The sequence below is a fragment of the Natrix helvetica genome (genome assembly GCF_964273705.1).
Source record: "Natrix helvetica genome assembly, chromosome: 9".
NCBI classification, from domain to species: Eukaryota; Metazoa; Chordata; class Lepidosauria; order Squamata; family Natricidae; genus Natrix; species Natrix helvetica.
Genome location: NC_138560.1, coordinates 14,174,613 through 14,318,791, shown reverse-complemented (window position 1 = coordinate 14,318,791; position 144,179 = coordinate 14,174,613). Strand labels below are relative to the sequence as shown.

General features: G+C 43.9%; 3 protein-coding genes across 6 annotated transcripts; 1 reads left to right on the top strand and 2 right to left on the bottom strand.

Annotated features, from left to right (window-relative positions):
- Window positions 1-3,613: 3,613 nt before the first annotated feature.
- CD164L2 (CD164 molecule like 2) lies at window positions 3,614-40,738 on the bottom strand (the record flags this gene model as incomplete). Of its 3 annotated transcripts, none has more annotated exons than XM_081962798.1 (6): window positions 40,520-40,738; window positions 32,600-32,707; window positions 27,111-27,188; window positions 25,038-25,130; window positions 11,936-12,098; window positions 3,614-5,018 (listed from the first exon to the last, which is right to left on the bottom strand). In XM_081962798.1, exons 1-6 carry the CDS (start codon window positions 40,605-40,607, stop codon window positions 5,012-5,014), a joined length of 537 nt encoding a protein of 178 aa, XP_081818924.1. In that variant the 5' UTR covers window positions 40,608-40,738. The 3 variants fall into 3 exon arrangements, with proteins under 3 accessions (XP_081818924.1, XP_081818923.1, XP_081818925.1); XM_081962797.1 differs by lacking the exon at window positions 3,614-5,018 and adding an exon at window positions 6,559-8,110; XM_081962799.1 differs by lacking the exon at window positions 3,614-5,018 and having other exon boundaries at window positions 11,932-12,098.
- Window positions 40,739-70,088: 29,350 nt separating this feature from the next.
- Window positions 70,089-74,487, top strand: GPR3 (G protein-coupled receptor 3). The gene is made up of 2 exons (XM_081962743.1): window positions 70,089-70,392; window positions 71,641-74,487. Exon 2 carries the CDS (start codon window positions 71,657-71,659, stop codon window positions 72,644-72,646), a length of 990 nt encoding a protein of 329 aa, XP_081818869.1. The 5' UTR covers window positions 70,089-70,392; window positions 71,641-71,656; the 3' UTR covers window positions 72,647-74,487.
- A 17,706-nt stretch (window positions 74,488-92,193) lies between these two features.
- Window positions 92,194-131,238, bottom strand: WASF2 (WASP family member 2). Of its 2 annotated transcripts, none has more exons than XM_081961953.1 (9): window positions 130,996-131,238; window positions 116,721-116,871; window positions 107,482-107,616; window positions 105,761-105,914; window positions 104,523-104,640; window positions 102,952-103,082; window positions 99,092-99,247; window positions 97,194-97,690; window positions 92,194-95,757 (listed from the first exon to the last, which is right to left on the bottom strand). In XM_081961953.1, exons 2-9 carry the CDS (start codon window positions 116,848-116,850, stop codon window positions 95,600-95,602), a joined length of 1,479 nt encoding a protein of 492 aa, XP_081818079.1. In that variant the 5' UTR covers window positions 116,851-116,871; window positions 130,996-131,238; the 3' UTR covers window positions 92,194-95,599. The 2 variants fall into 2 exon arrangements, with proteins under 2 accessions (XP_081818079.1, XP_081818080.1); XM_081961954.1 differs by lacking the exon at window positions 130,996-131,238 and adding an exon at window positions 130,666-130,802.
- Between the last annotated feature and the right edge of the window lie 12,941 nt (window positions 131,239-144,179).

Below are 144,179 nucleotides of genomic sequence, written 5' to 3'. Positions count from 1 at the left end.
TTTGTGCCTCAGGCAGGATTAGAATTCACAGTCTCCTGATTTCTAGCCTGTTTCATTAACCACTCCACCAGATTGGTTCTCAGCAACTGGGATAGAGGGGCAGAATTCTCCTTCCCCATATTGTCATAGCAAGCACGGTTATTTCCTCGTGTAAGGTAAATACCGAGGACAGAAAGCTCATCAGGACATCTGGACAACATCCCCAGCTTCAAAGAAACTGAGAAAATATATGAGGGAACCTGCAACTGATCCCTCTAATAAAAACCGATTATGTTTAATCAAAGCACTTAATCCCAGCATCCGTCTTTGCAATGGCAATCACGATGACCTTGAGGGGGCTGCAGAAATGAACTGGGGGAGAGAAAAGTTGGTCGCTTTCCTAAAGGAACATTTTGAACCGTGATGGCAAACCTATGGGACGTGTGCCGGATGTGGCATGCAGAGCCTTCTCTGTGGGCACACACCACACGCCATCGCCAGCTGCTCTTCTGCTTTCCGGCGTGGGCATGCATGGTGGCCAGCTGATCTTTGTGTGTGCTGGAGCCCTGGAAACTCAAAGGCCAGCTGGCCAGCATGCATGTGCATGCCGGAAACCTGAACACCAGGCAGATGGCATGCGCATGCACACTAGCCAGCTGGTCTTCGGGTTGTAGGAAGTTATCACCCAGCCCTCTCCCAGAAAAAAAAAAAAGAAATATCCTAGGAAATACTGAAAAGGCAGAAAATTTCTCTGGATGTAAAAAAAAGGAAGAAACATATTATAAAGACAGAATAGCTCCCTGCAGCTTCCTGCCCATTCCCCTTTGTCAATGAGCCATTAAAGCCTGAGCCAGTCCCTTTACATAACAAAGAGTTCTCCCCTTCAGCTCCAGAGTGATGGGATTATAAGGCATGATAATATTGGCCCTTTACCCAACTCGCCACATGGCATCTGAGAACTCAACCAAACCTGGATTCAAAACGCAGCCTAGAGAGTTTCCCCTGCATGGCCCCATGGGAGTCTGACAACCAATCAGAATACAAGCTCAAGATCAAAGGCCAGAGAGGGCATAAAACCAGGGACTCATCTTCTCTTCCTTCTCCTTCTCTTCTCTTCTCCACCAACACTGAAGCATGTGATCACCTTTTCTGTTCAGGACTCCAGCCATGCGGTCCTGTCCACCATTAAAACCATCTTTCCAAGCAGCCTCCGTGTCTCCAGTGTCTTTTTCCCCACTTGGAGCCGAACCCAGAAGGACATTTCTTCCAACAGGGTTTTCAGGGCTCCAGCACGCACAAAGGCCACGTCACCAAAAAGCCGAAGACTAAGCAGCCAGTGCGCACATGCACACCAACCAGATGGTCTTCGGGTTTCTGGTGCTCCAGCAAAGATCAACTGGCCAGCACGTATGCACATTCCAGTTTGGGCACTCGGTGCCGAAAAGATTCACCATCACTGATTTAGAACATTTAACTGGAAGGACCCAGCGTGTTGTGGATCAAAGCATGCCACCCGAAGGCCCGTATCTGTTTGTTCTATGCTGCAAAACGTCTGTCTGTGTGCAGACTGTAATTTGGATTGACATTTTTAAAAAAATGCAAATGACCAGTTGTCTGCAAGGAGTATAAATTCTTCATTCCCCGCCATCCAGTCAGAGCTGAAGAAGCTTCTTGGATGCGAAGCGAAACGTCTTCAAAGGAAAACCAGAAAATCCAGTTGCCTCTTGGAAAAAAAAAAAAAAAGGCCTGACCTGGATGACTGAGCATCTCTACAGACTTTGAGCTATGCAATTTGGGATGAAGACCCTTGGGATGGTGTGGGAGCAGGAATGGAGTTCCAGAGAAAAATTGCAGACTACAGGAACCATTTGCACCACTCAGGTGACCCTGAGGTCACAGAGAAACCTGCAAGTGCTTCAATGACCCTCTAAAAGGATGCAAATGACCAGCTGTCTGCAAGGAGTATAAATCCTTCCATCCCCCACCATCCAGCCGGAGCTGAAGAAGCTTCTTGGATGAGATGCAAAACGTCTTCAAAGAAAAACCAGAAAGTCCAGTTGCACCTTTGGGGGGGGGGGCAGGGGGTGAAGCACCTTTGGGACAACCATGACCTGGATGACTGAGAATCTCCACAAAGTGGAGCCCTCGTTTTTTAGTTTTCCCATTCAGCATTTTGCACACAAGGTGGCAGTGAAAGGCAGCCCAATTCTTCCAGTAGGTGCTTTGGAGGGAAGGGAAGATTTGTGTGTGTAGGAGGGGGCAATTTGCTGAAAGGTGAGTTTCTCACTCATCACTTTATGGCAGGGCCATTAGCCGTGCTCATGCTGAGCTGGCCTCAGCACCTAGCAATTGAGATCTTCCTTTTAAAGCAGGATAAGTAATCCTCTACCTGCTTTTATCCTTCCCTGGGCTTTTAGTTCAGCCTCAGAATCTCTCTACCATTTTGCCAGTCCAGAGATGCAGCATTAAGGGACAACCCGCTCAGCTGAGGACTCTCCCTGTTGTGTTAGTTGTGCAAGTTGTTTTAAAAGGAAACCCTCGGGGGTGAAAAAAAAATGACCCTCAACATGATACAAATTCATTTCTTAGAGATGCAGGACGTTAGCGCTCACCCCTCTCCTAGGAAAATGAAATATTCTAGGAAATATTTAAAAGGCAGAATATTAGATTTCCCTGGATGAGAAAAGGAGAAACATGGTTTTAGGCAGGAAACAGACTCCCTCTTCATAGCCCCCACCACCCTCAATAGCCCACAGCAGACGTCCACGCTTAAGAGATAAAGAGATAGCTAGGTCAAAGGTAAAGGCTCCCCTCGCACATACGTGCTAGTCGTTCCAGACTCTAGAGGGCAGTGCTCATCTCCGTTTGAAGACTGAAAAGCCAGCGCTGTCCAAAGACATCTCCGTGGTTATGTGGCCGGCATGACTAAATGCCTAAGGCACATGGAACACTGTTACCTTCCCACCAAAGGTGGTTCCTATTTTTCTACTTGCACTTTTTACATGCTTTCGAACTGCTAGGTTGGCAGAAGCTGGGACAGGCAATGGGAGCTCATTCCGTTACGTGGCGCTAGGGATTCAAACCGCCGAACTGCCGACCTTTCTGATCGACAAGCTCAGCATCATAGCCACTGAAGCACCACGTCTCTAGCTATGTCTATTCATAGGCAAATGCCCTCACCCAAGATCCATCAAAGGTAGGATTAGCCTTCTACCCATCTTACCCCATGGCACCTGAGAAGGTTACATCACCCAGCAAGAGTCAACCAAGCCTGGGACTCAGGACAGCCTACAGAGTTGCCCCTGCATGGCCCCATGGAAGTCTGACAACTAATCAGAGTACAAGTTCAAATTCAAAAGCCCAGAGAGGGCATAAAACTCAGGGACTCTCAGCATCTCTTCCCTTTTTTTTTTCTTCGCCCAAGATCTCCAAGGAATGTGATCCTGTCCACCATTAAAACCATCTTTCCAAACAGCCACCATGTTTCCAGTGTCTTGGAACTGAACCCAGAAGGATATTTCTTCCAAACGAGATGAACGTTAATATCTTCAGGATCACTTTGGACAGGTGCTTACTCTTTGAATCTGCACCTTTCCTATTGATGACCAACGCAATGTTTCTGTATATAGAAAGACGATCACGCACAATCTCCATAAATATTGCATTTTATTTGAAAAAGCCTCTTGTTTTCTCCCGCCCCCCTCTTGCTTTCACTGCCGGTTTGTAGCAAAGGATCTTTCCGTTTCTTGAAAAGGCCTGAAGAACAGGTGCTTTCAAGGATCCACTCTTTAAATAAGCAGGCAATTTGAGAGAAGCGCAACTGACGCTGAACTTCAGTTCAGTTTCACAAAAAACTGTTGGGTTTGTGGCCTGCAATTCCCTCCATCAGATAACAGGGTGTGTGTGAAGGAGACCCCTTGCCTTTCATGCAATCAATGTAACATCAGGAACACCAAGCATTTTAACCTCTGAATAAGGTATTGAAAAGAGGCGCCTGACTAAATTGACATGTATCGAAGCAGTTCAGGTTGCACAACTATTCCACATTTGCGATTTTAGATTGAAACACAAATAAACATTTGAGTAGTCAGAATGGAGGCCTCGTTGTTGTTGTTGTTGTTTTTAGAAAAAAAAGTTTGACACTGCAATCATAACTAAAAGTAGCAGATCGTGTTGCTAATCCTTAGGGCTGCCAGATCTATATCTGATTAGCAACCTAGTCTGTGAATGCATGAACTGTGTCTATTGTTCTGTTGCAGTGGTGGGATTCAATTTTTTTTACTACTGGTTTTGTGGGTGTGGCATGGCTTGCTGGGTGTGGCTTGCTGGGCATGGCAGGGGAAAGTATACTGCGAAATCCCCACTCCCTCCCAATCAGCTGGGACTCAGGAGGCAGAGAATAGATGGGGGCGAGGCCAGCCAGAGGTGGTCTTTACCAATTCTCTGAACTACTCAAAATTTCTGCTACCGGTTCTCCAGAACTGGTCAGAACCTGCTGAATTCCACCCCTGTTCTGTTGTAGTGCTGCTTACAACACTTCTTTTTCAGGAAAGAAATTAAAAAAGATCAGGAAAAAAAAGACTTCAAGGGTTAAAGTATATTCATAAGATGCAAAGTCAGGACTTGATCTGTCGTATCGAGAAAGAGATAAGAGGCTTTTTCTGGGCTTAGGATAAGAATTATTACAATGAAGAGAGAGACTGTAAAGAAATAAAAGTCCAGTTGGTTGAAGAGATTCTTAATCTGAGTTACATACATCCCCAGTCAAGGAAATGACGTTTCCTGCAGCCCTAAGTTTGGTCTTGTGGATATGCATTTACACCGTATACATTACCACTTCTGCATAGAGGAGCCATATATCCAAGCCATGCTGAGGTACTGGGGTGCAGATGTTTGAATTATCTCCTTCAGAAGTTCCATCAGATGGAAAGAGAATGTCTTGGCTTCCAAACATCGCCAAACTGGCCTCTTCTCCAAGTGAAACTTCCAGCCAAAATGATGTACATCAAAACACCTCCCTGGAGATCAGCCTTTAGATCCTAATGCGATGGAGCAAAGGAAAGTAAAGGAAGGGGAAAAAAAAACACTTCACCAGGCCAAAATACAAGGGGGAACCTTAATCTAGTTAGTTTACATGACCACAAAATCTCCTCTTGGTTTTTGCTAGAAATAGGAGCTGTATCTGCAAAACAGAGACAGCAAAACTTGCCACTTGCAATAATTGGAACAGAAGAAGTGTACTTTCCCCACATGTCCATTTTTCACTATTCATCTCTTTATGTGCTGAAAAGGCACCGTGTTGTCCCCAAAAATAAGACAGCCTCGGAAACTCCCACAAGCTTTAATTCAAAAGTCAGGATCACAAGTCTTCACTCAAGATGGCAAACAGCACTCAATTAACCTCCCTCCCTCCAATCCTTCCCACTGGAACCCCCCACCCCGTCCCCCAAGAAAAGCTTCAACAGCACAAAGTCACACAGCAACCCAAAAGAGACCCAGCATGAAGGCCCTCAACTGGTTGGATAAAGAGCAGCCGGCTGCGGGCACCTCCCCATATCATTCACCGCAGAGCCTGCAAGCTTTGGGACTGAGAACAGAGGTGGGGGCATACTTTGAACTGCTCTGTAATCTCTCAGAGAACTCTGGCTGTTGGGAAGGATTAAAAAGATGAATTTCATTAAGCAAGAAGCCGAAAAGAAAGAACCTTTTAAAAAATTTTTAAAACGGCCAGTTCTTGCAATTGGTACTTCCGACAAACGGAGGGAGGAGGAAAGAATTGGCTGCGTCTTGTTGGTATTCTGAAGTCAAAGTCGCGGCTTACTTTTTAAGCTGGTCTGCTGTCTCATCGGGCTCCTGGTTTCAGATCTGCCATCTTTTTTAGAAACCCAAATGGCTTACTAAAGAATCCAGCTGCTGCCAGGGATGGTTTTTAAAGTGGATGCTTATCTCTCAAGAACCCTAGGGGTAATTCCTCCGTTCGAGTAGCAGTTCCAATCAACTGTACAATTCTTGTTATTGGAAAGGAAAGGACCACTTCCAAATCTGGATGATTTCAAGAAGGGAGGATCGATGCTGAAGTCCGTAAGAATTCACTCCAGGAAAGCTTCGATAGGAACATCTGCCTCGAAGGTGGGATTCAAATAATTTAACAACCAGTTCTCTGCCCTAATAACCAGCAGGGTAGGCGGGGCTCAGTGGTCATGTGACCATGTGGGCGTGGCCAACTCAACATCACTCACGTCGATGGGTGCTTCGTCTAGCTGTTACAATGTAATAAGGGTTAACCGGAGAGGCAGTTTCTGTAAGCAGGGCAATAAAGATAGGCTAGAAAAAACACCAGAATGTTTCTTTTCTGCCTTGCTTACAGGATTAGCCCTGTAAAATGGAAAAAAACAAAAGGAGATTTCTTCCAAAAACCTGTTCTCCAGACTGCTTAGAAAGTTAACAACCAGTTCTCCCGAATAGGTGCGAACTGGCTGAATCCCACCACTGATTTCCCTGCATCAAGTTGGGCGCTTCCGAACATGCCTTAAAAAAAGTACTAAAGCTGTTGTGGGCCCACCAGCGGTCAGCCAGAGCTGACAGCAGATTCGGACAGTGAGGAGGTTCAGGAGGAACATGGGCCAGTCCTAAAGTCTGGGGATGGCTCTGATGAGGGCTCTGTCTTGGAGACAGAAAGGGGGCCAGGGCCGTATGCCAGCTATCAGCTGCCATCAGAGTCAGTGAGGCACACAAACAGCTGGAGCCTGTTCCCAGTGTGCGCATACGCAGAGTTGCCAGACAAAGGGAACAGCTAAAGAACGGGGTCAACTTGGGAGTAAGTCCACAAATGGACAATGAATGTCATCAAAATTTTCTTGCAGACCTCCAATTGGTGCGGCTGCAATATACCACTTGGAGTTCCAACTCCCCACTTTCAGGACAATAAGAACAAAGATGTGTCTGGGAACACAATGTGCAGTGGTACCTTGCTAGTCTCAGAGTTTAACTAGTCTTCAAACATTCAATGAATATTCTTGATGTCCTCCTAAGTGGCAGACAAAGCAGCATATAATTTATGCTCTCCAGGTCAGTGTCGTTTATTTCTCATTTCGCCATTTGTTTCCTCTTTGGAGGCCGGGCAGCAGGCAGTGGCTGCTCCATTCACTGATAAAATTCACCTTTTTCCTGTGATGTTTGGTAGCCAAAAGGTCAGCTTCTTAATAGGTTGTGCTCCTCTCAAATCATGAGCCCTACACTCAGGTCAAATAGGTTACAGAGGCCGACTCTGGTCACCTCTGAACAGTTCTCACTCGCTCTTGATTTGAGGCAAGGAAGGCCCGTCACTTCTAAAGACAACAGAATAAGATGATGATGTGTTTTTTTACACACATACACAAATCGATCAAACAATGTCCTTGGTTCGGTTCAAAATTGTCCATGCACTTCTTCACACAGAGCAAGAGAGAACAATTAAAGGAGATTCTCCAAAGATAAATTCTTGCATCAGAAGGAAAGAATGTTTTGCTACTTGCATTATCCCATATCTCTGCAAACAAAAGGGAACAGCTTGAGGAAATCAGCCTATTCTCTCTCCTAGGACATGGTATTTTTCTCTATGCCCAGCGTCCAGGAAATGTGCCGTCACTGTATATTCAATGTCTTCAAACGGCCCTACAGTCTTCATGACTCTGAAGAAGTCTAAATCAGGGGTTGGCAACCCGTGGCTCTGGAGCCACATGTGGCTCTTCCATCCCTCTGCTGCGGCTCCCTGGCACTGGTCTGTGCCACAATTTTGAGAGGAGCTTCCGGTTAGGGAGAGGGAGGGACGCACGGTGCGCCAGGAGGAGAATCTATGGCAAGGGGCAGGGTTTATGGTCAGCTCCACAATTGATAGGGCTTTCAGTTAGGACAGGTAGAGGAAAAAAGATGCCGCGCTAGAAGGAGACTCTATGGTGGTGGTGGTGGTGGTGGTGGTGGTGGTGGTGGGAGAACCGGACTTCCGGTTGGCAGAGGAAAAAGGATGCTGCACTAGGAGGAAACTCTACGGTGGGACTTCAGGTCAGAATTGAATGGGGGGCTTCTGGTTAGGACCTTTGTGGCTCTTTGAGTGTTTAAGGTTGCTAACCGCTGGTCTAAATAGTGGAATAATCTATGAAAAGAGTGAATAGGTTTTGTTGGTTCTGGCGGCAGCCCTTAACTTCCTTGGTGGTTCACACACAAACACACACACACACACTTCTACACCTACTGCTGGTTCTCCCCTCTGATAAGCATGGTGAAAAAAAGTGGGGGAAAGTGAACATGTTATGATATGATATATTTCTGATATAATACAAAGAACACCCAAAACCAATACCTTCTCTCCTTAAAGGTAGTCCTCGACTTACAACTATAATTGAGCCCCATATTGCCACTGCTAAGTGAAGTCCGTCTTGCCCCATTTTATGGCCTTTCTTGCCATGGTTGTTAAGCGGATCACTGAGTTGTTAAGTGAGTAACAGGTTTGTTAAGCGAATCTGGCTTCCCCAGATTGACTTTTCTTGTCAGAAGGTTGCAAAATGTGATCACATGACCCCGAGACATGGCAACCGTCATAAAAATGAGTTGGCTGTTAAGCATCCATACTTGCTCATGTGACCATAGGGATGCTGCAACCATAGTAAGCATGATGTAAGCGACGTACCTTCAGACAGTCACTAAATGAATGGTTGTAAGTCAAGGACTTCCTGCATTTTCTAAGCAAATAAGAACATAGGTCGATCTCAATTCAATAAACAAAGAGATAACTTTTCCATAGCTATAATCACTGCAGGAACAGGGAGATGATCAATTTTTTTAATTTAGGGTAAATATTAAGGAGTTAAGACAGGAGAAGACATTGAAATAACAGATCGAGTTTACTCTGTTAGTTTGAAAAGAGTAAGTTAAAATTCCAGAAGGTAAAAGGAGACAGAGAGTGGAGGACTATAAGTTTCCCTTATCTGTGAAAGGAGAAAAAGAGTTCTTAAGTGGTCACATTTTAGGGAATACAGAATAACAAGAGTTGGAAGGGACCTTGGAGGTCTTCTAGTCCAACCCCCTACTTAGGCAGGAAACCCTACACCACTTCAGACAAATGGTTATCCAATCTCTTCTTAAAAACTTCCAATGTTGGATCATTTACAACTTCTGGAGGCAAGTTGTTCCACTGATTAATTGTTCTCACTGTCAGGAAATTTCTCCTTAGTTCTAAATTGCTTCTCTCCTTGATTAGTTTCCACCCATTGCTTCTTGTCCTGCCCTCAGGTGCTTTGGAGAATAGATTGACTCCCTCATCTTTGTGGCAGCTTCTCAAATATTGGAACACTGCTATCCTGTCACCCCTAGTCCTTCTTTTCATTAAAATAGACATACCCAGTTCCTGCAACCGTTCTTCATATGTTTTAGCTTCCAGTCCCCTAATCCTCTTTGTTGCTCTTCTCTGCACTCTTTCTAGAGTCTCAACATCTTTTTTACATCGTGGTGACCAAAACTGGATGCAGCGTTCCAGGTATGGCCTTACCAAGGCATTATAAAGTGGTATTAACAAGGAAGATTGTTAGAATTATTCCCCCCCCCCCTCCTTCATTTTATAGTTTAAGGATTAATATTAAATTTGTGAAATATTTGCCCTCTGTAGGGTTTGAAGAACAGGACAATCACCCTTTCTCTCGGAATATGAATGATCTCGAGTCATAGCGGAAGACATCTCTGATGCTCCAGAAATGATTGGACTTCAGCATCCATCATGGCTGCCCATGGTTAATCCAACAGAATCCAACCACCAACTCTGGAGAGAAACCTTCCCTTATTGTTGGATTACCTTATCTACTGTGAAGGGTAGAACTAGGACAGGTTGGGATGTTCCCTAATCATTCATCCTATGCCGCTAGTTAGTTAGCTTCCTTCCCACAGGAGCGTCAGACAAAGTCCTTCTGAGGTAAGCCTGCGATGATTCAACGTTTGATTAAGCTCAAACGGTCCATGTGCCTCATTTAGAAAGTGGAGGAGATTTCCGTATGGCCACAATCGTGCCAGTTAGTGATGAAGGGTTTCAGTGTCCAGAATTATTTTTGCTGGGCTGCCTAGACAGCAAAGTCACCCGCTTAAGGAGGGCGGTAGGGAAGAGCAGCAAAGACGAACATTAAAAGCAAAACGAATCAGGAGTCAAGGTTGGGGGAGAAATAATGACACTGCCTTATCTTGCTGCAAATCCCTTCCCTGGACCAAATTCGTGGCCGGCTCATCCTTTCACTCAGGTTTAAAAAGCAAAGGACACCATTACCTACAACTGCATCGCTAAGCAAGGAGATTCTTATTATTATTTTTAAGTCAGCTTTCCCAGCTTGGTGCTGTTTCTTGAGAATTGGAGGGCAAGGCTCACAATTCCCAACCAACGTTTGTGCACTCTTGACCTGCTGGAAATTGTAGGAAGCTGACAATGGGATGTCTGTCGTTGGAAAAGGTGTGTGGGGAGTGGGTGGGTGTTGAGTGGATTTTAAAGGTGAGGACGAGCTGGGAGGCTTCCAACCAGTAGATGACTCCCTTCTTACCCTTAGAGGGCAGATTCTGTGCAGCTGGAATTTATCCCTACACTAGCCGATAACCTGGGTATTTATTTATAGGGGGAAATGTCCGGACCAAATGTAATTTCTAATGCTGGATTTTCCCCCTTACCAGAAGCAGCCACCTTGTGGAGTACTTTGAAGCTGTTACCATGGCAACTCCATTGCACTGTACAGTAGAAGTCATTTGAAGGCACAACAGGCTGTATCGTAACAGAACACACACCCCGAGGGGTGTTAGGGGTGTCTTGCCCCCACAGTATTTTTCTCCAAAGAATATGTCATCTGTGTACCAAGGTTTTTTTGGGCATGAACAGACCCAGAACAGGTAGTCCTCGACTTATGACCACCATTGAGACCAAAATTTCAACTGCTAAGCAACCCAACTATTAAGTGAGCTTTGCCCCATTTTGCAACCTTTCTTGCCACCATTGTTAAGCCAATCACCGCAGTGGTTAAGCTAGTAGCCCAGTTGGTAAGTGAATCTGACTTCCCCATTGACTTTGCTTGTCACAAGGCCACAAAAGGAGATCACAGGACCCTAGGATTCTGCAACTGTCATAAATATGAGCCAGTTGCCTCATAAGCGGCCTGAGTTTTGATCGCGTGACCATGAGGATGTTACAAGGGTCGTGAAAAGCAGCCATAAGTCACTTTTTCCGGTGGTGTCGTAACTTCGAACAGTCATTAAATGAAAGGTTGTAAGTCGAGGAGTACCCGTAATGGGGAAATGCTGGCCGGAGAAGGAAGCGAAGAGAATGAAATTGCTTGTGGGAATAAAGAGAAGGAAAAGAAAGTTTGCCAAGTAAGAACATCCCGCTACCCAGGGGTGAAATGCTACCGGTTCGGCCGAACCAGTAGTAAAAAATGCTACCGGTTTGCCCGAACCAATAGTAAAAAAATGCTACTGGTTCAGGCAAACCAGTAGTTCTGACAAACAGCTGTGCAACAATCAGCTGCGCCGCGTGATTAGGAATCTCATGGCACAACCGATCGTTGCACTGCTGATCATCAGAACTACTGGTTTTCTAGAACCGGTAGCACATTTTTTACTACCGGTTCAGGCGAACCGTGCACATGCGCACGCAAAGCAAACCAGTAGCAGACTTCAGAGCCTTTCACCCCTGCCCCTACACCCCCCACCCCCAATTTCTGTGCTTAGAGAACTGGAGCTGATTTGCCTCATTTTGGTCTCTCTATCCTAAGGCAGCAGTTGTGTTAAAAACTGGCCTCAGCAGCCATTTGGTCCCTGTTCAGCTCAGACACACAATGGCGGCTTCTCCAAAAGAAAGCCTGACCTCCCCGATTCTGAAACCTGGTTAGTTGAAAAGCCTAGCAGCTCCTTTTCTGGCGCTACCTTAGCAACCCCCGGGGGTCCCTAGGAAACTTACAGCGTCTGATAGGTGTTGTCCTTCGAGCGGAGGAACTTCAGAACAAAGAAGGCAACAGCTTGGATGCTGAGCACCAGGACGATCCCTCCAATGAAGCTGGAAGAGTCGAAGCCGGGTGTGTAGAACTCGGGTGGGAGGGTTTCTGGTGAGCCGGTGGTCGAGCCTAGAGAGAACCAAGACAAGGGACTGAGAAGAAACAAGACAAGGAAGCTCATTTTGGACTTTACCCCAAACTTTATTGCAGACGCTGGGTGGAAATGATGGGAGATGAAATATCCGTTTGCTTTCAAGGACATGAAAACATGGGAAGTTTAGATTAGATTGGGTTGGATCGGACTGGACTGGACTAGACTAGATTAGATTGAGTTGGATCGGACTGGACTAGACTAGATTAGATTAGATTGGGTTGGATCAGACTGGACTAGACTAGACTAGATTAGATTAGATTGAGTTGGATCGGACTGGACTAGACTAGATTAGATTAGACTAGACTAGATTAGATTAGATTAGATTGAGTTGGATTGGACTGGACTAGACTAGACTAGATTAGATTAAATTGGGTTGGATCGGACTGGACTAGACTAGACTAGATTAGATTAGATTGGGTTGGATCGGACTGGACTAGACTAGATTAGATTGGGTTGGATCGGACTAGACTAGATTAGATTGAGTTGGATCGGACTGGACTAGACTAGATTAGATTAGATTGGGTTGGATCAGACTGGACTAGACTAGATTAGATTAGATTAGATTAGATTAGATTGGGTTGGATCGGACTGGACTAGATTAGATTAGATTGGGTTGGATCAGACTGGACTAGACTAGATTAGATTGGGTTGGATCAGACTGGACTAGACTAGATTAGATTAATAATAATAATAATAATAATAATAATAATAATAATAATAATAATAATAATAATAATAATAATAATAATAATAATAAAATTTATTTCTAAGCCGCACCCTCTCCCGAAGGACTCGGGGCGGCGTACAACAAAACACATAGGAACAATACGAAAAATACACAAACAACTAAACGAATACATATACATAGAGGAGGAAGGAAGATGAGTAAGAATAGTTAAAACACAATTTAAAATCCCCTAATAAAATTCCCAAAGTCGCAGAATTAAAAAACCCGTCAGGAGCAGTGTGAACGAACTATGATTGAGCCAGGCCAGCTACTTGAAATAGGTGGGTCTTGAGCTTAATCCGGAAGGAGCGGAGGTCAGAGGTAGTCCTAATATCCGGAGGAAGGTCATTCCACAGGGCTGGGCCCGCAACAGAGAAGGCTCTACTCCTAGACGCCGCCCCCCGACATTGTCTGGTGGACGGCACCTGGAGGAGTCCCTCTCTGTGCGAGCGAATTGGGTTGGATCGGACTGGACTGGACTAGACTAGATTAGATTGAGTTGGATCGGACTGGACTAGACTAGACTAGATTAGATTGAGTTGGATCGGACTGGACTAGACTAGATTAGATTTGGTTGGATAGGACTGGACTAGATTAGATTAGATTAACAGAGTTGGAAGGGACCTTGTACTGTAGGTCTTCCAGCCCAACCCCCGCCCAAGCAGGAGACCCTACACCATTTCTGACAAATGGCCATCCAGTCTCCTTTTGAAAGCCTCCAATGATGAATCTCCCACAACTTCCCACAACTTCCAAAGGCAACTTCTGTTCCATGGGTTGATTGCTCTCACTGTCAGAAAGTTCTTCCTTATTTCCAGGCTGAATCTCTCCTTGTTCAGTTTCCGTCCATTATTCCTCGTGTGGCCTTCAGGTGCTTTGAAAAATAGCTTGACCCCACCCCCCTCTCTGTGGCAGCCCCTGCAAATATTGGAAGACTGCTAACCTGTCTCCCCTGGTCCTTCTCTTCACTAGATTAGCCATGCCCAGTTCCTGCAACCATTCATCGGGTGTTTTAGTCTCCAGTCTCCTAATCATCTTGGTTGACATCCAGGTTGGAAGAGGTTATGGACTTCATTGTTTAGGGTTATTTTTTCTGCTTAAACCCACATCTGAACTGGACATCATGGCAAGCTAAACCCTGATAAAGAGATATACGTTCATATTGCAGGTTGTGGAGAATTTCTGATTGTGTTTTGGTGACTTGTTAACCCCTGGACCTCCTGTCCCTGCAGTTTTCTGGGCAAGGTTGTTCAAAAATGGGTTACCCTTGCCTCCTTCCTATGGCTGTAAAAAAAAGGGACTGGCCCACTTATCCTTGTGCCCAAGGCAGGATTAGAACTCACACTGTAGAGTTTCCTGTTTAGGCAGGGGGTTGGACTAGAAGACCTCCAAGGTCCCTTCCAACTCTGTTATTCTGTATTCTGTCTCCTGGCTTCTAGCCTGATGCCTTTGCCACTACACCAGCGTGGCTCTTGAGTACCGGAGTTCATATCGTCTAGCAAATCCGATTCCACATCTGTACTTTGAAAGAATATGGACATGGAAGTGTTGGACAGCATCCAGTTTCAAATCAAGGGAGAAAATCCTCCTTCCTACCAAAGTCTATATTAGCACTGATGGAAACGGTTGGATACTCAGAAGCTGCTAGATCTCAGTCTGGGTGAGATCCGAGACCCATCAACATATACACTATATTGCCAAAAGTATTCGCTCACCCATCCAAATAATCAGAATCAGTTGTGAGCAAATACTTTGGGCAATATCGTGTACCTTACATTGCAAGCTGCGTACACCTTTGTACACCCCCCCCAACATGCACTGATGCTGTTACCTAGTTGGGTAATGAAATATCTGCAGGAAAGCAAGCAAGCCTAGAGAGTGCCAAGGATCCCACAATTCATCCTTGAGCCACAAATATTCTCTTCTATTGGTCCAAGCAAAGTTTACTCTCTCTCCTCTCCCTCCCCTCTCTTCTCCTGCCCTCCCCTCCCTTCCCCTCTCCTCTCGTGATCCTTCCCTTCCTCTTGCCTCCCCTTCCCTCTTGTAATTCCTCCCCTTTCCTCTTTCCTCTCCTCACCTCTTGCAACTCCTTTTCTTTCCTCTCTTCTCTCCTCCCCCTCCCTTCCCATGCCCTCTCACTATCCCCCTTTCATCTCCACTCCCCTTCCCTCTTGCAACCCATCTCTTTTCCTCTCCTCTCTTCCCTTCCCCTCCTCTCCCCTCTTACAACCCTCCCCTCCTCTTTCCTTTCTCCTCTCCTCCCTTCCCCTCTTGCAACCCCTTTCCCCTCCCCTCTCCTCCCTTCCCACCTCTCCTCCTCTTACCACCCCTCCCCTCCTCTTGCCTCTCCCCTCTCTTCCCCTTTTGCCAGCCCTCTTCTTTCTCCTCTCCTCTCCTCCCTTCTGCTCTTGCAACTCCTCTTTCCCCTCTCCTCCCCTCCCCTTTCCTTTCTCCTCCTCCCTTCCCCTCTCCTCCCTTCTCCTCTTGCAACTCCGCTTCTTTCCTCTCTCCTCCCCCTCCCTTCCTCTCCCCTCCCCTCTTGCCACCCTCTCCTCCTCCCCTCCCCTCTCCCTTCATTTCCTTGGAGAACAGAGACTGATTTCAAAACATCTCTTCCCTTTTCCTCCCAGGCATATTTTGCCCCAGAGTGAAGACGAATGCCAATAAACAGGATGGCTGACAGGGATTTCACAAGGGTGCAGCAACATCCTCTGGATGGGCCAGAGCTTCTCTGAACAGATTCAGTGCTGGAGTCTCAGGACTAAGGTGCCTGCGTATGTATCAGCTGTTCATGCTATGCGCCTCCTGTCTCTCTCGGGGCCTTTGCACCCGGGATTGCTTTGTTGTTTCAAATGAAAGCCGCACCTGTTGTTCTCATTACGTGCCCAGGAGCTGAGCTGATGGATTGCCACTTCCGTTCCAGGGAATGTGGACTCACGGGACTCAAAGGAGGTTTTTCCCTTGAAACACAGCAGCTCTGAGAGCTTGCAGGCAGCTTCTGCGGTTTTTCTCTCTTCCCTCTTATCGTTAAAGGTAAAGGTTCCCCTCGCACATATGTGCTAGTCATTCCCGACTCTAAGGGCCGGTGCTCATCTCCGCTTCAAAGCTGAGGAACGAGCACTGTCTGAAAATGTCTCTGTGGTCATGTGGCCGGCATGACTAAATGCCGAAGGCGCACAGAACGCTGTTACCTTCCCACCAAAGGTGGTCCCTATTTTTCTACTTGCATTTTTTTACGTGCTTTCGAACTACAAGGTTGGCAGAAGCTGGGACAAGTAACGGGAGCTCGCTCCATTACATGGCGTTAGGGATTCAAACTGCCGACCTTTCTGATCGACAAGCTGAGCATCTTAGCTACTGAGCCACCGCGTCCCTCTTCTCGTTTTATCTTATCCTCTCTTCTTGTTAGGATCCTATTAAATCTTAACCCCAAATGGGGACCCAGATTGTGGGGGGCAATAGGCTGACTGTAAACCACTTAGGAGGGCTTTTAAAGCAACGTGAAGCAGTATATAAATCTAAGTCCTATTTCTATCCAAGGTTCCTATTTTGAGTCTTGGGTGGGAGGACGGGGGAATCTTCTGAATCAGCAGCAAGTCCTTTTGAATGGAGGGCAGGCAGTCCTCGAGTCACGACGCCAAAGTTTATGTTGCTAATGGAAACATTTGCTAAGCGACTTTTACTCTATTTTATGACTTTTCTTGCCACACTTGTTAAGTGAATCGTTGCATGGGTTAAGTTAGTAACCTGGTCGGTAAGTGAATCTGGATTTCCCCATGGACTTTGGTGCTCCGAAATCCATAAACGTTGCAAAGGTCCAGTAGGCACCCATCATAAAGAGGCATCAGTGGCCAAGCATTTGAATTTTTATCCCCTGTGACCCTGGGGATGCTGCAACAGTCATGCCCTAGGCCATAGGTCACTTTTTTCAATGTCATTGTAACTTTGGTCACTAAATGAACTGTGGCAGTGGTGAGTTGCAGGCGGTACACCCCGGTACAGGCGTACCGGATCATGCCTGGAGCACTGAGTACCGTTCCGGTATGGTGATCCGGAGGGCCCGCCCGAGCTCCTTACCTGGGCTTTAAGCTTTTGCCGCTTCCATGCATGCGCATGGCACGTACGGCACCTGCACGACACTCCGCCGAGCAGCTGGAGCATCGCGGAGGTTTGCTGAAGCGTTGCAGGCAAGCATGACACATACGCATGCCACGCACATCCGTGTGGGAGATCCTGGGGCCGTTCCAACCATATCGGTTGGAACGGAATCCGGAACCCACCACTTAACTGTTGGAAAGTTGAGGACTGTGTACTTTTTTTCTGAACAATTACACAAGGAAGGAACAGAACAACAATTGGTGAGAAAGAAACGGGAGTTTATGGCAGAGGTCACCAACCTTTCAGACCTCAGGGACCACTACATTCATAAATTTTAAATCCCACAGACCACTAAGGTAATCTGCCTAAGGACTGGGTGGGCGTGGCCAACTCGATGTCACTCGCATTGAGGGCTCCCTCACTGGCCTCTACTCGCCCCTCCCCTCCCAGCCACTCCTCGCCTGCCCACCCGGGGTCCTTAGGGACCTAACAGGAAGCAGCTGTTGGACTTAAGCAGCCACCATGAGAAAGAGTTGGCAAAACAGCTGGCTCAGTTCAAATTGGATCTGACCGAGAAGGAGGCTCAGCAGAAGCACCTCACTGAGGACTACGAGCATAGGCTTTCCGAGCAGACCTGCAGGAGTGCAAGGCCAGGTACCGGTGCCTGGCAGCTCAGTTGGCTGAGATGGTCAGCCAGTTCCAGAACTTGATGTAATCCCACTGGAACGACGCCCTCCAGCAGCACTTCCCTCCAGCCTTCACCCAAATCCCTGCACCAGGAGGCTGAAGCAGACCCCAAGTCGGAATTTCTGCCCCCCTCCGACCTGCACAAAAAGACCCCGAAGGGGGAGGCTCTCTGCAGCAACACAAACGTTCATTGCACGTATCCGTCCCAGGGGCCGTAGTTTGAGGACCCCTGATTTAGTGCAATATAAAAAATTGCAAATAATTTTTCTGCGGACCATCAAAATTTTCTCACGGACCACCAGCTGGTGACCGTTGGTCTATAGAATCGTCTCAGGATTCTGCCACTTTATTCTGCTGAATGTGTCAGTCCAGAATGAAGCTGTTCTCCTAAGGAAGATTTGCCTTGAACGTCAAGCAAAGGCCTCGGAATCAGAGTGTGACAGCAGTTAGCTTATCTCATAAATCAACCTTCTCCAGACCAGCCACCTGCATGAGGCCTTCTGATTGATCTACCTGGCCTACCCAGGTGAATAATAAAAACACCTGAACAGCAGAGTGATTTGGCTACTACTTGCTATCTCCAACTGTAAGTAGGCGTCTATTTACTGATTTCTAAGATTACTACCTTTCTCCTTGCCAAACTGCAAATATATTACTACAAGAACATCTGCACCTGCTCCATTTCCCCCATGGTGGCTCATTAAAAATGTTTCCATGATCAGAGTCCTTGATTTACGACCACAATTGGGACCAAAATGTCCGTTGCTATTTACAACCTTTTTTTTGCTGCAGTCACCTTGGCTGTTAAGTGAAGCATATGGTGGTTAAGTGAATTTGGCCCCCTCCGTTGACTTTGCTCATTGGAAGCCGGCTAGAAAAGTCTCAAGTGGCAAACACGGGGTGCACTCCTGGGACAGTGCGACCATCATAAAGTACACGCCAGTTGCCAAACACCAGAATTTTGATTATGTGACTGTGAAGACACTGCAACAGTCATAACTACAAGGACTAATTGTAAGCCCCTTTTTTTCATTGCTGTTGGAATCTTGAAGGGTTGCTAAATGAACGACTGTAAGTCAGGGGCTACCTGTATTATAGTAACGATATGGATAGAAATGGCACTTAGACTTATATACCACTTCACAAGGTTTTACAGCCGTCTCTAAGCAGTTTACACAGTCAGCCTATTGCCCCCAACAATCTGGGTCCCCATTTTACTGACTTGGGAAGACTGGAAGGCTGAGCCAACCTTGAGCCTGGTGAGAGTCAAATTGCCAAATTGCAGGCAGCCGGCAGTCAGCAGAAGTAGCTGCAGTACTGCATTCTAACCACAGCACCACTGCAGCTCATCTCATCTCATCTTTTCTCCCTGTTACATATTCTAACAAACTGGTATATGCTTAAAACAGGACTCTCGAAACTTGGCCACTTTAAGACCTGTGGACTTCAACTCCCAGAATTCTTCAGTCAGTCTTGCTAAGGAGTCTACAAGTCTTAAAGTTGCCAAGTTTGAAGCCCCTTGGCCTAGAAGAATGTCAGGGTAGATATTTTCATGATTGGAAGAGACATGGCAACAAGGTCAACCAATGAAGAGACATGGCAACTGGGTCAGCCAATGAGGACTGTTTGGAAACTGAAACAGTATTTGCTATGTGAGCAACAGGGAGACAGCAAGGAGCCTGGGTGTGGCTTATCTGTAGAACTCTGAGTCTGTGCTGAACTCTAAACTAGTCTACTGCTCTGAACTGAAACTGAAACTGTTCTCTCCTCTGCCTGTGTTTGCTTGTATTTACTACCACGTTGGAACACCTACTTTTGGTATTGTATATTTACTTCATGTGTTATATTACCTATAAGAGAAGTTAATAAGAGAAGTTAATGAATCCTGCTGAATCAGTTACCTGTCTGTGCTTTCTGGATGTGATTGCTGCAACAAACTCTTGACAAAGAAGAGGGTAACTTTAAAGGAGGGACATCACGTCCTGCACTAGAGTGGAAGGACTTGAGTTTGTTAAGCCAAGAGAAGACAAACTTGGGTAAAGAGATTAAAAAAAACGTTTTCAACATTGCAATGTGCTGACGTGCAGAAGAATGGAACAGAGGTGTCTGTTTTGCTTCAGGAGAGGATAAGAAATAATGAGGTTGTCGGGAAGCCGATTTGGGGGAAACTTCAGGCGAAGCTTCCTAATTGACAGTGGAACGAGTACTCCAGAAGTCAGGATGACAGTGGAACTCATAAACTCTGGAGGGCGACTGGTCAGAGATTGTACAGCAGTGTCAGATGCAACATGGCCAAGGAGGGATTAGACCATTCATCCTTCCTCATCCAGTGCTCTCCAGATAGGCTGAGAAGGAAACCTTCCAGCCAACTGACTGCAAGTTGGCAGTTCAATGCACAGACCGCAGACTAAAGGCGGCTTGTGCCAGCGGCCTCCAAGCTACCTTTCAATCCCATTGTTCTCCTTCCTTCCCCTTCCCCTGTCCAGTATAAGTTAAATTAGGCCCATATGGAAGGAAGGCAAACACAGACTCACTCCTCCCCTGATGCCTCTCGCTATTTTCCCCTCCTGCTCTTCCAGCGGTTCAGATTCAGAGCGGTAAGCTCATTGGGGCTTTGAGATTTTGGTTTGTTTTGCTCGTTAAACTTCATAAACTGCCACATGCACCGATAGCACAGAGTAAATCATTCTTATTTTGGTAGGCAGGCGCTCACAATGCCCCCTCTGCTGCTGACTTCCATTATCTGTTTTCAGCAAAGGATCCCTTGGTGGCAGAGTTAACAAGCGAGAAGGGCCAACCAGCCCTTTTAAGCAGCAATTCTGGCTTCCTGGTAGTGGAAGAGATGCATCGGCCCCTCCAGCAGCCGAATCAGAGGAGGAGGCGTGGGAGTCAGGGTTAGCATCAAGGCAGCCTGAGAACTCTGACGGGGAAGAGGGAATGGAGCTGGCAGAGAGGGAGGGAGGGAGGGAGAGAGAGAGAGAGGTGGAGGCTCGGCCACCCATCAGCCTTGAGAGTCAACAGCCCCCAGGTCTGGAGGTGGCTGATGAGGAAGAGGAGGAACAGCTGGGTCTAGTGCCTGGTGCATGGATGCACAGAAGGCAGAGGAGAGGAGAGCAGTGGAAATCCGTGGGCTGATCCTTGGGACCATAGCTAGAGAAGCTCCACCAAAGCTCTGGGGATAAAAAGCAGGGGGCGGAGATGAATGGATGTGGCAGACAACTATTCATTGTCAGGCCTGCAGTTATATTCCTTTTAGGATCTTTGGCCTGCCACACTCTCTATTATTTTACTATGCTGTTTCATTAGTATAGTAATTGGGAGGGGGAATAGTAAGGAGTAGAATTGTAGAATGTGTTGTTGTCATTCCTTCCTAGAAGCCCAAGGTCATCTTTTGTCTCCGCACCTCTCCAACTGACCGGAACTAGATGGGTGGAAATGCCAGCTTGGCAGAGGAAGATTGGACCATGTGATGGACTTGGGGGTGTGGGAGCAAGATCATGAACTTTCAACTGGGTGGGAAACCCCAGAAGCTTTCAGATTCGGGATTCCACAGTTTGTGCCAACATGTCTGTCTTATTAAATTGGAACTTTAAGGATAGCTCTGCCTTGGGCTCTGATTTAATTCTGAATGATATTTGGAATGCTGACATTCATCTTCCGTCCGACTTGTTAGCCTGCATTGAGAGAAACTTTTTTGCCGGGGCTGCTGGCGCACCTAATAAAGGAATAATTGTTTTAAATACAGAAGGTTTGTCGTGTTTGGGGAGCTGCATCAGAACAAGATTAGATGATGCCAAAGGGGCCGATTGTGGAATTCCCTGGGCAAATCAACGCTTAGTTTTAAGAGCAAACGCTTCGGATGTTTTCCTTGCAAACTTCACCCGCCCCTCCCACTCTGGCCACCCACTCCACATGAGTCAACTCAGTTGCAACCCCAACACACGGTTAAAAGAAAACAGGCTTTTCCAGAAAGAGGTCCATCCTATATGGAGAGGCAGCAAAAAACAATGGCAACGGTAAAACGCCTAGGCGTGAAGGAAGGCTTCCAACAGGAAATGCAGAGGAAGAAGTGACACGGTTAGGACATGCCAGAGAGGCTGGCACGAGTGCCCCACCAAAGCTGCATCTTGTGCCCTGTTGAGATAAATGCACAGGCAATGGCCTATAGGGAGCCTCTGGCAGATCAATAATTCAGGAGGTTCTGGGATAGAGTTTCTCACTTTAATTAGCCCAAAGCTCCTTGCTGCCCGCGCTTCGTTGCGGCAGGAAGATTCATCCTCCAAGAGAGCACCCACCCCTGTTCGCACGCACGCATCCATCTCCTGCTGGCTTCTTTATTAAAGAGCCATTTCCTCTGGCCTGCCTTCTTAAGCTTTGCTACCCAAGCAGGGCAGGTCTGGCTGGAGCTTTCCAAGAGGAGAAGGGATCCTTTTTTATTATTAACTTAATTTCCACCTGCAGTTGGTGGGTGAAAGGCAGTAGGAGCCATGCAGGCTTGGTGCCATGACAAGCCTACGTGTCTTGAAAGCCACTGCGAGATAATCTTCCAAGCCAACGTTTGTAAGAGAGGGAATGGGCTCGGGGGCTGCTTCTCCGCTTCCCCATTCTCTCTCATATCCAGATTTTAACTGAAGTTAGAAATTTTAGGAAATGTCAAGAGTTGCCGAGAGACAGGTAGCATATACATAACGTCACAACAATAATACACACTGGCTGTGGTGGTCCCTGGGGGGTTATCAGCACGCTGAGAGCTATACCAAAAGCTCTGGGATGTGCAAAATCTGCACATTGAGAACATTTCCATCTGTCAATTGCACAGGGCTACACTGCTAGGATCCCCAAATATACTACACTGGTACATTATGATATTCTAGGTTCTTGGGAAGAACTCAATGCATAGGAAGGCCAACATCAGTTAAAGAACTGGCAGTTGTGATTTCAAATGGCTGTATATCTAGCTATCTATATAAAAATATCTCAGTGTGTTTGTATGTACGTATGTTCCAGCATAACTCTGGAATGCTTTGAGCAATTTTGACCAAACTTGGTACACAGATGACTTACTCTCTGGAAACAAATACTGTGGTGGTAAGACACCCCTAACGCCCCTCGGGGTGTGTGTTCTGTTAAGATACAGCCTGTTGTGCTGTAAAATGGCTTCTATTGCACAGCGCAGTGGAGTTGCTATGGTAACAGCTTCACAGTACTCCACAAGGGGGCTCCCTCTGGTAAGGGGGAAAATCCAACATTAGAAATTACATTTGGTCGGGACATTTTCAACATGGTGGTATCACTTTTCTTGACCCTTCTGGGGACACAGGGAAAACATGTTTAACTAATTTAATTGTCGCCGAAATCAGGGCTCAGGGAGAAGTTGCTCTTGCCATCGCCTCTTCAGGAATTGTGGTGACATTAACGGAAGGAGGGAGGACAGCCCATTCCATTGCCAATTATAATTCATTCCTTTTCCTGTCTAAAACAGGATTGGGATAAATAAATACCCAGGCAATGCTGGGTTATCAGCTATCATAATATAAAGAGTAGACTGTCATCCCTCCCAGATAGACCTGATAGGAAATACCGCCAATCACCTAATTCTACTTTATGGAAAAGCTACATTAATAGAATCTTGCAAATCTGAAAAGTACTACTCTCCCATTGTCACTTGATAACACAATAATTGAGGGAGGGTCTTTCTTGAGCCTTTTCCTTTGCCCAGCATGCAGCTGTGGGCTATGCTACCTCTTATCTAAGTATTCCCTCGGCAGCATCTCTTTGCCCAGTTATTCCCACATAGTATTACATGGACACATTTTTACCATAAGCATGCTGGTTGGGGAATTCTGGGAATTGAAGTCTTAAAGGGAGGGGGGAACAGATGAATCTGATTCCTTTTATGGCCTCTTCCAATCTGTTACTCTAACAATGTTGGTTGCCATGGTCTCTAAACCACAGCAAAGCACATTTTTGGGATGGAAGACTCAGTTCAACATCTGACCCAAATGAGTTTCGCTTCTGTATTCGCTTTATTTTATTTCATATTTTTCCACCCACAGGAACGGCTGCTTTTAAGTATGTACCTTTCAGGATGTTTCACCTGAAAGCTGACATTTCCAAATTCAGCATTTTTCTTGTGTCTTTTTAAATGCTTGTTAATCATCCGAGTTGAGGACTCTATTCCCATCCTTTAGAGAAATGTGAAAAATCCAACGGATAAACCAGAATCCAATTTATACGTTGAGCCCAAGAGGTCAAGCCGGCTTCATCTCTGAATTTGCAAAGACTGAATCCCTTGAACATCCATCGTTAATGCAAAACCCTAAAAATAGACTCTCTCCAATTTTCTCCCTTTCACATGTCTGAGAGCTGCCCTTCCGGAATCCCACTCCCCTTTCAATAAATCCATCGGAGCCACTCGCTAGAAAATAGATGAAAGAGGCAATTTAGTACATCTGGAAGGCAGAGTCTTAGGTCAAGCCCGCGCTCACAAATTTGCCCAATTCCCACAGAGCTTCCGCCTGCACTCTCTGCAGCTTTCAAGGCAGCACCAAGGCAGTGTCTTCGGCTGCCCGGTTTGAAAGGCAGAGGAGATGAAAACATTTTGTCGGGAATATTTCCCATGCCTCTAAAAGCTACTAAATACAGCCTCTCCTTAATCTGCATGCCTCCAAATTCTTGGCCTACATTTTCCACTAGTCTTTTAGGTCTCTTTATGCATCCGTTAGTGCAGGGGTCTCCAACCTTGGCAACTTTAAGACTTGTGGACTTCAACTCCCAGAATTCCTCAGCCCCAATGTTTAGGCTTGAGGACTTCAACTCCCAGAATTCCTCAGCCACCAACTTTAAGGATTATGGACTTCAACTCCCAGAATTCCTCAGCCACCAACTTTAAGGATTATGGACTTCAACTCCCAGAATTCCTCAGCCACCAACTTTAAGACTTGTGGACTTCAACTCCCAGAATTCCTCAGCCACCAACTTTAAGACTTATGTACTTCAACTCCCAGAATTCCTCAGCCACCAACTTTAAGACTTGTGGACTTCAACTCCCAGAATTCCTCAGCCACCAACTTTAAGGATTATGGACTTCAACTCCCAGAATTCCTCAGCCACCAACTTTAAGGATTATGGACTTCAACTCCCAGAATTCCTCAGCCACCAACTTTAAGACTTGTGGACTTCAACTCCCAGAATCCCATTCCTTCTTGTCCTGCCCTTGGGTGCTTTGGAGAATAGGTTGACCCCATCTTCTTCGTGGCAGCCCTTGATGTAAGCACTTGCCAGAAATATCCTGATTAGGAGCACTTGGAAGAGCTTTGACGTCGCTTGACATTTTCCATGTGAATAGTTGCGACCCAGCCTTTCCTCTTCCAGTGTAAACAAACTTACACAGGGAACTTACCGAGCGTGGGAATCTTCGGCTCCTTAGAAGATGGTTTCGGAGGCGGCTTTGTGGTTGGGTGGGGATGCTCTGTGGTGGTAGCTAGCTTTCGTTCTGTAAAAAAGGATTAATTTTTTTAAAAAGCCTCCACTGTATAGCAAGGGGGGGGGAAGGATGAGAGAGAGAGACCTTCAAATTAAAACAAAAACTGTTAAAATTGCCCAATGATAATACAGTCGTGGTATTCCAAGGTTGCTTTTTCAAAAGGCAACTGGACTTTCCTTGAAAACATTTCCCTTCTCATCCAAGAAGCTTCTTCAGTTCTTCGGTTCCGGTATGTAGATTCGTACCTTTGTCAATTGTATGATAGAGATGGAAAGAGTAGAGAAGAGAACAGATGGCTAGAGAGCTCAAACAGCCTTCTTATAAGAAAGTTTGAGAGGCTTTAGCATGGAGAAGAGGAGAACACAACTGAGGTCTAGGACAGGGGTGGGTTTCAAAAATTGCAGCAACAAGTTCACTGCCCCCTTGCTGGGTGGGCGTGGCCATGGTGGGCCTGGCCTAGTCATCCTCCTGCACCATGGCGGGGGGGGGGGCATTTTTTGCCCTCCCAAGGCTCCAGAGGCTTTCCTCGAGCCTCCGGAAAGGGAAAAACTGCTTTCCCCGAGCTCCGGAGATTCCTGGGATGGGCATGGTGGGGCGAGAGGGGCAGAGCGTAATGGGCATAGCCAGCCAGGGTCACTGAACTGGGCAGAATCCTACCTATAGGATCACCCAAACCCGTGCGAACCTTAACCCTAACCCACCCCTGGTCTAGGAGGCCATGTCTATCCTAGAGAAAGTAGACAGCATGACGTTTTTTCACACTGTCTCCAAAGCGTCAACCGGCGAAATGACTTCAATCGAAGCCATGCTTACTTCTTCGTTTCTCGGTTGCCACTCAAGGGTGGGGGACGGGACGACTTAGGAATGTGGTGACTCAGCCGGCTAGTCCTAACATCTACCAGCTGGCAAGTTCATCCCAACGGACAATCACTGTGATTGTGAAGTGAATTTGTGGTTGTTAAGCAAGCCAGTGTTTCACAATGGGTGCAGTTTTGCTGAAAATCAGAATTAAACGCCGGGTTTTGCAGAAACTACTGTATCATAATACACCGTCATGTGACTATGGGACATGGCAAACATCCATAAATTGGCCGTGTTGTTAAGTGTCCAATGTTTGGTCACTTGACCACAGAGGACTCCATCGATCTTTGAAGTTAGGGAAGTCCCCTCTTTCAAGTCAGTCATACTGTATCTTTGAAGGGTCGCTAATTGACAAGGCATAAGTCAGGGACTATCTGTAAAAGAGAAGCCAGAGAAGGATCTTAAACCAATCATCTAATCTTGGGGGAGGCTTTGAGATGGGACGGACCTAACTGGCTTCAGATACTGATAAATAAGTTTTCCCTGCCCTTTTTGCAGTGAGCCAGAAGAAGAAAAGTTAGGGGCGGGGAATCAGCTGTGCCAGAAAACATAATAAATTGGGTTTAAATCACATTGTGTCCAATACAATACTTAAATCACATTAAAAAAACAGAAAATGAGTGACAATTTTTGTAGAAGCCCTGGGTGTAGCTAAACTTTTTTTTCCTGGGGTGGTGGGACATGCAGCTCTGGGATGGACCCCAACTCAGAATTTCTGTACTAGGACAGTCCTAGTTACTACAATGTTTATGCTAGAATCACTGTGCAGAAGTTTGCATCGGATTTCTAAGGTTGCAGTAGACAAAAGGGTTATAGGTTCAGACTTTCTCTATGCATTTGGTTCATCGTATGGTAAACCTGAAATTAATCATACGAGAGCTGAGCACCGGCCTATCATCCAACATCTTGGTCCAGTTGTTGTTCTCCATGGCAACCGACAAAGTATTCTGATTCAGGAAGGAACATACAACCAACGTGGACCAAGAATGATCCAAACCATTGTCTTTACTTCCATGAATTTGTATTCTGGATATTGCTTGTTGTCTGATCTCTTAAAAAATCAGTCAACTTAGAATACAGACAGTAGGTTTTGCAAGGCCTTCTAACAAATCCTCGCCCAAGGATTACCTTCACAGCTGACAGTAGTATTGAAAAATGAACATTTCTCCTTCAACACTTCTCCATTCTTCACGCAGCTCCCCGTACCTACAAATGAAGGAAGTGTTGAAACAGAGCACAATAACAAGCAGCAGCTTTTACTTCTTCTTCTTCTTCCATATATGGCAATACAGAATCAGGCGGGCTGGGTTTGCTCATGACAATAAGCTATGGCATGTTTTAATTGTGGTTTGCAGGGCCATCACCCTTCACCTACAGACTGCCTCCAGATGCCAGTTGCAAAGGAACGGTGGTGGGAAGGGATGAAGTCTCCATCTTCTGCTTGGGAAGCACCTGGTCTGGGGTTTAGGACAACTTGCTACTGCCAACTCGCCACAAGACAAATTGCCACAGCCAACTTGCTGCAGGATAATCCACATGGGATAACTCAGTGCAATAAACGTGATCGGCCACTGTTTCTTCTACATTACTTCCCTTTTTGTCAATGAAAATCATGTCAAAGAAACAGTGGTGGATAGTATTTATCACATGGAGTGATCACATGTGGATTTGCCCTGTGCCAAGTTGACTGTGGGAAGATGACTGCGGCAAGAGGGCTGCACCGGGTTGCCAGGGCAAGATGGCCATGGTGAGTTGGCCATGGCATGATGGCTGCAGCTAGTTCGCCATGAGGAGATGGCCGTTGAGTTGGCTGTGGTGAGTTGCCCCATTCCTCCTGGTGAGCAGCAACCACATGAGTTGGGGAAAGACCAATAGATGTTCCCCCCACATGGTTGCTACCTCATTCTTGACTTAAAGTGAGCCTTAGAATTATTTTGTTTTGTCTTAAGCCAGGGGTTGGCAACCTTAAACACTCAAAGAGCCACAAAGGTCCTAACCGGAAGCCCCCCCGTTCAATTCTGGAGCTGACTGAAGTCCCACCATAGAGTTTCCTCCTAGTGTGGCGTCCTTAGCCAACCGGAAGTCCAGTTCCCCCACCATAGAGTCTCCTCCTAGCATGGCGTCCTTTTTCTTCTATCTGTCCTAACTGAAAGCCCTATCAAGTGTGGAGCCGACCGGTGACAGGGAGCCACAGCAGAGATGAAAGCGCCACATGCGGCTCCAGAAGCAATTCTATCAGCGACTGCTTCTGTCCCCAAAATGGCACTGAAGCAGTTGTCACCAGCAAAGTGAAGCACTAACTCCTGTTGTTGGTATGCTGTCCCTTTTTCACAAAATAACAAGAGATTTTCTAGTTAGGTTTGTTCCCGCAAAACACAGAAGCTCTAAAGGGCCTTCTGCTCTGAATCCGTGGAAAGTCTGGAACTTGTGGCTGTCATTTTTTTAAATTTGTTGTGACTTAAGAGAAAAGCCATGTTGGGGATGATGTAAAATATTTCTTCTCCTTCTAAGATTCAAAGTTCATCACTATCACAAACCATTCAGGCAACAGGAAGATGGAAACACTGACCTGTTCTACAGGGTTCATCTAGGAACTACTACACAGAGCAAATTAAAACAGTAATACTCTCAGATGCAACTTAAAGGTAAAGCTAAAGGTTCCCCCACATATGTGTGCTAGTTGTTCCTGACTCTAGGGGGTGGTGCACATCTCCGTTTCAAAGCCAGCACTGTCTGAAGACATCTCCATGGTCATGTGGCCGGCATGACTGAATGCCAAAGGCACCCAGAAGGCTGTTACCTTCCCACCCAAGGTGGTTCCTATTTTTCTATTTGCATTTTTTATGTGGTTTTGAACTGCTAGGTTGGTAGAAGCTGAGACAAGTAACGAGAGCTCACTCGGTTACGCGGCATTGGGGTTTCGAACCACCAAACTGCCGACCTTTCTGATTGACAAGCTCAGCATCTTAGCCAATGAGCCCTTGAGACTCAACTTAGGACAGAGTAAAACCTAGGAAAGTAAAACTCTCCTTTATGCTCCCTGCAACTTCATTGATTTACCCTTGCAGTTTTCTAAGCACCCAAAAGGAAAACAACCTCGTTTTCGTTCACAAAGCACATAAAACCAAGAAACCGTAAATTGCCTTTTGAAAACCACCTTTGGGACAATCATGACCTTCATAGACCCAAAGCATTTAAAACCATTCTTAAGAAGAAACAGAATATTACCAGATATGGGATAAATGGTATAGGTGAATGGAGGAAAGAAACAAGGATCAATGAAGGAAGTCAATAAAACCCAAAGATAGTAGTTAAGGAGAATTGTGCATATATGCACTCAAGAAAGTTTAAATGTACTAGAGGTAATCACCCAATATAGTAGGTAGATGAGTAAAATAAGGATTAAAAATGGTGAAATGCAAATGAAATATACTAGAAGGGGAAATAACATAAGGAGAATTGTATAGATTGGTAATTGCTATTAGAAAGAACAGGAAGTTCCTGTTCATACTGTATTGTGTAAATGTATTGTACGTCTAAGTTTTGTGTGTGTCTTTTGTTTGTTTGTAAATAAATAAAAATATATATTTAAAAAATTAAAAATTGAAACAATAGTAGGGGCTTACCTATTCCCATTCTGATAAGCTATCCGGGATGGGGATAGCTAAGTTCCTACTGTTGTTTCTTTTCGGCATTTTTAAAGAATGGTTTCAAATGCTTTGGGGCTATGAAGATGCCCATCTTTTGCTCGGCTTGCTGAGTGCTAGAAGAAGTCTGGAGTCCGTTAGAAGAAGGTGAAATTCTTATCCTGAAGCTAGATAAGAAAATAGGCTAATCTAAATTAAAAGATGCTTTCTCCTGGGGAGGAAAGCAATGGCAAATCTAGACAGCATGCTAAAAAGCAGAGACATCATCCTGCCAAGAAAAGTGTGTATAGTCAAGGCTATGGTTTTCCCAGTTGCAATGGATGGCTGTGAAGGATGGACCATAAGAAAGGCTGAGCTGAGCGCCAAAGAATGGAGGCCTTTAAACTATGATGCTGGAGAAGACACCTGCAAGTCCCTTGGACTGCAAGGCGATCAGTCCTAGAAGAGATGAACCCTGACTGCTCTTTAGAAGGCCAGATCCTGAAGAGGAAACTCAAATATTTTGGCCACCTAATGAGAAGGAAGGACTCCCTGGAGAAGAGCCTCATGCTGAGAAAGATGGAGGGCAAAAGAAGAAGGGGACGACAGAGAATGAGGTGGCTGGATGGAGTCACCAAAGCAGTTGGCATGAGCTTAAATGGACTCCAGAGGATGGTAGAGGACAGGAAGGCCTGGAGGAACGTTGTCCATGGGGTGCGATGGGTCGGACACGACTTTGCAACTAACAACAACAGATGGGCTCCTTGTTACTCTCTTGGCTGTTTTCTTGCAAACTGTCCTTTACCAAATTAGGTAACATTATCACACTCCTGATGGTGTTACCTAGTTGGACAAGGAAATATCTGCAAGAAAACAACCAAGCTCAGAAAGCAACAAGGATCCCACAGTTCAACCTTGAGCTACAAATGTTGTGTTCTATCAGCTAACATAATTCTCCCTGCTTCTTGAATGCAAACTCTCAGTTTCTAATCCATACTGGCCAGAAAGTCTCACTAGCAACAAGCACCAGATCTCAAAAATCAACAGCAAAGGCTGTTCTTTGACAGCTCCGGGCTATCCCTCCCTTCCTGGAACTGTAGCCAGGGCAACAAGTCAGGTGCAATCCAAAAGACATTCAGGTCTTGAGATGGCTTAGCAATATTCCCATAAAATAGAAGGATTTTCAGAGTGCTGGCCTTAACATGGCTCTTGTGGACAATTACAACTTTGAGCATCTGCCACCATTGGCCATGAAGACTATTCTGCTAGAAGTTGCAGTCTGCAAGTTGGTAGCTCATCCTTGCAAAAAAAAAAAAAAGGTCCTCAGAAGGAGGTAGTAGTAACTGTGAGAGGGATCTTGGAGTCCTACTGGACAGCTATTTAAATAGGAGCCAGCAGTGTGCAGCAGCTGCCAAAAAAGCCAACACAGTTCTAGGCTGCATAAACAGAGGGATAGAATCAAGATTACGTGAAGGGTTAATACCACTTAATAATGCCTGGTAAGGCCACACTTGGAATATGGCATCCAGTTTTGGTCACCACGATGTAGAAATATGTGGAGACTCTAGAAAGAGTGCAGAGAAGAGCAACAAAGATGATTAGGGGACTGGAGGCTAAAACATATGAAGAACGGTTGCAGGAACTGGGCATGGCTAGTCTAGTGAAGAGAAGGACCAGGGGAGACAGGATAGCAGTCTTCCAATATTTGCAGAGGCTGCCACAGAGAGGAAGGGGTCAAGCTATTTTCCAAAGCACCTGAAGGCCAGACAAGGAATAATGGATGGAAAGTGAAAAAGGAGAGATTCAACCTGGAAACAAGAATATAAATTTCCTGACAATTAGAACCAGTGGAACAACTTGCTTCCAGAAGTTGTAAATGCTCCAGCACTGGAAGTTTTTAAGATGAGACTAGATAACCATTTGACACTCTGAAGTGGTGTAGGGTTTCCTGCCTAAGTTGGGGGTTGGACTAGAAGTCCTCCAAGGTCCTGTTCTATTCTATTCTATTCCTATTCCCATTCCAGTGGTGGGTTGCTGGCAGTATGCCCTGGTACCAGAGCCTGCCCGGAGCACCAGGTACCATTCCAGTAACGTGCTCTGGGGGGCCTGCCCGCCCGCGCTCCTTACCTGTCCTTTAAAGCATTCAGCACTTCCGCACATGTGCAATGGCACGTGCAGTGCCCGCCCAACGCTCTGCCGAGCAGCTGGAGCGTCGTGGAGGCATCACTGGAAGTTAAGATGCATGCAGACACTGCATGTGTGTGCGCGCGTGCCACGCGCATTCAGATGGAGGATGCCGGGGCCCGTTGCAACTGTACCGGTTGCAACGGGATCCGGAGCCTACCACTGTCCCATTCCCATTCTACGGTACCTATCAATTCTGGAGATTTGGTGACCTGAACCTTGACCATTCGGACAGCATTTCAATTTAGATAAGGTGCCAGTAAACTTTGACCAAAAATTCAGCCTGTGCTGATAAGACAGAGAAGTGCACTCTATAGTAATGGGTCTAAAATAGTCACTAAAACGAATTTATGGCACAGGTCATCGTCTGACGTAGTTTTTGGGTACTGCTGCACAAAACCTAGCAACGTTATATGTATGTTGTCATGGGGTTGGTATCCAAGAGCAGCAGGGAGGTGTAAAATTGTATCCTGAGCATTTATGCAATAACGGTAAAGTGGTAATAATGGTAAAAGGAAGTAGGCAATGGAAATATTTGGCCAGCATTTTTTTAAAATTGACTTACCTCAGAGGTGGAATTCAGCAGGTTCTGACCAGTTCCGGAGAACCGGTAGCGGAAATTTTGAGTAGTTCGGAGAAGCGGTAAATACCTCCTCTGGCTGGCCCTGCCCCTATCTATTCTCTGCCTCCCGAGTCCCAGCCGATCAGGAGGAAATGGGGATTTTGCAGTATCCTTCCCCTGCCACTGCCACCAAGCCACGCCCTCAGAACCAGTAATAAAATTTTTGAATCCCACCACTGACTTACCCGGCTTCTCATGAGATTCCTGACAGTATTTCCAAATGCAGTTTGTAATATTCTGGGAAGGAGAACCTTCAATGCACTGCTTGCATGACTCCAGATCTTTACAGTCCCCTGTTTTTGGAAGAAAAAAAACATAGAAAAGTTGCTTTCCTTCCGGTCTATAGATGTGATCCTAAAGGGTTGGTTGAAGTGAAAGAAAAATGTTAAGTTCTAGAGTTATTCAATGACCAGGAACTATCAAAAAATCGCCCTTTGCCTTTTGCCTCCCGCCTCCAAATTTTCAGATATTTAATTTGGATTCGACAGGAAATCCTCAAGTTACAACTATTCATTAGCAACTGTTTGAAGTTGATTTACGACCGCAATTGGGATGAGAATTCCCATTGCGGTTGTTAAGTAAGTGCATCGTTGCATGTGTTAAATTAGCAAAACGGTTGTTAAGTGAATCTGGCTTCCCCGTTGAGTTTGCTCGTCAGAAGGTTGCAAAAGTTGATCCCATGACCCCAGGACACTGCAACCGTCGTAACGATGAGTCAGTTGCCAAGCATCCAAATTTGGATCACATGAGCACCGGGAGGCTGCAAAGGTTGTGTGAAAAACATCCTTTTGTTTCAGTACCGTTCTAACTCTGAAATGAATGGTTGTAAGTGGAGGACTACCTGTTATAGCTCTTCTTAAGTGAGTGGGGTCGCTCACAACCTCTGCAGATCTTTCTACTCTGCACGGGGTAGAAAGATTTCATATCTGTCATGCAACTTTACTTAACGCCCACCCACCCACCCTCGCCCCACCCAAAAAAACACGGGCAGGCAATCGATACAGACTCAAGGTAAGTTGCTCCAAACTCGATTGCAGAAAATATGACTTTAGCAACAGAGGGGTCAACGCCTGGAATGCACTACCGGACTCCGTTGCTACATCCTCAAACCCCCACAGCTTCAACCTCAAACTATCTACCATGGACCTCACCCCCATTCCTAAGAGGTCTGTAAGGGGGCGTGTATAAGCGCACCAGCATGCCTACCGTTCCTGTCTTACTGTCCCCCTGTATTTGTACTCATTTCCTTTGTTCGTGTCTATGTTTATACTTATACCTGCTATCTTGTACATGTTTGACAAACTAAATAAAGAACAAAAGGAGGCCAGCTTGGAATGCAGCTCGGGAACCAAGAGAGTGGGAGGCCACCACCAGGAGTAACAGCCAACCCCTTACAACCAGCTCGCCAATAAGGAGACCGTGTCTAACTTAGCGTGGGAGCTTTTTCTGTTTACTGAGACAAATACACACGTTCTCTCTTTCTTTCACTTTCTCCCTCCCTCCCTCCTTCTCTCTCTCTCTCTTTAGTTAAGCAATTATCTTTGTATCGTGGAAGGTTGATGGGCTCTATTGCCATGGAAACAGTGCTCTGGTTATAGCACTTTAACTAGCAGTGAGTGACTTAACAAGAGCCAGTAAGAAAGCAGGACTTGGTTCCCCAAATTCTTAGCAGGTTGGTGTGTGTGTGTGTGTGTGAGTGTGAGTGTGTGTGTGCGTGCGTGTTGTTAAAAGAGCCCAGCTATTTTTGTCACCACACACAAGCGGAGAGAAATTGGATGCTTTGCCCAATGGTTTCAAATCTTGGCACACTGTTCCATCGGACAGGGGGAAAGAGAGGGAAAAAACACTGCTTGCTTCAAGATCTCCTCCCATCTGTTCCAACCAACCCACAAACGGGGGCCTGTTCACACATTTAACAATAGCCCTGCCTTGTCCCTGCCGTCAGCAACTCTTGGGGAAGGGACATGAGAAGCAAAGCTGCCCACTTTCCCATCTGCTGCGCTAGGGAGTCTTTCTCAGCATCTGGAAAGGCCGCTGACCTCCAAAATCAGCATCCTAATACACAGGAGCGCGATTTGTTTTCCCCCAAAATAAACCTTACTCCTGACTAAGTGTGCTGGCAAGTGTGATCTGCAAGCACAGCTCCAAGTAGACCAGTGTTTCTCAACCTTGGCGACTTTAAGTCCTGTGGACTTCAACTCCCAGAACCCCCCCAGCTGGCTGGGGAATTCTGGGAGTTGAAGTCCACAGGACTTAAAAGTTGCCAAGGTTGAGAAACACTGAAGTAGACAGATACGGAAGTGCTATTATTATGGTTCCTTGCATGGTGAGCCAGATGTTCAGACTGGATTTGGCATTTTTATCCATCTAGCGAGTCCTTCCCAAGGACTTGGGAAAGGCAGACATGGATGCTCAATGATGCTATTAAAGCTATTGTCTTGGGTTGTTCTGAGTACAGCTGCCTCTTGCAATTGACTGGTGGCAATATTGTCAATGCCAGTGATTTTGTGAATGCCTCCGTTACTTCTGTCAAATGCATATGTCACCAACAACTCTGCTCCTAGAGGAAGACCATAGCTTAAAAGGAAAACTGCAGCTCAATGAGCTAGTTTGTCTAGCTTTAGCTAAGAAATATTTGGATCTGAAATCCTACAGAATAGTTACCATCAATGTACAAGTCCAGGTTATTACAGGGTACATTCCTGATTTGCAAAGAAACCCACTCCAGCCACACACACACAAGCGCGCGCGCACATACACACACACACATACATGTGTGCGTGTGTGTGTATCAGGTGGTATTCAGCTGGTTCTGACCAGTTCTGGAGAACCGGTAGTGGAAATTTTGAGTAGTTGGGAGAACCGGTAAATTCCACTTCTGACTGGCTCCGTCCCCATCTATTCTCTGACTCCCGAGTCCCAACTGATCGGGAGGAAATGGGAATTTTGCAGTATCCTTCCCCTGGAGTGCGGAGGGAATGGGGAGTTTGCAGTATCCTTCCCCTGGAGTGGAGTGGGAATGGGGATTTTGCAGTATCCTTCCCCTGGAGTGGGGAGGGAATGGGGATTTTGCAGTATCCTTCCCCTGGAGTGGGGTGGGAATGTGGATTTTGCAGTATCCTTCCCCTGGAGTGGGGAGGGAATGGGGATTTTGCAGTATCCTTCCCCTGGAGTGGGGTGGGAATGGGGATTTTGCAGTATCCTTCCCCTGGAGTGGGGAGGGAATGGGGATTTTGCAGTATCCTTCCCCTGGAGTGGGGAGGGAATGGGGATTTTGCAGTATCCTTCCCCTGGAGTGGGGAGGGAATGGGGATTTTGCAGTATCCTTCCCCTGAAGTGGGGTGGGAATGGAGATTTTGCAGTATCCTTCCCCTGGAGTGGGGAGGGAATGGGAATTTTGCAGTATCCTTCCCCTGGAGTGGAGAGGGAATGGAGATTTTGCAGAATCCTTCCTCTGGAGTGGGGAGGGAATGGGAATTTTGCAGTATCCTTCCCCTGGAGTGGAGAGGGAATGGAGATTTTGCAGTATCCTTCCCCTGAAGTGGGGAGGGAATGGGGATTTTGCAGTATCCTTCCCATGCCACACCCACCAAGCCACACCACACTCACCAAGCCATGCCCACAAATCCGGTAGTCAAACTTTTTGAATCCCACAAGCCCTAGCATGATTTTTCAGGATGCTTGTAATATAAGCCCTACCCCCCCCTACCCCCCAAAATAAGCTCCAGTTAAGATGATCAGGCAGACGGATGCAATTAGTGTCGTATTTCTCCCAAAATATGCTTGCTGAGGAATTCTGGGAGTTGCGGTCCACCCATCTTAAAGTTGCCAGGTTTGGGAAGCCTTTACCTTACAGCAGGGGTGTCCAAACTTGGGAACTTTAAGACTTGTGGACTTCAACTCTCAGAATTCCCCAGCCAGCCTGGGAGTTGAAATCCACAAGTCTTAAAGTTCCCAACTTTGGACACCCCTGCCTTACAGGATGGTGCTTTCAAAGTTGCCAAGATTGGAAAACCCTGCTGTGAGGCAAATACGATCCAGTCTGCTTAAGACATCGTAGATAACTGGAGTAGAAGCTCGGCCTTCTTTGATATTTGTGCACACACACACACACACACACAGAGATATTGCAGCGCGTCCAGCAAGCGCCACCTCTTTTCCAAAACAGCCTGCCCAGGTCCCAAGCTTTGCCTTGCAAAACAGTTGCTGGCATCCCTGATCTCCAGATCGCCCACATGTACTTCTGCACATATTCCCAGAGGGTGTTTTATAATTGATAAAATAATAGTTTGACATTTGACTCTGCCCTCAAGGCCTCATTTGGGGACGGATGCCGATTGGTAGACTCCAGGACTCAAATGGAAAGATGGAACAAAACAGGTCACACCAGCATGAAATCTACCCGCTGCTGCCCCAGGGGAGAGGCAATCACAGGAGAGCAGGTGTTTCAAAGAGTCTGCACAACACTTTCCATTCTTGTCTGTAAAGCACAAGGACTATACAGCTTCAGAAGGAAAGCATCCCTGCTTTCTTTTCCTATTTCCATGGATTCAGATTACACGACGTGCATTGCTAATTTGCTTTTCTCAGATAACCATTGCCCTGAATTAATACCTGGACGATAGCAAGTTGAAAAGATCCATGCTCGCAAAGGCCCAGATTGCCACAGATGCCTCCAACATCTGGCTTGCTACATGGTTTTCCATGTGGCCGAATGACTTCCCAGTATGCTATGTTTATACTGCAACCAATTTTGGTCACCATAGTACAAAAAAAAAAGATATTGAGACTTTGGAAAAAGTTCACAGAAGAGCAACTAGATTGATCCAAGTCCTGGAGACTAAATCATGTAAAGAAACGGCTGCAGGATTTGGGTTTGGCTAAAGGAAAGAAAAATTAGGGTTGACATAACAACAGTCTTCCAGTATTTGAAGGGATGCCACAAAGAAGAGGGGGTCAAATTATTCTCCAAAGCCGCAGAAGGCAAGGCAAGAAACAATGGTTGGAAACTAATCAAAGAGAGAAGCAACCTGGAATTAACTTCCTAACAGTGTGGAGAATTAACCAATGGAACAGCTTCCCTCCAGAAATTGTGGGGGCTCCATCACTGGAGCTTTTAAGAAGAGACTGGACAGTCACTTGTCTGAGACGGTATAGGTTTTCCTACTTGAGCAGGGGGCTGGACTAGAAGACCTCCAAGGTCCCTTCCAGCTCTGTTCTGTTGGGGTTAACCTCATTTTTTTGTTTATATGTCCCATGTTATGGGAACCTAGCTTATTTAATTAGTTGATAGGTCAGTGTCCCCAAAGCTGCTTTTTCAAGAGGCAACTGGACATTCTGGTTTTTCCCTGGAGACATTTTGCTTCCCGCCCAAGAAGCTTCTTCAGCTTCTTGGATGAGAAGCAAAACATCTTCAAAAGAAAAACAAGGAAGTCCTCTTGAAAAAGTTGCCTCTTGAAAAAGGGTTCAGTACCCCAGTTCATCACGGTCTGTGAACCCAGCTAGTTGCGTGACACATTCTGCATTGCTGCCTTATTTGCAAGGTCTCGTGAGCCATCCCCCCAAACGTTAAATGCGCCCATCGGCTATGAAAACGTTACGCTGCCCTGCGCGGCTGACTTTATGTGTTGCATAAGGCCCGGTTGAATTGAGCTCGCCCAACCCGCTAAGGCAGAAATCATGCGAAGTGTACGACGACACAACATTCAGCCGTGGAACACACACACACACACAAATCCCTGCTCGACAACAGGTTGCTAAAATAGGGATGAGCCAGCATCTATCAGACTGTTCTAATGAATGGGCTGATAGCTTTGAAAGGGAGGGAGAAACAAGAGTAGGTGAAAAACTAAAGTATGACTCCATCTGCATTACTAAACCACTTTCCTAAAATACTCCAGCTCCAACACCAAGACAGATTGGCATTAAGCACGCTACCAAGTGAGGGAGAAAAAGAATGAATATGAATATATGTTTCTGCAGCACGCCCTGTTACAGGAATCACTGGTAGGGGACTGTGGCCTGCCAGTGGCCAGCAGAACTGGCAAAAGAGTCGGACAGTGAGGAGGTTGGGGAGGAATATGGGCCAGTCCTGGAGGCTTGGGAAGGCTCGGACGAGGGCTCTGCATCGGAGGCAGAGATGGTGCCAAGTCCGCTTGGCAGTTCTCAGCTGCCTTCTGAGCTAGACAGCAGTGAGGCAGAGGAACAGCTGGAGCCTGTTCCCAGTGTGCACATGCGCAGAGCTGCCAGAAGAAAAGAAGAGCTCAGAAATCAGAGTTGACTTGGGAGTAAAGCCACAGGTGGATGGTGAATGACCCCTCCCATAAGAAATAAAAGGGGACCGAAAGGGGAGTGAGCTTTTGCAGCAAACAATTCCTTAGTTCGTTCCAGGAGTGTGAAGATCTGTCCGTGAATCTCAGAGACTCTGTGCCCAGCCTTTCCTTGCGCAGCACCTCATTTGGAAAATATTGACATGGCAGCTTTCCAAGCTAGATAAGGTCTGTGGTCATCAATTCACCTTTGAAAGACTATTTGCCAGGCCTTTGCTGAATATGACTGAGAGGAGTTCACATTTGTTTAATAAAAGGGGTTTTGTCAGGACCAGGAATCTGCTTCGTGTTTTTTGGGGAAGCCCAGGTCAGAACAGTGGGAATGAGTTTGTGGACCACATGGGCATTTTGTGGTCCAAACATTGCACGCTGGCCTTTTGGGAAGGGGCTATCAAACCCTGGATTCCCCAAATTTGGAATAAATCTGGAACAAATCCTAAATATGCAGACAGTCCTCGACTTACAGCCGTTCGTTGCGTGACCAAGCCTGGCGGACTTCAACTCCCTGAATTCCCCACCCATCAAAGCTGCCAAAGCCAAGCTGGCTGGGGAATTCTGGGAGTTGAAGTCCTTCCAGACTTAAAGTTGCCAAGATTGAAGACCCCTGCTCTGGATGGCCCCAGATTGTTGTTTGGGAGGGGCAGACAGACTCAAGGCAGAGCATGTTGGGGGAAAGGAAGACTTTGCACTCATTTATCTCTCCCCCCCCTTTCCCATGTACTTCCCAGCTCCCATTGCAAAGCCACCCTTAGGCCAGAGGTCACCACAACTTTGCACCCACCCCTGAGTCCCCACCCTGACAGCAGCGAAGCGACAACCAACTGGGGGTCCCAAGTGGATGGGTAGGAGGAAAGAGAGGGCAGCAGATGAGAGAGAGAGAAAAAAATAGAGAGAAAGAAAGAGAGACAGAAAGAGACACACAGAGAGAGAGAGAGAGAGAGAGAGAGAGAGAGAAACAGAGAGAGAGAAAGAGAGAGAGAAAGAGAGGAAAACAGAGAGAGAGAGAGACAGAGAGAGAGACAGAGAGAGAGACAGAGAGAAAGAAAGAAAAAGACAGAGAGAGGAGGAAGACAGAGAAAGAGAGAAAGAGAGAGAGAGAAAGAAACAGAAAGAGACAGAAAGTGGGGAGACAGAGAGAGAAAGAGACAGAGAGAGAGGGAGACAGAGAGAGAGAGAGAGAGAAAGACAGAGAGAAAGACAGAGAGAAAGAAACAGAAAGAGAGAGAGGGCGGGAGACAGAGAGAGAGAGAGAAACAGAAAGAGACAGAGAGAGGGGAAGAGACAGAGAGAGAGGGAGACAGAGAGAGAGAGAGAGAAAGAGAGAGAGAAAGAAAGAGAGACAGAAAGACAGAAAGAAACAGAAAGAGAGAGAGGGCGGGAGACAGAGAGAGAGAGAGAGAGAGAAACAGGAAGAGACAGAGAGAGGGGAAGAGACAGAGAGAGAGAGAGAGAGAAAGAGAGAAAGAAAGAGAGACAGAAAGACAGAAAGAAACAGAAAGAGAGAGAGGGCGGGAGACAGAGAGAGAGAGAGAGAGAAACAGAAAGAGACACAGAGAGTGGGGAGACAGAGAGAGAAAGAGACAGAGAGAGGGAGACAGAGAGAGAGAAAGAAAGAGAGACAGAAAGACACAGAGAGAAAGAAACAGAAAGAGAGAGAGAGCGGGAGACAGAGAGAGGGGGGGAGACAGAGAGAGAAAGAAAGAGAGAGAAAGAGACACCGAGAGAGGGAGAGAGAGAGAAAGAAAGAGATAGAGAGACTACCTCGATCTCACCCACCTGCCTGGCTGGGGACCAAGCCTGGCACCCACAGCAGGGCGCAGAGCAGCGCCGCCCGGAGCTCCCAGAAGTGGGCCGGAGCGGGCATGGCTGGGACTCCTCCGGCGGGCCAAGCCAAAGCGGCAGCGACTCGAGCGGTGCTTTTTCCAGTCACTTTGGAAACGAGGCTCGCCTGGAAAGCGCTCGGCAGAGGGAGAAGCGGGGCGGCGAGCAAGCACATGCGCGCAGGGCGGAAAAAAGAAGGGGGAAAAAAAGCAAAGCTGGGGGTGGGGCAGGCAGGTGAGTCGGCTGGGCGGGGCAGGGGGCTCCTCCCCTGCTTCCTGCCCCCTCCCGCCCCCTCGGAAAAAGCAGAAGCCGGTTGGGTGGCGCTCAGTGCCAAGGAAATGAGCTGGGATGCCCCGTTCGGAGTTTAACCTGTTGGCTTATAATTCCCACCTGCCCCACATAGCTGGAGGATCGGGGCAAGGGCTGGGGCGCATCATTTAGACCAGTGTATGGAGATTCTCAGTCATGCTCCTCCCAAAGCTGCTTTTTCAGGAGACAACTGGACTTTCTGATTTTTCTTTGAAGACGTTTCGCTTCTCATCCAAGAAGCTTCTTCAGCTCTGACTGGATGGTGGGGAATGGAAGGATTTATACTCCTTGCAGACAGCTGGTCATTTGCATCCTTTTAGAGGGTCCTTGAAGCCCTTGGAGATTTATCTGTGTCCTCAGGGTCACCCGAGTGGTGCAAATGGTTCCTGTAGTCTGCATTTTTTCCCCTCTCCATTCCTGTTCCCACACCATCCCAAGGGTCTTCAACCCATATAGCATAGCTCAAAGTCTGTAGAGATGCTCAGTCATCCAGGTTAGCATTGTCCCGAAGGTGCTTTTTCTTTTCTTTTTTCCCCCCCAAGAGGCAACTGGACTTTCTGGCTTTGCTTTGAAGATGTTTCGCTTCCCATTCAAGAAGCTCTGAAAGTGTATCCCTAAATGTCCGTGGAGATTCTCAGTCACCCAGGTCATGGTGTTGTCCCAGAGCTGAAGAAGCTTTTTGGATGAGAAGCAAAACATCTTCAAAGAAAAGCCAGAAAGTCCAGTTGCCTCTTGGGGAAAAAAAACACCTTTGGGATTTAGATCAGGGGTTCCCAACCTTTTGGGCATCAGGGACCAGTTGCGTGGAGAGAGGCTTTTGCGTGGACCGGAGGGGGCGTGATTTCCCTATGGCTGCCTGCATCCTGCAGGCATGGCTTCACCTCTTTGCGTGGTGCAGTTTCTGGCATGCCTTGGCCTGGTACCGGTCCACGGACCAGGGGCTGGGAAGCCCTGATTTAGACTACTAAAGTGGATCAGGCAGGGTAGCGATCTTTGATTTTTGCCAGCCAAGTTTGGTTCTGACAGCTCTACTGCTGCTTCCTGTCCATTTTTGTGGTCCGTGCTTCTAGAATCTAGTCCAAAGAAACCCCCGAGAATTAGTGTTTCACTGGGATTTGTAGTTAGAGCCTGTTGGCTGGGGAATTCTGGGAGTTTGAAGTCCACACACATCTTAAAGTTGCCGAGGTTGGGAAACATTGGGTTGGAAGATCCTATGTCCAGGTGGGAGATCCCACTGAAGGTTGTGGAGAATAAGAGAGCTAAGATCCGGTGGGACATCTGGATCCAGACAGATAACTAGGTAACAGCCAATCAACCAGACATTGTAGTATTTGATCAGAACAGATTAATAGATTAACAGAGTTGGAAGGGATCTTGTAGGTCATCTAGTCCAACCCCCCACCTAAACAGGAGGTCCTACACCATTCCTTACAGATGGCAGTCTAATCTCTTCTTGAAAGCCTCCAGTGATGAATCTCCCACAACTTCTGAAGGCAATTTCTGTTCCATTGATTGATTGTTCTCGCTGTCCTTATTTCTAGGTTGAATCTCTCCTTGACCAGAAGACAGCCATGGTGATAGATATAGGGATGCCAAGTGACAGCAACATCAGGAGGAAGGAATCTGAGATGCTGGAGAAGTACCAGGGCCTGGAGGAGGAACTAAAGAAGATGTGGAAAGGAAAGGCCAAAGGGGTCCCAGGGGTAATAGCAACACTCCTGGGATGTCTAACCTGGGGGAAATGGCTCCAGCAGATCCCTGGAACAACATCATAGGTGTCTATCCAGAAGGGTCAGTGCTAGAGGCGCAGTGGTTAGAGTGCAGTACTGCAGGCTACTTCTGCTGCCTGCCGGCTGCCTGCAATTTGGCAGTTCAAATCCCTCCAGGCTCAAGGTTGACTCAGCTTTCCATCCTTCCAAGGTGGGTAAAATGAGGACCCAAATTGTTGGGGGCAACAGGCTGACTCCGTAAACCGCTTAGAGAGGGCTGTAAAGCACTGTAAAGTGGTATATAAGTCTAAGTGCTATTGCTAAGAAGAGCTGAGATCCTGCACAAAACTCTCAAACTCCCAGGCCTCTGATAGAGTGCCCAAGATTGAGGAAGTCACAGACAGGTAGCCCTCAATTTACAACAGTTCATTCGAAGCTACAACGGCACAGAAAAAAGTGACTTATGACCCGTTTTCACACTTAACAACTGTTGCATCCCCATCGTGGTCATGTGATTTACATTCGGATGCTTGGCAACTGTTCCTATTTACGACGGTTGCGGTGTCCCGGGGCGGGCAGGGGGGCACGTGATCCCCTTTTGCGACCTTCTGACAAGCAAAGCCGGATCTACTTAAACAACCTTGTGACTAATTTAACAGTTGCGGCAATTCGCTTAACAAAGGTGGCAAGAAGAGTCATAAAATGGGGCAAAACTCACTTAACGCATTTGTCACTCAGCAACCTAAAGTCTGGGGCCCATTGTGGTTGTAAGTCGAGGACTACCTGTCCTACCCATTGGGGTGAGAAGGGATTTTTTTTTTAAACAGACCTGTTTTGGTTCATTGGCAGCACTCTTACCAATAGACAGCAAAGCTTATCACCCTCTAGATCAGCAGTCACCAACTGGTGGTCCATGAGAAAATTTTGGTGGCCTGCAGATAAATTATTTGCATTTTTTATATTGCATTAAATCAGGGGTCCCCAAACTACGGCCCCTGGGACGGATACGTGTAATGAACGCTTGTGTTGCTACAGAGAGTCTCCCCCTTTGGGGTCTTTTTGTGCAGGTCAGAGGGAGCCAGAAACTCCGACTTGGGGTCAGCTTCAGCCTCCTGGTGTGGGGCTTTGGGTGAAGGCTGGAGGGAAGCACCGCTGGTGGCAAAGAGCCAGAGGGCCTCATTCTAGTGGGACTCCATCGTGGCCTGGAACTGGCTGACCATCTCAGCGCGCTGAGCCTCCAAGCACCGGTACCTGGCCTTGCACTCCTGCAGGTCTTCCCTCTGCTTGGAAAGCCTATGCTCCTAGTTCTCAGTGAGGTGCTTCTGCTGAGCTTCCTTCTCGGTCAGATCCAATTTGAACTGAGCTGTTTTGCCAACTCTTTCTCCTGGTGGATGCTCAGCTCCAGCACGTCAGCGTTCCAAATACCATGCAAAAGTAAATCAGAGTCCAGAACAGATAATAATGTCAGCGTTCTAAATAACCATGCATGAAATCCATCAGAGACCAAGGCAGAATCATCCTTAAAGTTCCAATTTAATCATACAGGCATGTTAGCGCTTTGCTATCGAGTGTCAACTCTAATGTACATCCTGTGGGTTCACCCAGTTGAAAGTTCATATCTTTCCCCACACCCCATAATTCATCACATGTTCCAATCCTCATCTTCCACGCTGGCATCGACACCCCTCTGCTTCCGGTCAGGTGTCGAGGTGCGGAGACAAAAGACGACCTTGAGCTTCTAGGAAGAATCACAACAGTACATTCCATAATCCTACTCCTTTCTATTCCCCTCTCCCAACTACTACACTAATGAAACACATAGGAAATTATAAGAAAGTGTGGCAGGCCAAAGATCCTTAAAGGAACCTCTGCAGGCCTGACCCATCAATTGTTTCCTGTTGGGGCCCTAAGGAGCCCGGGGGGAGGCAGGCGAGGAGTGGCTGGGAGGGGAGGGGTGAGTAGAGGTTGGCAAGGCGCCTCTCGATGTGAGTGACATTGAGTTGGCCACACCCACCCAGTCACGTGACCACCTTTGCCATGCCCACCCAGCCGGCCATTAGGCAGATCATATTAGTGATCTGCGGGATTTAAAGTGACGAATTTAGTGGCCCCTGAGGTTCAAAAGGTTGGTGACCCCTGCTCTAGATGTGCAGAAGTTTCATTCCCAGATAACCTCTTTCCATACTTGGTTATCTGTATGCAGGGCATCCCCTTGGGGAAGGTAACAAATGAGGACAGGCAAGATGAAATTATAGCAGCCTCGGTTACATAACCACACACTCACACAGACACATACACAAACACACACACTTCCTTTTCCCGCAGAATCCTCTCGCTCAGCCTCAAAATGTATCTTCCCATTTTTGGATGAGATTCCTTTGCCCCCATACATTCTCTGCCAACTCCCTGGAGATAAAGAACAGCCTTTCAATCTGGCATACTTAAAGAATAATCTAAATTAAGAGAGGGCAGAGTTCGGTTCCATTTAGGGAGGGGGAGCAAGGAATCCTACACTTGGCAGCTTTTGCTGTGGCTGGTTAATTAGCATGAGAATTAATTGATTCCAAAAGTGTTTTGAAAGGGCAACTGACAACAGCCATTTTGGCATAAACTCAACAAAATCAGCAATGGGGGCTTGACTGCACTTAGACTTCTTCATCAGGCAGAACTTTGAAGTAAAGTTAGATTGGACAATAGAACGTGTTTTGTCCTCCTTTTCATTGTAAAAAAGTTGGTCACCTTAGTTAGAATGCTTTTATTGGACTGGCTCAGATGAGGCAGATATTTCTCTCCTAGGATGCAAAGGAAAAAAAAATATCTGCTGTGAACTCCGTATGGCATCAGGAAGGGCATCCATCCAGTAAATGCTCAGCTCCCTCCAGTCCCTATTGCACTGGCTCAGATGAGGGAGGGATATCGGTGTGGCATATAAATTAGATTAATAAATAAATAAATAAATCTTCCATTTGCAAGTCTTCTGAGTTGTAATTGCGGTTGTAAACCAAGGACTACTGTATTTTTTTGAGTATAAGATGCACCGGAGTATAAGACGCACCAAGGTTTTGAAGAGGCAAATTTTAAAAAAAGTTTTTGCACTCTGCAAACCTCCCAAAAATGGGCGCGTTTTTTTAAAAAGGGGGGGGCATGAATAGCTTTTAGAGGGCTTGCAGAGTGCTCCTGGGGAGGTGGGGGGGGCAAAAACGAGCAAAAAACAGCCCATTGTTTTGCGAAAACGGGCCTGTTTTTTGTCCAAAAAAAGGGCGGGCTGGGGGGGGGCAAAATTGAGCAAAAAACGGCCCATTTTTTGCTCATTTCTGCCCTCCCCAGCCCCCAGGAGCTCTCTGAAAGCTTCCTACAAGCTATGCACGGCCATTTTGGTGAAGGGGGCAGGTTTTCAGGAGGCAAAAAAATGCTGTATTCAGTGTATGAGATGCACCCAGATTTTCAGCCTCTTTTCTGAGAGAAAAAGGTGCGTCTTATAGTCTGAAAATTACGGTAGCTGAATAGATAGATATAGGTAGAGAGATACAGGTGCAGGGATAGAAAGATGTATAAAACTTAGAGGAGAACAATTTTGGATCGCATCAATTATATATGAGGTGGCCAACTTGAATAAACGAACCAAAAGGGAAATTCGGGGGTGAAAGGGCTGAATTAACTTTCACCAAAGAGTCAGAATTGCTGATATTCATTCCATTGTACATGCTATGACCGAAGTAACACCTATGTACCTGTGGTGGGATTAAAACATTTTTACTACTGGTTCTGTGGGCATGGCAGGGGAAGGATACTGTAAAATCTCCATTCCCTCATGATCAGCTGGGACTCGGGAGGCAGAGAATAGATGGGGGCGAGGCCAGCCAGAGGTGGTATTTACCAGATCTCTGAACTACTCAAAAATTTCCGCTACCGGTTCTCCAGAACTGGTCAGAACCTGCTGAGTACCACCTCTGTTGTGTACGTATCTGATTCAACTAATTGCAGCTTGCAAGAAGGAGCTGTCTTCTCCAAATTCAGAGCCTCCAGGTATGGACCAATAAACAGGGAGAGCAATGAGGCACTATCAGCGTAGGGCTTTAAGCAACTACCCAGTTGCCACAGTTGTCTTGTTCCTGCAATTGTGCTCTTTATATCGTTTCTGCGAGTTAAGTTCATCCTTCTTTTCAACCCATCAGGCAAAGTTGGTTGGTGCTGCCACCTGCTGTGGGCTCTTGATATAAAGACTGAGAAATGCCAGGTTATGTGTTTCATTGATCAGCTGCTCTGAAAGATTATAGAGGAGGGGCAGGAGGAGGAGGAGAGGTGACTGTGCTTGAGAGTTATTTTCCGTCAGGATGATGATTGTGTCACTCAAGGAAAAAGACACAATGCACGTGCTAACCAACCCCCCTGTTTCATTTTCCTTCTTCCCCACGCCCCCTTACCCATTTTTACTCTTACGCATTTTGTAGGGCTTCAGACAGTTAGAGGATGGGTGGTCTGCAGTATAAAATGCAGTGCGTTTCAAAGCTGTGACATCCGTTTCTCTTATAGGACAGGGGTCTCCAACCTTGGCAACTTCAAGACTTGTGGACTTCAACTCCCAGAATTCCTCAGCCAGCTTTGCTTAGGAATTCTGGGAGTTGAGGTCCACAAGTCTTAAAGTTGCCAAGGTTGGAGACCCCTGTTATAGGGTATTGCTGGAGGAAAGCGTAGGCCACACTGTCCGAGAGCTAGTTTGGTCTAACGGTCTAACGGCTACGTGCTGGCCTAGAAACTAGGAGACAGTGAGTTCTAGTCCCGCCTTAGCCATGAAAGCTGGCTGGGTAACTTTGGGCCAATCAGCAGAAGACTTGACTTCTAGTCCAGCCATAGGCATAAAAGGAACGTGGGTGACTTTGGGCCAATCACTAGGAGACTCTGTGTTCTAGTCCCACCTTAGGCAAGAAAGGCAGCTTGGTGACTTTGGACAGGAGACTGTGAGTCCTAGTTCCACTTTAAGCATGACAGCTGGTTGAGTGACTTGGGGCCAGTTCCTCTCTCTCAGCCCAACACAACCCACCTCACAGGGTTGTGGTTGTGGGGAAAATAGGAGGAGGAGGAAATATTATGTATGTTTGCCATCTTACGTTACTTAAAAAGTAATAACAGCGGGAGTAAAATCTAATAAATAAATAAGAACATCAGCAGCACGAGTGGGCTTTATGAAACTGACGAGAAGGCATTGTGAAACTGACCAGACTGGGTTCTCTGATAAAAGCAGAGGATAAGTCTGACCAAGATTTATACTCCCTTTGCAGAGTGGGATTCAGCCGGTTCGCACAAGTTCGGGCAAACTGGATGTTAATTTTACATCTGGTTGACAGAATTGGTAGTTGCAAGGACTGGTTGGCTCACCCCATCCCACCCCACCCCTCCCAAGAGACCCCACATGGCCCGTTCATCATGCCAGGAAAGTGCAGGGCCCGTGCAGAGGCTCTGGGAGGGCAAAAAACCTCCCAGAAGTCCAGAAACGGGAGTGTTTCCGGCCTCCGGAGCCTTGGGGGAGGCTGTTTTTGCCCTCCCATAGGCTTGAGGAAAGTCTCCGGAGCTTGGGGAAGGCAAAAATGCCCCCCTCCATGGTGCAGGAGGCTGAGTAGGCCACACCCACCATGGCCACGCCCCCACGCCCCCCAAACTGGGCAGAGAACCGGTTGCTAACATTTTTCAATCCCACGCCTGCCCCTTTGGGTGATGCTTCTTCCATTCAGATGAAGTTTGCCAGCTGGAAGACAGAAATGAGATTTCTCCAACTGCTCAAAGAATTAAACTGGCAGGATTTCAGAGCCGATCTCAGGACAATGCCACAGAAACGGAAATATTTGTTGTGTTGCATCGCATGGGTTTCCTAGGCGAAAAATGTAGTTCCAACAATGGGCCTGGAAGAGACTGAACAGCTGCAGCCCATTGGATTGGCTCCTCCTGCCTTGAGCTACCCAGCCGTTGCCCAAACTCTCCACCTGAGAGCCATCCATTACTCAGAGACTGTTACCATAGCAACCAGACTTCTGAATGGAGAAAGAAACACTTTTGGAAAACCCAGCCTGAATTTGATGCTCAAGAGAACCCATCCCTCCCCTGTTTGGGTAAAGAGATGGAGTTTTCTCGAGATACTTTTCTCCCCAATTCTCGGAGAAATGGAAGCATTTTTTAAAACTTTACAGCATGCTTATACTTAAACCGAATCCAGAATGGAGAAGGTCCTTATTCCTTCCCCTCTATCCCTCAAAGGATGCTATTAAAGAAGGAGATCTTATTAGGTAAGCAGTGAAGGAAGACCCAGCTCAGCAGCTGAGCACCTGCACTGCACGCGGGTCACGGGTTCAATCCCTAGCATCTGCCGATGAATCCTTTTGAAATCCTGAGAGCATCTGCTGCGAAGGGCCTCTCCTTGCTAAGATCTGGCAGAGGGACTGCTGGTAATCTTTGCGCCGGTTGAGGAAGGATGAACAGCAAATGCTAAGGCAGAGCAATGCATTTCTGGATCTAACTGAGGATCAAAGACTCAGCTGAATTGTGTTTTGATTAACACAGGAGGCCATCAACTGACGTAGGCAAGCAGGCAGTGACACCACGTGAGACGTTGACACTTGTTGGAGGTGCTACAGCTTTCCAGAGGCTCCCTGACAATCTGGCAATGGGGTCTTGTTCCCTTCTGACGGCCATCTTTACCATGTCGGGGAGCTGTCCAAGGTGCTGCAGGTACTCCCTTTGGCTTTGCTTCTGTCAGCCAGTGCTAGGAAAGGCAACCAAAAACTCTGCAGGTGGCTGAGAGTGCCATCAAGGCAGTGGAACAGCTACGGAATTTAAAGATCATAGGGGGAATTGGTGCTTTAAGACAGAGTCCCCTAACCTTTCCAGCTTTGCGGATCAATGGGGAGGGGGGATGGTTCTGCGTGAGTGGTGGGCATGCCCACCTGTCACTCGTGCAAATAGAGCACGCACATGCATGCTTTCTCACTGCTGACACAAGTAGGGATGCACTCGCCTGCCACTTCCGTGGCCCAGTTGTGAACAACTCAAGGCGCAGTAGCGGGCAAGGGCCCGTGGGTTGGGGACCCCTGCTTTAAGACAAAAGCATTGCCTTTATTAGGAAGAACACAACTCTTGTTAGCCACAAAGTATTTTGTTTTGAAGGGACGTGGTGGCTCAGTGGTTAAGACACTGAGCTTGTTGATCAGAAAGTTCAGCAGTTCAGTGTTTCGAATCCCTAGTGCCACGTAATGGAGTGAGCTCCCATTACTTGTCCCAGCTTCTGCCAACCTAGCAGTTCGAAAGCACATAAAAATGCAAGTAGAAAAATAGAGACCACCTTTGGTTGGAAGGGAACAGCGTTCCGTGCGCCTTCGGCATTTAGTCATGCCGGCCACATGACCATGGAGACGTCTTCAGACAGCGCTGGCTCTTTGGCTTTGAAACAGAGATGAGCACCGCCCCCTAGAGTTGGGAACGACTAGCACATATGTGCGAGGGGAACCTTTACCCTTACCTTTATTTTGTTTTGGACTAAGCACTTCCTCTGCCTAGGAGGCTAGTTTAGTTATAAACTAAACACACATTTTCGTTGTGTGGCGAACCGGTGGTAAATTATGTGAAACCCACCTCCGGTTGTATTACATAGTAGTAAGCATGTTGCATGGTAGTAAGTATGAGATGGGAGTGCAAACAATATAAAGAACATCTATAACTCATTTCTGTTGAACATGGGGAAAAAGCTGCATTTCTAAGTTCTTTCTCCAACATCTAAATCAGGAATGTCCTTCTTGGCAACTTTAAGACTTGTGGACTTCAACTCCCAGAATTCTCCAGCCAGCCACGCTGGGGAAGTCTCCAAATAAAATAATTAAGGCAGTATATAGTTTAGTGCTCTATAGTGCAGATAGGTTTGGTAAATAAAAAGAGGGAGAAATGTATTAAGATGAAGCATTACTTTGAAGTAGGATTTTTGTTTATCTTAACCTTTAAAAAAAAAACCAGTTAAGCTCCATATGATATTTTGAAACTAAATCCATGTATTGAATCGTTAAACCCCTCAATTTAATACCCAGCTTCTATAACAAACCAGGGTGTCGAAGACGTAATATTTTTCTCTGTCATAGCTGACAAAGCTTAAAAAAAACAACCCACAAACCCACTACATTTAGGCTGAATTCCTACAATCGAGGGTAAAATAGGTTTGTATTATACTAGAATCCAATCAGCTCTTTGCAAGCTGTCTAACCAAGTATTTGCCTTAAGCCACTGTGTGATTTCTTTGTTTGGATGTAGCATACTCTACCCAAACAGTTGTGATTTGTTAACCCACATTTATGGCTGATCATGCTGTGAATCCAGCCTTAGGTCTGTGCAGCATCTGGATGGTGCGAATGGTATGAGCTGAGCCAATTCCCCTTTTGAAGATGACAACTTAAATTTCTTCAAACATGCCTACGGAAACACTGCTACATTGGCATTTCCTCTGTAGTTTTCCACTGAGCAGAACCCTAACAGGGTGCCCAGGTGTTCTGTCTCTAGAATTCCCAACATTGGCAACCCTAATAGGTGTGGACCAACTCCCAGGATTCCTCAGCCAGCATCGGGGAATTCTAGGAGCTGAAGTCTACGTATCTTCAAATGGTTCCGCAATAGGAATCAATTTCGGTCGATGGCTAACCCTCCTTTTAAGGATTTAATTGGATCATCTGGTGGATATGTGGGTGCTGGGCAGGGACTTGAACTTTCGTTTGGGTGGGGAAAACCTAGATGCTTTCAGATTTGGGTTTTCCCAGATGTGCCAATAGGACATCTCTAATATTTTTGGAATCTTCTAACCGTGTTTTTTGACCATGTTTTCTGTCATGCCCCCATCGGAGTCTGACTCTGTGGAGCTGACAGACCTGGAAGCCATCTTTTACATTGGGCTTTCAGGCCTGCCACATTGTGGGGAAATGGGAGGGGGGATTATATGGAGTATGGGTGATATATAGTCAAAATAAGATTATTTTCTCGGAGAGTCAAGGACACCTTGCCCTGCAGCTGCGATGGTGTGACTGGGAGGCATCTCCAGTTGGGGTGGTGCTGTAATTGGACCATGTGACGGACATGTGGGTGCTGGGCAGGGACTTGAACTTTCGTTTGGGTGGGGAAAACCTGGAAACTTTCAGATTTGGGTTTTTCCAGTTGTGCCAATACGACACCTCTAATAAAACGGAACTTTGAGGAAGCTCAAGCTTTGGAGTCTTCTTTTGTTGCGGGTGTTACTCGGAACCCTGACATTAACCTCAATCCCTTTTAAAAGCTCTACCGGCTGCCCCGAAATCTGGGGTGCTGTCCGTGGTCCTGAGCCCCAGCGTGACAGGAGGAGGATGAGCTGGAGCTGGAGCCGATGGAGAAAATGGGGCAGCTTCATTGGCTTTGGAGAAACGTGGGGAGGAGCAGGCCGAGGCAGCGCAGGACCCCTCAAGATTGGGATGGCTTATTTGCAGGGAGGAACAGGGGCAGGATGACCAAAAGAGGGCAAGCAGTGGACATGAGGAGAGACGGAGCTCAGGCAATGAGCAAGGACCACCCTCCCTCCTGATCCCCGAGCATGGAGAGTGGAGAGAAGGTGAGAACAGCGCAGGCCAACCAGATGACTCAGGAGGAGAGCTCCCCACCCCTCTTCTCAAGGCACACCTGGGGACTGAAATTTAAGGAGACACTGTGGGGAGGGGCATTTGTCGGGAACAAATCCTGAATTGGTAGAGTTTGATGTGCCAGTACCAATATTTGGAGTTTGCAGGACTGTTTGCCTCTTCCTTACTTTATGGGCTCAGTACCTTGTTCCTTACTTTGTGGACTCATTGTTTGTTCCTTGTTTTCTGGACTCATTGTTTGTTCCTTGTTTTGTGGACTCATTTCCCTCTTCCTTTGTTTTGCTGGACTGGGCGCAGGCAGAGGCTGCCGTGTGTGGATGTGCGCGCTTTGCTCTGGGACTTTGCCAAGAACTTGGTAGCGGGTGAGGGGAAATGTGGAGCATTAAAGGGGAGCTTGAAGTCTCCGCTGGCTGTGTGGCCTTCGCGCCTTGTCCTGGTCCATCACATTTTCCATCAGAAGCTTGGCCAAGGTGGAACGAGTCTTCTAGGTTTGTTTGTTGAAGCTCGGTGATAGCAGCAGCAACAATTGAACTTAATGAATGGTTGCTACTGCTGTTAAGGCAGAGCAGCACGAGGGATGGTGTGTGTGTGTGTGTGTGTGTGTGTGTGCACGCGCATTATGACAGGAGCCTTGTACCCTTCCCTGGTGACGCTCTTCACCCCCGAGAGGCAAAAGCCATTGCAGCAGCAACGCATGATGTTGCTAACTACCGTGATAGATTCATCAGAGGAGAGAAAAAGGAAGGTGGCGTCTGGAATCTTAATTCAAGTTGGTGCCAGCTTCAGCCTCCCAAAATGAGATGCCAGAAACTTGCTTTGTGTCTGACACAACTGTGGGGGAAGGAGTGGGGGGGAAGTTAATAGTTCTCAGGAGCCTGGCTTAAAAAGGGTGGGACCAATTTGAAAGCTAGGACTGAATCTCTAATCCTTGCTGCAAATAAAGAGAGCTTCTGAGCATGGCTAGATAAATGTATTTCCCTGCAGTCAACTACCATGTTTCCCCCCAAATAAGATGGAGTCTTATATTTATTTTTGCTCCAAAAGATGCATTTGGGCTTACCATATTTTTGGGAATATAAGACACACCTTTTTCCCTCCCAAAAAGACAGTGAAAATCTGGGTGCGTCTTCTACACTGAATTCAGCATTTTTGACCTCCTGAACCCCCCCCCCCCATGCATCCCATTTTTCGCAAAAATGGACACGCAGAGGGTATGGGAGGCCTGCAAAGTGCCCCTGGGGGCTGGGGAGGGCAAAAATGAGAAAAAAACAGGCCATTTTTGCTCATTCCCCCCCCAGCCCCCAGGATCACTTTTGCAGGCCTCTTAAACTTTGGAGGCCTGAAGCGTGCAAAACCTTTTTTAAAAATTTACCTCTTCAAAATCTTGGTCCGTCTTATACTCCGGTGCATCTTATAGTCCGAAAAATATGGTATTTTCTGGTTGGGTCTTGTTTTCAGGGAAATACGGTACTAAAATGTGTCCGTCTGGCTGACGATCCCAACTGGGACTTATTTTGGGGATAGGGCTTATATTATGTCCAGTTCAGATGTGGGCTTAAGCAGCAAAAACAACCCCAAACAATGAAGTCCATAACCTCTTCCAACCTGGATGTCAACCAGGATGATTAGGGGACTGGAGGCTAAAACATACAATGAACGGTTGCAGGAACTGGGCAGGGCTAGTCTAGTGAAGAGAAGGACCAGGGGAGACATGATAGCAGTCTTCCAATATTTGAGGGGCTGCCACAGAAAGGAAGGGGTCAAACTATTCTCCAAAGCACCTGAAGGCCAGATAAGGAATAATGGATGGAAACTGAACAAGGAAAGATTCAACCTGGAAATAGAAATGTTCTGACAGTGAGAACAATCAACCAATGGAACAGAAGTTGCCTTCGGAAGTTGTGGGAGCTTCAGCCCTGGAGGCTTTCAAGAAGAGACCGGACTGCCACCTGTCAGAAATGGTGTAGGGTCTCCTGCTTGGGGGGGGGGGTTGGACTAGATGACTTGCAAGTTCCCTTCCAAGTCTGTTAATCTGTTAATAGACAGGTGTAGAGATCTGCTGATTCAGGAAGGAAGTCCTGAAAGCCCAGCTGATCTTGTTCACAGATGGAGACTGAGCACATATGCCTTTTGTCATATACATGCCTGTACGTCACTGAAAAAAGCGACTTATGACTGGACCTTTCATTTACCACTGTTGCTGTATCTCCCAGTCATATGATCAAAATTCAGGTGCTTAGCAACCGGCATGAATTTACAATGATTGCAAGATCCTAGGGTTAATGTGATCACCTTTTGCAACCTTTCCCAGCTGGCTTTTGAGAAGCGAAGTCAATGGAGAAATCAGAACTGCTTCACGGTTGTGTGATTACTTAACAACTGCAGTGGTTGACGTAACAACTTTGACAAGAAAAGGTCATAACATGGGACACAATTCACTTAACAGACACCTTGCATAACAATGGAAATTCTAGCCCCAATAATGATTGTAAGTCAAGGAGAACCTGTAGTTTGAGACATCTAAAGATTGTACAAAAAGAGGGAGTCAAACTATTCTCCAAAGCCCCTGAAGGCAGGATAAGAAGCAATGGATGGAAACTAACCAAAGAAAGAACCAACCTAAAACTGAAGAGAAAGTTCCTGATATTAAGAACAATTAATCAGTGGAATTAAATACTTTGACCACCTAATGAGAAGGAAGGAGTCACTGGAGAAGAGCCTAATGTTGGGAACGATTGAGGGCAAAAGAAGAAAGGGACGACAGAAAATGAGGTGGCTGGATGGAGTCACCAAAGCAGTTGGCTTGAAGCTTAAATGAACTCCGGGGGATGGTAGAGGACAGGAAGGCCTGGAGGAACATGGTCCATAGGGTTGCGATGGGTCAGACACAACTTCGCAACTAACAACAATAACACTTAGTTCAAAGAAATTCCTGTATTTCCCCAAGTCCAGGACCAACCTGAAGATAGTTTCAGCTAAGTGCTTCATTGCCTTGCCCATTGAAGCCTTCAGCCCTTCCCTGCAAAACATCAAAGGTGGTCTTCTTGTCCTCTACCATCCCCCGGAGTCCATTTAAGCTGCTTCTGTGACTCCATCCAGCCACCTCATTCTCTGTCGTCCCTTTCTTCTTTTGCCTTCAATCGTTCCCAGCATCAGGCTCTTCTCCAGTGAGAAGGTCAGGGTTGATCTCCTCTAGGACTGACTGGTTTGATCACCTTGCAGTCCGAGGGGACTCACAGGAGTCTTCTCCAGCACCATAGTTCAAAGGCCTCAACTATTTGGCCCTCAGCCCCCCCTTATGGTCCAACTTTCACAGACATACATTGCAACTGGGAAAACCATAGTTTGACTATACATGCTATGGTGGCTGTAAGTGAAGAACTACCCATAACAGTCAGAGATTTGATTGACGTAGCTTTGAATATACTGTATATCAGTGGAAACCCTTCATCTGCCAGGTTTCTGCTCAGCACAGGAGAAAGCCTGACAAGAAAGAGGGGAAGTCTCTACGATATATGATGTGGGTGGTGGTAGAAATATATTGCAACTTTGGGAGGCAGAGAAATTGTAAGATTAAAAACAATCCATGGCAGTTGTGATGCTCATTGAGTTTACAGCTAAATCCACCCCCGTTGTTGCCCTCCTGAATGAAGACAGATGCAGGGGACAAGCAGAAAGCATTAATGCGCTTGGGCATGTGAGTCTTTCTTCCCTCCTGCACGCAAGGCTCTCAGCAGGATTACTTTGCAGCTTCTCTGCGTAAGTGCTTGGAATATTAACAATCACGGTAATAGCTTTCATTTTTATTCCCCTTATTAAGAGAAGGGAGCTTTCTTAAGGAAGGAAGCAGAGGCCATTTATTCAATGGGAAATCTACTCTACGAGTAAACCTATCTATGGGCATGCATATTTACAGATATAGCACCTTTGGAGTTGGGGTATGTGTGTCATATAGAGCAGGGCACTCCCTTGGCTTCAGCTGAGTTTCCCAAAACGTTACAGGTAGTCCTCGACTTACGACCACAACTGAGCCCAGAATTTATGGTGCTAAGTGATAAACTTCTTAAGCGAGCTTCACCTCATTTTACAACTTTTCTTGCCACATTTGCTAAGGGAATCCATGCAACCGTTAAACTAGCAACACAAATGTTACGATGGGCTTGTCAAAAGGTCGCAAAAGATGGTCACATGTACCTTAGTCATGGCAGCCCTCATAAATATGAACCAGTTGTAAAGCATCCAAATGTAAATCACAGGACCACAGGGATGCTGCAATGGTCGTAAGTGTGAAAAATGGTTATTAGTCACTTATAACTTTGTAACTTTGAACCGTCACTAAAGAACTGTTGTAAGTCGAGGATTGTCTGTGCGGAGATTCTGACCAGGACACGGAGATGTTAAAACAAAACTTTATAGTATGGGGTGGTGCCAGCCAGCCAGTCCTAACCTCTTTCAAAGAACTCCATTCCCTACCCTTGAATTTTACGTTCCTCTTTTCCAAAATAACCATCTTCTCCACCCTAGTTTGGCTGAGTCCTTGGCAGTGATGTGCGGTGAGATTTATGGCTGGTGAGACTGGTGACGTCATCAGCGGGAGCCACGGTCCCCTTCATATTGACTCACGAAGGCGGGGAATGGGACCACATGTTCAGGAGGGAGGCTGAGGCTAGAGGAGCCTCCTGCACACGTGGTCCCATTCCCGGAACACATGTGCAGAAGGCTCCTCAGCGCCTTTTCCCTTTTCCCTTTTTTTTAAAATTTTCATTATGAGAGCGGTGAGGCTCTGCCTCCCCTGCCTCCCCTGACCGCACATCCCTGGTCCTTGGGTACCAGTTGCTTGCTGATACCTCTTCAGCAGGGATGATATTGCTGTGGTTACACAAGAATCAACAGGCAGGTGCCAGCTTGCCTCTCCTCTAAGACGTTCCCAGGTGTTTATTTAGAAATCTAGCCCTCACAACAACTGCCTACAAGGTGAGCTGAGCTAGGAAAGCGTAACCAGGGAATAATTCATGGGAATCTGGATCTTTCTGGTCACTTTGTGATTTTCTTTTGATCTGCAGATGGGATGCAGCTTTCAAAATAAAACCAAAGTTAAAGGAAGACAATATTGAAATTGGGGAAAAGGGGTCTAGCAGCTGGCAGACCTAATGTGTGTGTCTGTATGAGAGAGAGAAAGAGAGCATTTGGGGAAAGCGAAACTAAAATAGAGGTAGAGGTAAAGGTTCCCCCCACATGCGTGCTAGTCATTTCCGCCTCTGGGGGGCAGTGCTCATCTCCGTTTCAAAGCCGAAGAGCCAGCGCAGTCCAAAGACGTCTCCGTGGTCATGTGGCCGGCATGACTAAATGATGAAGGTGCACAGAACAATATTACCTTCCCACCAAAGGAGGTTCCTATTTTTCTACTTGCATTTCCTACTTGCTTTTGAACTGCTAGGTTGGAAGAAGCTGGGACAAGTAACAGGAGCTCACTCCATTACAGGGTGCTAGGGATTCGAACCGCTGAACTGCTGACCTTCTGATCGACAAGCTCAGCATCTTAGCCACTGACCCACCGCGTCCCATTTGAAGTAGAGATAGGTAGGACCTATTGAATCCTATGTATAATGTGAGCAGCTCTATAAAGCTTGGAAGAATACATAAGTAACTATTGACCTATTGTCATGGGGAGAGGGGAGAGGGGAGAGGTATGGTGGCCTAATGGTTAAGATGCAAGGCTGTTGACTGGAAGGTTGGCAGTTCGAGATCGGTAATGGGTTGAGATCATGATCTTGCCTCAGCTTCTGTCAGATTCAGTCGAAAGTATGCAGATGCAAGTAGATAAATAGGTACCATTTTTGGTGGAAAAGTAACAGCATTCTGTGTCCTTCGGCATAAAGTCATATCAGCCATTTGACCATGGAAGTGTCTTCAGACAATGCTGGCTTCCTCAGCTAGGAAATGTAGATGAACACCTGACCCCTCCCAGTCAGACATGACTGAGCAAGGAAAATATTTACCTTTTTAAAAACCTTTTTTTTTACGATCTACTGTCTCATGGGCCTAGCTGAGGTGGGAAATGAGAAGAAGGGGGATAGAATGACTGAAATTCTGAACAGCAAAGTGGTGTGATTGTCTCAAGGGTTCTGCTTCTTCCTCTTAAGTCTCTTGTTAGTAACTATATATTTAGACCCGGGGTATCAAACTCAAGGCCTATGGGCCGTATCCGGCCTGCGAGGTGCTTAGATCTGGCTCGTGGGGGATGCCCTGAAAACAGCGAAGGACCAGCCCACAATGCCTATGCCAGCAAAGCCCTCCCAAGCAACGGTCCCAAGCACCGTTTTGACTGGCAGAGGGTTGCAGGAAGCCGTCGCAACTGAAAATGGAACTTGGGAGCCCGTTTTCCCTGGCAGAGCGCTCTAGCTACAAGAGGCGCCCCCAACAGGAGTGACAACAAGCTGGCCATGCCCACCCTGGCCACACCCACTCTGACCCTCCAGAGGTCAGACACAATCCTGATGCGGCCCTCAATGAAATTGAGTTTGACACCCCTGATTTAGACAAAGCTTGGAAAGACAGAAAAGGGGACACGGTGGCTCAGTGGCTAAGAAGCTTGTCAATCAGAAAGGTCAAAGGTTCGAATCCTTAGCACCAGTAACAGAGTGAGCTCCCATTACCTGTCCCAGTGTCTACCAACCTAGCAGTTCGAAAGCATGTAAAAATGCAAGTAGAAAAATAGGGACCACCTTTGGTGGGAAGGGAACAGCGTTCTGTGCGCCTTTGGCGTTTATTCATGCTGGCCACATGACCATGGAGATGTCTTCGGATAGCACTGGCTCTTCGGCTTTGAAACGGAGATGAGCACCGCTCCCTAGAGCCTGAAAAGACTAGCATGTATGTGCGAGGGGAAGCTTTACCTTTTTAAGGAAGACAGGAATCCCTTATAGCTCCTGGATCTGAAGTTTGGAATGTGTCATTTTTTTTCTTCACTTGGATTCCAATTAAAACAGCAACATGAAACTGACATTAATTCCTGGAGTGATTCTTTTGCTCTCTCTTCACCTCTCTCTCTCCACCACACACCAATTGACCTTCACAGCTATTTCACTCTGTTGCTATGAAACCACACACAAGCACCTAGAGAGGGAGAGTGGCTTTTCAATAAACCAACTATTTCCCCCCTGCTCAATCCTCTGGGTTTGCTGAAGTCAGCAATCAGCTTGGCACAAATGTCCAGAATACAAACCAAACCAGAACGACATCAAAATGCAAAGATCAAAACAAAAATAGCACAAGTATCAAGTAACAATTGACCAGTTTGCTTAACCTTTCCCGACAGAGTTATTAAAAACATGACTTGTTGGCAGTCAAGCAGACACCAACATTCCCCCTAAGTTGATCTGTTCCAGAAAAAGAGCCATCCAAACACTTCTGAGTACTCAGAAAGCAAGCACCATAAATTATGATTTTGAAATGTGGGTGATGCCATTCATTCATAGAATTCTCATTGTCAATTATGGTACATTGTGTAATCAGACAGGTGTTTAGGCTGGATTTGTTTTTGTTTTTTTAATCCACCTATCAAATCCTTCCCAAGGACCTGAAATAGGTAGATGTTCTTGTTTGAAGGTGTGATAGATAGCAATAGCCATAGCCCCCAGACTTATAATGCCACCCCATAGTGCTTTGTAGCAACTCTCTAAGCGGTTTACCGAGTCAGCATCTTGCTCCCAACAATCTGGGTCCTCATTTTACTCACCTTGGAAGGATGGAAGGCTGAGTCAACCTTGAGCCAGTCAGGATCGAACTACTGGCTGTAGACAGAGTTTGCCTACAATACTGCATTCTAAACACTGCACCACCAGGACTCCTATCACCCTAAGACAAAAGCTGTTACAAGTAAAGCAGCTTTTTTGCCATTAACTAATGGTGATTTTTGCCAGTGCTGTTCAAGTAATGTTCCAGTTGTTCTAGGGTTGCATCCAAGGCACTTATTAGTACAGGTAATCCTTGACTTACGTCCAGAATGGAGCCCAAGCTTTCTGTTGTTAAGTGAGATCCTTGTTAAGTCAGTTTTCCTCCATTTTACAACTTTTCTTTCCCCAGTTGTTAAGTGAATCCCTGCAATTGTTAAGTTACTGACGCAGTTGTTAAGTGAATCTGGCTTCCTCGTTGACTTTGTTGGTGAGGTGGTCACAAAAGGTGATCCAGGGACACTGCAACCGTCATAAATATGAACCAGTGGCCAAGTGTCTGAATTTTGAGCACATGACTTCAGAGATGCTACAACAGGTCATAAGTGAGAAAAATGGTCCTAAGTCACTTTTTTCAATGCCGTTGTAACTTTGAACAGTCGCTAAATTAACTGTTGTAACTCAAGGACTACATGTATTGGTACTATCCTTGCTTTCTTTTGCCACAGTTGTTCCATTTCTATTTGCAGATCTTTTGCATCTCCTCCAGTTCCTTCTCTTCTACTCTGCTGTCTTCGGGTTCTGCTACATCTTTCTTATGGACAACTGTTAAGTCTGGGGTGTTATCTTGCAGGTGCCTGTTGGTTTGGATTCTAAAGTCTCAGAGTGCTTTGGCTTCTTCATTTTCTGTTACTTTCTCTAATTTACAGATGATGATGATTGCCATGATGGGAAAGAGCAGCTAATTATACTTTTAAAAGTGCAGTCCAAGAAGTGTTACAATCATTTCCACAAACAGTCTCCGTCTCATATTCATTTGAAAGACTAACCAATTACTTTTCTTCGACAGAGTGTAGACAGATCAGCCATTTTCATTGCTTGAAAGATCAGTTTTTGTTATCCGGTTGCCCCTTGAGGAACCCAGAGCTTCTGCTGTATTAAATTATGAAACTAAGTAAGAAAACAATTGGGGGAGATGGTATGATTTTGAGACAAATAAGGATTGAGTTTGAGTTTTATTGGATTTATATGCCGTCCTTCTCCCAAAGGACTCAGGGCGGCGTACAACATTAAAAAACACACATCACGAATGTTAAAAAGAAATTAGATACATATCCAAAAAACAAACCCAATTAATAGGACAATAACATTTAAAAAATTGAGATAAAATTAACATTAACAGGCCAGGCCGGCTTGCTGGAAAAGCCAACTTTTTAGGGCACATCGGAAGGGACGGAGGTCAGGGATTATGCGAAGCTCCGGGGGCAGCTCATTCCAGAGGGAAGGCGCTCCCACAGAGAAGGCTCTCCCAAGCTGTATTAAAACAACGTAAGAACTATCTGTGTGGAATGATTCTGTTGCAAAGTGGGTAGGATAGTCTTTCTAATCACCTAATGCAGAGGCAGGGGACGATGGCCCCTTTATGACTCGGGGAATTTAGCTCCTAGAATTCCTGAGCATGGCTGGCTCAGGAATTCTGGGAGTTGAAGTCCATGAGTCATAAAAGGACCATCGTTTCCCACCGCTGACCTGAAAGATAATCCTGGTGTTATGCCGGTAGCCCTTTTTGAAAGGGAAGAAACGACTGCAATCCAAGTAGACATGCCAATGGTTTCCCTGGCATGCCCTTGAGACGATGCAGTTCGAGAGGAGAGGAAGAATTCTCAGTGTTGGTCGCAATCAAATGCAGCCAATTCAAGCTTCCTTGCTTTTCTTCCCTTCCCCCAATCTGCTGTAGGGAGGAAAACAAACTGGATGGGTGGGTTGTGAAAGCAATGCAGCAAAGGAATCCGAAATGGGTGGGTTTGAAAAGCGATTGTACTCTTAGGAACATGAAGAGATTCTCTCTGCAATGCACTGAGTCACCAAAGTGGTGCATCCTACACACGTTGATTCATAATTCAGCATATTAGCTGCCTGGTCATAAGCTACAAGGGCTTCCTTTTGAGTTTATTCCTTGCTTTGTGTGCATGCTTGAGTAGCAACGTGCTTACCTCAAACACCGCCTTGTTTCTACTATATATCAGTCTCCATCTCCTCTGCACCTAGGCTATGAGCAAGCAAGGCACGCTTTTATTTTATTTGGACAGAAATGCTGCCCGAACAAAAAAATCAAAAAATAATCCCACGGTCCTTGTGATGCATCCCTCACCCCCACAAGCAGATGAGTTGCTATTCCCACCCCCTCCCGGTCATCAATTCTCCTACAGTAACAAACATGTTCCCCTGCCTGACCCAGAGAGCAGGAATGTTCCTTGTGTAAAAATCAAGGAGGGTTACCAGAATGATGCCTTCTTTCTGAGCAGAAAGAAGGAAAGCCTTAGCTGGTGGGGCATATAAAGCAGATTCAGGGTTTTATTGTGCCAGCCCTATGTGCGTGCCAGGTTAGAAAGTCTAAAAGGACAGGTGCAATCCCTGGGTCAAATTGACCTGGGGGGGGGAGAAACAGGGCACAGTGGCGGCAGCAGTAAGCAGCAATGACTGCGCAATTTCAGCTATTCGTCTTTTCATTAGCTACTCCGGAACAGTTTTTTCCCCCCCAAGGCTGACGCTCTCCAAATAGGTTGGAGTTGCAGTGGTGAGAATTGTCAGGCATTGGAGTTCTGGGAGTTTTAGTCCCAACTCATTTGGAAGGTGCCAGGTTGAGAAAGATTGATTTAAGTAAAAGGAGAAAGGGGATGAGGGAAAGGGGAGGGAAGATAAAAGAAATGCACACACCTGGAAATTTCTAGCAATTAGTATCAGCTGCCTGGCTCAATAAAGCAGGCACTTAATTACAGGTATGAGACGCTGTTACTATTTTCAGAAGCCAAATACTTATTAAGAGAGGAAAAAGAGAAAAAAAGCCAGCCTCTCCGGAGTCTTTAATGAACGTCACATAGCAGGAGATGGGATTATATAAACATGGTTTTCCTTGACCTGAAACCTTCCAAGACGCCAGACACAATCAAAGGGAGACTGTTGCCCCCATTGTGCCCTGTTGCATCAATGGGATCATTCTCCCCCCCCACACACACTTTATCGCCAAGAGTCCCACAACCAATGGCACCAAGTGTACCATAGTATGGAGCTTACTCTGCATAAGCTTTTGAAAAGTCAAATAGCTCAAGGTCTGTAATCCTAACATCAATTGTGGGGGGGGGGGGGGACACGACAAGTTAGGGAAAGCGAAACTAGTTTGCTACCGTCGGCAGAAGCAAGTTGTTTATTGGGAACTGTCCTTGGTACTGAAACCGTTGTCCTGCCGAGCTGCCTCAAGGGCTTTGCAGGCACACCCCTTCCTTCCCTTGGGTTCTGATCTTGCTGTATTGATCTGCAGAACTTCAAAAGCAGGTTCTTCTACTACAGGGGTGTCCAAACTTGGGAACTTTAAGACTTGTGGACTTCAACTCCCAGAATGGCTGGGGAATTCTGGGAGTTGAAGTCCACAAGTCTTAAAGTTCCCAAGTTTGGACACCCCTGTTCTACTAGCATTTGCTCAAGCGCAGGGACTAGGCATAATGGAGAGGAAAGAGGTGGCTGTGTCCACTTTTAGCTTCCAACCATCATACCAAAGGCTGGAAAGGGCTTTGCATGGCTGCATATTGTTTTTTTTAAAATCTAGAGATCTTAGAAACCAATGCAAACTGATGTTTATGGCTTACTTTCCAAACTAAAAGAGATACTTTTGGGGACAAACACACAACACGGCATGTTTTCTCAACTCTAGCTAGCTAGCCTAGTGAAGAATTGAGATACGTCACTCCCCCATTTGGGGCACCAATTCTGTCATTCTGAAGGATTATAATGCCTCTGCTTTTTTATCCCTTCCAACAAGGCTTCACTAATCCATCTTCAGCTCTTTCCCCACATGTCCTTCTATATTTCTATGACTGTCTTTGCCTTATCCATGAGAACTACTTCCTCGGTAATTCTGGGAACTCTAACTTGTTATTTTTTAATTAATTTACTTATTTTAACTTTCTGTGAATCCCAGAGTTGCTGCTGTAAGATGGAAGGCCGTATAAACAATTTAAATAAATAAATAAGTTCTTCATTCTCTACTTTTCTACATACTGTGTCAAAGAAATATCCCTGAACAAGCCTTTTTGGTTTGCATTGAGTGGGGCTAATGTATTCCATGTTCCTTATATGCCCTCTCAACAAAGTGAAGTGAAGTATAATATTGTATCATTATTGGCATTGTTTTATTGACAATAAATTGGCATTATACTATTATATCTGATACACTGTTCATTAATTAGAGTGATGAGACATGGTTAGAATGTTCAGCCAACCCTTGTTGGCTTCACTCCCTTTTAACAGCATATAACCCTCAACAAATTGAGATAAAAAGCATTTCCACAACACTACCATAAAACAGTACTTCTTCTTAGCTCTAAATAGTTAACATCCTTTATTCAAATTCCCAACAAAAAATGGTGTGGAAATGGCTCGTGGAATCTATCTACCAGAGGGTCCTCAATTGACTATTATCAGCATTTCTGTCTTCATGATTAAACACTTGCTAATTCCTTTCCTTCTAATTGTCACTTCACAAAAATATTCTCCTTCATTGCGTTCTTGGGACAGCCACCCAGACGGCTCCCTGTACCATATTATCTTTAAAAATATACAAAATTCTTCCTTCAGTCATCTCACTCAAATTCTTTTTAACATGGTTGGATTTGAATGCATATAAATAATTTTGAAACACCTGGCATAGGCTTTGAGATGTCACAGCTATCTTTCAAGTATTTGGCTTCATTCCTACAACTCTACTTAGTGCCAGATATCAACATATTCCATTTGTAAACACTTCCTTCCTTCCTTCCTTCCTTCCTTCCTTCCTTCCTTCCTTCTTTCCTTCCTTCCAAGCTCCAAATCTCTTCGGACTAAAAGCACTAGGTGCCATCCACTGGAAATCGTACAGGTAGTCCTCAACTTACAGCCAATTTCTGTTGCTAAGCAGGACAGTGGTGAAGTGAATTTTGCTCCACATTACTTTCTTGCCAGAGCTATCAAACTGTCGCTGCAATTGTTAAGTTAGTAACATAGTTGTTAAATAAATCTGCCTTCCCCATTGACTTTGCTGGTCAGAAGGTCACAAAAAAGGATCACAGGTCTCCAGGACACTGTAACTCTCATAAATACAAACCAATTGCCAAGAATCCAAAATTTGATCATGTGACCATGGGGATGCTGCAGCGATCGTGTGAAAAATGGTCATAAGTCACTTTTTTCACTGCCGTTGTAACTTTGAACTGTCACTAAAGGAGCTGTTGTAAAGACGAGGACCACCTGTACCTTAATGAAAGAATAATAAAGAGAGGGGGTGCTTTTGTGCAAAGAGAGTAACCAAAAATCTCGCAATTGAAAAGAATCCCTAATTTTCTGGAGGCTTCTAATTCCCAAACTGCCATAACAATCCAAGCATGTTCCCAATGCAGCTATCACTAAAAAGCCTCACTTTGGCCTTTTGCTGTTAATGTTATTAGAATCATGAAGAACTGGTGGTTATCCATGAAATATTGGGATATACAGGTGGCACAGAAACCTCTTGCTTTGAGCTAGGATTAAGTAATTTGAGATTAGACAAAGAAAGAACACATTTTAATGAAAATAAGAGTACTAATAGCAGAATCATAAGGATTGATGGTTATCAAAAAAATGAAGGATCACGTCTTTGAATATTAGAATGATGGGGGGAGGACTAAAATAGAGGTAGAAATAAGAGGGGGGGAATAGTAAAAACAGGTAAGATGATACAACATATGGCGGAACTATGAGAAGGTTTAGAAGTGAAGGATGATAGTAGAAGTTACGTGTTAGTAAAACGAAAAATGAAAATGAAATGTAATTATTAGACATAATACTGTTACGTTGATTTATATTGAACTGTATGACACCCAGCAATCAAACCATTCACACAATGAGATGTATAAAAATAAAAATAAACCCTTTTTTTTAAAAAAAAGAAACCTCTTGCTTTGACACATCTGGTGCAGACAAGTCTGAGACAAAGAAGAATCTTGTGAATTGAGCTGAATAATACCATGACGAGGCACAATGCAGAAAGGTGCAAGGACACTTTGAACTGGAGCACTCTCTGTTCTTTGGTACAGAGAGAGAGAGAAAAAAAACCAGGAGCTACAGACATACAAATCACCGGAAAAGCTGTTTAGACTGCCATTGAAGGCTCAGGATTGACTCCCCGGTATGCTCTTTGTCTTCTTTTCAACGCAGGTGAATCAACATTTCTCCAAACACTTTTTTCCAGAGATTATTTCCCACAATTGTCCCCCTCCCTCTTGGGGGAAATCTGCTCTAAAATTCACCACCTTAATTTTTGAGGAGTTTGTTGCCCTATCTTTCATTCTCCTGATATAATGATGTGTCTAGAAGAAGGAGGGAGGGAAGGAGGGAGGGAAGGAAGAAAGGAAGGAAGGAAGGAAGGAAGGAAGGAAGGAAACTATACATTGTTAATGACGATGGTACCTTCAAGAAGGAGGGAGGGAGGGAGGGAGGAAAGGAAGGAAGGAAGGAAGGAAGGAAGGAAGGAAGGAAGGAAGGAAGGAAGGAAGGAAGGAAACAAACTATACATAGTTAATGACGACAGTACCTTCAAGAAATTTGTGGTGAAATTTTGTTACCTTCTGGAGGAATTTAGGGATAGGTTTTCCCCCATAGTCAATTTCCCTTCATTCAAGGGAGAAAAATCTTAAGTGGCCATTAAGGCAGAAATGCAATAGTTCACCATAGAAACTACCTTTAAGTGGTTTAAAATGAATATAATGATGGACTTATGCTACGGAGAAGTAGGTGGAACCCAGTGACACATGCTGAGACTCTAACCTTCTTAAAGGATCAAGGTATGTCATAAGGCTAGATCAGGAATCTTGTGGCCTTCTGTTTTAAAGTTGCAAAAATTCCAAGGGCAAACTTAACCTGGAACCCTTCTGAGTTCCCCAGCATGCTAAACCACAGCCTGTTAATCTCCATTTCAGCCTTGCCTAGCTCATATTATGAAACCAGTCTTTGAGCAGACACCCACTAAGTTTGGGTTAATTTAGGCTATGCTGCTTCCTGGGGAAGGAGAATTGCCTTAAATTTAGAAACAGCACAGTATATAAAGAGAATAACAAGCATGATAAACGAAGGTACAGAAGGCGTGGGAAGTCACAAGGAAAGGAAGTAAGCATATCCTACTAAACATCAGAGCACTATTTTAAATGTCTTAGAGCAGTGATGGCTAACCCTTTTCATTCAGAGTGCCCAAAGCGCGCACCCAAACCCCCAAAATGCAATGTGTGCATCCCTGTATATGTGCCCCGTGTGATTCCCCACATGCGGAAGAGGCTGAATGGACAACTAGACTGCCTGTCCTGATCTAAGGCATATGTCAAAATGTCCACTCATTATTTTTTTGCATCACTCAATTCAAAGTGAATTTTCAGAGAAGACGTTTCATTGATTTATCTTCTCAATCAGCTCTTGGTTGATAGGGGCCCACCAAATTTGCCTGTAAGTAAAACAAACAGGATGACAAAGTCTCAGAAATCACATGACTGAATATCCCCAAAGTATCAAAAAGTGAAAAATTCGGAAATGATAAAGTCTGATTTCATTCTCCTTAAAGTTCAGTCTGGATTGAGCATAGGGCAGAAAGAAAAAGAAGAAGAGAACAGAAGAGAAGAGAAAGGAGAGGAGAGAAAAGAAGAGGAGAGAAGTCAAGTCCCTTCCACCTCTGGAATTTACCAGTTAAGGCAATAATTTCACATTATTTCATGAAAGGACCATGCAAACTCCAGAATCGACATGAGACACTGATTCAGCACCATAAACAGCTCCTTTCCTGATAGCTTTATTGCTCTTCGACTCTCAATTGATTTGGCACAGGGGGCTTTTAGGATGTTCAGATTCCCACTCAACAAAATGAATGGTGGAAGGGTACAAACATGGCAGGACTGACTCATTTTAAAGGAAATGAACTGCCATCAACCCCCCCCAACCCTCCCCCCCTTTTAGAGATTAAAAGAGTGTTATCTGAACCACTATCATTGAGTTTAATAGATAAAGCAGTAAGTTTTCCTCCCAATGAAATACACATCCCATATTTTAATTCAAGGCAAAAACCAAATGGTTGTGCATCCAGAATAATTCATAACCTCCTCCTGAAACATTTCAAAGATTGATCATTCCACAGCTTGTTCTAATGGATGCAATTACACATATACAGCTTAAAATAAGCTATTATATAACCTGGGCTGTGTCTATTTTGTATTCTGCTGGCGAAAGCACCAGCCAGAGAATAAGAACAGAAATGTCTTTTGCTTCTTTAAGTAAGGTAGTCATTTATTTATTTATTTTTAAAAGGATATAGCTGGTGGATGCATCATAGGCTCAATTAAGATGTTCTGGTTTGAAAAGCTCTTCCATCTCCACCTCCAGGGAAAAGAGCTGAAAATTAATTATTTGAATTGACAATTATCAAGTCTCATTTCACTGTAACCTTACCCACATTGTCAAATTATTTTTGTAGTGAGGAGGAATGGAGGAGAGAGTATTAACTCCAAACCATCTTTTCATTCTCCCTGTTTAGAAGCCACAGGAAATGGGACTTATTTTCTGCAGCAAGAATAAGTTTCAACTTATAGAATGTATGGTTCAGATTTTCCAAGGCTCTAAATCACGTTGCAATTGGAACCTCTACTGTAGAGACAAAAAAAACTGTCCGTGTAAACATTTGCTTCCCATTTAGAAGAAAGATGAACCTGGTGACTGAAAGTAGTGAGCCCTGTGCATTCCTCTTCACTGTCAATTGACATATTTGTAGTGCAAATGCCTGAACAATGAATGAATGATACATTCAATGGATGAGTTGATATTGTTGACATTCACCAATGAATGGTTTATACAACTGTCAGTTGAAATGGGCTGGTTTCAGAGGCTTTTCCTGGACATGGCAATGGGAGATCTTCTCTAGCCTGAATAATTTCACAAGGCTAGGAGAATCAGTGACTTGGAAGGGAACTTGAGACCTTCTAGTCCAACCCCCTGCTCAAGCAGGAGACCCTCTACCATTTCAGACGAATGCCTGTCCAATCTCTTCTTAAAAACCTCCGTCCACAACTTCTGGAGGCAAGTCGTTCCACCGATCAATTGTTCCCACTGTCAGGAAACTTCTCCTTCGTTCTAGGTTGCTTCTCTTCTTGATTAGTTTCCATCCTCAACCCCCACCCCCCCCCACACACAGGCTAAGCTTCAACTTTAAACTGTCTACCATGGACCTCACCCCTTTCCTAAGAGGTCCGTAAAGGGGGGGGGGTCCAGAAGCGCACCAGCGTCCCTACCGTCCCTGTCCTACTGTCCCCATTTATTTGTACTCATTTCCTTTTTTGTATCCATTTTTACACTTTACACCTGTTGTCTCGTACCTGTTTGAAAAACTAAAGTAATTAATTAATGAATTAAAGCCTGGTTTATGTGGAGAAGGTTAAACCGAGGGTTTTAAACTCTGCGTCATGGAATAAATCACCACTGACTGGAATGACACATCGTGACAAGCCATGGTTGAGAGACTCCATCATGCTGAGCCCCTAACCCACTAGCCACAGTATGGAGTACTATGATGAGGGAACCCGTCATTGGGGCAGCCTCCGCCTCTGAGCCACGAAGGCCTTAAGGGATTCTTTGGGGAGGGGAGGGGGATTCTTCGTCCCCCGTTTCCCGTCATACGCCCCGCAAAGCCCTTTGAACGGCCGCCGCGTGAGCGAGACGCAAAAAGGGGAGAGGAGGAAGGCCCCCCCAAAAAAACGCCTACACGACAAACGCCTCAGCGGCGGCGCTCCTCTCCCCCCCCCGCCCTTCTCGCTTTTATGAATGGAATTCTCCAGCCCGAGCCGGATTACTATGCCGCCCGGCGTTCTAGCGCGCGCTTGTCCTCCTTCGACACCGGATTGGCTCCCGCCGCCATTGACGTCACCCGAGCGGTGGGAGGAGTCGCCCGGCCAGAGCCCTTAAGTATGAGTCACCCTCGAAAAGGGGGCTTGTTCACTATAACACCGGGCGTCCCCCCCCCCCCGCCACTTCCCGGTGTGAAAGCCGTCGCTGCAGCTGGACCAGGGGCTCCTCCATCCTCGCAACCCCACCTGCTAAGCTCCGGCCGCATCTGCATCGGGAGAGGCGGATTCTTTTGACCTGCAGCCACCCAATCGGACGGCCGGATCGACCCCGCTGCTGTCCGCCTCCCCCTCCCCAACCGAGGCTTCTTTCTCGCTGAATGTGTAGTGGGACCCTCTTCCAAGGTGAGTGCGGCCGCCTTCCTTAATTGGACAGCCCAAAAGAACCTTCTCTGCAAGGGATCCAGATCTGAGCGAGCCATCTAGGGTCGTTTAACACGCGTTTTAAAAGGCCAATCGCGCGCTAGTCTAGACACTTGTTTTTTAAGGGCATAAGGGGGCTGCGAGTCTCAATAGGCTTCACTTAAAAGTCGCACCGTTACACATCAGAATTGGAAAGAGATCCGGATGGTGCAGCAGCCGTTTTTCAGGCTCTCCGTGCCTGACACGGATCGACATCTACAAATCCTAAGTGTTCACCAACAAATGGATCGCCAGGTATTTTTCTCAAGAAACTAGCTGGACTTGAACTCCCGAAGGAAGGGCTTCCTAATTTGATGCCTTCCAGGTGAGCCTAGACTACTACAGGCTTCCTAATTCCCAGCCAGCAGGGTTGCTTTGCCACGCTGGCTGTGAAATAGTGCTCCATACATGTAGAGGACAAGAGGCTGCCGAAAGTTTGTTAAAGATGCCCGTTAAATTCCTACACGTTATTGCCTTCCTTAGCTTCACGATGTAACAGACATAGGCAGAATAAAAAGGATTGGTGTGTTGTTTTCTTTTTACAAAGGAGGAGGACATCAACACCGCTCAGCTTGTTCCCTTGACTTTTCGTGTTTACCAGCTTGTTAGCAGAAAGGCAGAGAGAAGCTGCACAATCTATTTGGTTGCGAAGTGTTCGGAGCCATCTCTTCCCTAGAAACATTTCTGAATGCCACAATTAAGGAAAGAGCTAGGTTAGGTTAGAGCAAGCAAAAGAGAAAGGGATACAGGCAGGGAGGACCTGTGCAGGAACAGAAAATATATATATATGATGTCATCTGGAGCAACCTACGTTGACAAGAGACAACATTGGCTTGTCCTCTTTTACCCTGACGGGCTTGTTTGAAGAACGGGGGGAAAAGAGACAGGGAAGGTGGCAAACAATGACAGGCCCAAGCCAGAAATATCCCATTTAGAAGGCATTGATCACAAGGACCCAACAATCACAGGTAAACTATACCTACAAAAGTAGTGGTGGTTTTAGGCAACTAAAGATGAGCTGGTTTGCCTCCATCGTGACTCCCAACCTTAGAAAACATGTAACAATTCATCTACCCCTTCCAAATGCACACAGACATGTATGTAAAAACATGCTCCAATACTTACAAATACTTGCTGCTTCATTCCAAACCTGAGTTGCAACTGAGTTGGCTTTTTCATCTGCTGTTTCAGATCACAGGTAGAGAGCATGAAAGAGGAAGTGCCCACCAACACCACCAAGATCCAGCCAGGCTGGTTTGTGCCGACTAATGGCAGCACCAGCAAGTCCTTCTACTTCTCAGAGACGCCTGCTGCTCTTCCCTTAAATCCTTGGGATGTCGTCCTGTGCGTTTCTGGGACGATCATCTCCTGTGAGAATGCCATTGTGGTGGCCATCATCTTTTACACCCCAGCTTTCCGGACTCCGATGTTCCTGCTGATTGGAAGCTTAGCCACGGCTGATCTCCTGGCTGGCTTGGGCCTGATCTTTCACTTTGCCTTCGTTTATTGCGTCCAGTCCGAGATGGTTAACCTCCTCACCATGGGCCTTCTGGTGACCTCCTTCACGGCCAGCGTGGGCAGCCTCCTGGCCATCACCATAGACCGCTACTTGTCTCTCTACAACGCCTTGACCTACTATTCGGAGAGGACAGTCACCCGGACCTTCGTCATCCTCATCCTCACGTGGGGGGTCTCCATCAGCGTTGGGCTGTTGCCCGTCATGGGCTGGAACTGCTTGAAGGACAACACCGCCTGCAGCATCATCAAGCCGTTGAACAAGGACCACCTCGTCATCCTGTCCATTTCCTTCTTCATGGTCTTTGCGGTCATGTTGCAGCTCTACGTGCAGATCTGCAAGATTGTGTGTCGGCATGCCCAGCAGATCGCCCTCCAGAGACACTTCTTGGCCACGTCGCACTACGTCACTACCCGGAAAGGCATCTCCACGTTGACTCTCATCCTGGGGACCTTTGCTTCATGCTGGTTACCCTTTGCTGTTTACTGTCTCCTGGGAGATTACACCTACCCTGCCCTCTACACCTATATGACTGTGCTCCCGGCCACCTACAACTCCATGATCAACCCGGTGATTTATGCCTTCCGGAACCAGGAAATCCAGAAAGTCTTATGGGCAATATGCTGCAGCTGTATCTCCTCCTCCATGCCTTTCCAGTCCAGATCGCCCAGTGACGTCTGAGTGTCCCCCACCCCTCCCTCCCTCCCTCTCTCTCTCTTTCTCTGCTCCAGCAGCCTTCTCCCAAATCTTTTGCCGCTCCAATGTGCAAAACCTTTCTTTCTAATGTCCTTCCCCTTCCCCTTTGCCAATGTAAGTGGCCTGGCTGTCCTATATTTTTATTTATTTTGACTTCAGGAAAGGAAAAAAAAGGACAAATCTCATTTATTTTTTTAACCATGCCTTTTTAAAAAAAGACAGGGGGGGGGAAGAAGGGGGAGAAAATCTATGTTTCTGCTTTTGTGTGTATGTGCATGCGTGGGTGTATCAGTGACATGTCGGGTCTGATGCAAATCTTTTGTCTGAAATATTGAGAGTGCATTATTTTCTTAAAAAAGGAAAACACGGCAAGAAGCAGCCTCAAAACCTTTCTTTTGAATTTTTTATAGCCTTAATTACCTCAGATCTCTAGAAAAACTATTTTTCTACATTTTAAACAAATGCCATTGCACCTCCCTCTGTCTCTCCTTCGATCAATGGGAATTTAAATAAATAGCTCAGAGCTACCCCAGGTTTCAAAAACAAAATAGATTCTCCCCCCCCCCCCACATATCTGTATTTGGCTGCCCCCTGGTGTTTATTCTAATCCCTACAACCCTAAGAAGAAGAAGTGTGCCATTGGGGTGGGAGGAGGGGTGGAGGGCAAGGGGAGAATAAGGGCAGTATTAATAATAATAAAAAAAGAATGTATAATATTGAGATCTGAAGCAATGTGAATGTCCAGTGTACAGTTAGTCCTCGACTTACAACCATTTGTTTAGTGACCATTCGAAGTTATAATGGATACTGGACAAAAAAGTACTGATTTACGACCACTTGCAAGCATCTCACGTGATCGAAATCCAGACATTTGGCATCTGGCAACGTATTTATGACATCTGCAGTGTCCCGGAGTTATGTGATCTCTTTTTGTGACCTCCTGACAAGCAAAGATCCTGCTTGAGCAGGAATTTGGACTAGAACAGGAGCCAGCAACCTTAAATACTCAAAGAGCCACAAAGGTCCTAACCGGAAGCCCCCTGTTCAATTCTGGAGCCAACCGGAGGTCCGGTTCTCCCACCATAGAGTCTCCTCCTAGCACGGCATCCTTTTTCCTCTACCTGTCCTAACCAAAAGCCCTATCAATTGTGGAGCTGACCGGAAAACCCGCCTCTTGCCATAGAGTCTACTCCTAGCGTGGCCTACTTCCTCCCCCAACCGGAAGCTCCTCTCAAAATGGTGGTGCTGACTGGTGACAGGAGCTGCAGCAGAGGGATGAAAGAGCCACATGCGGCTCCAGAGCCGTAGGTTGCTGACCTCTGGACTAGAAGACCTCTGAGGTCCCTTCCAACTCTTGTTATTGGGGAAGCCACCGTCATGAAACGAGCATTTTAATAACTTAACTGCAGTGATTCCCACTTAGTAACTCAGGCAAGAAAGGTCATAAAATGGAGCAAAACTCAACTTAATTGTCTTGCTTAGCAACAGGACCGTTTGGGTTCAAGTTGGGAGTTGTAAATCGAGGATTACCTCTAACACAATACTAAAGGCTTTCAAAGACACTACTTCTGAATAGCCCATGTCAAGGTTACAAGCCTAAATGTACCTTGTCCCAATTTTAGACCCTATTGGACTATGGCAAGGGTCTCCAAACTTGGCAACTTTAAGACTTGTGGACTTCATCTCCCAGAATTCTTAAAGTTGCCAAGTTTGAAGACCTATGGATTATGGTTTTCATTTTCCTAGCTGTCAGGCTGGGACAAAACTGGGCGTTTGTAGTTTCTAGCCCAATATCATTGGGACCAAGGCTAAAATGGCTGAAACAATTGCACTAGGGTGGGGTGGGGAGGGGAGATAGCACTGGGATGGGAAGTATTCCATACCATGTTTATTGACACTGAAAAGTCAGGGTCTCATTTAATCTAGTTTCTGTCTAACGCCTTAGACATGTTTTGACTTCAGCACCCATCATCCACCTGGCTTGACCAAAGGATTATAGGTGGGGGGAGCTTTAGCACTAAACATGCAAAGGGCATTCTTTTCTGTCTCTCCTTTTACATTTTGCACAGCTCCTTGAAAGGAAATGAATGTAACAGGCACTTTGGAAATTAGGATTTATGTTCTTGTTTTGAGCCAGTTTGGTGCAGCAGTGAAGGGCACCAGGCTAGAAACCGGGAGACCGCGAGTTCTAGTCCTGCCTTAGGCACAAAGCCAGCTGGGTGACCCTGGGATGGTCGCTTTCTCTCAGCCCTAGGAAGGAGGCAATGGCAAGCCACTTCTGAAAAAATAAAAACTTGCCAAGAAAAAACTGCAGGGATTTGGTGCAGGCAGTCTCTCAGAATCAGACATGACTGAACAGGAGGAAAAAAAAATATTGGTCTTGCGGGGAAACCCAAAAGATGTTCTGTGAGAGCACTGTATTCTTTTGTTTACAATCGTAAGAGGGGGAAAAAAGAAATAAAGATAATTTTGTGATACTTAAAGCTGTGTCAGTTTTCTGTCCACTGCATGAAAGTCACTGTTTTCTTGCTGGAGCCTCTTGTGGGCAAATTAAGCTACACATCAGCCTGCATGCGTGTTGGCTGGGGATGATGTGAGGTATGATGGACAGGTAGTCCAACTTGCCTGCCCTATTAGGGGAGAGCAGCATAGCTGCCACCAGACAAATAAGAGATACTGAAAGGAATCTTAAATTTTTGGCTGCTTTTGAAGTTCCTTCCATCGAGTACATCTCCATGAGGTTACATCCTCTTTCTCCTCCTATTCTTGGGTAGCCCAAAGATGCTGTCAAAAGGCAACTGGATTTTCTTTGGTTTTCCTTGAAGATGTTTTGCTTCTCATCCAAGAGGCTTCTTCAGGTCTGGGACAAACACTACCCCTTGGGGCTACTATGACCTGATGACCGAGAACCTCCATAAACACTATTCTTGGGCCATTCAAAGATGCTTTTTCAAGAGACAACTGGACTTTCTGGTTTTTCTTTGAAGACATTTTGCTTCTCATCCAAGAAGCTTTTTGGAATAATCTTCAAAGAAAAACGAGGCAACACACACTTATATATGCAGTTTATATATAATATACACATATATACACATGCACACCCACATATATATATATATGTAACACAAATACATTATATATATATATTTGTGTTACAACCCCTGGTATGCCTAAATATGGGAGGAAGGTCACTACTCCCTCTTTCTGTCCTTCGGCTCATCACAGAAGACCATGCAGGCAGAAAACCATATTTTTATTTTTAATGTTGCCTTTTTTTATATTTGTGTTGTATTTGTACTGATAAATAAATAAAGGGAAACTAGTATAGATCTATTTCGAGCTAGTTAGCTCTCATCAGCTAGCCATACCCTTACTGGGATTTGTGGCTAAGTGGCTTAGCTTAGTGGCTAAGACTCCTGCCTAAGATATAATACAGCCCAGGTTCAAATCCCAGTAAGGGTATGGCTAGCTGATGAGAGCTAATTAGCTCGAAATAGATCTATACTAGTCTCCCTTTATTTATTTATCAGTACAAATACAACATACACACACACACATATAGACATATACACAAACATATGGAGAGAGCGAGTTTCATAATCTGCCCTGGGAACTTTAGCTATTAAACGCTGATGAGCTGGCTGTCCTCTGTAATAGACCAAGACCATCCTGGCCTCTTCCGAGGCTGTTGCCCATACACTAGGCTGCACCACCCATTCTATCTTCTAAGACTGCCTAGGCATTAGAGGCCATAAGTGGAGCTTCATGGTAGCCAGAAATTAGGAAACATGTAGCTTCTTTTCAGACTAATACAACTGATTCAAGGCATAAGCTTTTAAGGGCTCAGCAACAGCTCGGAAACGCTATGACTTTAATAAAATCTACTGGTCTGAACCTTGCCAACAAAAGTGTGCATAGTCAAGGCTGTGGTTTTCCCAGTTGCAATGTATGGCTATGAAAGTTACACCATAAGGAAAGCTGAGCACTAAAGAATGGAGGCCTTTGAACTGTGGTGCTGGAGAAGACTCCTGCATTGAGTCCCTTGGACGGCAAGGTGATGCAACCGGTTAGTCCTAGAGGAGATCCACCCTGACTGCTCTTTAGAAGGCCAGATCCTGAAGGTGAAACTCAAGTACTTTGGCCACCTAATGAGAAGGAAGGATTCCCAGGAGAAGAGCCTCATGCTGGGAAAGATGGAGGGCAAAAGAAAAAGGGGACGACAGAGAATGAGGTGGCTGGATGGAGTCACTGAAGCAGTCGGCGTGAGATTAAATGGACTCCAGAGGATGGTAGAGGACAGGAAGGCCTGGAGGAACGTTGTCCATGGGGTCGCGACGGGTCGGACACAACTTTGCAACTAACAACAACTGGTCTGAAAAGATGCTACAGGAGTCCTTCTCATTTGGGGACTCATTTGGGGGGCGAGAAGCACTTTCATCAAGCGAGTACACCAGAGATGGGCCTCTTGCCAGCTTCCCATTTTTAAAGACAGCAGGTTGCTGAGCAACAATCAGGAGACACCTAAGGGTACTGAATTGCTAATGTCACCGAGATGCTGCCTTTTTAATATGTTGCAGCAAAAATAGCCGAGAGTCTGGGGTCACCTTAACACAACCTTGTAAATAAGCCCAGAATAGTTACTAACATTTTTTTTAAAAAAGCATGTCAACGAATAGGGAACACTCTGTCTTTGTCACAGTCAAACCCAAACAATAAAGATAAGTTGTGACCTTCCCTCCTTTTCTCCCAGCCTTGCAGTGAAAAGGATTATTGTGGCCCGCCAGCAGCCAGCTTTGTAAGTGGCTGTATCCCAGGCCCAAATCTCTGCCACAAAACTACTGCCCATTTGTTGTGGCCCGCTAGCGGCCAGTGGAGCTGGCAGCAGATTCGGACAGTGAGGAGGTTGGGGAGGAACATGGGCCAGTCCTGGAGTCCTGGGAAGGCTCTGAGGAGGGCTCTGTGTCGGAGGCAGAGAGGGGGCCAGGGCCGTCTGACAGTTATTAGCTGCCTTCAGAGTCAGACATCAGTGAGGCAGATGAACAGCTGGAGTGTGTGCATGTGCAGAGCTGCCAGCAGAAGGGAACAGCTAAGGAACAAGGGTCAACTTGGGAGTAAAGACACAGGTGGACAGTGAATGGCCCCTCCCATGCGGAATAAAGAGGAGCGAAAGGGGAGGGGAGTTTGCAGGAGACAATTAGTTCAATTCATTAGGGTGAAGATCTTTTCTGACTTCTTGCCAAGTATTGTGTGCTACAGAGTGACGTTTGGAAGATATCGGTCTGGCAGTTCTCCAAGCCTGATAAAGTCCTATAGTTGTGAAATCTCATGAAAGACTGTTGGCCGGGACTTTGTTGGAGTGGAATTCCCTTTAACCGAAATAAAATGAGTTTTATAGGGACGAGGAGTCAGCTTCGTGCTTTTGGGTCAGAACAGGTCGTAACAGGGATGTTGGATATGCCTAAAAACTCACTTAATGACTGCATCGTTTAACAACTGCTGCAACATGGACACAAAATCAAGCACAACTCACTTCAATGACTGCATCGCTTTAGTGGTGGAACTTCCAATCCCAATTGCAGTTGCAGAGAAGTGTCTATGGAGATTCTCAATTATCCAGGTTGTAGATGTCCCAAAAGGTCCTTTTTTTTTCAAGCAGCAACTGTGCTTTCTCTTTTTTTCTTTGAAGATGTTTCGCTTCTCATCCAAGAAGCTTCTTCAGCTCTGACTGGATGGTGGGAAATGGAAGGATTTCTACTCCTTGCAGGTCATTTACATCCTTTTAGAGCAGGGGTGTCCAAACTTGGTTCTGGGAATTGAAGTCCACAAGTCTTAAAGTTCCCAAGTTTGGACACCCCTGTTTTAGAGGGCCGTTGGAGAACTTTGAGGTTTAGCTATGTCCTCGGGGTCACCTGATTAGTGCAAATGAGGGTGGAGCCTTCTTGGAACCAGGGATGGGATTAAATTTTTTTAACAAGGGGTTCTTTGCCCAGTTGTTGGGTGGGAATGACCCTAGTCAGCCTCCTGTACCATAGCAGGGGTGGGGGCGTTTTTGCCCTCCCTGGGCTCTGGAGGCCCTCCTGGCAGAGGTGGAGCAGGTGGGTGGGGCCAGCCAGGCCTTGCAACTACCAGTTCAGCGAACTAGATGTAAAATTAGCATCTGGTTCACCCAAACTGGTCCAAACTGGCTAAATCCTACCCCTGATGTATGCCCCTTGTTCATTGCAATGTGAGGCTATCAATGAGTTTGGGTGTCCTCGTCTGAGGAAGCACACAATTAGACAATTGCATAAGATGCAAGAAACTTCTTAATCTTTAGTTGGATGCACCCATTGCTTTAAGGCTCGGTTTGTGAAATAATCCAAAACTCAGATGAATTTACACCAAGGTACAGACCACGGCTTGCAAACTATAATAGTTTCGCATACACAAACTAGGCCAAACTAATTATGATTTCATTAGTACATGAATTATTTCCCTCCTTTTCTTTTCTTCCCACCCCCAAACTCGCCTAAAATTAAAACCAGAAAGCGAATGTGAATGTTTGCTGAAGCTAATTAAAGTGGCAATGAATTGTCCTTAAGATCTTCACCTTGGCTCCAGGTTGACTGAATTCTGAAGATGACAAACAATTTCTCCTTTAAAAGATGTTTGTGTTTTGGGTTGAAGAAACAAGCAACTTTTCTTTTGTTTCGCTCTTCCAATTATATGTATAAAATGCTTGAGGATTTTTTTAAAAAAACTATCTTTTCAAAACAGTGAATAGCTCTGTCCTCTCTCAGGCAAAGGCACTCACAAACCTGAATGGAAGGCTGAGGTCCTTGGCCTGATTTTGGAAAAGCAACAAAGGAATTTCTTCCTTTTTTTAAAAAAAGAAAGGATTGCCAACGTAAGAAAGATAGAGGAGCTTTCAAAGAAGAAGGGCAAAGCCAAATAAATAGAGGCAGGTAGAATAACACACAGTACAAAAGTCATATAATCAATTAAAAACCATGCATGCCACGACTGCTATTCTGCGAATGAGGATGGGACAAACAAGGCTTAAGGGGCTTCTGATACACTTTTAATAGCCATTGAGATGCCTCCACATTATTGATGAAGAAAACAGGAAGCTCCAATCCCACCATTTTGAGGTAAGAAACACAAAAATATTGCAGTGGGAAGCTTAACATGGGCCTCACCTCGTTCAAAACAAAGAAATCCCTGTATTTCCCCAAGTCCAGGATGAACCTGAAGATAATGAGAGGAATACTGTTAATATAGTTTACTTGGACTTCATTAAGGCATTTGATAAAGTAGACTATAACCTAGGTAAAGGTAAAGGTTTCCCTTGAACATATGTGCTAGTCATTCCTGACTCTAGAAGGCAGTGCTCATCTCTGTTTCAAAGCCGAAGAGCCAGCACTGTCCAAAGGTGTCTCCATGTGGTGCACAGAATGATGTTACCTTCCTATCAAAGGTGGTTCCTATTTTTCTACTTGCATTTTTATGTGCTTTTGAATTCCTAGGTTGACACAAGCTGGAACAAGTAACAGGAGCTCACTCCGTTATATGGTGCTAAGGAGTCAAACAGCTGAACTGCCGACCTTTCTGATCGACAAGCTAGCGTCTTAGCCACTGAGCCACCACATCCCCTAGACCATAACCTACTACTAGATAAAGTAGAAAAATGTGGGTTAGACAGCATCACCATCTGATGGATTCGTAACTGGCTGACCAACCGCACTCAATGTGTAGTCCTCAATGGAACTGCATCTACATGGAGGGAAGTATGCAGTGGAGTACCCCAAGGCTCTGTTTTGGGCCCAGTACTCTTCAACATCTTCATCAATGATTTGGATGAGGGAATAAATGGGGAACTCATCAAATTTGAAGATGACACCAAGCTGGCAGGAATAGCCAACACTCCAGAAGATAGGCTAAAGATACAGAAGGATCTTGACAAACTTGAACCTTGGGCACTATCTAATAAAATGAAATTCAATGGTGAAAAGAGTAAGGTTCTACATTTAGGCAACAAAAACGAAATGCACAGGTACAGAATAGGTGGTACCTTGCTCAATAGTAGTAACTGTGAGAGGGATCTTGGAGTTCTAGTGGACAACCATTTAAATATGAGCCAGCCGTGTGCAGCAGCTGCCAAAAAAGCCAACACAGTTCTAGGCTGCATCAACAGAGAAATAGAATCAAGATCACGTGAAGTGTTAATACCACTTTATCATGCCTTGGTAAGGCCACACTTGGAATACTGCATTCAGTTTTGGTCGCCACGATGTAGAAAATAATGTCAGCTAAGTGCATCATTGCCTTGCCCACTAAAGACTTTAGCCCTTCCCTGCAAAACATCAAAGGTAGCTTGTAATTACAGGTAGTCCTCAACTCTGACTACAGTTGAGCCCATTAAGGCTGATCTTATGCCTAAATTACCAGTTCAATTTATTTGGGAAAAAATACGTTCGAACAAACAAATCAAAATAGGCAATTCTTGTTTTCATTATGGATATCCAGGGCATTCTAAGAAGAAACAAATAGGCAATGTACATTCAGAACATGAAAGCAGCTCGCTAACCAAGTTACTGGTAAATCCCACAAAATTCTCCACGTTTAATAGAAGGAGACAGAACGGTGATTTCATCCTACATTTATGCTTTGGAAAGCCTGGTCTATTTGTTCTCTGAATGTAGCTGTTCCAGCTGGAACAAGTTCCTGTCCTTCAGATCAGAGCAAAATGTTCAGGGTTGAATTGCCGACTGGACATCCCTGTTGTCCAAAGAGTTCTTTCCAATACAAAAGAACAGAGGAATGCATTATTTCATGCATTGCTAGTCCCTTCGTTTCTGTTGCAGTCAAAACAAAGGGGAATCTAACAGCCCAGCCACTTTAACCCCAATGAAAAACATCAAATTTAAAGCCATCTTAGTAGGAGTTCTAAGAGTTAGCTCTTCTTCTTCTTGTTGTTGTTTGTATTTAAAATAATCTATACAACCAAGAAGGAAAAGCCCACAGCATAAAATACAAAAGCCATTATCCCAGTAAAATTCCCCGTTAACCTATAAAACTATGGAAGTGTTCACCAACTAGGACCAGATGCAGTGTTGGGATTCAAATAATTTAACAAACAGTTCTCTGCCCTAATGACCAGTTGGGTAGGCGTGGCTCGGTGGTCATGTGACCATGTGGGTATGGCCAACTCAACGTCACTCACATCAATGGGCGCTTCACCTTAGCGTTTACAATGTAATAAGGGTTAACCGGAGAGGCAGTTTCTGTAAGCAGGGCAATAAAGATAAGGCTAGAAACAACACCAGAGTGTTTCCTTCCTGCCTTCCTTACAGGATTAGCCCTGTAAAGTGGAAAAAAACAAAAGGAGATTTCTTCCAACAACTGGTTCTCCAAACTGCTTAGAAAGTTAACAACCGGTTCTCCCAAATAGTTGCAAACTGGCTGATTCCCACCACTGGCCAGATGTAAACAGATAACACTGGGGTAGGAACAGTGAACCAAGCACTCAAGCTACCTACAGACAGAACTATATGCAGTATCTAGGAGCACTTCATCTTGGTAGATACTTGACTAAAGCACCATATCAAATTTGCTCTGTGAAACAGAGCCTGGCCTCTCATGGTTCCCAAAAGCCACATTGCTTCTCTTTATTAGTCTTTTGAAGACCTCTTCCAACAGTTCCCAGAAGTACAAGCAACATGTTGCCTTCCTCACATGAAGAACCTTGCCAAGCCAAGTTGCCCAAACCAAAGCTACAATATCATTATAGATCAAGGATTCCCATCCTTTGATCTAGCTATTGTGGAACTGAGAGATGGAAAGCCTTACTTAATTTTCTCTAGCCTGAGCATCCTCCAGATGTGCATACTTATTCCTGGCTGAGAATACAGAGAACTGACATAACACCGCTAAAGAATGCCAAGTTTTAGGAAACTGGCTTTTGCGGAACAAGTGCAAAGCCCAGCCAGACTGTCAATCCCAATTTGTTTTGACCCGTCCCGACGGATGACACAGTTCCTTCTAAATCCCAGATCTGCCTTGTGGCACACACTCCCCGCCCCGAGACTCATTCATCATTCATCCCCCACTCAAGCCAAGCTATGATTCCCGCAAGCCATTGACCATGATGCTTGGGCATTTTGGAAATTGGTGGCTCAACCCAGAGGTGGGATTCACTTACCTTCCCTACTGGGACTGCTCACACGTACCATGTCTGTGCATGCGCACCGCCTTCTGTGCATGCACAGTGCTTGCACATTACGTTGGCGTGGGTGGGCAGAACCTCCTGCAGCTGCCACTACCGGTTTGCCCGAACCAGAGAGAACTGGCTGAATCCCACCTCTGGCTCAACCTATCTGGAGGGCAACATGTTTGAGAGAGAGAGCTCATGTAGGACATTTTATTAAAAAGCAAAAACTTCCCCCAAAAGGAAAGGGAAGTAATGCCTCTGCTAAATGAGCACCAATGTGGTCAAATGCCACATGCCATTTCAAGTGGTAGCTCCAGCTAAAGCATGACTACATGCACAGCCCCCTATTAATCTCTGTTTCTGTTCTGACTCAGCTCCCCAAACACGACAAACCCTCTGAAGTGAACTCACAAATTCCTTTATTAGAAGCGCCGGCGGCCCCGGAAAAAGTTTCTCTCTCAACGCAGGCTAACAAGTGTGTCCAGCCAGATGATGAATAGTTGTCTGCTACATCTATTCATCTCCGCCCCCTGCCTTTTATCACCAGAGCTAGGATGGGGCTTCGTTAGCAGCGGTGGCTCTTCCATCCCAAGGACTGGCCCATCGATTTCCACTGCTCTCCTCTCCTCTGCCTTCTGCGCATCAGGCACTAGACCAGCTTTTCCTCCTGTTCCTCATCATCCACCTCCAGAACTAGGGGTTGTTGACTCTCTGAGGGCTGCCGGACAGCCCAGGCTCCACCTCTCTCTCTCTCTGACTCATTGTCTCTCTCTCTGACAGCTCCATTCCCTCTTCCCCCTTGGAGCTCTCAGCTTGCCTTGATGCTGACCCAGATTCCCACACCGTCTCATCTGATTTGGCTGCTGGAGGGGCCAGCGGCCGACAGGCCACAACAGTTCACAGTGGCCAGGAGAAAGTCAGCTAAGAGAAAGGTTCAAGTCTCCAGTATGTCATATACAGGGAGAAACAGAGAGAAAATGCATGTTGGAAACAGAGAAGAAAAATGTTTTGGGTTTATTGAACGACTGTACTGCTGCATCAGCTTAGCACAGGGGTGTCCAAACTTGGCAACTTTAAGACTTGTGGACTTCAACTCCCAGAATTCTCCAGCCAGCCACGCTGGGGAAGTCTCCAAATAAAATAATTAAGGCAGTATATAGTTTAGTGCTATAGTTTAGAAAAATAGGGACCACCTTTGATGGGTAGGGAACAGCATTCTGTGAGCCTTTGGTGGTGAGTCATGACAGGCACATGACCATGGAGGCGTCTTCAGACAGCGCTGGCTCTTCGGCTTTGAAACGGAGATGAGCACTGCCCCCTAGAGTCAGGAACGACTAGCACATATGTGCAAGGGGAACATTTACTTCTAGCTTACCAAACCAAAACTACCAGACAGCAAAAGTTTCCCTGGCATACTGATTTGCAAACAGGTTAGGGATCAGGGAGGGAAGTAACAAAGCCCAGTTTGGCTCCAAAGTTGTGTTTCTCCTGAGTCAGCTGCCAAATCCACCGTCAAAATCCATTTTGACAAAGCTCAGCCAGGCTTCTCCTAAAAGGCCTAACAAGAGCTTCAAGCGGCCGGAAGCAAGGGTTACGAAGGGTTAAGAACAGCAGGGCGAGTTTGCTTTTGGAAAAGGGAGCAAACAAGGAAGTTTTATCCAAACGCCTCCCTGGCCACATAAAACCCCATCTTCTCTTTACAGCCTATTCTGTCCTTCCCCCCCACCCCACCCCTCAAGGTGCCTGAATAATACAGCTTGGCCAACAACCAGGATGACACAGCACACACCACAAGGTGGAAAAGCATCCCTTTAACGCTGATTGGAGTCGACAATATTTCATCTCGCCTCTGATCCCAGAAGGGAAATTAAGGCAATGGGGGAGATAAAGGATGGCATCAGAAGGGACAGACAGTCCCTGCTTGACCTTGGTATTGTGAATATCACCTCGCAAGGAGAAATTAAACCGATCTGTGGAGGCTGAAAGCACAACCCATGGACAAAGATCTGTGGCACAAAAGGAGAGTCACAAGGCTCCTTTCCTCCTGGAACAGTTAAGTTGCTGGCAGGCCCATGCCGTGCCCCACCCCATATTACAGGGTAGACCTCGACTTACAACAGTTCATTTAGTGACTGTTCAAAATGACAACGGCACTGAAAAATGTGACTGTTTTTCACATGTACAACCGTTGCAGCACCCACAGGGTCACATGATCACAGACACATGGCAACTGACTCGTATTTATGACGGTTGCAGTGTCCGAGGTTACGTCATCCCCTTTTGCAATCTTCTTACAAGCAGAGTCAACGGCGAAGCCAGATCCACTTAACAACTGGGTTACTAATTTAACAGCTGGAGTGATTCCCTTAACAACTGTGGCAGGAAAGGTCGAAAAATGGGGCAACATTCACTTAGCTGGCTCACTTAGCAACGTAAGTTTTGGGCCAAGGACTAGCTGTAAATATTTTTAAATGATCAATTAAAGTAATTGAGAGAGGGAGGGAGAGAGGGAGAGAGGGGGAGAGGGAGAGGGAGAGAGAGAGAGAGAGAGAGATGCTGTCCGGTATTTCTTGGAAGTCCCAGGGAAAGATAAGCCATTGACCATGTTCCACTAAATATTATTTACTGAACAATTGTTCAATTATTATATGCCCAACGTGCTAACCTATAAAGGACCGTTTGGAAGCCACAATAGATAAGACCCCTTTGAGAAAGCCAAACAAGCCACACGGCTTAGCCTTACAGACACAAAATATAACAAGAGACTTATAGTGGATGCATCCAATTTAACACAACCCACGGGCACAATTGATGGGTGGGGCGGGAGAAGCAGTGGCCAAATTGACAAGAGCGTCTTTTTTCTCCTTCCAGATGGTTGGGGGGCGGCAGCAATGCGCTGACCTTGTAAACCGCTTAAGAGAGGGCTGCAAAGCACTGTGAAGTGGTATATAAGTCTAAGTGGCACACAGCGCCCGCTGATTGCACGCGAGACCTCACCCCAGTTCAGCTCCACCGCACGTGTGTGTGTGTCTCCTGCCAGCCTGCTGGTTTTCAGGTCCTGCTGCACATGCACAGAAGGTGGGTCGCATGCGGGGATCACGCATGCATGTGCGGGGAACAGGTTACATGTGGGTGAACACATTGCATTTTGGGGGGGGGGGGTCCGGGCGTGCACGTGTGATTTGGGCACTCGAACCGGAAAAGGTTAGCCATCCCTGGTATAAATGTTATTGCTATTCCTGCCAGATTCAGCTGCATTCTATTCTTTCGGACCAACTTGCCACCAGTGTTCCTTCTTCAGTCTGGAGTGAGGTTCTCCTTGTGTTCATTTGCGAGGCCTGACTTTGACCATCATGGCTAGTCTGAACTAACCTCCATCTGCTCAAGGAGGCCGTTTCTTCTATAGTATCTATATACTTTCCAGACGGCTGGAAAGAGACAGTGGGAAGCACTTGAACGGCCTGCTGGGGGAGCTGTCCAAGTGCTGATTGCACTTCCCCATTTGCCTTGCCCTGGGTTGAGAAAGTTGCAGTCATTGTGGTCTCTTCTCTTCTTTTTTTAAGGCAAAGAAAATGCCTTGGTCCCCTCACTGCCCAAGTGTGTGAACATATGGCAGCCTGTTAAAGGGAATATCAGACTCAAGTCTTTTCCAGAAATATTTTGAGGTACTTTGGCTGCGGCGGTCATTTTATACAGGTAATCCTTGACTTGCAACAGTTAATTTAGTGACCATTCGAAGTTACAACTGGAAAAAAGTGACATGATTGGTTTTCGTGCTTACGACTGTTGCAGCATCCCCATGGTTCCATGATCAAAATCCAGACACTTGGCAATTGACACATATTTATAAAGCAGTTGGGTCAAGTGATCCCCTTCTGACAAAGTGTCAATGGAGAAAGCAGACTCGTTTTACTTGGTTAACTTAACAACTGCAGTGATTCATTTAACAACTGTGGCAAGGAAGGTTGCAAAATGGGGCAAAATTCACTTCACTGTCTCGCTTAGCAACAGAAATCCTGGGCTCAGTTGTGGTGGTGAAGTCAAGGTCTACCTGTGTTGAGACTTTTTTGTAAACCAGTTTGATCATGAAGGGTAGCTCACAAATGTTCGATACACAATGGTTTTCATTTTAGCTCATGCCAAGTGCTTCGAGCCACACTTGCCTGCCGTGGGTATGGCCAGTCATGGCTTTGCAGCCACACAGCACCACCATGCACGGATTGGGCCATAAACAGGGCAAAGGTGAGACTCAAGAACAATCTCCAGAAAAATTGTTACCTTATGCTCAGAAGATTCCTTTGGTCCCCTAAGAAACATCCTGGACCAGGGGTGTCAAACCCAAGGCCCAGGGGCCACACCCAGCCACCGGGCTGCTTAGATCTGGCCTGGAAATAGCAAAGGACCATCCCGCTATGTTTCTGCTAGCAAAAATGGAGTGTGGGGGGGCTACATGTGCCACCCTACCCCCCTGCAATCGATTTTGGCCTCCAGAGTGCTCCAGATGGCCTCCCAGGCCAAAACGAGGCCTCTGGAGTGCTGCAGGAGGCCGTCCTCAACTCAGGTTTCAAAAGGGAGGAAAGGTAAAATAGTTTACATTTCAGGTTTGGATGATTCTGCTACTATAGCCTGTCAATAATTTATAGTTCTAGTCTTCCCATGGAGTCAGCTTCTTGACCTGGTCTGTCATAAGGTGATCAAGTATTTAAAAAAAACAAAATCACAGAAATGTACGCCTCTTTATTTTGATAAGTATATGAAACCTTGTGTGTGGAGGTGCCGTCCTGTGTCACACCCATGGTGACGCCCATCCCGCCCACCCCCTGGGGTCAAACACAACCCTGAGGCAGCCCTTAATGAAAGTGACACCCCTGTCCGAGACGCTATTTGGCTTTTGCTCCTGGAAGTAAAAACTGCAATCTTTGAGGAGGGACTTTTTCAGGAGTGATGCTGCACTTATTAAAGTCACCGCTTCAGGAGACACCTGCCAAGCTCTTGTATACTTTAATCCAGGCGATTAAGAGCATGCTCTCTCTCTCTATTTTATAGCATTATTGTGTATACACAGACGTACATACGAGAGAGACAGGCTTTTAACATTAGAGGCGTATTTTTAAGAGCCGGTGTTGCATTTATGCTGCAAGGTTCTGTAGCGACTATGGAAACATTGCTTTTAAACACTGCATCCATCCTCTTAATTCAATCATTCACATCAAACAATAGGGGGGAAAACATGTTAATTTCCTACATATTCATCACTGGTGGTGTTAAAAAAAACCACCACAAGGGTCTGTTTTGGCAAATTATATCAAAAGCTTCTTTTTTTAAAAAAATCTTTCTTCAATTGTGCCTGATTTTCAGAGACAGCCTGGATAAAATCTCTCCAGTTTTCTTGACAAGGTTTTTCAGAAGTGGTTTGCCATTTCCTCTTCCTTAGGGCTGTGTGTGTGTGACTGGCCTAAGGTCTCCCAGCTGGATTTGTGCCAAAGCAGGACAAGTCAGTCTCCCAGTTTGTATTTTGATGTCTTAACGGCACTGATACCACTTCAAGTGAGACTTCAACTCCAAGCCAAACGCTGTTGCTTTTCGAAAAGGTTGAAAACACATAAGAGTATATTTTTAATTATTTATTTCCATGATGAGTAAGAGAGGAGCAGAGGACTGTTTTAATTTTAAAAATTTAAGAGAGAAAAGGCATGGAAGCAATAAAACAAAAATGGATATTTGTCCTCCCTGCCCCCCAAATACACTAGAATAAGTTACCCTTTAAGTTAATTATGGCTAATCTGGGGAAAGTAAGAGTAATACTTTAAGCATTAGAATTGCATTATTTACTTCTGCTTCACGTGACAAAAGGTTTTTGATGGTGACCTATTCAGATGTAGATAGCTGATCATGCCAAGACATCAAATATTAAGATATGTCCCATGGCTTCATTCCAATCAAGTTTGTCTTTATAGCATTCATATAAAAATGAAATACCCTGTTTCCCCCAAAATAAGACCTTCCCGGATAATAAGCCCAATTGGGCTTTTGAGCGCATGCACTAAAATAAGCCCTCCCCCAAAATATTGCAACACAGCAGCAGCCATGAGGTGACCACGCTTGCCGTCTCCTGCACCTCAAAAATAACAAGACCTCCCTGAAAATAAGGCCAAGCGCTTATTTCGGAGGTCAAAAGAAAATAAGACAGGCACAGGGAATGATTGAATTGGATTGCACACCCATTATCATGCTTATTCCAGATTGAAAGCCTATCGATTATGGATATTTTGAACAAAACATTGGGAAAGGACAAGAAGAATCTCGATCTAAATAGAAACAACATGCAGAAAACAATTCTAATGCAGGTAGTACTCAACTTACCAGTTGCTTAATGGCCATTTAAAGTTATGACAGACCCTCCAAAGTTACTTATCATCTGGTTCTAAAGTCCCCATGGCTATTCCCACACAGTCACGTGACTTCACTTGGGCACATGTGACTGTGACTTACATTTTGCCAGAAACCAGCCCATAGCAAATAACAAGACTATTATGGCATTGGCTGAATTGCAACACTCGCTTAGCCAGGAGTTTACTTAACCACCAGAAAAGGTCACGAGATCGAATTGATTACAACCGTCACAACTTGCCACCTTAATGGCCAGATTCAATTATGGCTATAAAATGAGAGCTACTTGTGCAGCCGAGGCAGAAAACTTTTGCACTTGGAGTTATAATTTCCAGGATATGCTCAGCTTCTATTTGTAGCATCAACAAGTCTTCTAGGGTTTCTACATCTTAAGCTGCATTTATTAGAGCTGATGAACTTCACTCACCTAAAAATGTATTTGTTTTCTTCTGGCAGGAAAAAAGAAATCAATGAGGCTCTATATTTATCCCTGTGACAATGTGCAAGAATATTTGAACATATAATTCCCATCAAATTCACATATAGTTAAGTCCCCAAAATTTTTTGCAGTAAGTTATAAAAACGTGATGAACTGCGGGTCAGGAGGGAAAAACTGGAAGCTATTGGGTAATTCCTTTCAATGTATTTAGAACAAAATGAATATTTAGCATTATAACCTCTCAAGGAAAATACTTTTTTTAACCACGGTAAAGGCCCAGATCCCTATTTATCCTGCACACTTCCATCTGCTTTTATGATTTTCTAAAATCAAAGATCTCTGCCATACAAATCAACTATCCGGAAAGCTTATCCATGTTTCCAAATGTTTTCTTTAAACCAGGTTTGTGGACTGAGGTATGCAGAAGCATTAAGCCATGCACATCCAAAGTGGAATGTAAGGATATCAAAACAGCTGCCAAATACCACAAATATTCCTCTGTACCATTATTGCAACTTCTGATCTTTAGGGCAGCAGGTAAAAAGTGACTTTAAAAGAAGGTGAAAATTAGGAATAGCAGCAGGACCAAGTTTTGCAAGGCGATACTAAGGAAAAGGACATTTTCTCACTCCTATAAACTGGAACTGTTATCCTGCAGTCCTCGGGCTGCACTGAATTTTTCCAGTGAAATTCTCACCTGTGTTAACAATGCGTAGGGTGAGGCAGAGGGGGGGGGGTGTACAAAAAGCACTTATGCATTCAGACGTGTAAGTTGTACACACACCAGGAAAGATAGGCAAGAAAAGATGATCTTGTGTGAATGGCCGTAAAGATTATAACTAAGCGTTAGAGAAAGTGAGCAATTCATCGAACCCTAAGTATAACACAATGGCTAGAAAAGATTTCTCATTTCTTTAAGGTTTATACGATAAAAAGTTTTGTTTTAATCACATATACTTTACAAGAAGCCCCTCGAGGAAAGGTAGACAAAACTGGAGAGGTTATAAAAGTCGTTTTAAAAAGATTTGGATTAAAAACGGCAACTAGGGAGAGTAAAACGAATAAGGAGAGCCAAACCCGGCATGAGGATGCGGAAGAGAAGCAACAATTCCAATCTCCATTGTGCTTCTCCCTCTTCACACAAGACCCGCCAGACAGAATTTGGGACTGATCATCAGGCTGCACGGAAACACCCCGATCATCACTGGCCTCTTAGCACGGACATGGTTGACGTCACTACAGCACTTTTGGCTTTTGGTTTAAGGACTTTTGAATTCATTCCAAAAGCCAGTTCACACAACGCCGGAGTTTACGGTAAAACAGACTTTCAGCGTACCATGGACTGGTCGCTCATTTTCACCAAGTGTGTGTGGATACACTGACAAACACCTAGAAAAACCATACGGCTTGGCTGTTGCCTGATATTCTGGAATGTGTAATGCTCTTGGTCTCCACTGATAAAACCAACAACTGAGTTCCTAACCATTTCCTCCGTCAGTTACCGTATTTTTTGGAGTATAAGACACACCTTCCCCCTCCCCAAAAGAGGGTGAAAATTTATACACTGAATGTAGCCTCACCCACCCACCGGTCCCAACCCTTTGGCCTCTGCCTCCCAGCAATTTACCTCTTTGCAGCAAATGGGGGCTTGCGGAGGCTTCAATAAGCTATAGCAATTCCTGCAGCCTGTAACAGCTGATGATCGGGAGAAATTGAAAGTGAAACTTGCTGTTTGCACAACATGGCAAATTGCTGGGATTTTTTTTCTTGTGCTAATCAGGCTGTTTGCTGCAAGAAGGTAAGTCGACAACTATAAATGCCTATAGAATGTTCAAATTGTTAAGACTTATTTTTTAAAGATTGCTTTATTATTGTTCTAGACAACTTAACAAAATGAAGAATTTTTTTAAAATAAATGCTTGATCTGAAGAGGCCCAGTGCTATTGTTTTTAAAAAGTGATATTCTTTTAAATAGCAGAGAATAACTATACTTCCAGAAAGCACATCAATTTTAACAGCATCTATACAAGTATAGTCTGAAATATAACACTACAAACAGTGTATACTGTCTGTGTTGTTTGTTGCAAGGAGGCAAATTGCTGGGAGGCAGAGGCAGATATTTCTCTTGTTTTCCTCCACAAAATCTAGGTACGCCTTATACTTCGGAGCGTCTTATACTCCGAAAAATACGGTAATTAAGGTATATCTATTGATCTCTCTCTCTCTCTCTATTTTTTTTCTTACAAACTGACCATTTAGAGAGCTTAGTTAAAAGAACACTTCCTTCAACATTCCACATTTTTTCATTCAGGTATGACCTAGGATACATTTGAAATAATTACTCTTACATAAATATATTTTATGAAATAAGGCACTTATAGAAGTCAACTTATTCTACATCATAAACATTGTTAGTTTTTGAACTCAATTAAAATGAATCATGTTAAAAGGTGCAATAAGGAACAAAAAAGTCACTCTGCCCCTCCCCACTTCAATACTCAAAAAAAAAAAATCCATATAAAGGAAATCAAGCAGAGGAGGCCTCAGAGTCTCTCTGTAGTATGAGCAGCCTGGTAAAAGGACACAGCACCCTTCTGCCAGCTGTGTGATCCAAGAGGCCTATTTTAAGTCTCTCTCTCTGCCCGACTGCCTGCTTGACAGAGCTTTGCGATTTCTTGATATTTTGAAGGGTCCTTCCTCATAATGTGGTCAACTAGGGTGGAGAAGGAAAGAAGTCAATCTTCAAAGACTGTAGAAAACATTTTGGACCCAGCATTTTAGGTGGTTTTGGACCCAATGGCACAATCTAGAACTTAAAATATACACATTTTTTTTTAAAGAAAGCAATTTGAAAAACTAGTTTACTCAGAAGATGTGATGCAAAAGGAAAAGGAAAAAAGGAAACTAAATAATGGGTGGGCTTTCTGTAGAAATCAAGCAGTAGCACTATTGTTCTGGTGGAATTTCTTCTCCACCCTATTCTTCCATTGAACCAAAAGCAGCTATTCCTGCTGTTTAGATGCTGTAAGAAAACCTCAAGTATTCTAACTAACTCAGAATGAAATCTGTACACAGCATCTTCAATTAAGTTCAATTAACTACTCTAAAATCAGAATAAATCAGATGACTAAAGCCATCTTTTGGAAATGAATCCAATCTACTTTGATGCTTCACATCAAGCATGGAGGTCTCAAAGAGACGATTTCATTCATTTTAATCCAGGGAGAAGATCTGTTTAAAACTGGAGCAGTAGGAGAGGCAGTTGCCAGCCAGCACCTAAGGATTCCATGGCCTGGCCCAGGGGTCTTCAACCTTGGCCACTTTAAGACTTGCGGACTTCAACTCCCAGAATTCAGCTCAGCTGGGGAATTCTGGGAGTTGAAGTCCACAAGCCTTAAAGTAGCCAAGGTTGGAGACCCCTGGCCTGGATGATAACTGTGGCCCAACTGGCTAGGTGAGGTACTAGACTGGTTTTCTGTTTCTCAAGCGTGTTTTTTTCAGGGCAGTTCTATTGAGCATGTTCAATGTAACAATTTATTCTTTTCCAGCAGGTAGTCTCACTTAAAAAATGCAAAAAAGCAGTAAGAGGGGTTTAAATGGATTGGAGTCAAGCTTTTTACTAACTGGCATCTGAACTCAACCTTAGCTTCAGAATGTGTGGATATGTCTGAGTACAACATACCTGTGTTTTCAGTTGTTAGTCAACACAGACAAGCAATTTAAAAGCTGCAAGTGATGAGGGGCATCAGGCTGTGAAAAGCTGATAAGATAAATCACGCTCTCTGTACAGGACCCCCACCTCTCAAGGAACATAGAAAGAATTAGCACCACTTTCAAACTTTTAGAAGTCAACCTTAGGTCAAACCTCTTTAAGTGTTATGCTAAGAATGCCCATTATCCTTATGCAGCACATTGATTATAAATTGATATAGTCAATCTGCAAAAAAAAAACAAACATTTATGGGGATAGCTAGGAAAAACAGTTGTATTAAATACAGAGGCTCTCTAATTTCATTGGCACAGCCATATAGTTTTCTTGGCACCGTGTCTGGGTAACCGTTCTCATTCTGAATGCACACCTGAAAGCCTTTTTATATTCCTGTGGCTTCGGTTAGGAGAGATTTAGGAGGCACAGTCAAATTTAAAGGTTTTGCCGTGTATGAAATGCCAGGCACATTAAAAAGCAGGCAAAGTTCTGTCATTTCATTCTAAGCTGGCCGCTACTCTTAGTGCTTGAATATTAATTCTGGGTTACTAATGAGCCTTAGAATCATTCTTGAAATTTATAGAGTGTTTTGAAAGGTTTTATAATTCATGAGCAAACTACCCATCGACCTATTCTTTATGCCCTCAAATCAGCTACTCAAAGCTGTTCAGGGCCACAAAGGAAACCACCAAACTGAAGAAATTCAGGATACTCTAGATTTTCTGCCTACTTCTGAAAGTTTGGTCCTTCCTTTGGCTAAAGAAAAGCTCTGCTATATAGCTAGGGGACCAGAAGTTCAAAACTAAAAACAGGGACATGGAGTCTGTAAGGGTAAAAGCAAGAAAACAACACTCTTTGGGGTATAGAAGCTCTTACAAGGCACATCCCAGTGAGAAAAGGACGACAGGGCATATGGCAAGGCAAAGGTTTTCAAACCAATAAATAGGTACGCAAGTTCCCTATTCAAACCATCACTCTGATTAGAGTGAGAGCATCATTCCAGTAAGTGGGATGCCTGGATAAAGTTAGGGGCCTGCCCTTTGACATTCTGTATACTAGTTCTTGGCTAAGAAAATCCCCCAAAAATGCTATTTGAAAAAAAAAAAGTTAGCTAGAAAGAAGTATGTATATCTAATGCTGGTAGGGCAGAATTTGTCAATTAACCACTTTTGTAACTGAAGGTGAGGCTCTACGGCTCTTCCAACAATGCTGAAATGACACTGTGGTAATTTTTGTAGGATTAAAGCAAAATAATAAGGAAGGCTGGGCATATATTACATATGGCCAAGTTGGTCCATGAAAACTCCCATGTGGGGTCTAGAGAAGGGTCATTGGCTTAATTTCATCACATTTCAGCTTTTAACATAATGTGATTTTTAAAAAAGAAAGAAAGAGCACTTACAGCTAAATTGATTCATGTAGGACCTTCTACTAAACTGAGAATCTGCAAATCTTTTGATTGCAAAGCAAGACCACATCCAGTGCTTAAAGCTCTTGTCTTCAAGGCACACCGAGGGAAATTCTTCCTAATTTTGCATATACTAAATTCCATCTTCATTAAAAAAAACTTAAGTGGTACTATGGGTCAAGCAGACAGGATCCCTGTTCTCTGGCTCATTCTATGATTTAAAAGGGATTGGGGGGAGGGGGGGAGATAAAATTGTTTAGAAGATCCTGTTGTGTACACAGTACAGTGTTTTTTAAACTCCAACCTAAATTGATACATTCCAAATTTAGCATAAAGAAACTATTGTTAGGGCTGGTGGGAGTAGAAATTTAAAATTACACCCTATTTGAGGGACAAAGAAGGTGAATCACCAGTTTACTACAGTGTTTCCAATGCCTCACATAACTGTTGCAAAGGAAATTAGTATTACTTGCAAAGTTGGTTGCCTGTCATCTTAAGCAACATTTCCTGGTTGCACCAGGAGCTGCAAATGTAGTCCTAAACCAAAGAAAATCTTTAACAATATACATATATTTTCATAGTAACCTGAGAATCTGGAAATCTAGGGTTCATTTTCCTTCTTTCTTGGAAGGATGTTTAAGTCCCATCGACTGGGAGGGAAAGCAGTTATTTGGAAGCCTGGAAGATCGATCTTTGGTTATTGGATGAAAAGAGGAAAGCAAAAAAAAAAAAAAAAAGTTTGGCATTCTGGGAAATGATGCCTATTTTCTCTCCATCTTATCTCCATTTTGGGGATGTGCAGGGGCTTAATCAGACCAATCGTCTTCATCAAACTCTGAGGAATCATCTTCTGAATCGCTGTATTCTACCGCAATGCGGCGCGAGAGGATGGTTGCCACATCATTGCCCACAACGTCTCGCTTCTCTTGTTCACGTTCTTCTTCAACTTTACGGAGCTGGAATCCTGGCAAGGAAAGAAAGAAAGAAAGAAGTTGCAGGTGCCCCCTTCCATAGGTGCTCTCTGTTGTGGCTCACCAGCGGCCCTGGAGCTGGCAGCGGATTCGGACAGTGAGGAGGTTGAGGAGGAACATGGGCCAGTCCTGGAGTCTGGGGAAGGCTCTGTCTGACGAGGGCTCTGCATCAGAGGCAGAGAGGGGGCCAGGGCTGTCTGACAGTTACCAGCAGCCTTTGGAGTCAGACATCAGTGAAGCAGGCAAACAGCTGGAGCCTGTTCCCAGTGTGCGCATGCACAGAGTTGCCAGGTGAAGGGAACAGCTAAGGATCAACAGTCGACTTGGGAGTAAGGCCACAGGTGAAGGGAGAATGGCCCTTCCCATAGGGAATAAAAGAGGAGCAAAAGGGGAGGGGTGTTTGCAGTAGACAATTAGTTCATTCCTGCATTCTTGCCAAGTATTGCGGCGTCTGAAAGATATCAGCCTGGCCACTCTCCAAACGTGATAAAGGTCAGTCATTGTGAGCTATCTTGAAAGACTGTGGGAGAGGAAAGACTTTGCTGGAGAGGAATTCACTGTAAATTAAATGAAAGGGGTTTATCGAGACGAGGACTCAGCTTTGTCCTGCTGGGAAAGCCTAGGTCAGAACACTCTCTCCTTCTCTCTCTGTGTGTAGAGGCAAGACAGTAGCATTATGTGAAATGACCTTGCCTCCCCAAGAAAAGGGGAATAGCAGCAATTAAGATGATCAGGAAAAAAGCCCCCGCAAAAGGTAACGTTCACAATTTATAGAATTCTTCTGCAAGTTACATGCTTTGAAAAAGCCAAAACTATAGTGAGGAAGATGCCAAACGTGAAGATTATACTGTACAACAGGGGTGTCCAAACTTGAGAACTTTAAGACTTGTGGACTTCAACTCCCAGAATTCCCCAGCCTGGCTGGGGAATTCTGGGAGTTGAAGTCCACAAGTCTTAAAGTTCCCAAGTTTGGACACCCCTGCTGTACAAGATATTGGAACAAAGTGAGCTACAGGAAGATAATTTTAATAATGAGATGCAGGAAAAAACTAAAAAGCATGTAAGAAATGCAGAAGAATTTGGACCATAGTAAAGCATATAAAGCAACAATGAGTATTCTCCCTTCAAAACACAGGAGTCAGGCTTTTTTTAAAAAAAACTTTCAATTATTTCCAGTCAAAAGGATGCAGCTAATGTTGCTGTTTGAACTTGCTGGATGGAACAGAAAAGTTAAGCTGCCACTGTTGGTTAGGAATCCAACTGCACAATGGCAGTCAATGCCTTGTATGAGGTTAAATGATTTCCAATACATTTTGCTAAGTTCAGAATTCCAGCAACCGCAGAATGACTCCTAATTGGGGTATGTTTTGGGTGCTTGGCTTTTTTAGGGTAGTTCACATTCAGACATCCCAAGTGAGAAGAAGCTTACCTTGACGAATAGCAGAAAGCAAGTCACTCCTAGCTTCACTAACAGCAGGCAATGAGGATTTTGGCTTGGAGGGCACCAAATCGGGTTGCTGAATAGAAGCCTCTGGAATACCCATGCCACCGAAAGATGAAGGAGGTGGGCCAGGAGGAGGGGGAGGAGGGGGAGGCACCCCACTTGTGGGCTGTGGTAGGAGGGGAGATGGCACAACAGCATATTCTGCTGCTGGAGGTGGAGGGGGCAGAGGGGCAGCAAAATCAGGGTGAGGTGGGAAGGAGGGGGGAGATGGTGGAGGAGGAATGCCAGCAGCTTGAAAGCCAGCAAGTGGAGGGGGTGGAGGAACTCCCTCCATCGGTGGTGGAGGTGGTGGAGCAGGAGGTGGAGCAAAGTCAGGTCTGGTTCCCGGGGGTGAGCTAGTAGGAGGAGCTGGTGGAGGATGGCTGGGGCTGACGAGGATGGATTTCTTCAGCCCTCCAGAAACACTCTGGCTAGGTGGATAGCTGTGGAGTGGAGAGTGGGAAGAACGGAAAGCAAAAGAACATCTCGTGAGTTTTTCAAGTAGGATCAAACCCTCTTAATGAACAAGAACATCTTGACTGTAGTGCAAAGCAGTCAGTTTCTCCCGTTTTCTTTCTCTTTCTTTCATTATTATTTTTTCATTGATTTTGCATTTAAAAGCCGTTTTCTGATATCCCTCACAAGAACTTAAATCCAGACTTAAATTCTGTAGTGTGGATTCAGTGTTCCTTCTGGAATCCGAGGCCTTTGAATCGTCATTAACGTAACCGTTTGCAATGAATGCGAAAAGAATCTGAACATAACCCACCCTCAAATAACCTTGACGTGCAATATATATATATTTAAATCAAGGTCAACAAATGCATGTCCCTTGTAATCCCACCTCGATAGAATTCTGGCTTTCTGCAATGCTCAACAAATTATAGGCTGAATCCCCAGCATGGCACCTGGTTAATAATGTGCTTGCTGGCCCATTTTTTGGCCCTTGTGAAGCTCCCTGCTCTACCCAATTTTACATTTAATGTTCAAATGAGAAGAATCTTGAAAAATCTAAAAAAGATACCTTTGGTGCTTCATTTGCAGCACATTGGTCCTTAACATTAAGAGCCAGCATTGCAACAAGCAAAGCACCAAGTATTTTCAATATGCTTCTAGGCCCAATATCCTTAGAACAGGGGTGTCCAAACTTGGGAACTTTAAGACTTGTGGACTTCAACTCCCAGAATTCCCCAGCCAGCCATGCTGGCTGGGGAATTCTGGGAGTTGAAGTCCACAAGTCTTAAAGTTCCCAAATTTGGACACCCCTGCCTTAGAAAATAACATTGGGGGTGGGGGATAACAGTCCAATGCTTTGCTTGCTTTCTGATAAAAGCCTATTTTGTAATTTATGCTAGTCATTATGACATGCTCTTCATATTTTCCATGGTCTCCATATTCCAAATGCTTCCATATTTCAAAAGGCACAAGAGTCTCCAGATACATCCACTTTCGTTTCAATCAAATTCTTAACCCCACGTATTTATTTCATATCTTTTACAAGTAAGAATTTGTTTCCCCATTTAATTAAAGCACTTCCCAATATGGAATTAACTAATTCCCCATTCCTCTTTAATTTGTAATTATGGTAAGATATACCATCACCAACGCTATAAATAATTGAATGCTTTTACGAAGGAAAAAAGTGCTGCATAAAATAATCATAACAAGAGTTGCAATGGAAACAAAAACATAGAAGGCCAACCGCTTGTTTTAGCCTAGTGTTTAAGGACTGTTTGAGAAATACCTTCTAACAAATTACAACTATTGACCTCACTTAATGGGCAGGCTCTTTAACATCTGAGTTGTTTTGAAGGTTAATGAATCTTCTAGTGACACATACTTACCTAAATTCTGCTGGTGGTGGCGGAAGATTATCGTCTGACAATGGAGGAGGTGATGGTGAAACGGATTCTGGTTGTGGAGGAGGTGGATAGTAGGTGGCATCAACACTTTCATTGGAGCCAATGCTACCATTCTGATACACCATGTTAGGAGGGTACCTAAAACCGCCAAAGTACAGTTGTGAGCCAAAGGCCTTCCCCTCCAAGAGTTCAAAAAGCAGCTTCAAATGTAGAATGCTTACAGCATATGCAAACCATATCAACGGTAGTAACTTGGCTAGGCTTTTATATATATACAAGTAGTCTTCAACTTGCAACAGTTCATTTAGTTTATTTATTTATTTATTTATATTTGATGCTTCTAGACCGCCCCCTCTCCCAAAAGGGACTCGGGGCGGTGTACAGTCCATACAGAATATAACAAAATACAGTAAAAAAGTTAAATATGTACAGTTGGCATGGAGGAGGTTAAAATGCAATTAAAAGAACTGTACAAAGCCAATATAAATATAAGTTTTTAAACCCCTAAAATAGACACAATAAATTAAAAAACCCCTAAAATAACCAGATGATAATACATTTGCCAGGAGGGACAGTTGTAATTATGCCAGTGACTATTCAAAGCTAAAACGGCACTGAAAAAAGTGACCTATGACCATTTTTCACACTGACGACCGTTGTATCCCCCTGGCCATGTGATCAAAATCCGAATGCTTGGCAATTGGTTCACATTTACGACGGTTGCAGTGCCTTGGGGTCTTTTTGACTTTTGTGATCCCCTTTTGCCATCTTCTGAGAACCAAAATCAAGGTTCACCTAACAACCATGTTGCTAATTTGGCAACTGTAATTTCACTTAACAACAGTGGCAAGATAGGTCATAAAATGGGGCAAAACTCACTTAACAAATGTCTCACTTAGCAACATACATTTTGGGCTTGATTGCGGTCATAAGTCGAGGGCTACCTATACTGCAGCATCTTGGTATTAACTAGAATTTCAATTATAGGGACAGAGATCACTTTACCCATATGTTTAGACCCAGGCCTCTGAAATCAGTATAATTCATCTCCTTATAAAAATTATATTATTCTTTAAAAAATAAAAATGATGGATCACACCAGCAATCTTCTCCTATTCAAGAATGATTTTTCATCTGTTCATATCACACAAAGCACTTACACAAAGTGGCAAGAGTAAAAAAAAAGAACCCACGGTCATTTAGGCCGCCTTCAAATGAGACCAGTTCAGCTGACAATCTCATACACACTTATTAGAACCACAGCACCCAAATAGGGCCAGTGGTATAGCCATTGGTTGCCATTGGATGACATCCCCAGGTCTCGCTGCTTCAGCAGAGTAAGGAAGATACTCAGAGATGATTCACAGCCTGGTCAGGGTCTCTTTGCACTTCTAACATCGGGCAGAAGAAATGGAAGCATAGCCAGCCGAACAAATAGGTTTAAAAATAGTTTCTATCCTTGGGCTGTCAAGACTCTTAAACACAACCAATCACTCCATGCACACACGGAAACATATGACTAGTTTTTTTTTTCTTTTCCCCTAAATTACTTGCATTGGGATTATTCCTTTTTTATGTTGTTTGTATCTGTTGTCCTGGATTGCGCCAGTGAGGCTAAAACCAATTTCGTTGTATTGTACAATGACAATAAAGGCTATACTATATCACTCTGATTCAGTTTAACATTCACACAGTTTCACCAATTTGCTATGCATTCCCAAGCCAGCTGATCCTGGCTGCAAGTGATGGATGTAAAACTGATATGCAGAATTATCCAAATTTCAGCAGTTTGCCCAAACAATTAAAAAGGGCTTTCAAGATTCCTAATTGACATTTCCAGTTCATTACAAGAATAAATATGTGTGGAAAATAAACACACGTGGTCACGCAGGGAAGGGACCTTGGAAAAGTTAACTGGGCAGCTCTTTTCCAACGAGTTCACAATGCACATGTGAAAAAGTTCCTAGCCTACCTCTGCTCAGCCATTCATTTATTCCAGCATTGTCAAAGGCTTCTCTTTTGCAACACAAACGATGTGCCACTCTAGAAACAATTTTAGACCTGTGGTTTCCCCCACCTTTTTCTAAAGGAAGAAGAGCTGAAGGTGTATGTGTATGTAGGTATGACCTTAACAAAATGTTACTGTGAGCTATACAGAGTTTGTAGGTCTGCACATATTCTCCCCTTATTAGAGAGATTGCCAGGGAGGGCAGACAATTTTTATGTAGGCTTTCTCCTCCAGGACACAAACCCGGCTACCACGTATGCAGTGGCAAAATTCTGTGTTGCTGCAATATCCACAAGAAAAAAAATTGGTTACAGAAGTATAGTTGTCATCTTGTACCAATTATTTGGACATATCGCTAACAATTTCTGGACCATTGTATTTACTCCCATATTTATCGGCTTTGCATGCAGGTAAACCAGGGAGTGACCCGAACAATTTGAGAACATGTATATTATTATCCACTTTTAATGTCAATACTTTTAAATTATATTTTAATGTCAGTACTTTTTAACGTATTGTAAAAAGTAATGTGCATTGCTCGCCTTTGACCATAATAAAGATTTATATTTATACATACTTGACAAAATGAGATTTCTTAAGCTATAATGAAAGAGAGAAATGGAATTCCTCTGGCTGCAGGCCTTTAGATATTATAAGGTTATCCTACTGGACAGAATGGGGACATTTCACCACAGTAACCCCCCAAATGTAGTGAAATTTGTTTTTGAAATGGATAGTTTTCTTTAACTTGTAGTTTCAATTAATAAGGAGATAGACCCCTAAAGAAGACCATGTCTACCTCCTCCTAAATAGCAGAAGATCGTAAGAATTATCTCATATGCTTATTTCTTTTGGTAAAAAACCTATTCCATATTAGTGTCTCCAGCTAATGTAGTTCAGAATACATCATATCCAAGGTATCTCTATAGCAAAATGACTGGGCCCAATTAAAAGTAGACAATTTAGATTTGTGATAGATGAAGTTATCCCCAAATCAAGCCAATGGGCAGATTTTTCTTCTTTTAAATCCCATAGTATCCTAAGTAAGGAAGAGGTAGTTTTCAGAACATTTCCAGTTCTGTTCTACAACCACTAGGAAGAACAACAATCTCCAAATCAGTTTCACTATAGCAACTTCTATTGGTTCTAATCAGCAGTAGACAATTTCAGCACTTGTTGAAGGCAAATCAAGGTTGTGTAGTTAAGATTGTACTACTATGCACATATCAAGTCTATTTTGCTCAATTTGCTCCCCATAGCAACAGCATTTATACATCACTTCACAGTGATTTACAGCCCTCTCTAAGTGGTTTACAGGGTCAGCTTATTGCCCCAAACAATCTGGGTCCTCATTTTACCAACCTCAGGAGGAGGGAAGGCTGAGTCAACCTTGAGGTGGTCAGGATCAGACTACAGTCAGTCGGCAGAATTAGCCTGCAAACCTGCACTAGGCCACCATAGCTATGCAATAAATAAAAGTTGCTGTGAACTCTAAATGGAAGTGCATGGTGAGTATTTCACAGGTCTCAAACCCCTGCACTTCGGCATTAAATGTAATAAAAGTAAAGTCACTTTCAAGTCAAGCAATACTCCTGGTGTCTTACATTACTAGTTTGATTAAGAAATCAGATATTGGTGCTTTTTTTAAAAAAAAATCTTTTTTAAAATATACCCAAAGAAATGTGCTAGGATTCCAAAATCTAGTTCAGCTATTCATTTTGAACTAGAAAATGCTCAGTCAAACAAACTACACACTTTAACATCCCTTCCTAGGAAGGCTACTATTCAGGAAACAGACACCTTTCCATGGTTACTATTACAATTTATCTCTTACCCTCCCAGTCCGTGTTTTTCCCTTGTATCGACAAACTCTTGACCCATTTTCATTTTTTCCCATTCTTCTTTTCGGCTTTTTATCTTCCGAGGATTGACATTTCCTCTGTTAGGATTATCCTTCTTTTCTTTCTATAAAACAAATACATAGGAAGCAATTGTAGGCGCCATTAGTCCTTTAAGCTCGTCATCAGCAAAGAAAGGTTATCTCAGTAAAAATGTACATAATCAGGAACATGTTCTCTCACTAGATCTAGCTACACTTATATGTTTTATTTATTTATATGCTGCCCTTCTCCCTTATCCAATAGCACAAGTATTTAATAGATCTTATGCATCAATGTTTTATCAGAGGTGTATGCTTTGTAAATAGGTGTCCACAGCTGAGTGAAAATAATGTGCATCTTTACAAAAGAAACCAGTAAGATATTCTTCAAAAATCCAATCACAGGATCACATCTTGTCTGCTATAAGCAGATACGTAAATGTAAAAACACAAATAAATAAGAACTGGTTTGAGGTTGGTTCTTTGTTTTTATTTTGCTATAAGCAAGCAACGGCTACATAATAATCCCTGATGTCAACCCTGCTAAATCAAACCTTAATTTAATGCTTCAGAATTTCTACAATTCATTGCAGAAGGTTGGCTGGCACTAAGTAAGGAAAAAGTTTGGTTAAGAAAGCCTAAAAGGAAGCTACTAAAGGGATCATGGGGATGGAGAAAACTTCTTAGAAACTGCAAATTTCCCATCCTCAAATAAAAATGCAGTTAAGGGTATAGGAAAACGCCATCTAGATAAAGCTTTTTTTTACGAGTATGATTTCCCAACTGATCCATTCCAATTAAAAATATTCCAAACACAAGATGTCTTTTTGTAACATCTTTACCCAGAAATACATAGCAGGTAACGTAATCCACATTATGAAATCCCAACTTTGCTCAGTTGCAGGTTTAAGTGTACAAATAATTCTATCGCTGAACATTCAATAGTTATTATAACAATAGGAACTATTTTGTTACAAAAAATTATTCAGGATGGGCATTATTTTAATTCCCCTCTAACAATTATTATTGAAAATAATGGCATATTTCATACTGTTCTTAGTTGGAAAATAAAAATAAAATTCTAAATCCAGAACAGGATTATCAAAGAGGAAAAGAAGCAAAGGTCTCAAAACACCTTTCCCCAAATAGGCCCACTCACAGTAAGAGATGTAGCTCCATCTGCCTTGCTGCCTGCAGCTCCCCATAAGATAAGTATGGCCCTTGGCCACCAAAAGGATGCCTTATTCTGTTTCATATATTATTCTTGTAACAGAATGCATGGCACTAGAGAAGAATCACATATAATGCATACAAGAAGTTGAGTGACGTCTCTCCCACTTCCAAAAAAAAAAAAAAAAAAGCTAACCAAAAACCCCAACCACACACAAACAACTCTGTGATTGCTTGTCCATATCCACCATTACCAAGGGTTGCGTGCAGTCAGACAATGGAAATCTACATTTTCCTTCTCTTTGCTTAAGGATAAAACCAAACAAACGTAACCAAAACAATGCCACACATCTTACCCTATGCTTCCGTCTCTCTTTCATAATATCCTTGGTATCCTGCAACATTTTCTCCTTCCAAAGATCAAAGAAATACGATGGATTTGTGTAGAATTTAAGTGCCTCTTTGCCATCATCCCTAGGAGAGAAGATATCCATACAGAATGAGATGGTTACATGTGTGTACACGACAACCAAATATGAAACAGAGATAATAAGGAAAAATACCACTGTCTCTTAACAATAAGTTCCCCCTTTAAGGTAAACCAAATATGTTTTGGGGGGGGGGGGTGTCATCTCAAAAAAGACAGCTGCCTCCAGCTACCTGTAGTTACATTTTTCCTATTCAAAAAAGGTATTAATGGATATGGGTTAAGGAAGTATTTATATTCCTTATCTTCAAGCCATTTTCAGTCATAATATTCTCAGTGATATGTTACTTTACAAGAGGACATTTATTTATGTTTTTCTGCTTTTCATTATATAATCATAAACCAAAATATGCCACATAAAATGAAATGGCAGAATCGAAATGTAAGCAGAGAAACTGGCTTCGCCACCACATTCTACCCTAGAATTTTATCAGTATCAGGTTTGAGGGTCCAACAATTACATTTCCTAGAGAATTAGTTTGCGAGTTGTTCCAGCAATCCTACCATCAAATCTATGTGCTGTTGATTGCAAAAAGTTAAATAAGAAAGCAGCATTAAATAATACACTCAGAAGAACATACCAGAAGCATTGTATGTTAGACTGGGCACAGAGTCTAATAGTATTATACAATTCTATACTAATAGCCAAACTGGCCATTTTGTGTTTGTTAATTTACAAGGCTGATTTTGGGTTTGTCCAGCAAACCAAAGTTAAATAAGGCAGTTCTTTAAATGCAAACAGAGACATCAGTCAAATAATATGCAAATTATTTACATCATGCACAAAAGATTGTATTTTTCTTCAACTTAACCAATGAAAACTACATTTCCACAATGAAGCAACTTTAAATTTCAAATTTTTAGTCTCATCAACAAATATGTGTCTCCAAATCCTCCTTTTATAAATTTGTATCGTGGCAATCACACACCCCCCCCGCTTTTCTGCTTTCTCTATCAACTCTGTTTTTCCTCAAAAAGCCAAAACTGTCTAAACCAAATTTAAACTTAAATCAGAAAGCTCTCTTTTGAGCCATATGATGCCATTCCACACTCTTTAGAGGAGGGAGTTTAAAGCAAGAACCTGGTATTTCTCCTGGATATTGTTACCTGTATGAGGAGAGAATGTTAAGAGGTGGAGGTTTATTACAAGTACTATATGTTTCAAGGACAGGCAGGGGGGCAGATTCTCTCTCAAAGAGCTTTTGATCCTGAGTTGTGGAACTCTTGAAGGCTTTCCTGGTGTTAATACCTTGTAAGGACACTATGAAGGAAAAGAAACGGGAAATAAAATAGTTATATTTTTTTACAAAGATAAACTTTTTGCCACATCTCCAAGAAAACTTTCATAAATAAAAACTCTTTTCTGATGCCATTTCCAAAAGAGAATTGTCCAAAAGCCAGTAGAAAGGATCACTTACAAAAGGACCCAAACTGCTATGGAATTAGCTATTGTATTCAAAGTAAAATACGACATAGAAATTGTGAAGAACTTCTCTCTTTCCTTCTGGCAGATTATGAGGCAATTCCCAAAGTGTGGCCAAATTTTGTCTAGCAGTTATGAGAATGTGGCAAAAAATTGATAATATTATCGAACATGGCTGGGTTTATTTATTTATTTTTAAATCAATACTCTCATAGGTAATTCCTTGTTGCTTCCTGGATCTTCTCTATTGTAATTATGAATTTGATGGATTTTATGTGTATAAGCTTGTCTTTGACTAAAAACAGAGCAAAGCATGGAAAATCAGTCCTCTCTAAACAGAGGAGATTGAAAAAAAATATCATGGAAAATGAGCAGTTGGCAATTTTACAAAAACATATATGATTATTTAACCAATCAAAATGTAAAGTATTTCAAACAGCTTTAAGTGAAAAAAGAAACAACTATCCGGAGACTAGAAAGATAGCTTCATATACATCTAGACTCTAATAAAATTCAGGTCAATATAGAACTTTCCCTTCCTACTCTTATCAGCAATCCAGTGGTGGGTTTCAATTTTTTTTTACTACCAGTTCGCTTGTGGTCTCGCTGCTTCTGCACATGCTCAGAAGCATCCGGGCAGCTGGACAGAACTTTCCGCTGTCACCACTACCTGTTCACCCGATCCAAGCTGAACCAGGAACAGCAACCCACCTCTGCAGCAATCCAATGGATGCAACAGATTCGGGGTCCAACCTTGGCACCTTTCAGACTAGTGGACTTCAACTCCCAGAATTCAAACTTCAACACCGCTGCAATAGACTATCTGAACTTGCAAAAAGTGACAATACCTTGCAAGTCTGTTTCTTAGTCTCTTCTAAACTTGTGTTCCCTTTCCTTCTCAAAAATGTTGGCAGTTAACCTGCACAGTGAACACAAGCAGCTGAATTCTACGGTTTAATCAGAAGAAAGGACCAGAGAGGACCTCAAGGCAAGGAGTGCTTCTTTTGAACGAAATCTGTTCATGGTTGTCCTTTCGTCTATATCAGTGTTTCTCAACCATATCAAGGACCTGTGGACGTCAACTTCCAGAATTCCTCAGGCAGCATGGGGCATTCTGGGAATTGAAGTCCACACGTCTTCAAGCTGCCAAATTCACAATCATTGTTCTATACAGAGTGGTAAGCAAAAAGACATTTATGCTTGTTGGGATTATGAAGTGACTTCTCCCTCCATTAACAAAATAAGGCAGAGTACCACTTTTCTACAAGATTCCCTTGGGCAGGTATGATGGGTCAGCTGAGACTGTTGGGTGATTCAAGGTGATTTTCCAAAGTCTCAAGGGGAAAAAAAGGCTTTTGCAGCAGTTCTGAATCATAATGTTCTAAAAATATAGCGTTATATATACCTTCTTCCTCCTTGGGATCCAACTGAGTAACTTTCACCTGAAGGCGATCGACTCTCTCACCTAAAGAGGTGACTCGAACACCAAATGTGGTTGCTTGTGTACACAGCTCTCTGAATATGTCCTCTGCAAATTTACCTGGGGGGAAAAAGAGGCATGTAGACTGAAAAAAAATTCCCAGGAAAAAAAGGCAACAGTAAAATCACTTTTACACAATTGCCAAAAAACAAACAATCAAACAGCAACCCTAAATGTATAGCCAGGTAGTCACAAGTTGACCTCAATAAAATGAGTCTTTAAGTTAAGCATACACATAATTATTCTTGTTGCTCTTATTCACAGGATGCAATTATAGAAAAGCAGTATATTTTCCTTCAAAGCTAGACCATTAGTAAAAAAAAAAAAGGTTCCATAGAAACATTGAACCTACATATGGTATTTTCATAAGTTAAGGTTATTTATGGTCTAAAACTAATAAAGCATAAAACACAATATTTAAAAGTGCAAGAAAAGCAAATCCAAAACAAATAGTAATGAGGTACCAAATTGCCTTCAGCAAGATATAGCTACTACTATAAATTGACAAGAACTTCTTTCAAAATAAAAGGAAGTGATACAGAATCTATAAAGACTTATTAAGTAGTAAGTAATCAAACTGCAGCATCACAGCAAAGCAGCCGATTCCCACAATCTTAATAATCAGATTTACTGGTAGGATAAAACAAGGTAAAGGTTCCCCTCGCACATATATGCTAGTCGTTCCCGACTCTAGGAGGCGGTGCTCAAAGCCGAAGAGCCAGCACTGTCCGAAGACGACTCTGTGGTCGTGTGGCCGGCGTGACTAAACGCTGAATGCGCACAGAACACCGTTATGTTCCCACCAAAGTTGGTCCCTATTTTTCTTCTTGCATTTTTTACGTGTTTCCAAACTGCTAGGTGGAAGAAGCTGGGACAAATAAAGGGGATTCGAACCGCTGAACTGCTAACCTTTCTGATCAACAAGCTTAGTGTCTTAGCCACTGAGCACCGCGTCCCTCTAAAACAATTTACCGTATTTTTCGAAGTATAAGACACACCTTTTTGCCTCAAAAAAGAGGCTGAAAATCTGGGTGTGTCTTATACACCGAATACAGCATTTTTTGCCTCCCGAAGCCTCGCCCCCTTCACAAAATGGCTGTGCCTAGCCTTATGGAGGCTTTTAGAGAGCTCCTGGAGGCTGGAGAGGGCAGAAATTAGTGAAAAACAGCCCGGTTTTTTTTGCCTCCCCAGCAGCTTCCTAAAGGCTATGCATGCAATTTTTTTTTACAAAAAACGGGCCTGTTTTCACGAAAAAGGGGCTGTTTTTGGGAGGTTTGCAAAGTACAAAAACTTTTTTTTTCCTTTCGGAAAGCTCTTTAGAGTGGTTGATGAGAATTACATTGATCAAGTGCTGTGCGGGCAGAAACAAAGTCTTAGGTGCTGCAGATTGTCAGCAATTTCCTTCTCCAGCACATGGATAAAATACTCCTGGAAACCTACCTACTCTCTCTCTCCCTACCTACCTACTGTATTTCTCTCTATTTCTCCCTCTCTATCCCTTTATTTACCTAACTACTCACTCTCCCTACCTACCTACTATATTTCTCTCTTGCTCTCTCTCTCTATCCCTCTACCTATCTACCTACCTACCTACCTACCTACCTACCTACCTACCTATTTTAACAAAAATTGCCTCTTCAAAACCTTGGTGCGTCTTATACTCTGGTGCGACTTATATTATACACTGAAAAATATGGTAGATTAGAGCAATCTTGGCAAGTGGCTATGTTTATTTTCTGCCATTTATTAAAGTGGGGATTCCCTGAACTTCCTCCCAAAGTGCCTGTTCTTGCAGTGTGGAAGTGCCTTCCTGTTTCCCTGATGGAGAGGAAATGCACAGATATTCCCTGCTTGTAATACTTTGAAACCCACCGTTCTCTTTCCTAAGAAGGTTATTGGTGGGTCTTTTTAGCTTCTAAAATGGTCTGCGGGATAAAGAAAACAGAGCTCTCTTCCACTGTCTTCCGGAAGCTCTAAAAGGCTGACTTCATTACGTGACACCCAGAGGAGGTCCCATCTCTCTGCTTTCCTTCACACTGGGCACAAAGTCATTTATTACTTGCAGGTGGCAGCAGCGGAAAACAAAGCAAGATACTTTCAAGGTTGAAAATAATGCTCCCAATGTTGTAGGGGAGATTTAATGTTTCTACTAAATCAAACAAAAGGTCTGGAAAAGAAACTTCACGGGGAGCAGATATTAAAAACATATTAAATAAATAATTAAAGCAAATTAAAGTCTACGGGCAAGCATGGGGAACACCTGAAGCTTCCCGTGGACTCCTGAGAAGCCCTCAGCAGTGTTCAACAATTTGGAAATGCCAAGAAAATGAAGAAAATCGTTTAGTATTTATTCAATTATATTGATGGATTCCTTGTTTTCATCAAGAGAATAGATGACACAGATCCTAAGTGTGTGGCACAACTCACCACGGCTAACTCGCCATGGCCAACTGCAGGACAATTTAACAATTCAATTTAATAGCTGAAATAAATAAAAAAAAATATTTTATTTTATGTTGTTCACATTTCATTCTGTCCTCCTTATGCATTCTTTCAGGGGGCATTCATGAGCCGGAAAATGTACATCTGGTTTCATTTTCTGGTTTCCAGGGCGCACATGTGCGCTGGCCAGCTTTATTTTCCGGTTACTGCTGCGTATGCCCACATACCAATCAGCTGGCTGGCGTGCATGCTGACACCGGAAAACGAAAGACCAGCTCTTCCAGTTTCCGGCACGGCTACATGCACAAAGGTCAGCTGATTGTCGTGTACGCATGCGTGCCAGAAACCCGGAGGAGGAATGGGTGACGCCAAGCGTGCCAGGTGACATGGCTCCGCATGCCACTTCGGTTAGGTTCGCCATCACGGCACTAGGAAACCAGGAGAAGCAACAGTGATTAGCAAAGACTGAAAGATATGGAGATATATAGTATGAATTCTTTTAGCCATATTTTCTTTACCCATCTCACCTTAACTACTTCACCATACAAAAAAGGCAGCAAATTCTTTTAGGGTTATGCATATATGTGTTATACTTAGGTATACTGTGTATATAACTGTGAGATTTCGAGTGTGATCCTATCTGGAAAGAATACCCAAATGTAGTCTGCAATAGAAAGTACTCTTACAATACAATACGATACGATAGCAGAGTTGGAAGGGACCTTTGAGGTCTTCTAGTCCAACCCCCTGCCTATACCGTTTCAGACAAATGGCTATGCAACATCTTCTTAAAGACTTCCAGTGTTGGGGCATTCACAACTTCTGGAGGCAAGCTGTTCCACTGATTAATTGTTCTGTCAGGAAATTTCTCCTCAGTTCTAAGTTGCTTCTCTCCTTGATTAGTTTCCACCCATTGCTTCTTGTTCTACCCTCAGGTGCCTTGGAGAATAGTTTGACTCCATCTTCTTTGTGGCAACCCCTGAGATATTGGAACAATGCTATTATGTCTCCCCTAGTCCTTCTTTTCATTAAACTAGACATACCCAGTTCCTGCAACCATTCTTCATATGTTTTATTCTCGTCTCCTAATCATCATCTTTGTTGCTCTTCTCTGCACTTTCTAGAGTCTCCACATCTTTTCTACATTGTGGCAACCAAAACTGAATGCAGTATTCCAAGTGTGGCCTTACCAAGGCATTATAAAGTGGTATTAACACTTCACGTGATCTTGATTCTATCCCTCTGTTTATGTAGCCTAGAACTGTGTTGGCTTTTTGGCAGCTGCTGCACACGGCTGGCTCATATTTAAATGGTTGTCCACTAGGACTCCAAGATCCCTCTCACAGTTACTACTATTGAGCAAGGTACCACCTATACTGTACCTGTGCATTTCGTTTTTCTTGCCTAAATGTAGAACCTTACTCCTTTCACCATTAAATTTCATTTTATTAGATAGTGCCCAATGTTCAAGTTTGTCAAGTTTCTTCTGTATCTTTAGCCTACCTTCTGGAGTGTTGGCTATTCCTGCCAGCTTGGTGTGATCTGCAATTTGATGAGTTCCCCATTTATCCCCTCATCCAAATCATTGATGAAGATGTTGAATACTGGGCCTAAGACAGAGCCTTGGGGGACTTCACTGCATACCTCCCTCCATGTAGATGCAGTTCCATTGAGGACTACACGTTGAGTGCAGCTGGTCAGCCAGTTACCAATCCGTCTGGTGGTGAGGCTGTCTAACCCACATTCTTCTACTTTATCTAGTAATAGGTTATGGTCTACCTTATCAAAAGCCTTACTGAAGTCCAAGTAAACTATATCGACGGCATTCCTCTGGTCCACTAAGTTGGTCACTTTGTCAAAGAATGCAATAATATTTAGTTGACATGATCTGTTTTTGACAAAGCCATGTTGGCTTTTGGCTATTACTTTGTTTATTTCTAGGTGTTCGCTAATTCATTGCTTGATTATCTTTTCCAGAATCTTTCCTGGTATTGAGGTCAGGCTGATAGGTCTATAGTTTCCTATTTTTTTTTCCTTTTTTGAAGATGGGAACCACATCAGCTCTTTTCTTAGTCACATTACTTAAAAGGGTTTTCTTTCACACTTCATAGTGCCAAATTTGCACTTTATTCTTTGTACAAACATAATTCTCCCTTGATGCTACCACCTTTAATTAAATGCAACACACGCTACTTTATTTGACTCAGTTTGTATTTCTAGAGAGTCTTTACACCTCAGGGAATTAGCAGATCTCTGAGGATCCACAGGTGAAAGAATTGTGAACTTTTTCAATACAACTTTTTATCTTGAAAAGTATTGCTTTTTGGTCATACTATCCAGGGGTGGGATTCAGCCGGTTCAGACCGATTTTGGGCAGTTCAGAGAAACCGGTAAACTGCTGTTTTCTGCTGCTTCTCTGTGCTTTCCGGATGGGACTTAGAGGAAGGTGGTGGCTCGCAGTTGCTGAATTGCACAAGAGACTCTCTCTCCCTCCCAGCAAGAGCAGGAGTGGAGAGAAGCAGCCGCTGCCCCAGAGAGCAAAAATGGAGCAGAGCAGGCCCCAAAAGGTTGCTCGGTCAACCCTCGCTGCGTGGCAGAAGCCACGCATGCGCGCGCACTCACATTTTCAGCAAAACAATTGTTAAGTGGGTTGAATCCCCCACTCATACTATTCCCTAAACTCTGTAACTGCACAAGTGTCACATATGAAAAGAAGTGGTTCCACAATCCATAAAGTTCACACACTGTACTATGTGTGGAGCAGGAGAAAAACAAGATCAGATAAAAAGTATGTTTTTTTCTGGGTTAACTGCAGCAAGGATATATACACCATTTCCAAAACAATCCAGAAAGATAAGACTTAAAAGGTTTTGGCTTTCTTCAATAACACCCAAGTTTTAATAATAAAAACATCATAATCAAAACAGAATCAGATATGCCTCATTCCCCCCACCCCCCATTTCCTTAGAAATGCACAATGGTTTCAGGAAAAGTTTCCCTTCCACAATTTTCATTCGACAATAATATCCAGACTGTTCTGCTGATATATTTCAACCTTTTCAAATCTCAAGAGGAGCATTTTATGTACATGTCAAACTGTCTTGTGCACATTTGCTTTGCAGGCAGAAATACTGTGGTTCCTTCCCAAAAGGGTGGGGAACAAAGAAGAAAAGACAACAGCAGAGCAAGAAGTTCCTCCTTGACTCACTTTAATCATTATTTGGGATTGCACAGTAGAACAGATGTGGTAAACCCATTTTCTTTTTCAAACTAAACTACTAGTTTCAGCATGGACATGTGTATCGAGTGATCTGTAATGGTTTTGCAAAGATTTCTGACCACTAGTTGTCTATAGCAATAGCACTTAGACTTATATACTGCTTTACAGCTCTCTCTAAGCGGTTTACAGAGTCAGCCTATTGCCCCCAACATTTTGGGTCCTTCTTTTACCCACTTTGGAAGGATGGAAGGATGAGTCAACCTTGAGGCTGTTGAAATTTGAACTGCCAAATTTCAGGCAGCCGGCAGGCAGTAGAAGTAGCCTGCAGTGCTCCACTCTAACCACTGTGCCAGAGACTCAATTGTTTAATAGTAAAACAAAAGACTTTCCACCAATACAGTCCCTATCCTCAATAAATAAAGCCCGGAACACCCAGAAATAGATTATATGTTTTTAAAAAAGTTTCATCTGGTTAATCTTAAAATTACAAAAAGGGCTTTATTTATATTTTGGCTTTTTGTGCAGTCTGACATTTGTTTTCTCATTCTAGCTTGTTAGGAACACATCGAGCTCTTGATACACATTGAAGTTAAACAAGGGACTTCCGGTTTGGTTGCTCCTGCTGACAGAAGAGGTCCAACAGGAATGACTAAACAACAAGTACCAGCTTACTTGCATGCTTACAGAAAGTCAGAATAATACAGAAAAGGGTAGATAGATCTCTGCATTTGAATTATACTCTTAAATGGTAATGTTGTGTGCTGCACCTCCTTTGGTTCACCTTTTCCTGAACTCTGGGAGACAGCAATAAACCTAGCACCAGGGATAGTTAAGCTAATAGGCAAGTGGAATGTGCCAAGTTTATCACCCACTTCTAAATAGGTGAACAACATCTATATCTGAAGCTCTTGCACTTTTGCATGGAACCTCAGAAGCAATTCATTAAGATCTGGAGAACAGCAATCAGCGATAAGAATGTTAACATTTAACTGCCAGGAGGTAGGTCACTTTCGAACATGCAACTCGGACATGTAGATGGACACTGTGAGCAAAACATTAAAAAAAAAAAAGATGGGACAGGCCTTAGTTGCAAGACTCCATTGACCGAGCCTCCACTTGTGCTATGTAGCTGTCTTCCCCAAACAAGGCAGAATTTGGGTCAACTCAACTATGGGAAGGTGTGAATGTTGTACGAGTGTGAATGTGTTTGAATTCCTTTTTCACAAACTCCAAAATCCATATTTTATTGTTGTTGAATCTTGGTGTCTTGTAATACTCACTGCATGAGATTAGACTATATTTCTCAAGAGAGGCCCTGCTTCATTGTATCAGTAAAATGCAAGGCGTTGACTTGATTGCATGATGGTTGTATGATAAATGGTATCCTTTGCACAACCAGCCCTATGAAATTTATAAATTTGATTCTATGGTTTTCCAAATCCTGATTATTAGATTTTGTTTCCTGTTGTTTGGTCAAAGATAAACGAATAGTAGACAGACATTTTCTTTCCAATATGCCTGCAACTTTCAGCTCTTCTACAAATGCTGGGGTATTTATAGCCCAATCTTATGCATGTTTATGCAGAAATGTTTCATTTCATTCAACAGGAAATTCAAATGCATGTTCACAGGAGTGAAGTCTTAGACTTCAAACATGTGAATTTACATATCCTTGCATGCACATAGGGAAAGCCACCATAACAGAAGTCTGTGAGTAAGCTATATGACTTTCAGGAATAAAGGCTTTGAGTTGTGCTCCTAGACTGTATAAAGCAATCTTTCCCCATCTATCCATATTCTGATATCTGGATTTCAACTAAATTCCTAGGTTAGGGATTTTGTTATATAGCAGCCTGTCCAAAAATCTATAATATTGTAATCAGGTTGTATATAGGCAGTCCTCAACTTATGACAATTGAGCCCAGAATTTTGATTGTTAAGTCGTTGTAGTCCTCCTATTGAATCATTGGCAGACTTATAATTATTTTTCTGATGTTTGTTATGTGAGTCACCACGGTCATTAAGCGAATCACATGGTTAAACAAATCACAACTCTTAGCATTTTTTGCTAGAAAATGACAAAAAAAAATGTTGCAAAGCTAAGAAGTGCGGGTACACTGCTAGGGGCCGCAGGCGCTGGGTAAGGATGCTTTCTGAGTACAAGATTCTTGGGATCTCGTACTCCATTGCCAAAGTCCTCAGGAGAAAATCGGTGGAAGCAACTCATGAGAGCAAGTTGTGACCTGTCCTGCTAGCTTTCCCATTGATTGTGCTTGTGGGAAGGTGGCAGGGAAAGTCACAAATGGTCATCACGTGGGATGCTGCAAGTCATAAGCATGAGCTGGTTGCCAAGCACCCAAATCATGATCATGTGACTATAGGGATGGCTATGATGGTTGGAATTTTGAGGACTTGTCATAAATACCACTTTTTCAATGCTAAGGAGGGTGATAAGGAACCAGCAGTTCCAGATAGTCCTCAGATTATGAATGCTTGTTCACTGACCGTTCAAAGATATAACAAAGTCCTCATAATCTGAGGACTCTCTGGAACTGATGGTGCCCTAGCACCCTCAGTCATCTTTAGAGGCTCTCTCCTTTAGGTGTCCTGCCAAATAAGGCAGAGGGCCCTGCTTCTGAAAAGCTTTGCTGGGGATAGAATACCAGTCACTTGCACTGAAGTATTATCATTGCCAGGTTAAGACATTTTTCTTCTTCTACAGGAATATAGTTATAACAACTAAACTCAGCTTCTGATTTTAAGTGCTCATATTATATTGAGATTTTGGTTCTGTATGGTTTTCATTAAATCATTCCTGCTCTGCTTATTCATTCTTTTTACTATTGGATTGTTTGCCATGCTTTAAGTGACTATAATTTGCTGATAGGAGTTCTGGTTATTGGGAAAATTAGAAATATTAATAACCTTAGCTACCACATTTTTGACAGCTTGGATAGAATCACCGTTTGATTATTTATTTCAAAGAGTAAATGAAATATATTCAGTAAATCGTTTTGGAAAAATGAAGACTGCTAGAATAAGGTAACCCTTCAGTTGCAAAAATTGCTGTGGCCGATTTCTCTTTTTATTACTTCAGCCCACATTTTACTCAGCTTTTATATGAAGATATTGTCCAACCAGATTAAAAACTATACCCAACTCATTATTATTCATCTGTAGACATAATGAATAAGAGAAAAGATTAAAATTGGGGGATTTCAGGTATGCAATGAAGTAAGTTTCAGTTCTAATCATTAAATTGCTTCCTTTTATGTTCTGACAAAATTCTGAACCCTGGAATCTGAACAATGCTTAATAGTGTGCCTCATGTTTTATCTCAGCTTTTACTCCAACTATCCTGTGAATTCCTCTCAAAGAACATTACATGGAAGATCGTTTGGTACTGAGAAAGATGGATAATAAATAAGTTACAACGAAAGAGGGCACCGAGAAAGAATTGGGATCCCAACAGCTCTTGTGAGCAGTTTGCTATAGTACTTACTCAAGCTGCCCAGCTGTCGAATGACATTTGCCAGGGTGATGTTGGTCGCACATTCCAGCTCATTCCGAACACTGGGCAACGTCTGGCGGCACAGGTGCCTTGGCTCGATATTTCTTGTTACTAATGGCATGGTGGATCTTCAAACAGGGCTCTGAAAGATAAAGAATAATCCCCAAACAGGGACAAGATTATATGGCCACAGACCCTAGCAACATTAGAGAGACACTAATTTTGTAACACATCATAACACAGTTATGTATTCACTCTCTGTCTATTTTTTAAATAAACCTAATTTTTAAGGTTGCCAGAAGGAACTCCCTCTGCTTTAACCTGTTCCATATCCATTTATTCAAAACCATATATAGCTTCTTTGACTGCTAAGTATTTTCAGAAACCATTCTTATTAAATTTATATGCTGCCCATCTCACTATCTAGCAACTTTGGACACTATAAAGACCAATGTGAAATGTGCACATTAACACACTTTAGCTGGTGGAAGGATAAAAATTTGTCATGCTAGACAAATTGGATTCTCACTAGAAAACAGGAAGTGTTGATAGCTGACCAGGCAGCTTACTAACAAATGCTTTTTAGCCAGAGGGTTGCACCATTTCTCCTAAATTTCCTCATGATGGAAGGCTTTCCTACTAATACGCCTGCATTTTTAAAACAGTCATTTTACTCCACAAAAGAACACAGTAGGCAATGATCTATCACAATCAGATAAATGCCTTTTGAAATTATTATACAAGCTGAGAAAGATTCTGAAGGGCAATCATGTTTGTTTGCCTTTCCCAAACTTTTTTTTAAATCAAGGCATATGTAATTCAGTTAACCTAACACTTAAAGAAAGCTTATATTAATAAATATTAATTAAACAAGATAATTTGTAGATCGGAGTTGCCTAAATAAAATCAAATATTTTACAGCCACCAGAGATAAAAATGTCAAAATACAGAATGATACTCTGTTGACGTTCACTACCTTTCTACCTACTATAAAACTAACCATCCGATTTTCAGCAATCATAAAGTATTAAAGTGCCTGTATGCTCATGCCATTCATCTTCAAAAGACACTGATATTTCTCTTCAAGAACTTGCACTCTGTTGGAGAACACAGCCATGTGTTTATGAGCTGTCCAACTAGCAAAAATAAAATATACAGCATTTAATTAGCTAATTTTCAAGAAAGAAAAGGGAACCCACCCTCTCTGAGGTTAGGCAGCAAACAGCTTTGCTAAAGGAGACAGCTGTCTTGTGACAAATGCTCTGATCTGCTGTGGGATGGAATGGGGGGGGGGGGGAGGACCAGGAAGCTGACAGCTTGGGGAACATGGCTTCCTGTCACCAACAGCAACAATCCAAGACTCTTTTCCTTTTTTTAAGTCAGCTGTTTATGCTTGACTTTGAACCACCTTTTTATAGTCTCTGTGGCAGCTGGCAGCTTATCTCTGAGGTCCAGGAGTCATTCCTGAATGCTTTTCTATCAGGGTGTTAAGGGACCGAAGCTGATTTAGCTTCTGCTAATTACCTCCCAAGCCAAAATCTGAATTTCCAAATTTGACCTACCACTGCAGAGGAGTCCAAGATCTAGAGGGTACAGAACAACATCCAAGGTTTTATGCGTAACACAAAGTTACAGTGGGGAGAAACCCCTCCCCTAAAATTAACAGTTGGAGCAAAGAGCAGCCAGGAAACCTTAACATAAATTAATTTACCTATTACCAAGACATCCTATGCTTGGGTATCTCAGAGATCAGTCTACATATTGTGCTTATAATCTCACATTTATTAGGAATAACTTCTAGTTCTGATTTTGTAATAAGTAGATTTGGTATTTTAGTCTATAAGATGGTGTCTCAATCAAACTTCATGTTAATTCTGCAGTGTTGTTTTTACTAAACTTTTTAATTTGGAAACAGGTTAAGTAAGATATATTTCAAGCTATTACAATGTTCTTGGCAAGTCTGGCTCTGAACTTAACTCAAAGGTTAGCTTCAAATGGATGGTTTTCCCTACAGTGATTAGCTTCAGAGAAGGATTAGCATCCTTCAGATGACACACATCTGGTTTGCTAAATGTCAACTACTGTTATACAGTATGTTGAAAATGGGACTATCATTCTGAAGAGATGCACAAAGGCAATCTTTGTTATTTCTTAGAATCTGCAAAGCAAACCTACTGTAGGTCACTATTTGAAAAATAGAAAAAAATATTTACAAAATTCTCATTGTGGTAATGCTTGCCTGTTTATATACTTAAACTAGACCAAATGGTGCATTATATTGTCAAAAATTTTGAATCAGGGTACCTAAAATCCACTAACTTAAAGGATGCATTAAAAAAAAACCCAGATATTTGGTATAACAAAGCAGGAAAGAACAGTTGAAATGTCTATTGAGACAAAGACTAACATAAGAAGTGGCAGTACAAAAGCGGAAATGGAAGTGTAACTGTAAGCACATACCGGTGGAGTAAGAATATCACAAAGCCACCAGTTATATAGAAATAACACCGAAGAAAACCACAGTCCTTCAGAAATGAAAGGAGAAAGCCCCCGCTTTAAAAAAAAAAAGTTGAAAATAAGGTTTTTCACCTGGGGATTATGAGAAGTGAAATCCAAACACATCTGAAAAACACCAGCTTGGGAGAAGTCTGATCCGAACTATGAAATAGGCATCCTCCTAAAATCATATGATTCTGCATTTTACCCTAAAATCCTACAGACGTTCTGCCATGTGGCAGCAGGCTACATTTCAACACACACACACACACACACACACACACACACAATATAAAGTTAAAAATATCCAGGAGTTCTTACACATTGCTTATTAAACATTTCTGGTACTAAAAAATGCAGTGTTGGAAGAGGAGATTTGCCACTTGCATACAGTGCATATTTGGCTGGAAAAAACATGCCATCATTTGTGTGTAGATACTACTAACGTTTCAGACTATACAAACAATAGCTTGCCAATGGTTCAAAGATCAAAAAGAGGCCAACCAAAACATAATACAATAAAGGATGTATACAGGACTCAGGTGCCCCTGAAGAAATCAGAATTTTTTTCACTGTCGTAAATCACAAAAATGCTTATAGAAGGATTACTTCAGGTAAATCATTCTTTTAGTATGTTGCTTTTTCCCCTGCTTGAAAAGTAACAGTGAACACTGAAAGGAAGGAAACGAACAAGAGCCCCACCCTCACCTAAAATAACAACACGAAAAGCTACAAATAAAATGTTTCTGATGAAGTTGACTCCCACTCTCATAACTGAAGTAGAAAAACTCCCCCACCCTTTTTTTAAAAAAGAGAAACTATCTCCTGGATAGTATGTGTGTGTGTGTGTGGGGGGGGAATCCCTCCAAAACTATCCCTCCAAATCAACATTGCCACAACAATTCTCCTCTAATGACATACCACATTTTAATATCAAGTATCTTTTAGGATATACATCCAAAATACTGCTATAATGATTTTGACAGCAATCTACCCAGTGTATTAAAGGAAAGAATTTGCTTAACCATGTCAGCAATTATACCTCTGGTTAAAAAAGCCTAGTTCCCCTTTGGACTTTCTGAATGTTTGCATATCTTTGTTGCTGAATGTTACCAGAGGTTATGTAAATCCCAGTGGTATATAAAAGGAATCTACTGAGCCACTGACATCAAAGTTGGGGGTTTGTTTCATTCATTTCCTAACATCATTTTCAACTCCTAAGGTGTCAAGTGTGAAAAATAAACTAGCTCCTTAGATTCATTAGCTGGGTGAACCATCTTTAAATGCAAAAATTGCAATCAAATATTTCTTGTTACCACTTTTTTTGCACTGCTATGTAGAAATATTGATCCATTTCTCCAAGGCACTCAGTAAGGTGCATTTTCTAGACCAGGGGGTGTCAAACTGGATTTCATTGAGGGCTGCATCAGGGTTGTGTTTGACCGGGGTGGGGGGGCGTGGCCAGCTAGATGTCACTTGTGTCGGGGTGCCTGTGGGCGCCTGAGCGCTCTGCTAATGAAAGTGGAGCTTGGGAGGGCTGCACGCGACCCTCCCGAGCTCCGTTTTCATTGGCAGAGGCACCACGGGCTGGTCCTTCACTATTTCCAGGGCAGCCTCAAGTGGGCCAGTTCTAAGCACCCCGCAGGTCAGATCCAGCCCATGGGACTTGACATCCCTGTTCTAGACGAACTGTTCATTCTAGTTGTTATCACATTTGTTGGGTTTAAATTGGAAATCTGACTTACAGTGATGCTTAAAAGTTTGCAAACTCTTTTGAATTTTCAGGATTTCTGCGTAAATATGACCCAAAATGTGATCTGTTCTCTACACATCCCAAAACTAAAGAGAATCCAATTAAACAAATGAGTCAAAAATTATACTTGTTCATTTATTTAAAGAGGTAAAAGATCCAAAGCTAGCCCATATTTATGCAGAGAGATTGAATGTTCAAATTTTAGCCACCATGCCAAACAGTGAATCTCTTCTTCATCTCTAAAGGCATTAATGACTATGGAAGGCATCAGAAATCTGGGTGGGGTATGACACACATTCAGAATCTGTGATGAAAATTTCATTGAAGTGTTGATTTTTTTTGTAGGACAACCTCAAATTAGCCCTGACTGTTAATGAAGAACTTATACAACTTTTTAACTCAACAGTCTGAACTGGGGGAGTGTCACTAAACTAAAATAATTCTCATAACTCGATGACTACCTATATTAGAAAAGCAATATCATTAAAGGATTTTTATGTCATATCTATGAATTATTTTAGTTTATTTTAGTATTTATATTTCTGAGGCTATTTAAACACACTTATAAATCTGATTCAGAGGAGCAAGGACATGGCATTGAAGAGGATACATGTCAATCACTGGTAAAACATGGGCTTAGCTATTGACACCCTTTGGTAGAATCCCATATTTTCAAGAGTCTTTTGTTATAAGCTATAAATTGATTGAGTTCTAGCATTTCTTGTGATATCTGTTTCCTGATCTGGTCTACTTTGAAAAGTTAACACCTCAGATACAACCAAATTCATCTGGGATTCAAATTGGAGTTCAATGGCTCAACCGTTAAAGATGCTAAGTTTGTCACCTGGAAAGCTGACAGCCTGGGTTCAAGACCCGAATGCTGCACGACAGGTGAGCTCCTATTAATTGCCTCAGCCCCTGCCCACCTAATAGTTTGAAAGCATACAAATATGAATGGATAAATAGATGCCACTTTTGTGGGAAGGTAACCGTGTTATGTGCATCTCCAAATATAGTCATGCTGGCCACAACTACAGAAATGTTTTCGGACAACGCTGGCTCCCTCAGCTAAGCAGCACTGCCCCTAAGATCCAGACTAGACAGGGGAAACCTTTACCTGAGATTCAAAACAGGATCCAGAATTCTGCTGAAAAATGTACCCACAGCAGCTGTGTGCAATTATGCATCTTTTCAGATCTCCCTGGTCAACTTAGAAGCTGGGAATAGAAAAGGGTAGGAGGGACAGGATGAGAGGACAACAATGGTGGGTGCAGAAAGCAGACACCTTTCTTCTCCACTTTCAATCTCTCTCGCCTTCAAGCAAATACCTGAATAGAAACTTGTTAAAATATCTGCAGATCATATAACAAAACCAAACAGCACAATTCTCCAGCTCCTTAGGGGCAGTTTTTCATAATACCCAGTGGTGAATCAGATACACCAGAAGATCTAGAAAAAAGTGGGGGAAAGAAGTAACGGGTCAAAATTGTAAGTTTCTATCAGGCCACCAAATCAGAAATCTTATTTCTTTTTACCAAGGAAAGACCAGTTGTTATTTCCGGTGTCTTAAGACAGTGAGTCCTCTCAGCAGTTAGTAATTCCTTTGGGAAATTGCCAGAAAGAACAGTTTCAAGTAATTCTGAAAAACCAGGAAAAGGGAGGAAATGATAGATGTTAGAAATCTTTAAAAGGAAGATCCAGAAGAAAATTCTGCATCCTGCCAAAAAAGGATGCTGTAACCTATCTGACAGAGAAGCCTCAGCAACAAGCACTGTACAAGTAATTATTCAAGACACCATTGTTATATCACATCATATCCTCCTATAATAAGCACTTACACTTTACCATTATCTCAAATGCAGATTCCTGTCCTTTACAAGCACTTATAGCTAGCAGACAAACAATATTTGGAAAAGAGAAGTTATGGTTTTAACTGATTATTTCCTCCCCCCTATCCCTGCCCAAATATTTTTTCTTTCTTTCTTTACATATTCTCTTAAAGAGCTTAGAGTTCCAGAACAGTAGAAATGCTAACTATACAACAATTAAATTAAGACAGGCAGATAGATATTAAAAACAAAATATACTGTGAATTGTCAAAAAATACTTTAATTAATGTTTTCCTCGACAACTCAGCCTTAAATCCTCATTTCCTGCTCATAAGAACTGACTCATACATAGCCTTAGTTACATCTTTCTTATAGAGTATGCTTTTCTTTATAGAACAAAGAATGAACTAATATTCCATAATGCCCAAATGTTTGAATACATGCATGAAATTTACACAGGTGTTTCTGTAAGGTTAATCCTTGGAAGATATTTCCCATAATCATCCAACATAATCAAACTTACAATAGAAATTTATTAATTAATGTATATTCTGCAAAGTGACAATACATGCTTAGGCTTTAAGATTGTCTTCATGGCTTCTTTTGCAATTGTCTAGATTTTGAAATAATCCTTAGCACACAAGGACTAAGTTTGCATGGGTAAACTAAGCTGAAATAAATTTGTGGTTCAGCATGTTGTGGAAAGACAGCAATTTGTTGCCATGTTGTATGAAGTAGGGCCTTAACATAAAGCCATAATACACAAAGCCATAATATCAGTTATTTATCCAGGCATGGATAAACAGAGCAATTCAGTTTTGTTAGCGTTAGCATATTATACAAACTAATCTGTTAAATTGAACTGAAATTCTGATTAATTTTTCCTATCTACACAGATAGAAGTAGGAATGCTTTAACCTGACACCTGTACAGATAGCTATTTATAGCCATATTGCTAAATAATGGTTTATCATTACACATATAAACATGCTATTACCCCACCCAGCTGATCTTAGTCAGGAAAAGGGGAAAACTGGAAAGAGATTTCCGAACAAAAGTTGTTTCCTATTCCACATCTTAGCAGTTTTGCACCCAGACCTAGTTATAACAAACAATAGCTAAGGTCTACCTTACAGTACAGGTAGTCCTCGACTTATGGCCGTTTTCACACTTACAACCATTATAGCATCCCCATGGTCATGTCATCAAAATTCAGATGCTTGGCAACAGACTCATATTTATGACGGTTGCAATGTCCCAAGGTCATGTGATCATCTTTTGCAACCTTTTTTCAAACAAAGTCAATGGGGAAGCCCGATTCACTTAACAACCATGTTACTAATTTAACAAGTGTGATGACTCACTTAACAACTGTGGCAAGAAAGATCATAAAATGGGGCAAAACTCACTTAACAAAAGTCTAACTTAGTAACATAAATTTTAAGCCTCAATTATGATAATAAGTTGAGGACTATCTGTATTTAGTCAAAGGCAAAATGTTCAAGATATAAATTTTCATTTTTTATGATTCCACTTAAACCACCTTTGATTATACAGTGATTACAACTGAATATTCAATCCAACATTTTATAGGAAAAAAAGCATATGAATTGTTAGCTAATTCAATTGTACTCCACTAGAGATAGAAGGCACTTACAACAGATTAATCTGAACATATCCGTGATTCAGTTGTTCATCAAATGTGTAAGCAAGGGTTCAACCAAAGGATGCAAACCGTGTAGGCGAAACCAGCTATTAGTTGGCTGTACACAAACAATGATCAAGAAGTAATCTCCACTGAATTCAACAAGCGTAACCTCCAAAGAGCATCAATGTGGTTCAATTCAGTCTTTAAAAAAGACAATGAATAGAAAACAAAAATCCCAAAACAAGCCAGATATAAATCATAACAATGCCATAGTTAGAGGCTACTGCAGAGATTGGCTTATCTTTAAATCCATCTTATTCTCTCCAGAAACACTAGACTAGAGCAATTGTAAGGATATTAAGAACATATTTAAATGCTTGTGGCAAAAACATACATCTTCAAATGACAAGACCGAAAACTATTTATAAATTGAAAACCAGCTACTATGCATTCTTATGCCAGGCTCAACATTTCACAATTAATCCTATACATTTAAAAGCTGAATTGATGCCAGTATGTAAATATATCTAAACATAGTTGGCCTGTCCTCATTTGCAGATGGCTGCCATATTGTTTTCTCTACCTGGGAAATGCAAACATCAGTTACTTCCCTACACAAAGATTTGCACATATTTCTCTTTGATTTATCTGCTGGCATTCTTCAGGACAGATATCTAAAACTGTGCCATTTAAGGAGCACCCCTTTCCTTAATTCAGTTTTTAAATTATGCACTACACTTTCAATAGCAGTTCTAAATTACTGAAATAAAGCAGCCTTTCTATAATACCTACAGCTCTTTCTAATTCACCTTATACCTTATACAATTAATTAATTCCAATATCCAATTTCTTCACCTTACCATTTGTTGTGAAATACTGGGAAGATAAGTCTTTTCTTAATAATTAAATGTAAATAGCTCACTAAATATAATCCAATTACTTTAAGAAAAATCATTACAATATGTGCATGCATTCTTGCCCGAACAGTTTTAGTATTTTAAATTAATCATTGCTGAATACTTATTAAGTCAAACTCTAACATTACAAAATCTACAACTGCCAATTTCTTTTTAAGGTATTTTTACAGATAGATTTAGATTTCATTATTTTCATTTATTTTAGGTTTTTTTCTCAGAAGTATCTTAAACATTTGAATTAAGAATTGAATAGAGCTTCCAAACAATAAGAATAATTATTACAAGAACATATAGGTAGGTTGGAATCAGAAGAGGACACCTTTATAAATTTTACAAAATAGCCAGGTTAAATGGGCTATTAGCAAAGCAATCACTGTGACATAGAAAAGATGGATATACCAGCCTGCATTTATGGGTTCTACCTCCAAACTTCCCTTTTAAGCAACCAGCTAAACAAACAAGGATTTGTAATGATTTGAGAAAAGCATTCATCTCTTAATAGGAATGCTTTTGCTAGCCATGTCAATATTTCTGATAAAAACTCTGTATTTGATTACAATCCCAGTAGTCCTCAGTTTATGACTTGTCATTTAGCAACTGTACAAAATTATGATGGAGCCCCCCCCCAAAAAAAAACTACTTATGGTTTCAAAGTTCCAACATTGCCTTTGCCCATGGTTACATTACTATATTTAGCAAATGAACCATATCTGTAGCCATTTGAACCATATCTGCAGCCATTTACAACACCCTGTTGGTCACATGACTGCAATTTACAATGTTTTGGCCAGAAACTGGCATTTATTTCTGATTACCAACAGAAAATGGCTCATAATGAAAAATGGGTTCCCTTACAACTGCAGCACTCACTTAATTGCCAGGGAGAAGTTTGTAAAATTGATCCAGTCACATGGTGACCCTCCCCCCCTTACAATTATCATGACTTGTGACTCTAATTTCTAGGCTCAGTTACAGTTGGAACTTGAGGACTACCTCTACAATTATCACTCTGAAGCTAGAAAATGGGACAGGTTTACTTCTGCAATTCTGCTATCCTTTGGAGGCACTACACTCATGACAACAGAAGTAAAGATTTTTCTTTCCACCTTCACATTTGGAGTCAGAAGAAAAAGCAAAGGATTATTTTGCTGTCATGTCACTGATGCACTCTAGACTGCAATCGAAGCAAGAAAACCACAGCCTTCTCCCCCAAAGATGGAGAGAAAAAGGTCTGGCACAGTTGGAAGCCAGCCAATTCTTAGAACCACAGCCATAGCTTGAGGCTAGTGAGAGGCTGGCCCTCCTATTACATTCAACAGGAGGCAATGAGACACTTGCTCTGATGAGTAGAACTACAGGTTCCCACAGTTGGAGAATAACCTCTGCCCCACCTCAAAGTACAGTTGTCGACAATTCCTCATTGACTTTTCTCATAAATCAGTAGCATTTTACAGGAAGAGATCAATCAATCCTGAATTTCACAATGTCTAATCATTCAGAAAAAAAGATTTCAAAGATACTTAAGTCTAAACCAAATCTGAAATGTCAATTGAAAGGATAAAATAGAATGATTCCATAAAAGCAAGAGAATCAGCACAGATTTGGCAAATTCTCTTTTAACCCCATTATACATAATTTTATGCATAATGCGGTAATTCAACATCTATAGCAATTTTAACAATGTCCTTTTTCTCACATCTTTTCTAGGGAACTCAAAGATAATCTAGGAGCCACTGCAGAAGAATAAAGATAAACATGTCTAACAAAAAACAGTAACTGATAATTCCATTATATATATATATATGCCTCTTGCAGCTACCATATGGCAAAACTAAGAGCACAAATTGTTAGAACACAAAAAAGAGGAATGATCCATTTTTTTACCCAACTGCTCTTTACACTTACAAAATAATCATTAACTTTTATTCAATGATCCAACAACCTGCTTTTTGCATAGGCCCATCAAAAGTACTGATATAAGAAATTATGTTAAAGTGTATATGGCTGCATTTTCTAGAGATCATGCACATCCTTCTCCAAATTCCCAAAGGTATATGTATATCGGCATACATGTGCATACACAAGCAGCCCCATATCTTGCTCTTAGGCACAGGAATTTTTCTGCCAACTTAATTCCAATTTAGGATTTTGGGGGGATACAACGTAGACTGCAACTATTTCTCCAAATACCTTGAGAATTCCCACTCCAAGTAACTCTCCAAACTACCATCTTAACATCTTCCTAACCAGTGTCTCTAGGATAAGCCAGGGTATAAAACTAATCCATACGCCTAAGTAATATGCATTCCTTTCCTTATCAAAGGATGCTCATTTCCATGCAAAGCATCAATAGAAGCAATTTCCTGTCATGTCGTTCCACTAAACCTTTATCAAGACTCCAGAACATCAGAGTTTTTCCTGGGTATACACTGGATGGATTCCAATATCAATGGAAGATAATTCCAACATCACTGAAGCCAATGGCTCCATTTTGGCCTTCTGTCATTTTAAAGTGCTTTAAGAGGCTGTTCAACTATAATGCTAATAGTGTTTTGTTTTTTAAAGGCAAGAGTTGGGGTGGAAATGAAACCAGAAGGCAAACATCTCCATTTATCTTTCATAATATGGATCAAAATAGAATTTCCAATATGATTCTAGCCCATTTTAAAAATTGGGAGGATTAAGGGTGGGGATGTGGAAGCAGCTTTACCTCTCACCCCTATCCAAAATATTAAGCTATAATGTGGGGCCTTGGTTTACCATGAAGCATAAATCCAGCCAATGTGATTTGTAAACCACTGTTAATGGCTTTCAGACCATTATGTCTTGTTCAAAAGTACTGTACTCAACAAATTATTAAAATAAACTATATTATGATCTGAAAGATTGATTACCTTTTCCCACTTATGGTCAGCATGGGTGTTTTCCTATTTTATAGGGAAACAGCCCTCCTTTCTCTTTATTACTTATTACACCAATTTCCTTTTCTCAATGGAAAATTACTCTATGATTAGTATTTTCTACTTTAGATAGAACATTCTTAAATCCCATAGGTTCCTTAATCAACTAGTACATGATTAGGTCATCGTATCTGTTTATAGAGACTCCACCTTCTTGCTTCATTTCATTTAGTCTTTCCTGCATCAGCATTTTCCTTGTCTATGAATCACAGCAAGAAGTGTGTTCCAAGACCCTATTAAAGCCACAGAATTGCTTTCCTGTTCCTCTATTACTTTGTTCAGTTTCATTGAGTACATCACTCCAGTGCCTTTCTTTTTACCAAGATAAATGCCAGAATGCCCTGATTTTCTTCTGGCTTCAATGTTCCCAGGTCCTTTCCTACCATCTTACCCACAAAAATAAGCAACATCACATTTTAAAAAAAGCTTTCCCTATTCCTTGTAACAGATTGTGCACTTAAAAGTATCCCTATGAATTATCTTCACTAAAATAATAACAACATAAAGAATGTTATTATGAAAAGTACAATGCATACATTCAGACATTTTCAAAGAATAGCAATTTAGCTTAGAAACACACTATTGTTTTATACTATTTACCAAAACAATATTAAAAGAACCCCAACTTATGACATATATATAAAGACATTCCATATACAATTGACACCACATAACAAACAGAAATGAAAGGCTTTACAAATTTATACTGGGAGTTTTTTGCTTAGTATGTGCAAATTACAATCCTAAATATAATTACAACAGGATACATTCCTTAGATAAATTGTTTATGTTAACAATGCTAATGTCCCATCATTTCCCAAAGAGTTCTGAACACAAGAGTTTCCTTCCCTCGTGGTATCTACATATCTTCCTTGGGATGAAGGCTAATAGCACAGGCCCAAATTTACATGTATTGTAGACTAACAGTGCCCTCTTATAGTTTGACTGGATTGTCCTATGAAGAAGCCTACACTAACTCTTAAATATGGAACTTCCTGGTTTTATACCACTAGCTTCACTTCCTTATCAAGAGTGAAAGAATGTGAGAGCATAGACCTTGGGAACTGGGCAGAATACAAATTTAATAAATAAACCAGAGAAATTTACAAAAAAAACTTATTGCAGGGTAAATTGATCAGTACAAATAGTCCTTTGCTTACTACCACAATTTAGTCCAAAATTTCTGTTGTTAAGTGAGATACTTGTTAAGTGAGCTTTGCCCCATTTTACGACCTTCTTTGCCACAGTTAAGTGAATCTCTGAAGCTGATGAGTTAGTAACCCGGTGAAGTGAATCTGGCTTCCCCACTGGCTTTGCTTGTCAGAAGATCACAAAAGGTGATCCCATGACCTTGGAACACAGCAATGCTCATATATGAACCAGTTGCCAAGCACCTGAATTTTGATCAGATGACCATGGGAATACCACAAAGATCATAACTATGAAAAAAAATGGTCATAAGTCATATCTTTTTCAATGCTATTGTAATTTTGAACAGTCACTAAGCGAACTGTTGAAAGTCGAGGACTACCTGTATTCCCAATAACCACACAATCTGATTATCTAAAAGCAATTTTAGACCCACACAATATTTTCCTCTTTTGAAAAGCCACCCCACTTGCCTTTAGTAAGATTCTTTCGAACAGTAAAAACTATACATCTGTCACTGTGATTCTTTACCCAATATCTGTATAAACAGCCAACTGATTGCAAACAGAGTAGGACCAGTATAGATATGGACCAAAGCAGAAAACTATACAACACTATTCCTGAATAGGTTAGGCCAGAATTCACGTGTAGTTCTCAGATTTCCCATCTAACATGGACATGGAAAATAGATTATGAATTGTCTTTGTATGGTGCAAGCAGAACAGCAGTTTTGGGTCCCATGAAGGCTAACAAATATGTTACAGGATTAAACTTGCAGAATTCATAACCCCTCAAAAGGGAGGCGGCATGAGCCTTCACCTTTAATCCAACCTGAACACCCTTCTCACTTTAGGTTGTAATTTTAAACCTTTCTCACTTTAAATTGTAATTTTAAAAAGGAACAAAACACGTCTGAGTAAGACATGTTTAAAACATTTTAAAAAGTTCTCTCCCCGCCCTCCCTTATGAAAATAACTCGGGAAGGAAGAAGAGGGACAAATAATCAGGAGAAAGCTCTAGAGGAGGGGTCTCCAACCTTGGCAACTTTAAGCGTGGCGGACTTCAACTCCCAGAATTCCCCAGCCAGCAAAGTAAGGAAGGGCTCCTGATTTTGGTTCTCGCTTTGAGCACGAATTCTCGGGCACGGGGCTCCGAAATCCTTACCGCGAGCCCCATTCACTTACTTCAGCCATCACTGTGCACTTGGGAGGATGTCGGGGAGCCAGCAGGAAGCAGAAGCCGCGGGACGCGAAGTTTGTATTGTCCCACTCCAGTACCAGGCGCCATTCGTAGGACAAGCCCCGCCCCTCACCTGTCTGGGACACCACCCGCATAGGCCCCGCCCCTCGCCTCCTTGGCCCTCGCCTCCTCTACGTCACCCCCAATGGCGTCACTCCCACTACGATATAGAGTACCTTTCCAGTTTACCTTTCCCCCCTCAGCTCTTTAAGGCGACCCCTGGTCTTTTTCTTCCCCACATTCCCCCTCCCCCGCTGTCACGGGGCGAGGCTTACCCGTCTACGGCCGCCTTCTCCGACACGCTTCCACTCCAGCTCTTCACCACCGAAGCAAACCGTCCCAACTGTCCGCCATTCCACAGCTTTACCCTCAGCTTCCCCTCACCGATCGTAGTTCACGCCTCTACTCCGCCGGTCCGTTTTCTCATTGGCTCTCGGGCGTCTTCCCGCTCTCGCTGGATTGGCCGAGCTCCTCTGCCTGTCAAACATTACCCGACGCAATTTGCGTAGCCAAGCCGACTTCCTTTTTCCCCCCTTTCAACGACCACACCCTACGGTCTTTTTTTTTAGAAAAAGAAAAAACGTAAACAATATGGGCTGTACCATATTCTGAGACTAGGAGGGGGGATTCATGTGGGAGAGAACAGTTTCGGACAAGGGGTGACAGTAGACTTCGAAAAGAAGGGATCGTCGCACGTTGTCACTAAAGGAGAAAAAGAAGGCATTACTTCCGTTCTGTGTTCTCCGAAATCTATTACATTCTCAAAGTCCCGTTTTAGTTTGCACTCTCTTTATTCGGCTCCGCTAGGCCGGTCTGCTCTATGATCCTGAGGTTGGATGGGGGGGGAAGTTGAGTCCCCTGGCGTTGGGAGGTATTATTGCAGCAGAGGAAAGTTTGGGGAGTTCCAGATTGAAAAAACGGAGAGGAAAAACGAAGCGACGGGCGGCGTCGAGAGGGTTGGGGCGGGGGGAGGGGAGTTGCCAGGCCTTTTCATACGTTACGCAGTAGCATGTTCACTGGGGGCTGTTCCAAGGCTTCCCCCCCCCCCCTCCAACTTCCTTTTCATCGTACCATTTCAGAGACGGCTCGTTGCAGGGAAGCAGCCAGCCACAATGTAGCGCCCTCCCCTTGTACGAACTACGATTCCCAGAATTCCCAGTGTGCCGAGCGAACACGCGGGGTGTCGGCTTGGAATTCGGGGAGTTGTAGTCTTAAGTCGGATTCAGGCGGTTCCGCAGGTTGGGAGGTCTTAAACATTAAGAAAGAATTGCAAACTTTGTTCCTTTTTTTTAACCCCATCTTTCTGCGTGTATTTATGAAGGCTAATCTATTCTCTCAGTTTGGTTAGTGGGGGAAAATCCCTAATCAAATGGACTGGCTTAAGCTATACAAACACATACACACTCACTCACTCACTCACTCACACACACCCCACAGCTGCTAGGTGGGTGGCAGGCTTGGTTAATCAAAATCCTGTTTAGGCAAAGCAAACCCCACAGACTTGTCAGGGGCGATATCAACATCCTGGGAGGGAACATAAAAAGTATTTAGAGTATCCCTCGGCCATTTCTGGCTCTTGCAGGGCTGGGAGGATTTGGATTCTTGAGAGCCAAATCTTTTCCTGCCCTACCAGCCTCCTGCCCCACTCCCTTCTCAGGTATTCCTATCCTTTATTAGAAGGAACTTGGAAGCAACACATGGAATCACATCCAACGTTCCCCCCCACCCCGTTCTGAGAATCAAAGCCTGTGATCTAGATAGAATGAGAAACTGGATGTGCTACTACTGTAGCTTGTTTGGATTTGAAACCTAGCCAGAGTCCGCCTGGTGAATGTTTGGAGGGGGGAAATGGAAATGGATGGAAATATTGTAACAGCAAATTATGCAGCTGGACAAATTTATTTATTGTTACATTTAGTTGATACCTGTCTCATCAAAAGAAAAGAGTGCATACAAAAGTAAAATAATAGAATAAATAATGAAAAAGAACAACTGGAACACGATAAAATGGGTGTTTCAGAGCACCCAGGGACATCAAGAGCCTTCTGCAGGCTGAGAAAATAGCATATACAGATAGTCTCAACTTTTGACCACAATTGGGTCTGAAATTTCGGTCAGAAGTCAACAGTTGTAAGTTTGAGACAGAATCGATTTTACAGCTTTTGTTAAACAAATGGATTCGTAACTGGCAGACCAACCGCACTCAACGTGTAGTCCTCAATGGAACTGCATCTTCACGGAGGGAAGTATGCATTGGAGTACTCCAAGGCTCTGTTTTGGGCCCAGTACTCTTCAACATCATCATCAATGATTTGGATGAGGGAATAAATGGGGAACTCATCAAATTTGCAGATGACATCAAACTGGCAGGAATAGCCAACACTCCAGAAGGTAGTCTATATACAAAATTTTGATTCCGTGACTGTGGAGATGTTGTGACAGTTGTAGGTACAAAGACTAGTTGCAACTCCCTTTTTTCAGTGCTGTTGTAATGTCAGTAAGTAAATGGTTGTAAGTCAAGGACTACCTGTAAGTGTGTGTGTGTGGGGGGGTGTCCTCCTAATATGCCCACAACAATCCTGTGAGGAAGGCTGGACTGAGAGAAAGAAGAATCTGCCCAGTTAGCCAGGTGATTGGCTTTTGGGTCTCCCTGGTCCTCATCTAACCTATCATTCCAGGTAGTCCTCTATTTACAACCATTTGTATTGTTGGAAGAAATGTCCTTCTGGGTTCAGTTCCAAATGTAGGAAAAGACACCAGATTCCTGGAAGTTGCTCGGAAAGAAGGTTTATTGACGGTGGACAAGACCACGTGGTTTGAGATCCTGGGGGGAAAAGGGGATCACATGCCTTGAAGAAAAAAAAGGGAAGAGATGCTGAGAGTGCCTGGGTTTTATGCCCTCCCTTGGGCCCCACCTTAGAGTTTCCTGTTCCTGCACAAGAAATATATTGCCAGGCGTGCCTCATTCAACATCCAAGAAAGAAAAAAAACCCAACTCCATTTAATTAGAGAAAAGGTACTTTTGAAATGAAAACAGTGAAAGTGAAGCAAAATCTGGAGCAAAAAAGAGCGGACTTGTACATATCAAACGTTTACCCAAATCCCTCCCCCCCCAGTTACGCCGACCCAATGTCCAATCTCCAACTGCCAAAGGTGTCATGTGGGGCGTATCTTCAGGTGGCCTCATTCAGCTGGTATGCAGAGACAATTGGCCTTGACCAAACCCAAACATGAGCCATCAGCATGCACAGAAGATGGCGAGAACAAAACTCCCTTTTTCGAGATGTCTCCACCAGCACCAGTTCCCCCTCCCAAATACCATGAGCCCCCTCCCTCCCCGTTACTATGGCAGCCGACAGCAAGCATGCAAGATAGAGGGTGACATATATTCTGATGGGTGGCCAGACTGCCAGGGGGCAGGGGTCTTAGCTAACTTTGTAGCCCGTTTCCCAGCTTGGTTGAGCCTTGCTGGGTGATGATGTAATCTTCCCAGGTGCCATGTGGTGAGATGGGTAGAGGGCTAATCCTAACATGTCCTGAGGGCCACGTCTTAATCCCATCACCCTGGAGCTGAAGGGGGTAGATCTTTGTGATGTAGAATAGACTGGCTCAGGCCTTAATGGCCCATTGACAATGGGGGGGGGGGCTGACTTTCTGCCTCCCTTTTAGGGGAAATATTCTGCCCTTTTAATATTCCCTAAAATATCTTATTTTCCTAGGGGAGGGGAGGGTGCTAACTTCCTACAGTATGGTGAGCAATGGCACTGAAAAATGCACTGACTTATGACCATTTTTCACACAACCTTTGCAGCATCCCCATGGTTATGTGATCAAAATTCAGATGCTAGGCAACTGGTCCATATTTATGACGGCTGCAGTGTCCGAGGATAACGTTGATTACCCTTTGCGACCTTTTGATGCGCAAAGTCAACAGGGAAGCCATAAAATGGGGCAAAACTCACTTAACAACTGTCCCCGGCAACAGAAAATTTGGGCTCAGTTGTGGTCGTAAGCCAAAGACCACCTGTATTATTGTACCCTGCAGCATTGCCATGCCATGACTTTTGACTTGAAGGTTGAATTCTTTAGGCAGTATTTGTCACACCAACTTCTCCGTTCTCTTCCAAAGTGGGACGCATGTGGAGATGAAGAGCTGGAATCCAGGTGTTTGCAAGAGACAAACCGCAGGTGTAGATGCTTGAATCAACTTCAGCAGAGATTAAAAACCCACGTGATATACTCTGCACCATGGCAAGCCCCCCCCCCACAAATTCACCCCTTACACCCACTCGTGTTTCAGGAACATTGTTTTTGTATTTGACACGATTGTTACTATCCAATGCTCAGAACATCCATTCAAAGACTTTTTAATTGCACATGTCTAGCAGTGTCGGGCATGAGATTAGCAAAGCTCCATTTCCCCTTTCCTTGAATTTGTTCATCTTTCCCTCCTCAGGTTTGCAATCACCTGAAATAGATTTTTTAAAAAGCCTTTCGGGAAGGTTGGGTTTCTGATGAGAGCAGCCAATTAATTGGAGAACTGGATACAGGAAATGAAATGAAGAATTATCTTTTTTTCCAAAGATTTTTTTTTATTCTCTTACATACCATTTTAAGTATACATTCACATAATTGTTGTTCTTCTTTACATTTGTCATTCTTATACATTTATCATTCCATTTAATAGGTTATAAAGTACAGTTTGGGTTACTTTATTTGCCGTCCCTTCCTCCTTTTGTAATACCTCATTGTTTTCCCTTTCTTTTCTTCCTCCCTCCCTTCTCTACTTCCTTCCTTCCTCCTCTCCTTCTCCTTTCTTCTTCCCTTACCTTTCCTCCTCTCTCCTTCTTTGAAATGAAGAATTATCTGAAAGGAGCCTCAAATGAAGTTAAAGGGGAAGAATGCTGCCCCCATGTCTCGCTTTTCCAACATTACCCCTTATTTCACACTTCGTAAAATACCCTCTCTATAAATTCTGGATAGGGGTAAAATAGAAGTGAATAGAATTCTTTATTGGCCAAGTGTGATTGGACACACAAGGAATTTGCCTTTGGTGCATATGCTCTCAGTGTACATAAGGAGAATAAAACACTTAGTGATAGTCATAGGTTACTAATAAGCTATCAAATCATACTAGGAAACAAAAACAATTTAAATTGAAAGATACAAGCAAGAGGAAGAGAGAGAGAGAGAGAAAGAGACAGACAGACAGACAGACAGACAGACAAACAGGAAGTTCATTTTCCGGCGCGCATGCCCCCTGGGCAGCTCCTCCTTCAGGTCACGGCCCAAATGCGCATGGACGTGTGAAGTGCTCCCTTTTCAGCGCTTGGTGCCCAAAAGTTCACCATACTGCTCTGGACAGAAGCTTTGCCAGATGCTAAGCTCTATGCAATGGGAGAACAGGTTGTCAAGGTCCCTTTTCCATTTCTGGAGAATCTTAAAAAGGGGCTGGATAGCCGCCTCTTGTGGATGGTTTGGTTTTCCTGTATATTGGAGAGCAGAGCTGTGAAACACCTGGCCCACGAGCCAGATGCTGTACAGGAACAAGAAACTCTAAGGTGGGGCCCAAGGGAGGGCATAAAACCCAGGCACTCTCAGCATCTCTTCCCTTTTTTTTCTTCAAGGCATGTGATCCCCTTTTCCCCCCAGGATCTCAAACCACGTGGTCTTGTCCACCATCAATAAACCTTCTTTCCGAGCAACTTCCAGGAATCCAGTGTCTTTTCCTACATTTGGAACTGAACCCAGAAGGACATTTCTTCCAACAATACAAATGGTTGTAAATCGAAGATTACCTGGAATGATAGGTTAGATGAGGACCAGGGAGACCCAAAAGCCAATCACCTGGCTAACTGGGCAGATTCTTCTTTCTCTCAGTCCAGCCTTCCTCACAGGATTGTTGTGGGCATATTAGGAGGACACCCACACACCCACACACACTTACAGGCAGTCCTTGACTTACAACTATTTACTTACTGACATTACAACAGCATTGAAAAAATGGAGTTGCAACTAGTCTTTGTACCTACAACTGTCACAACATCTCCACAGTCATGGAATCAAAATTTTGAGCGCTTGGCAGCAAAAAAACACCCATTGGAGAAAATGGAATTTGCTTAACCACTGCATGGTTCACTTAAACACAGTGATTTACAATAATACAATACAATAGTAGAGTTGGAAGGGACCTTGGGGGTCTTCTAGTCCAACGCCATGCCTGGGCAGGAAACCTATACCATTCCAGACAAATGGTTATCCAATCTCTTCTTAAAGACTTCCAGTGTTGGGGCATTCACAACTTCTGGAGGCAACTTCTGTTCCACTGATTAATTGTTCTGACTGTCAGGAAGTTTCTCCTCAGTTCTAAGTTGCTTCTCTCCTTGATTAGTTTCTACCCATTGCTTCTTGTTCTACCCTCAGGTGCATGCATCATGCACTGCCCACGCCCATTTTAGCAAAGGGGGGGAAAGTCCCGATATGTCACGTGACGATGTGAGTTTGACGTCCCTGGTGTAGAGGGCTGGAAAAGATCATCTTAATGGTGCCTTCCGATCTATAATTCTATGACACCAAAATCCCTTCAAGAATTTAAGGTAGCATATAAAGAATTCCTTCTGGTTCTATAGGTAATCCTGGGGACCAGAACTTCCATTATAAGCAAGGTGATATTGAGTTATGCCCAATTTTAAAACTTTTTGCATCAGAGTTAACGGAATCATAGCAGTTGTTAAGAAAAAAATGCAATCATTAAAGAACCCAGTTTCCTTCACTGAGTTTACACATGAAGGTTGCCAAGCACCCAAATTTCTAAAATAAAGTTTTATTCGTTTTCTATTGTACACATTTTGTTAGTGCATAATAAACGTCATGTTGTCTGGGTTATTTTATTTGCTTAGCAGTATAGATTACATTCTTAACCTCCACCCCTTTTTTCCAAACCACCGGTAGAATAAGTTCCACGTTTGATAATATTGTCTTATCTTCTTTCTGTTTAATCTTCAGTGTGAGTCTGTCCATTTCTGCACAATCCAAGCACCCAAATTCCGAACATGTGATTGTGGGAATGCAGTGACAGTGCAAGGACCAATTCTAAATCACTATCGGTGCTACTACTCTAACTTCGAACAGTCGCTAAATAGTTGTAAATCAATGGCTACCCGTATCTCTGCAGCAACAACTCTGTGAAGTAGGTTTAGTTGAGGGACACAGATCCCAAAAGCCACCCATGATAGAATGGAGACTTAAACTTGGATGGGTCTGTACAACTCAACCACAACACAAAAATTGCTACAACAGGTTACCTTTCAGACGCACCTTTATTGTCTCATACAGCTCGATCATTATGCCAAGGTGAGTTCCTATTTTTTGAAAGCATATTATCTGCCTTCTCACCCCATGAGTCAAAGGGCCACCAATTATGACTTATCTTTTGTTTTGACAGACACAGGTGACTTGACATAACAACTGCCCTCTGAGCTTCTGCTAATTCTTAGCCAAGTCACGCATCTAAATAAATTAGCAGGTTTGCAAACTGAAGATTGCAGGGACGGTAACATTTGAGGGCTTGACTTGCAATGTAGCCTCCTGGCCTCCAGGCGGGCTAATTCAGTGTTGGCTTTTGCGGAGCAGGTGTTAAAAGAGTGGAGATGGGGATGGTGGACTCAAAGGAAGGGACCAGTTCAAAGTCACCCAGAGAAATTTTGCAGCTAAAGGAGAACTAGAATTTTAATCTCTCCATTCCCAGTCTAGCATCTTCACCACTTCTCAACTGTGACTCTTGGGTTAGGAGAAATGGATTGCCCTAGAAGCCCGTGGGAAGCAACAGAGTTAGCACTGATATTGTTACCTAGTTTGGTAATGAAATGTCTTCAAGAAAATCACCAAGCTCAGAGAGCAGCAAGGATCCCACAAAACCATAATGTATGTAAGGAAATTTGGGCTTTCTGTCTGAATGATCTCCTTCATGAGATGATCTTTCCTGTTGCTGTTGTTACTTGCAAAGTTATGCCCGCCCGCCCGCCCAACCCATTGCAACCCCATGGACAACTTTCCTCCAGGCCTTCCTGTCCGCTACCATCCTCTCGAGTCCATTTAAGCTCACGCCTACTGCTTCAGTGACTCCATCCAGCCACTTCACTCTCTGTCGTCCCCTTCTTCTTTTGCCCTCCATCGTTCCCAGCATGAGGCTCTTCTCCAGGGAGTCCTTCCTTCTCATTAGGTGGCCAAAGGATTTGAGTTTCCTCTTCAGGATCTGGCTTTCTAAAGAGCAGTCAGGGTTGATCTCCTCTAGGACTGACCGGCTGGATTGCCTTGCAGTCCAAGGGACTCATAGGAGTCTTCTCCAGCACCAGAGTTCAAAGGTGCCTCTGCCCTTTCTGAGTGGAAATTATTCCGAGGCCCCAAATCTCCTGGCCAGTTCTGGTTTTCATAAATGATATATGCACTGCTGGGTGTCTTTCTGAAGCAACTCTCCAGCTCTGGCGCTTCCATCCAGGGGAATCCAAGTTGACCAGTCCCTTGTCCATGTTATGATGAAGTTGTCTTTGAGTGACTGACAGGGATATAGACACGTCAGGTTTTCAGCCACAGTGCAGAAGAAGCTTCCTCTCACCTTCTTCCGGGATGTTTTCCTGATTTCTGGTCCAACCTGCAGTCATTCTCTTCCCCCATCCTGGTGGTGCCTTGCCCCCTCCCCCAATCCTCCCCCCACCCAACCTTGTTTAGCTTTTAAGATCAGCAAAGAAGGGGCAAGGGGATGCTACCTTCCAGGGCCTCTCCAAGTGTCCTCTTGGGCCAACCTTTTGGAAAACCGGCATGCCCTTTCTACTGGTTCTTTACAAAACTTGGGTTCCAGCTGTTCTCCCTTTGCACTTTCTCTGTTCTCTGGTGACGGGGTTGCATACTGCACGCTGCTCTCTCTGCCACACATATACATTACCCACACACCACAGGTGGTATTCAGTCAGTTCTGACCGGTTTGCCCGCCGGTAGTGGAAATTGCAGGTGGGCCTACCCAGCCACCCACCCACCCTGGCTCCAAAACATCCTATGTAGCCTTGTTTTCAAGCCACATGCATGCAGGCTCGCAATCAAAGTGCATGTGCAGAAGCCGAGTGCATGCATGGACGGGGGCGCGCTCACATTTGCAAACCGGTTGGGAAAGTAAGTAAATACCACCCCTGCCACACAACCCTTGGGAGAGGGGCAAAGGGGGTTCCCCGAGGCCATGTAGGAGCACCTGTTTGAATGGTAAACCGAAGCAAGGAAGGGCATCAGCAGAGGTGAACTCACTTGGCCTCTGCGCCCAAATCCCGGAGCTTTCAAAAAGTCCTGGTCCAGCCACGAGGACACTACAGTGACACCACCTCTGCAGAAGAGGCCCCTCTTACACAAGTCTTTGGTGCTCAGCTTTGCAAGGAGAAAGCAGCCGTTTTCGCAGTCTCCTTTTTCCTTCCTTCCTTCCTCCTCCCACCACCACCACCCCTCTCTCTGCCCGCCCACCTCCAGTTTCTTTCAGCCGGCAGTAGCCTGCTGGGTTTTCCATTCTGACAGGGACCCATGCCAAGGCGGATAGAGGGCAGTCCTAGAAACACTGCTGACATGATCCCACTGACATTTGCTAATCAGCTTTAACCTTAGATCTACACACACACAGTGTCTGGCTTGCTGTCTTGTCTCCATGGAGACATAGGCGACCTTTGCTCAACCAGCTCCGGGTACCTCCGAAAGCAGCAGCAACACCGGTTCCCATTTTCCTCCCCGTCAGAGTCAGGTGGGGAGAAAACTCTCGCCCTGCAGGAGCGTGCCCGGAGAGCGTGGAGAGGACGCAAGCCCAGTTGCCTCTCGAGACGCCTGTCCGCCTTCCAGAAAGCCATCGCCTGCCACCGCCTCTGCTGCTTATCTGTGCCCCCCCCCGCGGGGTGGGCAACCAGCAGCACTCAGGCCGCAAGCAGGCCTGGCGTTCCAAAACCTTCTTGCCAACGATCCACTCAAACCACCGGGAGACGCCAAGGATGCGCCGCTCTCAATCGCCAATTGGGGTCTCGTTTCTTCTCGATTGAAGCCAGCCAGGCCCGGCTTGCCTTTGATGGGGTTTGCCATTCTGCACAAGTCATGCAATTTGGCAACACCACAAGGCTGACCGAGGGGGGGGGAGGAGGAGGAGGAGGGCTGCTCACCCAGGGTGCTATTTATTTGTTCTCAGGCCAGCCTTGGCCGCAAGCAAGGGAACAGCTAGAGAGATATCTCATAGCCACAGCAGCTGGAACATAAAAATAACAAGCAAGCTTCCCTACCAGCAGAATGTGCTTTGGGGCTGAAAAATAAACAGCTGTGGGTTTGCTTTTCTTTTCTTTTTTAAGCTTCATATCCTTTTTCTTTGGCTCTTTACTGCAAAGGCAGGGTCCTGTGCTCGTGACTGTTGGTTTGAGACCCCGAGGCACCTTGGCAAGAGGGCTGGGAACGTGTCTCTGTGTGCGCTGCTTTTCATTTTTGCACAATTTCATCTCTGGCTTCGTCCGTCCCGTCCCCCCATTTCCATGGAAGGAGAGCTTCAGAAGGGCCTACACAAAGACACATACATCTCAGCACACATACACCACACACAGACACACAGTCACACCCCTCAGGCTTCTCAGATGGGGAAGGCAATCGAGCCAACTAGCCTGCAGAGACATGGGAAGATATGTCACAGAAAGCAGCCGCTGCCTCTGGTGGCTTTGACAGATGTTTCTTTGTTTGTTTGTTGGGCCTTCAAGGAGGTCTAATTTTCTAGGCAACGTTTTCAGAAGTGGTTTTTGCCCTTCTTTTCTTCTTCTTCTTCTTCTTCTTCTTCTTCTTCTTCTTCTTCTTCTTCTTCTTCTTCTTCTTCTTCTTCCTCCTCCTCCTCCTCCTCCTCCTCCTTTTTCTTCTTCTTCCTCCGCCGCCTCCTCCTCCTCCTCCTCCTTCTTTTTCCTCTTCCTCCACCTTCTTCTTCTCCTTCTTTTTCTTCTTCTTCCTAGGGCTGAACGTGTGTGACTGGCTGAAGGTCACTCAGCTGGCTTTGTGCCTTAGGTGAGAGTAGAACTCCCGGTCTCCTGCTTTCTAGTTCAGTGCCTACAACAGTATCACCACAATTACAGCAAAGTAGCCTCTTGGACTGCAAGGCGATCAAACCGGTCAGTTTACCTAGAGGAGATCAACCCTGACTGCTCTTTAGAAGGCCAGATCCTGAAGAGGAAACTCAAATACTTTGGCCACCTAATGAGAAGGAAGGACTCCCTGGAGAAGAGCCTCATGCTGGGAACGTTGGAGGGCAAAAGAAGAAGGGGATGGCAGAGAACGAGATGGCTAGATGGAGTCACCGAAGCAGTACACCTGAGCTTAAACGGGCTCCAGAGGATGGTAGAGGACAGGAAGGCCTGGAGGAACATTGTCCATGGGGTTGCGATGGGTCAGACATGACTTCGCAACTAACACAACAAAGCTGCTTCAACTGTCCAGCCCAGGGCAGGCTCTCCAATATTGGCAACTTTAAGACTTGTAGACTTCAATTCCCAGAGTTCCTCAGCCAGGACCTATGGCCTCCAGATGTTCAAGGACCCCTGTCTCTTGCTGGAGCTCAGAGGTGGGTGGAATGGGAAGGAGGGTGCCTCTGCCCCCCCCCAAATGAAAGGCTAGCAAAAGATCCCACCCCGCTGGGATGAAATAACTATGATTCATGCACCCTTGCCTGAAGCAACAGCATAGTGGTCGCCAGTAGACCAGCTTGGAGAGCAGCACACAAGACATCCATGCCTAGGATGTCACATCTGTGACAGAAAGCCAGGCCGTTTTCCCAAAGTGAGTTTGGGGAGGTGCAGCCGAGAAGACCACAAGGCTCTGTTGCAGTGTTTCCCAGCTGTGGCAACTTTAAGAGGTATGGACTTCAATTCCCAGAATTCCCCAGCCAGCTTTGCTGGCTGGGGAATTCTGGGAGTTGAAGTCCACAATTCTTAAAAAGTTCCAAGGTTGGAAACCCCTGGGCTAGCCCACTCAAAGACCCAGCAGACAAAAATGGAATGGCTTTCCCAAACATCTGGAAAATCACAAATCAGATGCCTCCTTGTTCGCACCAAAGCATCACCTTTTAGGAAATCAAAAGACAAGATTGTGGAGCAACAATAACCCCCAGCCAGAGAACACAATGCTGACATATATAAAACGGACCCATTTTTTCTTCAAAAAAAGGGCACAAATAGCCCTTAGGAGGCTTGTAGAGAGTTCCTAGGGGGGGTGGGCGTGTTTTTTAATCAAAAAAAGGGCATTAGGAAGCTTATAGAGTGCTCTTTGGGGCTGAGGTGGGGGGGAAATTGAGCAAAAAAAACCCGGCCCGTTTTTTGCTCATTTCTGCCCTCCCCAGCCCCCAGGAACTCTCTGAAAGCCTCCTAAAAGGCCATTTTTGCAAAGGGGGGGCGGGGTTTCAGGAGGCCAAAAATGCTGTATTCAGTGTATAAGACGCACCCAGATTTTCAGCCTCTTTTCTGGGGGAAAAGGGTGCATCTTATACTCTGAAAAATATGGTACATACATATATACATATATTTGTCTACATACATACACACACACACACACATACATATATAATTGTGATTTAACAGAAGGACAGACAATGTATTAAGTAGATTAATTGTTAATGGTTGAAACTAGCTGTACATAATGTGAATGTATGACCACTCTGACTCCGCGGTATTGCATTGTTTTAAATGTAAAAATAATAAAAATAAATATATATATATATATACATATATAATTGTTATTATTAGTAAAGTACTTACACGACAGTCCATTAAGCAAAAAGGAAGGCTGTGATGCAAATGAGCGAGCCAGCTGGATCAAGGAGATAGAATGCTCTCTATGCCCAGCAGGGAAATTATGGGATGTTTATAATTATGGCAGCCTCCTTCCTTGGCCCAACTCTTTATTTCTCTTCGGCTAGAGACGGCAGTCCCCTGTTCTTTGATTTGAAACTTGTGTTCTGACCTAGGTTTCCCAAGAGCATGAAGCAAATTCCTTGTCCCCTTGCCCGCGCGGGCCCTGCATTTACCTGGCATCCCAAACGGGCCACATGGAGACTCCTGGGACAGGAGGGGCAGGGTTGGCAGGGGCAGCCAGTCCTTGCAATTACTGGTTCCACGAAACAGATTAGCATCCGGTTTGCCCGAATCAGTCCGAACCGGCTGAATCCCACCCACCCCCTGCATTGTTGTATGTCTTAATGCAGGGGTGTCCAAACTTGGGAACTTTAAGACTTGTGGACTTCAACTCCCAGAATTCCCCAGCCAGCATGGCTGGCTGGGGAATTCTGGGAGTTGAAGTCCACAAGTCTTAAAGTTCCCAAGTTTGGACACCCCTGTCTTAATGTTTCAAGGGAACTCGGGTAGCTGCGGCTTAGCCAACAAACGTAGAGAAGGTTTGGCAGGATCTGCAAGTTAAATTT

Coding starts and splice junctions, on each gene's coding strand:
- GPR3 (XM_081962743.1), top strand. CDS start 71,657: ATGAAAGAGGAAGTGCCCACCAACACCACCAAGATCCAGCCAGGCTGG.
- WASF2 (XM_081961953.1), bottom strand. CDS start 116,850: ATGCCATTAGTAACAAGAAATATCGAGCCAAGGCACCTGTGCCGCCAG. Junction 105,915..107,481: donor GGATCCCAAGGAGGAAGAAG/GTATATATAACG, acceptor TTTCCTTCATAG/TGTCCTTACAAGGTATTAAC. Junction 99,248..102,951: donor GAAAAACACGGACTGGGAGG/GTAAGAGATAAA, acceptor TGGCGGTTTTAG/GTACCCTCCTAACATGGTGT.